General features: G+C 43.3%; 1 protein-coding gene across 1 annotated transcript; it reads right to left on the bottom strand.

The window, feature by feature from the left end:
- Positions 1–70,321: 70,321 nt before the first annotated feature.
- LOC136628328 (guanine nucleotide-binding protein G(q) subunit alpha) lies at positions 70,322–136,555 on the bottom strand. Its single transcript, XM_066604144.1, has 7 exons — positions 135,838–136,555; positions 112,693–112,877; positions 87,582–87,736; positions 86,463–86,591; positions 82,869–82,998; positions 77,611–77,764; positions 70,322–75,052 (listed from the first exon to the last, which is right to left on the bottom strand). The coding sequence occupies exons 1-7, from the start codon at positions 135,971–135,973 to the stop codon at positions 74,862–74,864; spliced, it is 1,080 nt and encodes a 359-aa protein (XP_066460241.1). The 5' UTR covers positions 135,974–136,555; the 3' UTR covers positions 70,322–74,861.
- Between the last annotated feature and the right edge of the window lie 7,624 nt (positions 136,556–144,179).

Raw genomic sequence — 144,179 nt, 5'->3', positions numbered from 1 at the left:
TGTTTTGTAGTGAGATTTTGTAGCCCATGTGGATGCAGCCTTACCCATGAAGAACAGATCTTCATAGTTTCTTTTTTTTTTTGAGGAATGTAAACCTGTCCATATATGACATTTGTCACATTACTTAGTTGCAGGCGCTCACTCCAGAGTATTGCAGTACCATTGTTAAGTGAAGGAGAGGTCAAACATTTGAATGTAAGACTGACCTCTGCTGGGAGACATGAACACTCATTATTATTGTTGATGTTCAACTTCTCTTACTTAAACTTTGCCTGCACTGATGACATATTTCCATTTCTTTTTTTAAGAAGCATTTCCATATTACAGGTACAACAGGGTATCACACAGGTCCAAAGCAAAACAAATCCACAACAACATCTTTACATTACCAGGTTGAACCAGACTCCATGAATCTTTCTTCAATGGCCTTATTGTGGTGGCCCATCTGACTCGATTCACACTCTGATTAGCAATCGAATCTAATGCATAGTCACAAACGCATGATCATAGGAACGGTCTTAATGACAACCTTGTGAGAGATGCCTGCTGCCCCCGGGAAGAGATACGTAAGACTATTGAGATATTTGTTGAGACCCATTAAGGTGACACGACATCCCCGCCCATACAGTGGGAAGCACTTAAATGCGTACTGCGGGGAATCTTTATATCCCACGGGGCGAGGCTCAAGAAGGATAGAATAGGCAAACTAAAAGACCTTATTAACCTTCTAGAGAATGCAGAACAGGCCAACAAAGCCAACGCCTCCTCTTCCTTAAACGCGGAAATCACCTCTCTCCGCCAGCAGATCATGGCCGTGTTGGATCAGGCCCACCTGTGCATGAGGGACAGTTTAGGAGGAGGGTTCTACGAGTACGGTAATAAATGCAGTAGCTGGCTGGCAAGGGCCCTAAACCCCCGAGGGAGCCAATCCTACATATTCGCATTAAACTCCCCAAAGAGTGGTAAGGTCCACGCAACTGAGGATTTGCTTGATTGCTTTAGGCAATGCTATGGAGAGCTCTATAATATTGCGGACTCTCCAGGAGCGGCTCAGAGTGACACCCTAGATAACGTAGAAGCTTACTTGCGCGACTTCACCCCTAAACCAGTCTCTTTGGCGGAATCTGAAGCCCTAGAACACAATCTCACGAAACATGAGGTATTAGAGGATATACGAAACTTAAAAACAGGCAAAAGCCCCGGCCCAGACGGCTTCATGCACCGATTTTATAAAGCGTTCGGAGATCTTATAACACCAATAGTCTGTAAGGCATTCAATGCAATCTCTGACAATTGCCCGTTTCCACGACAAGCACTACAGGCCATTATCACAGTTATACCAAAACAAGGAAGAGACCCCCTCTCCTGTGGGAATTATAGGCCCATTTCCCTATTAACCCCTTGAGTGGCGGGTTTCTTACCACCCTGTCTTACCCACCAGGGCAGGTTTTTTAAATGGTCTAATCATTTAATTTCAACTTATTTTGCAGTCGCGTTCCAACAGCCATAACGTTTTCATTTTTGGGTATATATGATGTATTGCAAAACTTTTGTAAAAAAAATTGTAGGGAGATTGGGGGAAAAAAAAGAAATTCTGCCATTTGTTTTTTGGATTTCATTTTTACCGCGATTAGTGTGCAGAAAAAATAACGTGATAACATTATTCTCTGAGTCGGCACGATTCCGGCGATACCAAGTTTTACAGTTTTTTTATGTTTTGCTATTTTTGTACATTTAAAACATTTTTTTTTCTTAAAGGGGTTGTCCCACGGCAGCAAGTGGGTCTATAGACTTCTGTATGGCCATAATAATGCACTTTGTAATATACATTGTGCATTAATTATGAGCCATACAGAAGTTATAAAAAGTTTTTTACTTACCTGCTCCGTTGTTAGCGTCCTCGTTTCCATGGAGCCGACTAATTTTCGCCCTCCGATGGCCAAATTAGCCGCGCTTGCGCAGTCCGGGTCTTCTGCAGTCTTCTATGGGGCTCCGTGTAGCTCCGTGTAGCTCCGCCCCGTCACGTGCTGATTCCAGCCAATCAGGAGGCTGGAATCGGCAATGGACCGCACAGAAGAGCTGCGGTCCACGGAGCAAGAGGATTCCGGCGGCCATCTTCACCGGTAAGTATTGAAGTCACCGGAGCGCGGGGATTAAGGTAAGCGCTCCGGTAAGCTTCCTTTAGGTCCCTGCATCAGGGTTGTCTCGCGCCGAACGGGGGGGGGGTTGAAAAAAAAAAAAACCCGTTTCGGCGCGGGACAACCCCTTTAAGGGTTTGCTTTTGTGTCGCCACATTCCAAGAGCCGTATTCATTTTATTTTTCCATTGCTGGCGCTCTAGAAGGCCGTGTTTTTTGCGGGATGAACACTAGTCTTAATTTATCTAATTTTTTGGAACATGTAAAATTTTGATCGCTTTTTATTCCATTTTTTCTAGTGGCAAGATTAACAAAATCTGTAATTCTGGCATGTTTTTTATTTTTGTTTTTCACTGCATTCTCTGAGCAGTATAAATAATGTATTAAAGTAACTCTACAGGCCAGTACGATTATGCCAATACCAAATTGTAATAGTTTTTTTTCTTTTTCACAACTTTTTCACACTTTAAAAAAAACAAAAAAAAGTAATAAAAGTTTAAATCACCCTCCTTTTGCTATATCTATAATAAAAAAAATCTAAATCATAAAGAAAAATACATATTTGGTGTCGCTGCTTCCGTAAATGTCCGATCTATCAAAGTAGTGCATTATTTACCCCGCACGGTGAACGTAGTTTGAGAAATAATAAAGAATGCCACAAATGCACTTTTTCAGTCACCCTGTCTCCCAGAAAAAATGCAATAAAAAGCTATCAAAAAGTCGTATGTATTCTAAATTAGTACTAACGTAAACTACAGGACATTCCGCAAAAAATGAGCCCTTGATCAAATACGTCGACGGAAAAATAAAAAAGTTATTGCGTGCAGAAGATGCAGCAGAAAATAATTTAAAAAAAATGAAATGTCTGAAAAAAAATACAACTACTACAGCAAAAAAAAACTATACACATTTGGTATCGTAGTAATTTTACTGACCCATAGAATAAAGTTATCATGTCATTTTTGTTGCAGGTCATTACGATGCAGGGATACCACATGTGTAATTCTATTTTTAATTTCATACACAGTAAAGGGAGATAAGTGTTTTTGTTTTTTATTTTTTTCCCTTTAGGGGACTTCCACAGAGACCCATCAGGACCCCCTGATCACATTACGGGGGTACAATGGTGACAACCCTTTACATGCTGCAGTCACATAGATCGCAGCATGTAAAGGGTTAACACAGCAGAGATCGGAGGTTTTCTCTGATCTCTGCTGTAAGAGCTGGTGCCTGGCTGTCCTGACAGCCAAGCACCAGCTCTCCCTGCCGCAGAGACCATCGACTTGCTTCTGACAAGCCGATGGTCTCTATGGCAATCTGTAAACAAATTAGTGCAGGAGTTTGAAATTAAAAGCTGGAGATTGCCGGCATATGGGCAATATCTTCCTGCTTCTTATTTCAAAGTCCTGAACTGCTTTGTGTGGGACTGTGCAGGCAGAGCACAATGCCACAGCTTGTGGCATTGTGCTCTGCAGCTCCTATAGTGATTCATAGCCCGAAAATCTTCCGGGCTATATCGCTATGGGCAGTGGAGCTCGTCCCGGAAAATTTCTGGGCGTGCCACTCAAGGGGTTAAATGTGGACACAAAAGTTTTTGCAAGAACCCTAGCACACGTCTCGGACCACTTGTTCCTCAACTCATACACAGAGACCAGGTTGGTTTTGTCCTTGGTCGAGAGACAATTGACAATACCATCAGAACCCTCTCTCTGGTGGGTAGGGCACGTGACGCAAAACGCCCACTATGCCTCTTATGGGTGGACGCTGAGAAGGCATTTGACCGTGTCAGTTGGACATTTCTCGAGGCCACCCTACAAAAAATAGGTTTGGGATGTAGACTGAGAAATTGGATAATGGCCCTGTACGACAAGCCCACGGCCCAAATCCGCTAATGTAATTAGAATGAACCCAGAAATCCAGGGATATAGAGCGATTCAAGCTGAACACAAGGTGGCTGTGTTTGCTGATGATCTTCTGGTGTACATTGCAAACCCCAGGCAGGCCCTACCCGCCCTCTTACGAGAATTCGACAAATATAGCAGAGTCAGTAACTTTAAAATTAACTTGCAAAAGTCCAAAATTCTAAATATAACACTCCAGCCCACGGAATTGACCCGGCTTAAACCTTTATTTTCATTGTTGTGGCGCGAAGACTATATTAAATATCTAGCAATTAAAATATCCCCAGACCCAGGTCAACTACATGACAAACTACGAGCCCATATACTCCTCCCTAGTGAAAGACCTAGAAAGGTGGCGACTGCTAACATTATCCTGGCTCGGTATTAACCCTCTCTAATCCACTGTCTGACGTCTAAAGAGATTATGATTTAAGGCTGTACAGTTCGGATGTTGGAAGACGTCCGTCTGGGTTCTCTTACTGTATATTGCCAGCCTCTCTGCTGTCGGAGCCTATCCAACGTGTCACCTCATGCAGTACTGGCTTTAGCCAGCATATAGCGCCATTGTATAATGGCAGAAAAAGAGTAAGTCCCCTAGGAAAATCAGGATACAAATTGGATTGGAAAGGGTTAAGATGAATTCCCTCCCGAAGTTCTTGTATCTCTTCCAGACTCTACCAATACAGTTACCACGTAACTATTTGATCAAATTGCGAAAGGTAGTGATGCGCTTTGTGTGTGTGTGGAACAAAAAAAAAAGACTACAAGTCGAAACGTTATCCTGTATTGCCTGGGAGGATTAAAAGATTTTCTCTGAAAAACTGCACCTGAGATGCTGCCACTCTTTCATTGATATTAGCTGGTGTCACCCTTTCTGAACTCACTCTTACGGATCTGGGACAGCTTCGCGTGCAGAAGTAGATTGATTACCGTCCCAGGCCCCTGTACCCCTTTGGTGGGAAACCCGGACTTTCCTCTGCGAGTCAGGGGACTGATGCTCCTAGATAGAATGGGAATCTATATCCCCAGAATACATGATCTCCTAAGGGAAGATGGAGTCAGACACTTGAACTTGCTTGTGGGGGACGGGGGTGCCGCGACGGGTGCGTAGTTTCAATACTTACAGCTGTATCACTTCATCAGAGTGCAGGGTTCAGTCTCAGAGTTGTCCACTCCTCCCACACCTTTTGAAAAGCTATGTGCAAACCCTCGAGAGTCGAGAGGGGAAATCACCGCGGTCTATGGCATGCTGGTAGCCAGAGGAGCCCGGGACTTGGAGGGAGGCATCTGTAGAGCATGGGAGAGAGAGCTGGGACAGTCCCTGTCTGACGAGGACTGGACTAAAGGTGTTAACCTGACCCATAGAATGTCGGTCTCAGGCAGACATCACAAGAAGAACTACAAGCTCATCACGAGATGGTATCGTACAGCGGTGCTTTTGGCCAAGATATACCCCGGCTCCTCTGACGCTTGTTGGAGATGCTCGAGCAAAATAGGATCACCCACACACATTTGGTGGTCCTGCCCTGGGATTAGGGGCTTTTGGACAGAGACAGTGGCCCTATATAATACCCTGAAAAGAAGCTCATTAACACTCTCCCCGGAGATCGCTTTCCTCTCGATCCTGCCGGGATCCATTGCTTCCAGTAAAAAGGATATCCTAAGATTCTTTCTTTTAGCCATGAGAATGGTGATCCCTAGACTTTGGAAGTCCAAGACGATGCCTACACGCCTGAACTGGGCAGTGGCCTTAGAAGACATTAGGTACATGGAAGAGCAGAGAGCCAAAGACGACGACAAATGGTCAAAGTACTACGCTGTATGGGAGGTATGGACGATGTTCCGTAGCTCCACTAAATTTGAGCAGTGGCTTGAGAATGGGGTCTCACCCACCTAACTGACGGTAGGGGTTTCGCCAGAGGCTTCCCCTTGAGATGCTATTTCCCTTCTCTTCTCTCTCTATACCTTTTTTCTTTCCATCTATCTTTACCCTCTTTCCCCCCTCTTAGCCATTATTTTTTTTCCTTTTCTCTATATCCCATCTATCTTTCCCCCAATACGCCACACTTGTTTTGAGCTAAGGATTGTCTCGAACCAATCCTTCCTTTATAAGATTTAATCGTTTTACAAGTAATTTACATAGTCTAACAAATTGAGGTAGTTATTTTGGTATTTTCAAGTTGATTGTTGAGTATGGACTCTGAAGCATAGTGACAATAAAATGCATAACAGTCACTAGGGAGCTCCTACTGTTTAGGGTATAGTCATTAACCTGCACTGATTTCCCCACTTTGTTATCGATTCTTTCACCATATTTGTCACCTGTGTTCTATTCAACAGATATGTTAACCTGATTCCAGGGTCTGCCAATTTGTATGTTATATGCAATACTTTGAATAAACATATTTTGACACTAAAATGGTTTGTTTGGAATAAAATAATAGAAACTACTTAGAGCATCTGAAACTACACTTTACTTGCATACCAGGATTGGGGAGGCTTGAAGGCTTGTAAGTCCCCCCCAGTTATGTAAGTGCTTATCTATATTTATATCTATACCTTATGCAACGCTGCATAGCATACAGCAGTGCTGGAACCTTTTCTCGCTTTGTCACCACTTGTTTGTTCAGCCTGTGATTACTCCATTATTCATGTCCTGACTTTGTTTTTAATTTTGCATATTTTTTTTTCTGCAAAGTTTTTATTTTCTTATTTTTGTATCATGTTTTTTGCTGTATCAAAAATATGAGTTTATAAATATGAGTTTCAGGAGATATTTTACATGCTGTACTTAATATTTAGTGGTGTCAATAATGTTGACTACAGCTGTATTTTCGCATTTGTATTTGAAGCCTCTGTCACAGATACTATCAAATTTGATGCGTGCAGCATCCTGCATCCTGCCAAAACAACAGAAATACAGAACCTTAATAGAGTGGACCACAAGCATATTAGGGTGTTAATTAACTAAACAGACTCACTGCCTATTCCACAGCATTATACACAATAGCTCTTGAGGGGTATTACTTCGCATTGAAGAGACCTAGTTGGTTTGGAGTCTTCAAGGTAATGCTCCAAGGGAAAAAAAATATGCAAATTAACTCTCCTCAAAAAGGATGAAAACTGTCTTACAAGTGCCACCTATTGGAGGTAAGTCAACATGCAACCCATAGCAGAGTCTTGAAACATGACTAGGGATTTTAACCAAGCCAGAGTCTTCTCCTAAAGTGACGAAGACTAATGTATATACAGCTGTTTCAACGCTAAAACTGCTGCCTACGTAGGGACATCCCCAATAGGTGTCATTAGAGAGACTGCTTTCATCCTTCTGGAGGACTGTTAATTTGTACACTCAAAATACTAAGAAGAGATACACAGATGATGCTGGTTGCTTCCCAACTAGTCACATTTCACAGTGAAAGGTAAGTGAAACATCAAAAGGGAAGATACTGCACATACTGTGAGTTAAATCAAAACACATCTAGGAACATTATCAAAACAGAAAAGATTAAAGGGGTTGTCCTATGTCACCAAGTTTTGCCCTATTCACAAGATAGGGTATAACTTGCTAATTGCTTGTTATGGATTTTGGGTGTGGATCCACTGGGATAACCAACCAGCATGGCTTTTGGACCGGACCGAGTGACTTGCTGCTGACCCCAGCAGAAGGAGTACCTACAGGTGGGTACCTGGCCCTAAGGTAAGCAGGGCGATAGAAGGGGCCCTGCCTACAAGCAGGGTAATCGCCCCGATAAGGGCGGCCCCGTGCTGAAACCTTGGAACTGACTAGTCCTGACAGAACACAGGGATGAAGTACTAAAACACAGAAACAAAGACACTGCACAGAACTAACTTACTACAGAGATGAGAATGAAGCACAGACAGGAAGGAAATGGACACACTTACAGATACAGAGCACAAGGCAAAGGAACAAAGGGGATAAGCAGGTAAAGGTCAAAATACTCTTGAACAGTCAAGAGACAGAAGACCTAGCAGTGGAGTGCCAAAGGAAACCACACCAATACTGAGGCAACAAGGAAGTGCATCAGCTCAGCTTAAATAGGGAAGTGATTGCCCATTAATCCCACAGCTGAGCTGAAAGCCAGAGGACTGCTTAACCCTCTCAGTGCTGGATGAAAACAGACAGATAGGATCCATTTGCACAGAAATAGCAGAATGATGCTTGTGGCTGCCCGCAACTGCAAGAGGGTGGCAGGTATGAGTAGCAGACCTTACATTGGTTAATATGGGGGGGAATGTGTCAACCATTGGGACTCCCACTGATCCTGAGAACATGGCTTTGGAAAATCCCCCCAAAAAGGGAGCCAGGAGGATGGAAAGATCCTTGCTCAGACCTCCAGATTCCTTTAAAATCCAACACACTCTAGCTGCAGAGATGATTCCATAAAATTCTTCTTTATTGTGACATTTTGTCTAAAAGTATGATAGAGTTTACATGGAAACAACAGAAGTTCCAATGTGTGTCAGATGCTCTTAAAGTCCATTTACACACGCAGATGATCGCTCAAAATTCGTCAGAAAGTGAAGGTTTTCAGCGATCATTTTGCATTGGGTACTAATGGACTAATGAGCCCTTTAGTAGCTAACTATGAAACGTTCAGCAAAAAAGAGGTTCGCCTTCAGAGGTATGGAAAACTTTCGCCTTTATTAATAGTGTCTCAGCATTCAATAAAACCAGAAACGCGGTTCGGCCAGCTTCGTATCCGCGAGTGTGCAGGAAAAATCTAAACTACATGCCTTTCAATGCCCACGTTTTACCGCTGATCGTGAGCGAGGAATCCGCAATTCAAATCCAGTCATGTGAGACTGGCCTTACTGAGCAGTGTATATGTAAATAAATAACAGCAGAAATAATATTCTGAGGGTTAATATTTTATATCCTAATACCCTACTGTTACATAGCAGTGCATACCATACCCCTTTCTTCCTTTAGGTCATAGAAAGCTTCACTATGCCACTTTTACATAAGCATATTGTAACATGTCTGTCATACAGACTGGTAATAGGTATGTATTACAGATGATATTACAACTGTATGCCATTGATATTGGTATCGTATTTGCTGTCCTGGGTTTTATTTTCTTCTGGGCAATTACAAATCCTTATTAGCCCAATAGAAAATATTACTAATTAAAGCAAATACAGAGGCACATACAGATCAAATACTGATGATGTGGATGCATCCGTATCTTAACCACTCTCTATAGGCTACAATGAGTGTATTCTTCACCCAATATGGACAAAACTAGTGCATGCAGGGTTCTTAAAACATGGCTGTTAAAATAGATATATAGATTTACATTAGCTCCATACTAAGGTCCATGAAACACGGACCAAATGAAGACTTAACCCTTTCTAATCCATTGTCTGACATCTAAAGACATTCTGATTGAAGCCTGTACAGCTTTTGATGTCGGAAGACGTCCGGCAGGGTATTCTTACTGTATATTACTGGCCGTTCTGTTGTCAGGGGCCTCTCTAGTATGTCCAATACTGCGGTACTGGCTCTAGCCAGCAGATGGCGCTATTGTATAATAGCAGAAAGAGGAACCCCCTAGGAAACCCTGAATCCAAAATTGGATTGCAAAGGGTTAAAGTTCGTCCATCTGAAAGCAGCCTAATTTTAAAAAAAATCATAATATTATTATTAATAATAAATAGTATTAGTAATAAAATTAAGTAGCATCATGATCATAGTGTAAATCAAATTTAATAGAAATATATCATATCATAACACATACAAACTAATCATCATTTTTAGCATTGAAAGCCCTGCTGGTTGGTGCAAGGAAGGTGTTAATTAAATGAACATCCGCTGACATCAACAGACCAAACTTAAAAAATAAAGTCAATATTAGAACAAGGAAATTTATAGTGCGACTGCAAAGCAGCAGCAATCAACGACGGCTGTTAAAAAGGTAAACAACTTGGAAAGCATGATGACGAGTTAATTAGGGTTGTGTAGGTTAGATTTTGCAGCTCCTAGTATTGTCTTTAAGGAAATAATATGTTTTTGCATGTTTTATTGTTAGAGGAATTTTTTTCTATCTACAAATATAAGTTGCTTCTAATATTAATTGTTTGTTCAAGTGCATTGCAAACAAGTGCCTAATTTACTCATTTACCCCCCCCCCCCCAAGCCAGTATTAACCGATGTGACTAAGCCCAATTATTCAAATCTGACATGTTTTATTTTATTTGGTAATAACTTGGGAATGCTATTACTTATTCAAGTGATTCTGAGATAGTTTTTTTTGTTACACATCTTACTTTCTAGCAAAAGTAAATGTTGTTTAGTTTGTTTTGCGTTTACTTAGAAAAGAACCGAAAATTTAGAGAAAGTTTGGAAAAGTTAGCATTTTTCCATCATTTTTTAACTTTACTTTTTTTCAGATGTTACAAGGCTTATAAATATAGCAGCAATTTTTCAAATTTGTTAAGAATGTCAGCACTCACATCCTGGTCGCCATGATGCCAGGAGTTGTGGCTGTTGATTGGCTACAGCAGCCACCTGACTTCCAGCCAGCGCTGACCGCGGGACATTCATGGGAGCAGCTCTGTTACCGACAGGGGGGAGAAAAGAGGTAAGTATCTATTCCTTCGTTATTTAAGAGCATGCCTGGCCATTTAACAAAAAAAGTTATATTTGGACAACCCCTTTTAATTTGCCCTTAGAGAGGAGCAAGAAACATTGTGGCTTAGTAAGCTCAAGAGTGGGTATGCATCTTATGGGCGCTATTAACCTTTTGCCCATTGGTATCAAAGATTTTGCTTCTTTGAAGCTATACCCCCACACAGCAAAAAATCCTTGTGGCTGAAACTTTAGTTAACCACAGCTGCCAATAGCCAATACACAATCTTGCCGACAATATTAGCAAGATCGTGTGCCCACTGACTGCCACAGTTGATCGGAGCTTCAGCTGCAGGCGGTTTTTGCCCTGTGGTAATTTAGGCTTACTTGTGCTATGTCAAAGCAATGGTTTAACTCTTGTTACCTATTCCATTTATATCACCTACCTTCTATTCCCAGAGCAAAGCCTTGTGTCCTCCAGCTTCTTAATAGGCTTACTGAGAGATGCTACCTAGCCTTAATTAAAATGGTTTTACCACAAAAACAAGATATCTCCTAACCACTGCATAGGGACAGCCTAGGGGATAACATACTGATTGGTGGTATATGACTACTGGGATCCCCACTGATCTTGAGAATGTGGCTCTGGAGCATTGCTGCATGAATGGGGCAGTGATTGTACATTTGCATTGACGCTCCATTCATTTCAATGGAACCACCAGAGACAGACGAATTCAAGTGCTCAGCTGTTTCCGGCAGTCCCATGGCAATGGAATGGCACACTGTTCATTCAGGAATATCATGGACCTAGTTCTCTGGACCAGTGGGGGACCCAGCAGTCGGACTCCTCCTGATGAGCAGGTTATTTCATGTCTCATATATACAGAATAAATTGTTTTGTAGTAAAAATGTCTGGAATTGTATCTTGGCTCCATTGAAGTGAATGGGGCTGAGCTGCAAACCATACTGTCACGGCTTGTCATTCACGACTACATCGTCGCATGGTGGCCACCATGCAGGAACAGACCTGTCACCCTGCCACTATGGAGGACATGGGTTAACACATGTGCGGGGCCTGCTGGCTGCTTTTTATCTGGATGCTGCATACTGGTATGCTTTCTGAGAAACCTACCTGTGAGAAAGGATTTGGGGTGTGGTTCCTTCAGTGCTACCTATCAGCAGGTGAGGAGGCCTTTATATTCCTACCACTCCCTTTCTCTCTTGCTGTTGATTCAGTTCAGTTAGAGGTGAAGTTGGAGCAGGTTGGAGCCTCTATCCTGGGTGAAAGCTGTCCACTGTCAGTTAAGTTTTGGTTTTCTTTCCTTTTGCTTTCTGTTAGTCTTTACACAGTTTCTTTGTTGTGTTTTGTGCATCTCTCCAGGTCCCTTATCAGGGATAATCAGGTGAAGACCATGGAGCGTCCTTACCAGGACGCCTACTCCTCTTTTAGACAGGGGTTCCCCATTCCCCTGAGTTGTAAGGGACAGGTTTTTCCATCTATCTTTGCCTGGAGTGGTAGAGTCTGTGTTAGCATTGTATCATGTGTGCTTCTTGTGTTTCTGTGTGAACGCTGCCCTGCGTCTGTCCTGGGCATCGTGCTCTTGTGCCGCGCGGACGTGACACACACTGTAGTCAGACATGCACAGGTTTTTAAAGAAAGTTGCCACATTTGTCAACCTTGTGCGGCTGTTTTAAACACAGACAAAAAAACTTGAAAGGGGGCTTTCACACACAATGGTTATTTTTTGTTGTTTTTTATTAGTTAAAGGAGATGTCTCGAGGAAGCAGTGAATTTTTTTTTTTGCCCAGTCCCCCCCATTAAAGACACATTACTAAGCCCCCCTGTAAATGACATTTCTAGCTGGTTCGTACTTACCGTTCCAGCGTTTCAGCAACTTATAAAAGTTTCCACAAGATGGCCACCGACTCTTTTCCCGTCGCTCGCTGCAGCCCGACGTGCGCGCTCCCGAGACGCTGCCAGCTGTGTCTCCATGGCAACCAGACGCCCCGCAGCCGCCGACCGGACCCACCGCAGCCGCCGACCAGTCACCCACCGCCAGGCAGCAGGTAACCGGCGCAGCCCCCCCCCCCCATCACAGCGGCAGCCCCCCCGGCCCAGCGCTAGCCCCCCCATCGCAGCGACAGCCCCCCCATCGCAGCGACAGCCCCCCCGGCGCAGCGCTAGTTCCCCCGGCGCAGCGACAGCCCCCCCCATCGCAGCGACAGCCCCCCCCATCGCAGCGACAGCCCCCCCATCGCAGCGACAGCCCCCCCGGCGCAGCGCTAGTTCCCCCGGCCTAGCGACAGCCCCCCCCCCGGCCCAGCGCTACTTCCCCCGGCCCAGCGCTACTTCCCCCGGCGCAGCGACAGCCCCCCCATCGCAGCGACAGCCCCCCCCATCGCAGCGACAGCCCCCCCCATCGCAGCGACAGCCCCCCCGGCGCAGCGCTAGTTCCCCCGGCCCAGCGCTAGTTCCCCCCGGCCCAGCGCTAGTTCCCCCCGGCCCAGCGCTAGTTCCCCCCGGCCCAGCGCTAGTTCCCCCGGCCCAGCGCTAGTTCCCCCGGCCCAGCGCTAGTTCCCCCCGGCCCAGCGCTAGTTCCCCCGGCCCAGCGCTAGTTCCCCCGGCCCAGCGCTAGTTCCCCCGGCCCAGCGCTAGTTCCCCCGGCCCAGCGCTAGTTCCCCCGGCCCAGCGCTAGTTCCCCCGGCCCAGCGCTAGTTCCCCCGGCCCAGCGCTAGTTCCCCCGGCCCAGCGCTAGTTCCCCCGGCCCAGCGCTAGTTCCCCCGGCCCAGCGCTAGTTCCCCCGGCCCAGCGCTAGTTCCCCCGGCCCAGCGCTAGTTCCCCCGGCCCAGCGCTAGTTCCCCCGGCCCAGCGCTAGTTCCCCCGGCCCAGCGCTACTTCCCCCGGCCCAGCGCTACTTCCCCCGGCCCAGCGACAGCCCCCCCCATCGCAGCGACAGCCCCCCCCATCGCAGCGGCAGCCCGGCGCAGCGGCAGCCCCCCCCGGCCCATCACTTACCAGGACAGCTGGACGGCGGGACAGCTGGGCGGCTTCTCCGGACAGCTCGGCAGCTCTGCACCTTCCTCTAACAGAGGAAGGTACAGAATGGCCGCTCCAGCGCGCTCCCGAGCAGTGACAGCTCGTCTGCGCATGCGCAGAAGAGCTGTAGCGGGGAGCACACTGAAGCGGCTCGTGCTGAATGGAGAAGACCGGACTGCGCAAGCGCGTCTAAAAAAGCAAGCTGCCGGCGAATTTAGACGGAACCATGGAGACGAGGACGCTAGCAACGGAGCAGGTAAGTGAATAACTTCTGTATGGCTCATATTTAATGCACGATGTATATTACAAAGTGCATTAATATGGCCATACGGAAGTGTATAACCCCACTTGGTTTCGCGAGACCACCCCTTTAATGCATTTGCAATTTTATGAAGCAAAGACAAGAGGGGATTTGGAGTGGGATGAGAAACATAAATGACAACATTTTTTCTTACTGCTGAATCTACTGCCCCTCTGGTTCGGAAAACTTCAGAACTGCAAAAAAAATGTGTGAAACCACCCAAAAGTAACACTGTGAGTATTGGAAAGCTAGTTTTTTATGTTGTAGTTAAATTTCTATATTGCCTTTTCAAAAGAATTGTACATTATCCTTGCCTCTCATTTTCGATTATCTCTTGTCCTTTACATTTTTTTTACATTTTTTTTTTTTGATGCAACAACTGGGAAATTAAAAAATATATATATTATCTTTCTAATAATTAAAAATCTTTATTTACCTTATTTTTACTTTCTCTCTTTAGTCCTCTTAGGGGACTTTGATTGTTTGATCGCTTATACAGTATAATGCAATACTGTAATATTGCATTATACTGTATTCTGACCAATATTCTATTAAGACATGCCACTGGCACTCATTCAGAAAGCCCCAGGCTGCCATGACACCTGGACAACACACCACAATGTCACGGCAATGAGGTCATTTGTGACATTTCAGTTCAATCGGGACATTTGAATTCCACTGTGAGAATTACCAGCAGCATTTAAAGGGCTAGAAGCTGCAAATCGGGCTGTTGCGAGCGGATGTCTGCTGTTAAAGATGTATAACACCCGCCATGTATGAAGTGGGCTCCGTTCCCGAACCCACTTCATGCAATGGCACCTGACGTGTGCTGTACTTGTATGATGCACTTTGGGAAGGGTTTAGAAAATACAACTTGTTTAAAAAATAAGGCCTCACATGGTTATGTAGATGAAAAAATTATGGTTCTTGGAACATGACGATTAAAAAGAAACGAAAAACTCACCTGGTCATTAAGGTGCAAAATAGTCTGGTCGGTAAGGGGTTAACATTAAGGCTATATGATCACCCCTGTTGTTAGAAGGAAACTCAAAAACAGTCCAGAGTTATAAGGTAACAGATCATCGATTCTGCACCTTTAAGTTATTATTGCCTTGTGGCTATCTTCCTCCTGAATAGTAGAGTGCAGTATTGTCAGACTAGCAGAGATCCTGCAAAAGGAAACAACCAAAGCCAATATGACATTTGGAATGTGAAATTGATAGTTCTGATGAAGCGTACCAAATGTGTTCATTCAGTTGACCGACTACAGATGACAACTGTATAGCACGTAGCACTAAAATAAATCCAGACACAGCAGAATTTGAACTTTGGAATTCATCCGGGACGTGTTGTCATCAGGAAGTCTACTGTCAGATACCGAAGAACCAACAGAGGAATCTGAAACAACAGATCCAGCTACAGAGGTGAAAACAAACACAACGGTTTAGAAGATCTGTTGTCAGAGAGAGGTGACGACCTACAACACTTACCATGGGAGAACCTAGTAGTGTACCAAGAAAATGTAATGCCAAACAGGTAGTGGCAACTATAGGCCAAGAGAAACAACCCAAATGGTATCTGCTGTTCACAAATATCATAGATAACCGTGAGATGATGTAAAGACTATCCACATTGATAGGAATTGCAATATGATGATATTCATTTGTTGTAGAAAATGTGATGTTCCAAGGTCAAAAGATCAGATATAGTAAAGTATAACCAGAAAATCTGCAAAAATCTCGTCCACGTAAGGTGGCCAATCTGTCGTGGCAAAGCCAGGGTGGAACCAGCGATACGACGCGGAATTGACAGCCACAGCATGTCAATTCTTTTTTTTTCCATTACGGCCTCACTCCTCTCTATGGGGAGAGAAAACTGCAAAAGAATGCCGGCGGCCGAACCGCTCCAGAACCCGTGGTGAAATGCTGTGGGTTTTGAAGCTGTGGCTCTCCCGCAGAAATCTCGTGGCTTTTCAGTGCTGCCAAGCCGCAAGATTTCTGTGGGATTTTTCATCCCATGGGAACCCAGCCTTACTGTTCCTTACCTCCTCCTGCTGTCAGTTGAGGCTGGTGCTGTGTCCTACGTGGCAAATGATGCTTCAGCTGTCAGTTTCCTTTTGCTGATCTACCTCCTAAAGCACCAGCGCACACTTAGCTGGTCCATCCTCAGCCAACCTGGATAAACCTCTGACTATTTAAGGCACCTACCCTTGCTATGGTAGCAGTTGCCTGCACAATTAGTCTTGTCTAATATGCAAAGCTGTTTACTACTTTTGACTGACTCTAGGTTTGACCTGTTCCTATTCTTCTCATCTTTACCATTTTCTCCATTCCCAACCTCAGCTTGTTTCTGGACCACACCTAACCCTTTCCAATCAAATTTCCCTGTCACCCGCACACTCCCCAGCTCTTATTTATTTTGGGTGGGAAAGTGGATTCCTTGGAATTACACATAACAATCATAGAATCATAGAATGGTCCAACCCCCTGCTCAGTGCAGGATTCACTAAATCATCCAAGAGAGATATTTGTCCAGCCTTTGTTTGAAGACTTCCATTGAAGGAGAACTCACCACCTCCCGGGGTAACCTGTTCCACTCATTGATCACCCTCACTGTCAGAAAGTTTTTTCTAAAATCTAATCTGTGTCTCCTCCCTTTCAGTTTCATCCCATTGCTTCCAGTCTTTCCTTTTACAGATGAGAATAGGGCTGATCCCTTTGCACTGTGACAGCCCTTCAGATATTTGTAAACAGCTATTAAGTCTCCTCTCAGCCTTCTTTTTTGCAAGCTAAACATTTCCAGATCCTTTAACCGTTCCTCATAGGACATGATTTGCAGACCGCTCACAATTTTGGTAACTCTTCTCTGAACTTGCTCCAGTTTGTCTATGTCTTTTTTTAAGTGAGGTGCCTAGAACTGGGCACAGTAATCCAGATGTCTAACTAAAGAAGAGTAGAGGGGAATAATTACCTCATGTGATCGAGACTCTATGCTTCTCTTAATACATACCAGAATTGTGTTTGCCTTTTTGGCTGCTGCATCACATTGTTGACTCATGTTCAGTCTATGATCTATTAGTATACCCAAGTCTTTTTTACATGTGCTGCTGCTTAGCCCAATTCCTCCCATTCTGTATGTGCTTTCTTCATTTTTCTTGCCCAGATGTAGGACTTTGCATTTCTCCTTGTTAAATACCATTCTCTTAGTCACCGCCCACTGTTCAAGCTTTTCTAGATCTTTATGAATACTCTCTCTCTCTCTTCCCTAGGGTTAGCTATCCCTCTTTGCTTTGTGTCGTCGACAAATGTTATCAGTTTCCCATCAATTCCCTCCTCCAGATCATTTATAAAAATGTTGAACAACACTGGGCCTAGGACAGTGCCTTGTGGTACCCTACTTAATACATTCTTCCACTTTGCTGTTCAGCCATTTATGACCACTCTTTCAGTACGATCACTCAGCCAGTTGTGAATCCACCCAACAGTTGCCTTGTCAATCCCATATTTGGTCATTTTGTTCAAGAAGTATGGTATGAGATACTGCTTTACTAAAGTCTAGATATACTATATCCACCGCATTTCCCTGATCATCCCAGTTGTTGATTATGTCATAGAAGGAGATACAAACCCATGCTGGCTCTGGTTAAAGGGGTTGTCTCGCGAAAGCAAGTGGGGTTATGCACTTCTGTATGGCCATATTAATGCACTTTGTAATATACATCGTGCATTAAATATGAGCCATACAGAAGTTATTCACTTACCTTCCCTGCGCTGGTGTCCCCGTCTCCATGGCTCCGTCTAATTTCAGCGTCTAATCTCCCAATTAGACGCACTTGCGCAGAAGGGTCTTCTGGCTTCTGTTCGGTCCGGCACGAGCGGCGCTCTGGCTCTGCCCCCTTCTACGCGTCATCACGTAGCTCCGCCCCATCACGTGTGCCGATTCCAGCCAATCAGGAGGCAAGTGAATAACTTCTGTATGGCTCATATTTAATGCACGATGTATATTACAAAGTGCATTAATATGGCCATACAGAAGTGCATAACCCCACTTGCTTTCGCGAGACAACCCCTTTAAGTACTCTATTTTTATTCACGTACTTGCATACGTGCTATTTATTAATTTGTTCAAAGATCTTTCCTGGTATAGAAGTAAGGCTCACAGACCTGTAATTTTCTGGATCCACTTTTTTCCTTTTTTTGAAGATAGGGTCAACATTTGCCCTTTTCCAATCTTCTGGGACTTCTCCTGTTCCCTAGGAATTTTCAAAGATTATGGCGAGTGGTTCAGCACATACCTCCACTGCTTCCTTTAGTATCCTAGGATGTAATTCATCTGGACCTTCAGACTTGAATGCATTTAAGTTAGCTAAGTGTTCCCTCACCATCTCTCTGCTTATAGATAGCCTGCATTTTTTAATTCCCCTAATAGTACAGGGAAGATCAGTTGATGTTCCATCTACTTTCGGAGAGAAAACAGATACAAAATAGGAATTTAAAAGTTCAGCCTTCTCAATATCATTCTTAACCAATTCACCATTTTCATCCTGTAAGCATCCAATAGCATCTTTGACTTTTCTTTTGACATACCCCCAAAATTCTTTATTATTGCTTTTGGCCTATGTTGCAAGCCTCAATTTTCATGATGATTTTATTAGCAATTTTTTGAAAGTTAAATGAGTTATGGGTGCTTCACATCAGGAAGATCATTTGTAATAATCCTGTAAATATATGTTGTGGCAACGTCTGCATGGGGGAGTGGGGTCAGCGAGGACACAGTTGCTCATACAGTCCATATGAAAGTCCCACCAGTTTTATGTTTGGTTTTAGCAATAGAAAGTAAAACCCAATGGGAAAACAATAGCCGCTGGCAGCACATATACTTGGTGCAATCAAAGCACATAACCACCTGCCCAGCAGGGTGTTAACTATCCGGTACTTTCTCACCTACTCCTAATATACAGAAATTGTCAGCAAATCAACAAAAGTTCCCCATGTAGATGTGCTCACTTCAAGCTCTGGCCCTGACTGCCTGGACTTGCAGCCTTTTATGTCCCAGTGATGAGCTTAGTGAACACAGCTGAGCTCACTGGGACCCAAGAGGAATACTACCGGTAGTACTGTAGTTTTATCTCACCTAGGCTAACCATCTGGGTGAGATGTACACTCCCTTCAGTACTCATCCTTCCACATGTCCATAATGTATATTGATATACATTTATATAATAAGACTCTATTCATTTCTAATTTCTCTAATTAAATATCTATCAAATCATCTATCTCTGCAACACAGTGACATACAAACAAATCCTATAGCTGCATACAATGTGTATAGCCCATGTTTCTAATAGTATGCAGGTCATCTCTCTGATGTCGGAGACTACTCTGCATGTGTATGTTACAGTATGCAGGACAGTACTTCATCCATCAGAACTCTGTCCTGCAGAGTGTTACATACATATGCAGAACAGCCTCCGACATCGGAGAGCTGTCTTGCTTACTGTTAGAAACATGTCGACCCTCGCCCAAAATAGAAGCTATGCAGGGAAATCTGAATGTCGGATGAGGTCTGACACTGGATTGGAAAGGGTTAATTTATCTGCTGCCTGCCCTGACTCTTGGAATGTTATATTATTATGCAAGAATTCTGCTTGCCTATTCCTTGTCTTTGTATAATGGCCACATCTATGCTTGCTCCTCCAGTACCATACTATAGTCACTCTGACCTGTTTGCATCAGCTGTTCAACACCAAGACTACTTCTGGGGTAATGGCCTGGGAGTCCCTGCAGCAAAGACCAGATCCTAATTCATGAATTTAAAGAGTGAATACCAGGGGGCCACAGGTGCTGCCTTCAGAAGTAGACTCACGCCAAATTGGTGTGTAGCACAGTAGGTTCATACCTGCTATTCTGACAGTTAGGTCAGGCCATGGAACCCACTAATGTACCATCGGCTGAGCATAAGTAGCTGAATAAAGAACAGCACCAGATTTTTGAATTCCTGTAATAGATTTCCAGTTGTCTTAATACCTTGAATCCTGCCACTACAACTGAAGCTGCAGTCCTAGCCTCTCCTCATATCACAGCCCAGGCTACACATATGTCAAGTCCAAGGTCACATGCAGGCGGAACCAGGTCATATCTTTCTCTGCCTCCATGCTATGAAGGGAATCCAAAGACCTGTTGTGGATTCCTGAATCAATGTATGATCCACTTTGAGCTACACACTGGTCTATTCTATACAGGTGGACTTCATCATGTCTCTCCTGTCTGGTGAGACCCTGGCATGGGTGACTTCCCTCTGAGAGCATGCTGATCCTGTTACTGATAACCTACAGACTTTCTAGAGTACTTTTTGCAGGGTCTCGAGGAGACAGGACGTGCATCTTTATCAGCGTCCTGAATGCTGCGTTTATGACAGGGGTCCATATTTGTAGGTCAATACAGCATACAGTTCTATACTCTGACCTCGGAACTGGCTGGGAATAATAATGTCCTTGTGGCTACCTACTGCAAAGTCCTCAATGGCCGAATCAAGGATGAACTTGCTGACCGAGTCCTTCCTATCATCTTAGATTACTGAAAGTGTCCAACCGGGCCTGGGCAAACAAAGATGAATGGATTGCTTCTCTGACTAGCTGATGCAAATTATGCATAGAATGCATCAGTAGTCTATAGGTGCATTTACACACACAGATTGCTCAAAATTCGTCAGAAACTGAGTTTTGAGCGATCATTTTGCATTAGTTACTAATGGGCTAAGTAGCTTCATTTGCATGTATTTAGAGAACAGCGGGTGGTCTGTTTTCTAAATACATAGCTATTGTTCTCCAAAGGGACAGCTGCTGAAAGAATGTTATCAGTGCTGCCCAAGGAGAACTCAGCATGTGGGCCATCTTATCAGTCCCGATGGATTTTAAGCTAAGCTGAACTCAGCGATGGACAAAAAGTGCACGGTAAGTACATGATAGGCACACATTTACACACGATTATCGCTCAAAAGATGGCTTTTGAGCAAATTTTGAGTGATAATCATTGTGTGTAAAAGGGCCTTAAGACACTACATAGTGATCTGACTAGCCACCACTGCTCATGTGGGCAGCACTGGTTAATCAAAGCAGATGTAGTGTCTTGGACTAATTATGCATACTAATATATAGTGTTCATCAGGTAGTCAGAAACTGGAGCAGCTTTTTTTTTTTTTTTGTCCAAGCCTGGAGGGTCGCTTTAATCTCCCTTTCCACGTAGATTAGTAATCAGTTTTCATACACAACAAGAAAAAATACCAGCTCTCTAGGGCATGCATACATATTAATGTAGCTGGAAAAAGCACAATTTGTAAACAAACTTTCTTGATTGAAGGGGTAATGGAACGTTCCATCTACCTCCTTCTTGTATAACTCATCAAGATACAGAGGCTCAATTAGAATCCACATGTATCCATGCAAGAGACTCCCATGGCTCACACTGGATTGTATATCTTGTTTATTGGACATCAATAGGAAACATCATTTAATGCGTTTCAGAGATTTTCCAAACACCTCCTTTCTAAAGCATAGAGAAGCTCTTCTGGTACCACGCTAGTTATCTTGGCCAGTTTGGGTCAGCTGCCACAACATTAAGACCACTTATGGGCTAACAGCCTGTGGGTCACTGCAGCAAAGTCCACATTTGGATTGGTGGGGTTAAAGGGTGAATACCAGAGAAACCAAGTGCTGTCCTTGGAAGTAGCCCCAAGTCAGATTAGTTTGTGGCATAGTGTTTCCTGACAATACGGGAAGTATATTTTGCTATTGTCTAATGGGTGTGCATATATGTATTTTTGTGTCGCTTTTCTCTTTTGCTGTGCAATACAAATAAAAGTCCATGCAGGTACTTTTTTGGATAACATTTCAGAGAGCTCTGCCCCTTTATCATGCTTGGTGAAAGGGGCTAAGCTCCCCAAAACATAGAACGAGACTTGAGTTTCCAGATTATGAATGTTATACCATCATATAACAGTCTTTGTATTGTCTAAATCAATACATGCATGGACATTTATTTGTATCTCTCTGTACTGGAAAAAACAAAGGACGAAGTCCCAGATGTACAGACTTGTTAGGGCTCTGGATGTGTACCCACTATGCTAACTAACCAAACCTGGCTTTTAGACTTGACCTGGTATGGCTGGAAGTTGACCCCAGTGGTCTGAAGGAAGGAAAATTCAAATGCATAACTTGCCCTTAGCTAAGCAGGAAGATGAGAAGAACCATGCCTATAAGCAGGGTATGCATCCTGATAAGAACGGCCCCACGCTGAATATCCCTGACAGTAAACAGGGACAGTGTACACAAAGCACAGAAGAGGACTGACTACCACAGAAACAGGAACGATGCACAGACTAGACAGAAATAGACAAACTCACACAGGCTAAAGCATACGGCAAGGAACATACAAAATAAACAGATACCAGCTCAAAAGACAGAACAGTCCTGAAACAGGCAACCTAGATAGGCTGGGTGTCTGAAGCAAACACACATCAATTCTGAGGCAAAGAAGGAGGGTCCCCAGCTCACTTAAATAGGAGAGTAATTCCTATTTAAGTTTTAGCTGGGCTGTGAGCACTGATATCGGTTAAATCCCTCATTGCTGAAGGAAAGCAGAACAAAGAGTATATTCAAACAGCCCATGTCTGCCCAGAATAGAAAGAGGGTGGCAAACACAGGTAGCAGACTTAACAAATCTACTGGATTGTGATTAGTAGGTCTTTATTGGAATCTTACTGATGTTTATACCTGTTCTAAATATATGTTGTGACTAACAAGGAGTGTGCCTTGAATGCAGGTGAGTTAAAAGTGAACTAAGTGGTCAGGTGTACTTTATCTGTTCCTTTGGATATTTAAAATACTATTCATGAATTCTATATTTGCAAAAGTAACAATACCTATGGAAAACATAAGTTCATTATCTAGTAGCAGGATTTTAAAAAGCATGTGACGTAAACCGTAAAGTGTAACAGCGCCTTCTAAAATGTCATGGGGTCTTATCAAACATTTTGAACACTTTGGGGCAAGCTGCTCAAAACCCCAGCGATCACTAGAACGAGTCAGCTGAAGAGCTCTTCCAAGTGCTGCCTCTGCTCGCTAGCTGACTCATTCTAGCACTGAGTAAGAGTCTCCGTATTCGGATCCCCAGCGATCAACACTTTTGACGTCCCTATGACATGTCAAAAGTTTTTAGAGACCTCAGTTACAATTTACGTTATTTGCCTTCAGGATACGGAGGTTTTACATAAAGATGTAATGGCTTTTATATTGAGATACAATTCCATAGATATATTTCTCCATGCCAGATTGCACATGTGCCCCCCCAAATATTGCTTCAATCTGTGGTGCAAATGCAACACAAGTCAGCTATATCTCAACATCGTCCTCCTGAATCAGTAGCAAAAATAAGCAGGATGTATCGGTCTATTGACGTCTGTGAAATGGCCAAATCTCTCCCCATACTCGATTAAACATCACTTGATACCTTATCTACCAAATATCAAGTTTTAATTAATTGGTTGCTTACATTTTCCATGTATTGCAAGAAAACATTTAACAATATAATGAAAAACCTAGGGAACTCAAGATGTTTTGTTTGCTGTTCGGTGGCAGTAGAACACCAGAGATTAGCCTAATGACCCACATGTGCCAAGTAGCAAAGGACAAGAAATCTTTTCTTTTTTAGTTTACCTTTCAAAGCAAGTCATTTCATGATTTCCTGAGTATGTCACCCATTTCCCCTTCAGCTGGAGGCAATTTTTCTTGACACTAGGTCTTATTTATTCCACTTTTTTCATGTTTGTAAAGTTTGGAAGTTTTTCTTGTAGCACAAAGAAATAAAAACATATGTATACCAGAAAAAAAAATCAAATGTACAAACAACACTACAAACCACAAGACCTGTCTACTGCCTATCCGCTTTGAATCGTGCTACATTGTAATATTGGTTTTTACTACTTACTCTACTACTAGCCAACTATATTCCAGGAAACAATGAAAATAATAATGTTTTGTATACAGGGCTGTTTTAGCACATTGGTGGGTTCCATGCAAAGGTTTAATTAACGGGCCTCCCTTAACATAGTTCATTGTCTTACGATGATTACACATTCAAAGAGAATGTTTCCTAAGAACTACTGTATTTATTTAGAAGCAATTTCTTAGACATATTAATGTGAAAGGCTCAGACTCGCAGATTAAGTTTACTCTGATTGGAGTCATTAACTCTATCTTTTCTTCTCTGTCTCACCCAGACTGCTACAATGACTTCTTCCAGCCATAACTTGTTAGTGCCCTTGAAAAGAGTAATGCCAGATAGATAATGACCCCAACAGTAGTTGTGGCACAAATGGTAATAGTGCTCTATGCTAGTGATTCCCAACTGGTGTGCAATGGCACACTGGTATGATGTGGGACAGGAGGCAGCAGCAGCGGGTGCTGGAGAGGGGGAAGAGTGATATTGATGGCTGCACATTGTTGTTTGGGGAGGGGAAGGTTCACACATTGCTGTTTAGGGAGGGGGCAAGGCATGCATATTGCAGTTTGGGGAAGAGAGAGAAGCAGTGATGCTTGTACATTGCTATTAATCGATGGGTGGCGTGTAGACACATTGCAGTTTGGGGAAAGGGGAGGGGCCCTTTTAGGGTGCCCTGATGTAACATTTTTTTCCAGAAGTGCCCTAAGGCTAAAAAGGTTGGGAAACACTGCTCCATTCAGCAAGCGTGCCCCCCTTAGGTCTCTCAATGTGATTGGGCATCCTTTAGGCCCCACATTGTTATAGTACCTTTTTTTAAACTCCACCTATTAATAATGTCCTCTTTAGACCCCACACAATATTGTAAGACATTGTGAGACAGCCCTTATACACTATATGGACAAAAGTATTTGGACACTGCAGCAAATATGCAAATAGTTTACCGAACGGTATGCTGGGAAGGGCATGGGTAAAATAAAAAGCTGCTCATTTTGTAATAACCATTCATCCGATCGAGCTCTTGTGGGACAAACTGGAGCGACGGGTACGACACTGCCACCCACGCCCATCCTCACAACCATCTCTTCTCACAGCCTGGCACGAGGAATGGTGAGCTATTCCTGCCCAAACTTACAGAGAACTTGTGGAAAGTACGCTGACGTGTTGCTGCTGTCATACAAGCAAAAGGGGGCCCACACGTTACTAAATACAAGGTAATGCTGTAATACAAGGAGGGCCGACACGTTACTAAATACAAGAAAAAAGCACTTTTTCTGAAAAACATGCAGTGTCCATATACTTTTGTCCATGTAGTGTAGATTTAGCATTTCTGAATGCCATATATGTATTGATTGAAGACTTTGTAACTTAACCCATAATAAGGGCATAAGGCAAACGATGACAATAACAGGATAGTATGTGGATACACATTACAACAGCCAGTTCAGCGAAGCAAACTAACTTAATTAGCCCCAATAGTTTATTTTGTGTTGTGCCTTGAAGGCACCTACAGACATAATGAAACACATATTGGAGATTATAACATTAACAATAAAGATGTCAAATCCAAGTGCCTTCCTAAGAGCTTTGTGAGCAATCTACCATGCAACATATGCATTTCTGCTTCTATGCTGGCAAGGATAATGGAACATTTTTTCCAAGAAAAAAGTTGAGTCAGCTGAAACTGTTTACCATTTGGCAGCTTCTTTAGGTCAGTAACTAATTAGTCCGTTTGGCATTTCAGTTACTGGTTTACTGTATTAGGATGGCTCTTGCTTATAAAAGATTATTAAAAACTCTTAGAAAAGAATTACATAAGTATGGTTTGTAAAATAGAAAAACACATGCAAGAAGTAAACAATTTTTTAAAACATGATTTTATCTGACCATGTTTAACCCTTTTATGAACAAAGTTATATCACTGGTATAGACCAATTGGCCTGTGTAGTGTATGGCATAAAATGGTCCTTCGAGAATTTTGTTAGCCCAGCTAATGAAATAGTTGATCTGAAGAATACAAAGGCACTGGTGGGATGTGTGTTGTGGAAACCAGAGGAAGGGAAAAGTCTACTCGGCCTTGACCTGGCTAGGGCAGCAAACAATCTTTTCTAGAATGAGTCAAAATTTACTGGTGACTACATTGTTTTCTCCTATCAACTTTGTAGGAATAGATCTCTAGTGTGAAGATCACTCCAAACAGCAGCATAAATATAAGTTTTCTGGAGCTGTACTTTGGGTATGTTCACACCTGGTTATCCCTAGCAACTGCAATTGTTACAGACCATGAAACCAGATGACAAAGCAAGGCGACGCTCTATCTGGGAGAGGATGCAAACTCTAATGGAAACCGATGGTTTCATGGAATCTTTAGTGTGTAGTGATGAAGCCGCCTTCCACCTTTGGGTGCTGTTAACGAATGTAATGTCAGAATCTGCGGGAGGGAAAACCCACCTGTCTACATGGAGGATCTGCACAACTCCCCCAAGGTGAGTGCTATAACCTGTAGGAAAGTGTGCAGCCTCTTCTTTTTCTATGAGGTAACAATCCAGTAGATGTTGTACCTGGATGCTACAGATATGGCTTTTGCTGCAGATGGAACAGAAAAACCTAGGTTTCATCTTCCAACAGGATGGGGCACCCCCTAATTTTCACAATGAAGGCAGAAATGAGCTCAGTAGATGACTACCAAACAGATGGTTTGGCAATGGAGGTTGTAACGATTGAGAACCTCTTCCTTGGGCTCCTTGTTCTTCGGAATTTATGCCTTGAGATTTTTTCTCTGGGGGAGTGTTAGAGATAAAGTCTCTATCCTTCCTTACCGCCCACCATACATGATCTGCGAGATCACACCACAGAAGCCATTGCATCAGTAAGTCGTGATCTGCTACAAGATGTATGGAAGGAACTTGTCTTCAGGCTCCATGTGTGTCCAGTAAAAAGGGGGCCACACTGATTACCTCTGAGGGGGAAAACATTTTTGATGTTGTGAAACAAAACTGTTTCTGTTACCATTGACTTGCCAGATCAGAGATTGGAGCTGCAGGAAGTTCATTTGCATATTCCCTGTGCATTCTGGGAAGAGCAAAGAATCACTGTAAAAGAGAAGATTGTCTGGATTAGCTGGGTCTAGCTACTCGGAGGACATTGTCAGACTGCATGCCTAACGGCATGCAAAGTTGTACACTTAGCAGTATCTTCACCTGTATCTTCATCAGTAGTAACTTCACTACAATTCTTGACTTTTCAAAGTTTGGAAGTGGAAATCATTTGACATAATGGAAAAGGAGAGGAGCCATATAGTGAGCTGCAACGTATGCTATATGTTTACAGACCTACCAGAGGAAAAGCCAAACTACACCTGCCAGAATGCAGGCTTGTGTCTCTACTGGAGGAAAAGGTGCATAGTCTTCAGGAGAGAATAGCTACATTGAAGCTCATTAAGGAAGGTGACGATTTCCTTGACAGAGCAGAAGAAAGTCTTCAAAGTGTTGAGGGAAAAGAAATATCCAGTGTACCTGCAGAAGCAGAGGAATGGAAGCATGTGACCCAAAGAAGCAGGAGGATCAGGAGTCAGACAGCACCCATACTGCTCGGGAATCAGTACCAGGTTCTTGAGCAGAAGTAGAGAGAGGTGCAGCAAGAAATGACTACCCACAAAGAACATAGCAGAGGAGAAAGAGGTACAGCAAGTTATAACTCTACCCACAAAGTACAGAGCAGAGGAGAAAGAGGTAGAGCAAGAAATAATTCTATCCACAAAGAACAGAGCAGATGAGGAAGAGGTACAGCAAGAAATGACTCTATCCACAAAGAACTGTGCAGTAAGCACACAGAGTCCTCTTGAATGGAGAAAAAGAAGTGCTGTTGTAGAGAAGAAAAAGAGAGTGGTGGTTGTGGGGGATTCCCTATTGAGAGGAACCAAGGCTACTGTCTGCAGACCTGACAGCTCACGAGAGGTGTGCTGTCTTCCAGGTGCACAAATCAAAGATGTGTCTGATAGGCTGTCAAGACTCTTCAGTACTACAGAACACCACCCATTCCTACTAATACATGTAGGGCCAAATGACACTGCAAAGAAGGACCTTGCAACTATCTGCAGAAACTTTGAAGATCTTGAAAAGAAGGTAAAGGAACTAGGAGCACAGGTGTTCTTCTCATCCATCCTCCCACTGGATGGCCATGGAATAAGAGGATGGAACAGGATTCTAGATGTGAACAACTGGCTACGTCGATGGTGCCGTCAGCAAAGATTTGGATTTCTAGACCATGGAGTGAATTACCTATACAATGGACTTCTTGCTAGAAATGGGTTGCTCCTTACAAAAACAGGTAAGCATATATTTGGTGGGTGCCTTGCTTCACTCATTAGGAGAGCTTTAAACTAGAACAATATGGGAAGGGAAGTGAAAGGCCAGGTAAAAATACACAGCTAATGAATACATTTGAGAACCTTGCTATTAGAAGTGGAATGAAAGAACAAAGACAAAAAATTCAGAAGGAAAGTAAAGGAGCAAGAGACACTGATCACAAACTAAAATGTTTTTACACAATTGCCCAGAGCATGGGAAACAAATAAGGAGAATTGAAGCTCCTAACACCAAAAGAGAAATATGATGTCATAGGCATCACGGAAACGTGGTGGAATGATGCACATGATTGGAATACAGGACTTGAAGGATACAACTTATTTATAAGAAACAGACCTAAAAAAAGGGGAGGAGGTGTTGTGTTGTATGTTAGGAAAACACTCATCTGCACCAAGATTCAAGCTTCAGAGCATGGTAGTTCTGTTGAAACTGTTTGGGTAAGAAAACAAGGGGAGAACAACAGAAAGGACACCATTGTAGGCATTTACTATAGGCCAAGCAGAAGATATTGATGAATTATTTCTACATCAGATGGCCAAGTTCTCAAAAAAGCATGACATAGTTATTATGGAAGATTGTAACTATCCAGACATTTATTGGGAATCTCTCTCAGGTAAAAGTAAGAGTCCAACAAATTCTTATCCTCTCTTGCTGACAACTTTATCTTCCAAAAGGTAGAAGAGAAAACAAGGGGATCTGCTGTCTTGGACCTAATTCTTACCAACAGGGAGGGAATGGTTAAGGAAGTAAGGGTGACTGGGACCTTAGGAGGCAGTGATCATGCTATCTTTGAATTTTGGATTAAAAGAGGAGGAAGACCTGAGAAGACTCAGACCTCAAGGTTGGATTTCAGAGAGGCAGATTTTAATGAACTCAGAAAGAGGATAGGAAGAATCCAATGGCTGGATGTTCTTAAGGACAGAAATGTCCAAGAAGGTTGGGAAATATTGTGAAATGAGATTCTCGAAGCACAATCGTTAACAATCCCTAAAAGAAGGAAGAATGGGAAGCATTTAAAAAAACAAGGATGGATGAACACAGAACTTGCATATATGTTAAAAAGGAAGAAAAATATGTTTATCAAATGGAAAGAGGGGGGGAATATCTAAAGAAGAATATAATGCAGGTTGCAGAAACTGTAGGGTGAGTGTCAGAAAAGCTAAAGCTAATAATGAATTAAGGCTTGCAACAGAGGCCAAAAACAATTTTAAAAAAAGGATTTTGGCGTATTGCAAAAGCAAAAGAAAAGTCAAAGATGCAAAGGTGAATTGGTTAAGAATAGAGATGAGCGAGCACCAAAATGCTCGGGTCCTCGTTATTCGAGTCGAGCTTTTCGTAAAATTCGAGAGCCCTATTCGAGTAACGAACCCCATTGACTTCAATGGGAGACTCGACCATTTTTCTATGGGACCTGCAGGTTGCCGAGCTTTTTTTTTTTTTCCTGTGTTCGTGTTCTCTCTCTCTCTCTTCAACATTTTTATAAATAATCTGAAGGAGAGAATTGATGGAAAACTGAACAAATTTGCAGATGACACAAAGCTAGGAGGGATAGCTAACACTAACATAAGACAGGAAGGCTATTCAAAAAGATATAGAAAAGCTTGAACAGTGGGCGGTGATTAACAGAATGGTATTTAACAAGGAGAAATGCAAAGTCCTACATCTGGGCAAGAGAAATGAAAAAAGCACATACAGAATGGGAGGAATTGGGCTAAGCAGCAGCACATGTGAAAAAGACTTGGGTATACTAATAGATCATAGACTGAACATGAGTCAACAATGTGACGCAGCAGCCAAAAAGGCAAACACAATTCTTGGATGTATTAAGAGAAGCATAGAGTTTAGATCACGTGAGGTAATTTTCCTCTCTACTCTTCTTTAGTCAGACCTCATCTGGAATACTGTGTCCAGTTCTGGGCACCCCAGCTTAAAAAAGACATAGACAAACTGGAGCAAGTTTAGAGAAGAGCTACCAAGATGGTGAGCGGTCTGCAAATCATGTCCTATGAGGAATGGTTAAAAGATCTGGAAATGTTCAGCTTGCAAAAAAGAAGGCTGAGAGGAGACTTAATAGCAGTCTACAAATATCTGATGGGCTGTCACAGTGCAGAGAGATCAGCCATATTCTCATCTGTACAAGGAAAGACTAGAAGCAATGGGATGAAACTGAAAGGGAGGAGACACAGATTAGATATTAGAAAAAACTTTCTGACATTGAGGGTGATCAATGAGTGGAACAGGTTACCACGGGAGGTGGTGAGTTCTCCTTCAATAGAAGTGTTCAAACAAGGGCTGGACAAATACCTATCTGGAATGATTTTGTGAATCCTGCACTGAGCAGGGGGTTGGACCCGATGTAAGTCAACTTTGATTTTGGATTATCGATGGAGTGCCAAAATTGCATAGAGGAAGAGATAGGCCCCCTGCACATGGGTGGAAATTCTGCAGCGGGATCCCATTGAAAAACGCAATCCTATGCACACAGCCGTGATTTGTCCACATGAAAACACACGCGGAAAACAAATCACGGCATGTTCTATTTCTGTGCGGGTCTCGCAGAGGCCGGGTCGGCTTCACTCTGCGCATGCGCCAGCTGGTCGGCAGCCGGCACATCACAGAGCCGGAGCCGCGGGAGCATGTGAGAACCGCACTGGTCCATGCAGGGACGTGGGTCGGATCCTGCCGTGAGAATCCTCGCAGCGGGATCCGACCCGGCCATCTGCAGGCGGCCATAGGCAGAGTAGACTCGAGTTGAGATGGATATTTAATCTTGATACGATGTACCCAAGGATCTTAAATGCAGTATAACCCTGCCCCGTATCTGTAGAACTGTCTTGACTGTTATGTACAGGGTGTCTACAATGGGTGCTGATTAGTGTATTATCTCTTGTTATTATTTTCATTTTTTTGCTTTTCTATGTGATATATTTATATGTATTTACGTTTATATTTTTGTCTTGTACAGCGTAATCGTAGTCTGGATGATGGTGCACAGGATGCCGGATCCCATACTTAACACGGATATGTTATATTGAAGTCGGAGAGGCAATTTTGGATGAAAATAGATTGACGCACAGGGGCTGCTCTGATTTTGAGTTGTTGTGCACTTTGATGTTGAAATGAAGGTTTGATTGATAATGCCGTTGTTATATGATGTATGTGACATTGATTACAGTAATAAAGCTTCCTTTTGGTCAATCCATGATTAACATCTTGTGCATAACATCAGTATGGCCGCAAGCAGATGGCCAGGTCAGATCCCGCTGCGAGAATTCTTGTTGACATTTGGAAGGTCTTGAAGTCTGGACCTATTGATTTGTTGGAAAGTGTGGTTGTGCTGCTGTCTACACATTTCTTTTCTACTGTCACGGGAAATCCAACTGCAGCCAATTAGAAGTTGCAGCATCACGTTCTTGAACTCCTTGCATCAAGTGAGCACCGATACTAGGAGAAGGAGCGATGAAACTGCAACCTCTCATTGGCTGTAGCGGTCACCTGATTTCCTGTGACATCATCTCTCACAGGAATCTCCAGGACCCTAGGGGGTTCCTATTGAAAAGGGGATGCCCAGTAATCGGACAACTGTGTTTACAAAGAGTTACTAAACCCACAGACAGAGGCATTAAGATTGTTAATATTGATCAGTGTAAATTGTTTAATTGCCTCTGGTAAGAACTGATTCTCCACCTTTTTTTCTCAGGATTATAAAGATCATTCTCCATCCTCCTTGGAAGATGACGCCACTGAATTTTCACATTGTCCAGATGTCCTTAGACACTATGAGAGGGGGAGCCGAACCTGATCCAATGAGTAAAGAGAATCATCCAGGACAAAGACTAAAAAAATAAACTTTAAGGACTTTAAGAATTTTGGAGAAATAAAATTGCCGATTATGATGATTATTGTTTGCCTATTTACTTCAATTATCCCCACACAGGTCCAACTGGTGGGGAAGCATACTGAGATGCTGCAGGCCTGAAACCGCTGACAAATACATGTTGGTCTGAATTTGTGAGAGTCAAAGTAGTACAAAGAAATGACTTGAAGATTTGAAAAGTTTTTTGAATGTTTTCCAGAGCATTGACAATGAGATAGGGCAAGGTGTTCTAGTTTCTGTGACCTACAATACAGAAAGAATCAAGCAGATCACCAAGCAGTATGAGAATCGTTTGAATACATCCTGGTGGGATGAGATGAAATTGTGATGTTTTTCACAGGAAAATCTCCAACACTCTGTAGTGCCATAGTTCACTCTCTCACACATCCCATCCTGTGCTTACTGGGTAGCATGGTCATGGTAACCCTTTTAATTCTTTGTGTGTTGTAAAGTCAAGAAGTACCTATCCGGAGAGAATTCTAGCACCCCAGGGAACATGCTAACATGCTCATCATGTGATCCGCAATTGTGGGGAACCATGGGTGGATATATAGAAGACAGTGCTACCTCATGAAAACAAGACCATTCGTCCGGCTGCTGAGCCTCCTCCTCCACCTGCTCATCCTCTCTAGCTTTGTACTCCTTGAAATGGGTAAAAAAGGGGAAATTATAAAAGAATCAGGCTTCACCAGAGTTGGCCATGTTATCCTCAGACAGTTATCTTATTAGTATATTGTAATTAACACAGACTAACTTGCATGATACTGTATTTGACCCGGCTGGGGCTCGGTGCAGGGATGTATGCATGCGTGTGACTCATGTACTAAGATTCTATTTTCTTGTGCTTATCTAAGGCGGAGGAGACTCAGACTTGCATCTTCTTCTTCCGTAGCAGAACGTCTGCATATCTTCCAATGTTGTCTGAACATAATACATGTATTCTTCTTTCTTTATCGGATTATATTAACCCAGTATAGTCTTATTGTCCATCCTAGACCCTAAATTATATCAATATATATTTAATGTACTGTGATAGATTTATAGCTTTGCATCAGGCCAGCACAGAAACAAACTTGCCAAGATTCATTGTTCTAGTCCCAGACACCTTGTATCTCGAACCGAGACTGGGTCTCACATAGAGGGGAGGGTGAGAGATGTGTAGTCCTGAGGTGATGAAACAACTTAAAGGAAACCCGTCACATTCCCAAGCACCATAAACTAAGTTATGGTACTGTTAGGCGAGGTGACAAGGAGCCAGGTAATGTATTTTTTTAATACTCGCCCGCTTCCTGAATCCAGCTGTGACCCCCTCTGAAGTCCTGCAGCTCATGAAAATCTGACTGTTTTCTGAGTCCCGTGCCCACACTCTCCCATAGACTTGTAAAGGAGAGCCCACACTAGACCCTGAAAAAACACAGATTTTCGTGCCACTCACCAATTTCAGAGTGGAACAGAGCTGGGTGACAGGAGCTGGAAAAGGTAGTCAATGAGTGGAACAGGTTGCCACAGGAGGTGGTGAGTTCTCCTTCAATGGAAGTCTTCAAAAATAGGCTGGACAGACATCTGTCTGGGATGATTTAGTGATGCTGCATTGAGCAGGGGGTTGGACCCAATGACCCTGGAGGTCCCTCCCAACTCTACCATTCTATGAAAAAGTGCATCACTTGGCTCCCTGACATGTTCATTAATAGCACTATAACTTAACCTACTGCGATAGATTTATAGCTTCTCACCAGGCAGCATAGAAACAGACTTGACAGAGTTCATTATTGTAGTCCAAGACACTCACAAAGTCCTTGTATTTCAAACTGAGGGGAGGTTGAAATATGCGTAGTCCTGAGATTATGGAATCATGTAAGTATGGAGAGAAATGTATAAGATGTACATTCTTATGTGAGATAACCACTTGCTGTTTGACTTCTGCCTTTTAAGAACCTCGAGAAGTTTGTAACCTGTTCTCGCTGTAGCTCACCTTGGAATAAATGCAGTTGCTTAAAATGACTTGTTCTCTGGATCGGTGATTTCCAACATTATGGACTAAAATAACAACGGCGCTCACCCAAGCGCCACTGTCATTTAAATCAGCTGAATGGTAGGGATCCTGAGCAGCGGACTCCAATTGATCAACTATTGAGGACTCCTCCTAAGGGTAGGCCATCAATAGCGTAGTGATCATCCTAAGGGTAGGCCATCAAAGGCGTAGTGATCATCCTAAGGGTAGGCCATCAATAGCGTAGTGCTGGAAAACCCTTTTAATCTTCACAGAACTAGTTAGTTTAAAAAACACAAGCAGATATGTAAACATTTAGACCCATATCATATGCATGGCTTTATGCATTCTTCCAAACCTTTAAAGGCTTCCTACATTAGTAACCAATTGCACTAATTATGACAAGGTACAATAGTCTTGTGTTATGCCTGGAATTTTGCCTTTCTTAAAATATAATGTTGCCTTCAAATGCAATAGACATAAAATCAAGAACCATTTGTACTTTCTAATGTATGATAAGGAAGGAAGTATGTTCCTGTCAGCTTCCCTTTCATATCACTGACTTATCCAACCAAACTGGTAAACAGAAATGTCAGTGCAATTAACAAAACAGGAACTATAGCAATTAGTCATCATTTTTTTATTTCACTTTTCTAGAGCCTCGGGCCAACGGTATTTATCCAGAAAAAAAGTAAAAGTATCTAACTGCTTACTGTTGTGTTCTCATAACAAATAGTATTATACCCTAGGTCCATTTCTTGAGTAAATACACATCATGTGTAACAGATAGGCTGACCATAGGCACCGTACAACGGGAGGTGGGAGTGAGAGAGACCTCTCACTACTTCGCCCCCCCCCCCCCCTCCTGCTCAGCCGCAGAATTTTAATAAACAGCAAATGCATATCTCATTTGTAGTACATGGTCACATTCTCTTCTCTTGCTTCCTCATAACAGGTACTATATCGTCTGTAACCTCCATAGGCTGGGAAAAAGCATGCAGAAATGGTCTATCCAGGGTGGACAACCCCCATTACATGAAGGCATATTCTTATATAACTTTGTGGTGTAAAATTCTTCACTGTTAAAGAATTAATGGTTTTCATTCGAAAAGAGCCCATTGGTTTCAAGGTGAAGTGAATGAAGGCATTATGAGAGGACCAGGCTTGTCTGGACCCTCCAGCTGAGAGGAGCTTAGAAGAAATCTATATGCAGAGGGCCATTTCTGGACATCCTTTTCTGTAGCACAATTTTCAGTGATGTCATAAAGAATTCTAATGTTGCCAAATGACTGTTTTTCCTTGAGTGAAATTCAGGGAAATAAAGCAGCTTTTCTTGTCTTATGATCCCAGTTCCAAAGTAAAAATCCAGGAAACTGCACTCTGCAAACATACACACTGAATATGTTTTTATTTTCTCTTTGAAAGTGATGCCAAGCCAGATGACGCATAAAGCCCTCACATACAAATGTCTTTAAAGAAACCCAGCTCTTCTTCTTTGAACACTTGTATAAGTCTTAATTTTTGTAGATTTTATTTAAAAAACTATATCCATGTGATGAACATTTCTAATAAAAATTAAACTCTCCCTAATATGTGTATAGTGGTATAAAAAGGTCAATTTACCAATATATTTACATAGAATATATGTGCTCACAATCTTCTCCACTACACTATGTGTTTGTAATTCACTGTAATGGTGCATTTAAAGGCTATGGAATCCTATGTACATGAAATTCAATACACACATACTTTACTAAGTCCCGCAGAAAAAGAAGATGTACTTATCAGGGTTTTTTTGCATTGAGTTTTCCTTCTCAAGCATTTAGAAAGCCTCATACTTGGTTTCCAGGCTCTCCTACATTCAAGTTTCTGGTTTGGGGTGTTGCCAACACTGATTTTTGTCATGAATGTGCAGAAGCTTAGCCCCTACCCTCACCTATCCAATTTCAGAGGCTATGTGGCATAATCACGTCCACTCAGTAGTACACAGCTATCTGAGAAGCTATTGGTCTGTTCCACCTCACTGCTGATAGGAGCAGAAAGGTCACCGAAAATAAATTACAGACCTCTTTTATAGTAGTTTTCTGTGCTCTTTGTCCTCTTGATCTCCTCCACCATTCCCGACACTGCCATAGAGCCCTTTGTAATAGCTCAATGAAAAGTCAGTGAATACACATTCACAACAGGGGTGCAGGCTGGGGGAGGAGCTGAGAAACAACCCATCAGTTTACTCTGACAGAATTTGCTAAGACTTCAGTCCTCTGGTCTGCAGTGCCTTGGAAAAAATACAAGCATAGAAATCAAACAATCAGAAAAATTTGATGAAAACCAATTACAAAAAGTCTTTTTTTCCAAAAACACATTGATAAAAAAAGAAGAAGGTGTACATAGCCTTAAAAAATATAATTAAAATCAAGGATGAATGTTACATGGTAATCATGATTTACTTCTATTGCCATGACTCTAGTATACTGTAAGTATGGGAAAAAATGTCACGGGAGGCATCCATTTAGATACTTTTTCCTTCTTCCACTAACACATGAAAATAACAACTTTAGGCACATTTGCTATTTAAAATACAAATGCTTTGTGGCTCATGTTGTGCTGGAAAACTATCTGACATGCTTTGCGCCACAATTGCTATATGCTTGGAGACACTTTAGGAAAGTTTTTCTGATTTGTCTAAAAATTGCACCAAATTGCAGCAAATTGTTCCAAAATTGTGGTATAACTTTTAGCATAAATTAAGCCAGCTAATAGGTGGTCTAAACTTAAGCCCCAGTTACACGCAAAGATGATCGCTCAAAATCCGTTCAAAAGTAAGCTTGAATGACTGTTTTGAGCGATCATTTTGCATAAACTACTAAGCAGCTACTTAGCTACATAGTAGCTTATTAGCTTCATTTGTGTGCAAATAAGCCTCCCTTTGCTGTAAGCAGGTAACAGCTGGAGGTCTGTTATCTGCTTACAGCTCCATTGTTCTCCAGTGGGACAGCAGCTAAAACAATGTTATCAGCGCTGCCCGCGGAGAACTCAGCATGCGGTCCCTGCTATCAAGGGAGAGGAATTTATGCTGATCTGAACTCAGCGATGGACAAAAAGTGCAAGATGGGCACACATTACATGCAACGGTTATCGCTCAAAAGCCGTCATTTGGATGAATTTTGAGCGATAATCGTTGCGTGTAAAACAGCCTTTAAACTAGATAGTCTTTAAAGTTCTCACAGCTGGATGTGTTGAATTTTAAGGCTGTTTGTCTTAGTTTGGGCCGTTTAACTTTAAACAGTATTAGGAAAATTTGCCCCTTCGTCTCTTGCGGAGAGTAGCTTGCAGTAGTAGAAACATTATACAACTGCTCTTTCTGCACTTTAGACCAGGCAAGCTAGGTCCTCCGCCACCTCAGCTGTCCTCTGCAGAAACTAAAGGTGCTATAAGATACTGTAGTTCTTTTTCTTTTTAAAATCTTGTCAGGCAGGCAAGTTATATCTACAAGATTATTTTGTTTCTCTTGCCGAGAACAATAATGTTATTTTTTTCTTCACATTTGTTTCTAGATATGGAGTCCATTCAAGTTTTATCAAAGAATTCAACCCAAAACAGCTGGCATAGTAAGGTTTCTTTCACACCTGTGTTAGGGCTCAGTTCACGGTTTTCGTCTTTCTGCTCTATTTTTGGATTAGAGAAACAGAAATACAACTGAGATAAACAGATCCGTTTATTTTTTGACCACTGATTTCAATGGGGTTTAAAAAAAAAGGAAAAAAGGAAAGCAAACGGAAAGGCTTCCATTCCGTTTTGGATGGAAAAATAGTCTACAGCATTATTTTTCTGTCCAAAAAGCTATAAACCCGACGGACTGGAAGACTTTCCGTTTGCTTTAAATTTTTTTATTAAATCAATGGGGAAAATAACATCTTTCCATTTTATTTCAGTTTCTTTCCTTCAAAAACGGAACAGAGGGACGGAAAACCCTGAATCGAGCCATAACTCAGGTTTGAATGCAGCCTAAATCCGAGGTTAGAGCAGCAGCCTTAATCAGGTTTTCCTATTTTAATCTTTAGGGATATACTGTAGGCCTTTTTCCATTTTGGTATTTTGACAAAAGCAAACCTCTGTATAAAGACTTGTGTATTCACCATGGCACTTAGGTTTCAGAGCTGGATTTACAACTGTGTGCTAGACAATGCAACGCTGAGCTCATGTGATGTTTGACTCATCCATAATGTCAGCACTTCCTCCAAGACCTGCCAAGAACACCAAGTAAACAGACCGAAGATCCCAATGGCATCTTACAGACATAGCTAGTTGACATAAATGGTTGAGAATGAACACACACTCGTGTATTCCTTTGGACCAGCCAGAATGCAACTGACAGCTGAAAAGAAAAGAAGTATTATGCCCCATGCACTCCTGTTCTGTACCAATCCAAATTTCAGCACGCATAGCTGTGTTTTGGCACATACTGTACCTTTGTCTTCGTATGTCTCCAATTAAGGACCTGTAATGTGATGGAGGAGTTTGCTTGGTTCTCCACTGAAGACTTGAAGTGACACAGGCACGATTGAGTTCTGACTCTTCAATGGCACAGGCAGTGACACAAGCAGCACATCACCGGCCCAGAGGAATATGGGAACCCTGGTGGTACTACTAGTACATCAGCAGTGACAAGAAAATCTAGTTAGGGGCATTATTTAAGGGGTAGATAGTGGCATGTTGAGCAGTTGTGGTACAGATGAGAAAAAGACCTTGTTAAGTGGCAAAGGCCACAGAAGGAAGAGGGATCAGTAGGATGCATTACAGGCTGCATCCCCATATGGGTAAGCAGCAAGGAGACAAGAAGATCCGAGGGTCCGTTGAAGCAGAGGCCCAGAGTGAAAGGCTGGTACACTAGTTGTTACATCGGTGAAATAAAAAATGCCAACATGAGAGAGCAGAGGCTGTACCAGTGAAGAAAGGGAGCTAGGAGAAAAGAGGATCCAAATGTGGTGATGACATGCCCGCAGACCAGTGTGGAGCCTGTCCTAGGTGCAGAAGGGACAGCAAGATGAAGTTAAGCTGTGTGTGATAACTCTTGCAAGACCTGTGTGTGCAATGCAGCTGGCATTGTGGTAAAGAATGCCATGCTGTCCACCCGTGTGCATGAGAGACTACTAAAGGAGAACAAGCCAGAGCCTTGCCGATGTATCGGGCAGGTCCCCATTGGGACCAAGTAGTAAAGACTGTGTCCTTTTGGACTATAAGCCCAGTTATAAGAAATTATTTCTGTAGTAGGCTCATGTGTTAAAATGTAGTAATGTAGTGTTCAGGACTAACATACTTTCCAACTGTAGGGTGACTACTCACTAGCGCTTGCGAATTTACTGCGTTTTTTTTCCAGGTGTCTATGGGGCTTTCTAATGTTAAAAAGGCATCGCGGCAAAATCGCAATTTACCGCGAAAGCGCGATGTGATTTTACCATTTTTACATGTTCCCCATATTGGTAATTAAATTATGTCTGTGAAATGCCCACAATGTAGCATGCCACAGACAATTATATCTACACTAATAATCCAATAAAACAATTACACTACTCCAAATATATATTTTTGTAATAATTAATAGTAGAATAGTTCATTACATAAATGCAGTACTAGAACCGAGATCAATAAATGGATAACATAGTAACATAGTATGTAAGGCTGAATGAAGACAATGTCCATCTAGTCCAGCCTGTCTATCCTACTGTGTTGATCCAGAGGAAGGCAAAAAACCCCAAGGCCAGAAGCCAATTAGCCCTTTTGGGCTACATGTCCCCTCATGTACTTATACATGGTTATTTGGTCGCCGCTTAACCTTCTTTTTTCTAGAGTAAATAGTCCCAATTTTGATAGCCTCTCTGGGTATTCCAGTCCTGTCATTCCATTTATTAGTTTAGTTGCCCTTCTTTGAACCCCTCAAGCACTGTCACATCTTTCCTGAGCACCGGTGACCAGAATTGTACGCAGTATTCCATGTGAGGTCTGACAAGTGCCTTATATAATGGAAGGATAATATTCTCGTCCTTCGCCCCTATACCTCTTTTAATGCACCCCAAGACTTTATTTGCCTTTGCAGCAGCTGACTGGCATTGGTTACTCCAGTTTAGTCTTTTATCCACTAATACCCCCAGATCCTTTTCCATATCACTTTTCCCTAGTGGTACCCCATTAAGTGAATATTTGTGACATCCGTTTCTCCTGCCCATGTGCATAGTCTTACATTTTTCAACATTGAACTTCATTTGCCATTTTCCTGCCCAAGCCCCCAGCTTATCCAGGTCCGTTTGTAGCCGCACATTGTCCTCCGTTCCATTAATTATATTGTATAATTTTGTGTCATCTGCAAATATTGATATTTTGCTGTGCAGCCCCTCTATCAGGTCATTGATAAATATGTTGAACAGAGTGGGGCCTAATACTGAACCCTGTGGCACCCCGCTAGCGACTGTGGTCCAATTAGAGTACGAACCATTTATTACCACTCTCTGCTTTCTATCATTGAGCCAATTTTTTACCCACTTACAAACGTTTTCGCCCAGTCCGAGCTGCCTCATTTTGTATATTAGCCTATTATGTGGCACGGTGTCAAAGGCTTTAGAGAAGTCCAGATATACAAGATCAATAGATTCTCCCTGGTCCAGCTTAGAGCTTACTTCATCGTAGAAACTGATCAGATTTGTCTGACATGAGCGACCCTTCATGAATCCATGCTGGTGAGGAGTTATTCCCTTATTCTCCTTAAGGTACTCATCGATGGCGTCTCTCAGAATCCCCTCGAAAAATTTTTCCGTTACTGAAGTGAGACTTACTGGCCTGTAGTTACCAGGCTCACTTTTGCTCCCCTTTTTGTAAATTGGAACCACGTTGGCAATGCGCCAATCCAATGGTACTACACCGGTCTTGATAGTGTCCAGAAATATTAGGTATATCGGCCTAGCTATCTCGTCACTTAGTTCCCTTAGTATCCTTGGGTGTAATCCATCTGGGCCCGGCGATTTATCAATTTTAGTTTTCTTTAGACGCTTCCGCATCTCCTCCTGCGTTAGGTATGAGATATTTTGTGAGGGGTTCGTTTTATTCCCCTGCATCTCGTGTGGCATTTCCTTTTCGTTTGTGAATACACTTGAGAAGAAACTGTTTAGTAGATTTGCTTTCCCTTCGTCATCATCAATGATTTCTCCTGCATTGTTTTTTAAAGGGCCAGCGCTCTCCCTGCAAATCCTTTTGCTGTTGATATAGTTGAAAAATAGCTTCGGGTTGTTTTTGCTCTCTTTGGCGATCTGTCTTTCTGCTTCCTCCTTGGCAGTTTTGATCGTATCTTTGCATATTTTGTTTTTTTCCCTGTATGATTTTAGCGCTTCTTCGCTGCCTGCTTGCTTTAGTAGTTTGAACGCTTTCTTTTTTTCGTTTATTGCCCCTCTTACTGTCTTGTCGAGCCACATTGGTTTCCTTTTAGTTGAGTTTTTTTTTATTTTTAAAGGGAATGAACTGCTCACATGAGGTGATTAGGATCCTTTTAAACTTTTCCCATTTGTGCTCTGTACTGTTATTTTTGAGGCTGTTGTCCCAATTAATGTTACCGATAGTAGTTCTAAGCTCATCAAATTTTGCTTTACTAAAGTTTAGTTTCTTTGTCGCTCCCTGATAAGGCTTCTTATTGAATGACAGCTGGAAGTTGATTATATTGTGGTCACTGTTCCCCAAGTGCCCCTCAACCTGCACCCCCTTTATACGTTCCAGTTTGTTGGTTAGTACTAGGTCCAGAGTGGCCTTCCCTCTTGTTGGTTTCTGCACAAGTTGGTTCAGGTAATTGTCTTTAATTACTCTCAAGAACTTATCACCCCTGTGAGATTTGCAGGTTTCCTTCTCCCATGTTATATCTGGATAATTAAAGTCCCCCATGATAATTACTTCATTGCGCTTTGACACCTCTTCTATCTGCCTTAATAGTAAGTTATCCGTTTCTTCTGTTGCTTTTGGTGGTCTATAGAAGACCCCTATCAAGATTTTGTTATTTTTTCCTCCCTGTATTTCTACCCACAGAGATTCCACCTGTTCGTCTCCTACCCCTATATCCTCCCGTAGCCTCGGCTTCAAGTTCGATTTGACGTACAGACATACCCCTCCCCCTTTCTGGTACCTTCGGTCCCTTCTGAAGAGATTGCAACCCTGTAAATTCACCGCCCAATCGCACTTATCATCAATTGTAAAATCAAGTCAACCCCCTGCTATTTAAGTTTGTACTTCCTAGTATTATCTGTATGATAGGAGTTGTCAGTTCACAAAAAAGAATGCTACGACCCATCATCACTCTATAGACCATACAGTGACTACATGACTGAGCAAAGGTAGAATAAACAATTACATTGTGACTTATGTCATCTTGAATTAGCGTTGTAGTTTTTCTCCTCCATCCAGTCCAGATCAACTTGACAGCTTCTCTCGGAAACAACTTGTCTCTTCGGAGATTGCCACATATATGTATTTGGCTCTTTGCTTCTTCATATCAGTAATATCTATATTAAGATAAACCTTTAAATAGTGCCACACATGGTTTCCCCTAAATACTGCATAACCATGCAAGCTACAGGGCTCCCCGAGTCATAAATTACAAGCCATACTGTCCCCCTGTAGTAATATATAGCCGTAATGTCCTCCTGTATTAATAGCCATGCCGCTCCCTGTAGAAATATAAGCCATACTGTCTGCCTGTAGTACGGTAATATGTAATACATAGCCATTATATCCCCCCATAGTAATATATAGCCATAATGTCCCCACATAGTAATATAGTTAACATAAACATACTCACTTTCCCCATGGTCCATGGCTTCATGCACACGAGAAATACCCTGTGCACACTTTGTTTACAGTGAAAACATTCCTGATGCTTACTGCCAGGAATTAATATTTTTGAAAAATGTAAGCAACACTTCTATTCAGCCAGTACCATGATGCAGAGCGAAATAACTTTATTACCAACAGAAAAACAAGCTGACTGGCCTCAAAAAACAATGCTATTTAAGGGGTTCTCCCTTTTAACATCGCTGCTCCAGATTTCTCATATTTCTGCTTTTAACTGTATCGGTGTACAGAGGATGCAGATACAGTTGAAATCTATGGCACGGCAGGGAGGCATAGGCTCCATGGGTATAATAGTGAAGTATATGCTCCACCTTCCTCTATATACTAATATAAAATTGAATGTATGTCTGTCTGCGTGCGTGCGTGTCTGCGTGCGTGCGTGTCTGTTTGTCCTTTATGCGCTACTACACCATTCATCCGATCGCCATGAAACTTTGGGAAGTTGTTAAGTACACTCCTGGGAAGATTATAGGCATAGTACAAATATCCTACGATAAATGGCGCGCGAGCGTCGTCGAAAGTTACGCCCCCCCCCCCCACGTAGATCGAGTAAGTAAGCCACCTGCTATTGTGATGTCATCACTGATGTCATCAACATCGGACGCCCTTGAACATGCCCCAACATGTTCTATAAAGCTGCATTATGATGTCATTAAGGCTGTATTATGACACGTACAGCTTGGAACCACTAGAGCACGCCAGCCAATTACCATTGGAGTTGGAAGTGGGTAAACAAGTACTAGGATATCTTCCTAAGAAGCCACAGCAGCCGGATAAATTGTATGTTCCACCCAACGGCTATTTTATTCAGCCCGCAAGGGGGAAGCAGCGGCCTACAAAATCTCATTCAGGTAGGTAGGTTCAGTTCTTGGAGGTTGGGGAATGCTTATGGGCAAGGCCTTATGTCTCATCCCAACTTAATTCTCTCACTTCCCAATGTCATAGAAACTTAAAATTTGGCACGAGCATTGATTATGTCATAAATAGGAAAAGTTAATGGGTCCCAACTCGATTATTCAATTCAAAGCGCCAAAGAATTAGCGTTCAAATTTTACGTACGGAATCTAATTCTCTCATTTCCTGATGTCATAGATAGATAGATAGATAGATAGACTGTATGCAATAACCCTGATAGATAGATAGATAGATAGATAGATAGACTGTATGCAATAACCCTGATAGATAGATAGATAGATAGATAGATAGATAGATAGATAGATAGATAGATAGACTGTATGCAATAACCCTGATAGATAGATAGATAGATAGATAGATAGATAGATAGATAGATAGATAGATAGATAGACTGTATGCAATGACACGTACAGCTTGAAACCATAAATACTAGAGCACGCCAGCCATTTACAGTCAGTCTCCATTGGAGTTGGAAGTGGGCAAACATGTACTAGGATATCTTCCCAAGAAGCCACAGCAGCCGGATAAATTGGATGTTCCACACAAGGGCTATTTTATTCAGCCTGCAAGGGGGAAGCAGCGGCCTACAAAACCTCAGTGGTCGCTGCTGCCGTCATCTAGATATATAAAAACGAATGTATGTATGTATGTCTGTCTTCGCAGCAACGCGCGACGGGTACGCTAGTATACTATAAAAATGTAATCAAGATAACAGTCTCTAGAAAACATGGGATTTAAATAGGTTTAAATACAAATCTTGGAAACAAATGCAAAACGCTCAGTTGAAAAAGGAAATGTGGGAGGGAACACACACTAAAACCTACCCTACACCATGCTGCTTGACAAATAGGGCAAATTGCCCTGACAAAAGCAGCCAAATACAGGAACCTCACCCTTAGTAAGGGAGGACAGGGCTATATTTGGGTGATATAATGTGACAGGGAAATGTTAGTTGTGTTTAGGTATTTAAATTGTGCTTGATGGGGTTTTTTTTGCCAAGAGCTGAAAGTTTGTAAATTTGGCAAATAAACCTAATTTGCAATGGGGTTTCAATAAATTTGATTCCAACTGTATGTGGGTGCCCAAAAGGGATATTATTACTGTGTGGGCGCACAAAGAGTCTCAAAAGAAAGAAGAAAAAAACTTCTTTGTGGTAGCACAGGGCAATAAAACTAACACAAAATTGCCAAGAAAAGGCAAAGAAAGCCAAATTGCATCCCTTTAAAACTGAAACTTAGCATTTGTTGACCTTATTGTAAAACCAACAGACTGAAGGGCTATTAAACTTATAAGGCTGATGCACATCTATATTTTTATGTATGACCATCAGTTTGATCATTTGGCAAATAAACTTAATAATCAGTGGGTGTTGAATACTTTTGGTTACAAATATATATGGGTGCACAAAAACACATTGGAATTCATTTAGGCCATCTGCACACGGGCGGCTCGGATTCTGCATGCGGAATCTAAGCCTTTGCCGAGCCGGTGTGGTTAGAGTGTTTATTATGTCCCTCCCATTGGACCATATGAATGGTATCCTACCTTCCCTGGTTTTACTTGTAGGCTTAGTGCCAAGAGAGGAGCATTCTGAGAGGTATGAACCCAACTTTCGCAGGTTGAGATTTACCACCTGGTATTAGTGTTAGGACCCATCTGAGAGCTTGGTCACCTAGACGTTGGTAGATGGGCCAATGTAATTGGATCGAATGATATACCAAGAGCCATGCATTATTTAATGTGGTTAGAGTATTGATTATAGGCATGTATACCTCTGATAGTAAATGTATTTTGCGTGCTGTTGCCATTTTTTGGTTTCTGCTTCTACTGTATGTTGCAGCCATGGTTTAATGGTTTAATGTGCAGACCTATATATTTCTATTGTCATTTTTGTTGCAGTCTGTACGCCGTGGCAACAAGATGCACCCGAAGATGGCAGAATTTTTTTTTTTCCCCATTTCACTCCACTTCCAATTTTAAAGGAAAATTTAAAGGTTTTTCAGTACATTATATATTATAAAGTACCATCAGAAAATACAACTCGTCCAGCAAGAAACCAAGCCCTCAGATATCTATGTCGATAATTATGATTTTTTTAAAAGGGGGAAGAAAAACTGAAAATGGAAAAAAAGGACTATATCCTTAAGGAGTTAAGCAAACAAAAAAAATATTCATTGGTTAGCTCGAATTTTCCTGTGTGACCAGAGAGATCTGAAACCAGCCAATGATAGCAGTATGGGGATGAACAATCATGAACTGGCACTACCAGCACTATTGTTTTCAGGGGTGCTTTCTGTGCAGCAGTATTGTTTGGGTAGTAATGATTAGGACCATTATTGCTGAAGTCCAGTATTTGGGGGTGGCAAAAGTCACAGAATTGGTGGTAGTAGCAGGACAGAGAGTTTATATAGCTTGGGAAAAGGTAGGAAGGTTGCTGGAAAAGCAATAAACGGAAGAGGTACGTATAGCAACTCTGACAACACAATGCATAGCTAGAAGTTGTCTTCATGGCGGTCTGGGCCGGAGGGAAAGTTTGCAAAAAGTGAATATGTACAGAGTACTGGATATAACGATACTGTGATCACTTATGTGGTCTAAAGAACCTCTGTGTGGGACTAGCACTAGTCATTGTATGGTGGGATTACTGGTCGTTGTTAAGGGGTTTATAGTGAGTATGCTGATGTTATTAAGTCACTATGTAGTCCTCATTGCATTGTGGTATTTTTGGTATAATTGCCCTTTGTATAGTGTGTTTTGTCTAATATTGGACATAGATACTTATTCACAGTATGGGGGTAATATTTGTTCCTGTGGACGAAAACATTGTTATAGCTATATATGTATAAATATTTTTTGCTATTGGGGAAGAGGGGGACATACTGTAGGTCTGTGAAAGGACCCTCAGTCACACCATTCTACGGGTACTCTTGGCACCTTTGCACAAGAAAACACCACAAGCTTCGCAGTCTGTGAAATATTGGCCCAGGCTAGGCTGGCACTGATAACTAGGTCTAGTGCAAAGTCACCCAGATCGATTTTCCTATTTCAACCCCTTAAGGACCAGGATATTTTGGTCCTGAAGGACCATAAAACTTTTTAGGGATTTTACTAGAGATGAGCGAGCGTACTCGGAAAAGCACTACTCGCTCGAGTAATTGGCTTTATCCGAGTATCGCTGTGCTCGTCCCTGAACATTTGGGTGCCAGCACGGAGCGGGGAGCTGCAGGGGAGAGCGGGGAGGAACGGAGGTAAGATCTTTCTCTCCCTCTCTCCCGCCCGCTCTCCCCTGCTCCCCGCTGCGACTCACCTGTCAGCCGCAGCGGCACCCGAATCTTCAGACCCGAGCACAGCGATACTCGGATAAAGCACATTACTCGAGCGAGTAGTGCTTTTCCGAGTACGCTTGCTCATCTCTAGATTTTACCCTTGTGGTGGTTTTACTGCCCTATTTTTTTTCCGTCAACTACCGAAATTATTTTTGCAGCATTTCTTTTCCTGTGACATATACGGCGATTTTTAAAATCTTTTTTCATTTCTCTCTTTTTTTTTTTTTTAGCTTTTAAACCCCAATAAAACTAAAAAAATGAAAAAAAAAAAGTTTTTTTAACATTCATAGTTTAGAACTAGTATATTGACACCAAAATAAAGTATGGGTAATAATGGGTTTGTCATTTTGTTTTGGACGTCTTGATACATAACTTGTATAGTTTTGGATTACAGGGCACATACACTGACTGTTTTGCTAGGCATCGGTGGTGGGTCATTTTCTTTTTTATGTATATGTTTTTAGTTTATTCTGCAATTTTTTAAAACTATTTTAACTATGTCCCTCATGACATCATATAAGTCCTCTGGGGGTAACTTACATTGTTTTGTTTTTTCACACTTATCCACTGTAGCTGGGGCATCCATAGGAGCTCCAGTTACAGGGGAAAACATCCCCCTGCAGTGACAATAGGACGCGGCAGCTCTGCTCTAACAGGAAGCATCAGGCGGTTACATGATTGCTGGGGTCGCATAGTGGAAGAAACACTCCCACTTCTTAGTACATAGCACTCATTGAGTGCTATGTACCCGAGATAAGAGGAGGCAGAAGTGGTTAAAAAACAGTTCTCTGTTCTTCTCCAGGTTCTTGGCTGTGACTAACAGCTGAGGACCCAACCTGCTCTTGCTTAATTGCAGGAGCAGAGGCTTTAATCCCGCGCCGATATATTTACCATGCTTGGTCCTTAAGGGGTTAATGTGGATTCATATTGAAAATGATCCATGAAAAACGTGCTCACTTGACTTTATGCTGCACTACAAGGTCGCGTGTCTAATTTCCATACAGGGAAGCTCAAATAATGAAAGGGCCAGGGGCTCTAATGAAGTTTTCAGTTCCCCTGTATTAGTAATTTTTTACCAAAATGTGTGATTATATAACTAGCGGCGCAGGATGATGGCGCAGTATGAATTTCAGAGAATATCATACTCAACAATAATAAGATCATGCTAAACTATCGTTCCTTTTCTCATAAGAGGAAACCCTATAGTAACAAACAACACATTTTAAAGCGTACCATACTTTTCCAGTGTTTTTATTTAAAATAGTAATTTCAGTCTTCCTTCAAACCACAAATGAATGATTGGAATTTGGACAAATGCTCCCTCTTGTGGTAGTCACTGGTAAATGCTCTAAAAAATTGTTTTCCAGATGGGTGTTGTCAGATAGTTTCCTTATTAATTCCTTAGAAATCTTCAAGGACTTTTGATTTCCTAAACGGAAAAAAGGCCTTGACACAACACTGTGCATCCTGTATCAAGTTCTGTTAAAATAAATACACAAATCGTGCTGCTACCAAAAAACAATACGTCATCAGTAAAACTGAAAGTGATTAATGACTCATACTTGTTTCAATTTATGAGTTTTACATTTTAATAAAAAACATATCACGTGACCTCCACCACTTTAGGGCAGTACGGTGCTATGTAATGCTGCATAGAGTGCCTATGCAAGAATGGGGCGATGACTAACTTTAGGAAGAGTGTATGCAAAATAGTTTTATTGTTTAAGGCCTCAGTAGGTAAATGGATTTAGCAAATCCGTGCGGGTGTCCCGCACGTGTTATCCGTGCCCATAGGGACGCATTGGACACACACAGGTAAGTAAATACCTGCGGATGTCCTTTTTCCTTGCTGCGCGGATCGCACATGCGGGAAATCACACACTGCATGCTCCATTTTCTGCGGGTTTCCCGCACGGACGGCTCCCACAGGCTTTCATAGAAGCCTATGGAAGCTGTCTGTATCTGCAGTGCACCCGCAGCTGAATTTCTGCTCTGCCGCAGGAGCGTGGAAGAGCAGGAGTTCGAAAAAAAAAATAAGAGAGCATGGCGCATGCATGCAGCACACTGCCGGCGTGCCGAGCACATCCACCGGACAGAAGAAAGAAGATCCAGGCGCGACGGAGGGGAGATCCGCAGCATTCGGACAGGTAAGTAAATCTTATTTTCAGGCCTTATGTCTGCGGGAAAGGAGGGACCCGCTGCGGGATTCTGCATGGATAATCCGTGCGGGACCAAATTTCCTAGAGGACAAGAGGCCTAAAAGGTAACCTTCAATCTTACACTCATCCCAAGCATGGGACTGGTCCACTAGAATATTCTCGGGTGGGCTGAGAAAATAATGGGCTTAGGTTGTCTGGCTGAAGACAACCCCATCTGCGGGGTCTTTCCTCTTTGGAAACTGTTTTTGTGGATAAGGAAATTATTAATCCAGAAAAGTCACATTTTTAAGGAAGTGTTGGAATTTTATGCATTCATTTCCTTGAAAGTTACACTGGAATGCTGAATAACGTCCTGATGTCCTATTGCTGCCAAATGAAGAATGCCGTCTACTTCCGGTATTTCTACTTGCAACATCCTGAACATACATGCAATCAGAGAACCTTCGCCATTCATCCATTTATTGTTTTTATTCAGTCTGAATTTTTTAAAAGTAAATGTGATTTTTTTCCCCCCCAAATCTACACACATTTGCAAACATTGGAAATCTTAAACTATGTAGTAAATGAACCAATTAATACACTTTAGAATTGCTCCTTTTACAAGCAGATCCATTTTGGTCGGTGCCATTGGCATATAAAGCTAGACATTTTCCTTAAAGGGATGCAACTTTGGTGTTAGACTTGTATGGATTTGTTTGCCTACAGTTCCCTCTAGTGGTCTACAGCAATACTAAACTTTAAGCTGCAAGATGTTTAGGCTTTTGGACATTAGTTTAAGTTTATTGAATATTAAGGGGGAAAAAACGGATTGTGGTCATTCTTCCAAGTTCGTAGCAACTAGGTAATGATACAGAAGTTTCAATGGCACAAGAGTAAAACAGTAGCCCTTATGTGTATACAGAAAGTTACATTTAGAAGAAAACACAACATCCACTATTTTTGTCTATATTGCATGAAAAATATGCCGCTGATTGTTTATAGAAAGGGATTAAAATACAGATGCATCAGTATAGCCATCAATATTTGATAGTTTTTTGCCCCTGTATTTGCATTCAGTAGTAAGATTTTCTAATACGCATCTGTATTTGCCCTGTAGTAACTAAAATCTTTGGGAGTTCCCTTGCATCGCCCATTGTTTTCAATGGGGCCGACGAAGCATGTTTCCCATTAAAAGCCGGGTGGAGGATCGCCCGTGTGAAATTAGCCTAAGGGAGTTTATTTTCTGTTTTCTGTTCCTTTGAGGAGTGGTCTATTTTGGTTTTCGGGATGCCATTTCTTCCATCAGCTGTAGTATTTTCTTCTTAAGGCAGTTGTGAGGATACCAACTATATATGAAATTACTCACTGCAATTTCTTTTTACTCTAGTCTAAACAGCGAAGGGTTAAGTCTTCATTCCCTGCAGGCATGACTGGAGCCTGTGAAAAGTAATTTTATAAAAGCCTTCCTCCTCCTCACTACGGAGTAACAATAAAATGCACCAAAGTAACTGCCTTGAATATCTTTATCAAGATGGTGAATGCATATTACACAACTTGGTAATGGGTTCTCTATCCCCATTGGGGCTCTACGTATATTCGCCTATCTTTATGTTTTAGGAGTGTGGAGTACCTGAAGGAAACCCAAACAGACATGGGGAGAACCTGCAAACTCCATGTAGAGGTTGTCCTTGGTAGGAGTTGAACCTAGGACCCCAATTCTACAAGGCAACAGTTCTAACCACTTATCTACCATGCTGCCAAAAGTAGTTGAATAGTATGATAATGTATGCTGCTACTAGAGCTAGAAGAAAGGAAAACTTTGGTGATATTCAGGTTAGGGCCGTTTTACACAGGCCAATACATTTAGTTTCACATAGAGATGAGCGAGCACCCAAATGTTCGAGTCCGCGTTATTCGAGTGGAGACTCAAGCATTTTTGTATGTGGGACGCCGGGTGCCGAGCTTTTTTTTTTCCTAGGCTCGTCTCTCTCTCTCCTGCCTGCCAGACAAAAATTTGCCAATGACGCGCGCTGCATTGCGGCAGGGAGGAGCCAAAAACTGGGGCGGGGTCAAACACGGCTTGATGTTCATTCGAGTAAAGAGCACCATCGAGTACGCTAATACTCGAACGAGCATCAAGCTCGGCAGAATATGTTCGCTCAACTCTAATTTCCCACATCCAGGAATCTGAACGATTATTTATGTAGCTGCATGCCCCAACTGAACGATGAATGAGAATTTGTTTTTGCTCATTTGCCATTCAGTTTCTGCATGCAGAAAACTGAACAACAGATCGGCCCATGAAGACAGGCAGTTGTTCACTTATGAATGATTGTCTGTTTATTGGGATTGGAGACAGACGGCTAGGAATGATCCACAGGACTTGAACCCGGAACCTCTTGCACTTCCTATAAAAGCCTGACCATGCCTCAGATCCAGTGCATGATTATTGTGCTCCACCACCTTGATCAAGCTCCTCTTCCCCCTGCTCCTCTGCGATTGTACAGATACCTCCTGCTGCTGAACTCTGGCTTCTATTTGACCATGCTTCATCTCCTCCTATTGTACTGTATACTGATACCTCCTGCTTCTGGCTTCCATTTGACTACACTTCCGTCTCATCCCATCGCACTGCATACCGTGAGTTCCCAACGACGACTCCAGGCTATCTTGACTATTCTCCAGTGACCGGCGCGGCTACTACACCTGCAGCTCTAATCCAGCTTCACCTCCATTTACTAGCGATACTCATTCCTGTGTAAAAGCACAGGAATGATTATCGCTGGTATGACCTGTCGGGCATCCGTGTAAAAGGGCCCGTTACCTTGTAGGGTTTCATGGCATGCTCCATATTGCTCTTCTGCATTTAAGCTTGAGTGGGAGATTGTTCTTTTGTACCCTTATGGAATGAGTTTGAATGGCTATTACCACATCCCAGTCAGAGCTAAACTTGACCACTGAAAATTGTCTTCTTGATCCACCTGGAAATCATCACCTTTGGCACTTAATGACCTTTCCTTGGTTTAAAGAAATTGCAACTAAATTTGCTTGAGATTCTGAATTTTTCAGACATGCCAAGTAAACTCTTGGATCTCTAAACCTAGAAAATGGAGTTATTCTTACTAAATAACTGGAAAAATATTAGTAAAGCAATCTGTTTGTTCAGAAATAATTAGAAACCTCAGGCTTAAAGTAATAATAATCTTTATTTGTATAGCGCCAACTTATTCCGCAGCGCTTTCAGGCATGGATAAATGCAAAACAATACAACAATTACAATGTGAGATACATTGGGTTAAACACAAATGGGTTGAAGGTCGTACAGGAGGTGCAGGGGGGGGGGAACACAGGCAATAGTAAATTTTATGTACAGATCATTTATTAGAAGGCAAAGTCTAAAGCTTAAAGTCATGCATGGTCCCTAAGACCACCCAGTAATGTCAAAATTCAAACAAAATATAGAACTGATGATGGACTGTCAAATGACTGACATTCTACGCACCATTTTTGGATACTGTGCTTCACTCTACTGTACACTCTGGACATAGAAAACAATGATATATATATATATATATATAATAAAGAGAAGTCAGGTCCAAGGTTAAAGATTCAGTCTGTCTATGACTGGACAAGTTAGGTGACTGTTGCGTCCTCCGGACGTGCAACCTCAAAAATACAAACAAAAAAGGCACAACTGTGGAAAAGGAAACATAAAACTAAGGGAAATACTCTCCCTATCGTCCCCTGACCCGGGAGGGGGCCCTGCCTACTCGGGGGACCGACCACTCTGACAAGTACGAGGCCACACGCGTGCCTGGGCCCCTGACAAGTCCCTATCAGGCAACCCTAGCACAAAAGAAAAGCAAAACAGAAAACCAAACAAAGCATAGAGGAGCTCCAGCCAGGATGTGTTCCTCCGTCGCTGTCCAGCTGCAAATGAAGCATTGACCAGCACAGGGGTCAATGCTAGCACAGTTTAAATAGGAGCTGAGCCAGCCAGCACCAGGTGCTGACTGACATCACTCCTGGAACTACCACACCCCTCAGCTTCAGCAAGGGCACACCCAAACCCTGGTCCGGCTTGCAAGCAAGGTGCAGGCCTCAGAACGGCTGCAACAGTGACCTTGTGGGACCAGGTCCTTTCTCAGAGGATGCTTACAGAATGAACCTCTGCCCATTCTGATCAGTTGAGCAAATGATAGCCTTTGGGGCCAATCTGAAGCTATTGGTGTTCTCTATTGGCTGATCTGTGATCACGAGATGGCTCTGTTCCTTGTCAGATGCATTTGCTAGATCTGCAAGGATAAACATCAGGAAGGTTATTGTTCTGGGTGGAACCATTATATAAGAGATTGTAGAAGTTCTGTGTAATTGTCAATATAAAGGAACCGCAGAACTTTTCTGCAGTCACTCAGGTACAAGAAAATTATTTCAGTGTGGACAATTGTTATGACTGTAGCCATAACCATGGTGAAGGTTCTCAGTGCCAATGGAATTCTAAAAGGGTTATGCCCAAAATGGTGGCAACCCTTAAAATCCAGAAAGATCAATATTCTTATGAACTGGTAATATCTTGAAAATATTTTGACAAGTGGGACAGCCTTCCAATGGTCTTGGGGATTCTAGCATCAGCATTCCAGGGAACCTGAGGCTGAAGTCTGCTAATCTTGACCTCTTGTACATGATTGAAATAAAAGACCCTCTGAACTTTTCTGTACCACTGTCCCCGTGATCTGCACTGGGATAATAAAATAGTCATTTTAAGGACCTAAAAGATCATTTTCAACTGAGGTCTTTGCCTTTAAGGAAAAGACTTTAGGTTTTAAGTTCTTCATTAAGTTTAGGACTACATAGCTTGCCTGAACAAGATGAGATTGATCATAAAGTCACATCAGCCAGCCACTGTTTGATCCACATGGAAAGTTTTCCTGCCATTTATAGGAACTAAAAAAAAATTGACCTCTAGCTTAATGTCTATCTGAAAAATGCAGCTGTTAGGTACTTAACAGTCAGCTGCCGCTTTATTGTGAAAGGAAATGTTTTATGGTCACCTCTCAGCAAGGACGTCCTCTAGTTGGCCTAGGCAAACACAAATGAGCACTGCCACCATTGAAAGAGCTTTTACCTTGGACTAATATGGCTATGAAAGAAATTGGCGGTCTGCTCTAATATCCATAGTATCATGAATACAGGACCCATGTTCTCTTGCAATATAGTTCTTTTAAATAACTCACTGGAAACATTAATTTAAACCCTTAAGGACCAAGCACAGTAAATTTACAACACTTGGTCATGGTCTGTAATCCATAGCTCTGCCTGGTACACCATGCACATACTAACAGCTAGAGATGAGCGAGCATCCAAATGCTCGGGTCTGCGTTATTCAAGTCGAGCTTTTCGTAAAATTCGAGAGCTCTACTGGAGTAACGAACCCCATTGACTACAATAGGAGACTCAAGCATTTTTGTATGTGGGATGCTGGGTGCCGAGCATTTTTTCCCCCTACATTCGTTTCTCTCTCGCCTGCCTACTAGACAAAAAATTTGCCAATGACGCTCACTGAGTCACGGCGGGGCCAAAACAGGCATGTCACAGCGGGGAGGGGCCAAAAACTGGGGCGGGGTCAAACACAACTCAATGCTCGTTCGAGTAACGAGCACCATCGAGTACGCTAATGCTCGAACGAGCATCAAGCTCGGCAGAGTATGTTCGCTCAACTCTACTAACAGCTAACACAAGGTGTATCCCCAGCTATAACTGAGGAAGAGGTGTTGCCCCAAATTGCGTCTTTTTATGCTGGTTTAAAATAAAATGGAGAAGCTGAGCTTACTTTTTGTATTGTACTGAGTTTTATATTTCGGTCAGCTGCACCTACACCCATCACATTATTTTTCTCACTAATCCATCAGAATAGTTTCCACTGCCAATGCGACTATCATTGGGTTGGCTGCACCCAAACAACAAGGTCTTCTTTCACGACCCACCATCCTAACAGAAGAATCACATCTTTCTCATGATTCTCTACCTGTAATTTTTCCAAATCACTCACCCATTGAGGTAGCTCCACTCCTATTTTTGTTTTTTTCACCATTCTACTTATCTTTTTACAGGCTACATAGTATTCAAGGAGTGTTATATAGTGAACAGTGAAAGTGTGTTATTTTCGCTACTCGACTGGGTGATCATGTGACTGCCGGCTGCCTCCTCCTTGCAGACACAGATCAGGCCTGATTTATGCACCCTGTAATCAGAGAGTATACAAATTATATATCAAAATGTGTGAAACCAAATAAGGAACCCATTCCTGTACTTTATTTTAGCATAAATATACAAATTTGAAAAATAACAAAAAAATTTAAAATAAATGCGATTGTTACCCATAATAAAAAAAAGAGGGGGAGGGGGGTGGGGAGTGTAAAAAAAAAAAAAAAAAAGGTCCTACATATCATGGGAAAAAAACAAAACAACAAAAAAACAAAACACCCAGCAAAAATAATTTTTGTAGCTGAAAAAAAAACAAAAAACACATGGGTAAAATCCCTAAAACATGTCTGGTCCTTAAGGGGTTACTCAGACTCTTCCATTCCATGGACATCAATTCATTAGATACTGTCTCCACGTAGAACAGCCTGCGTCACTTGGTTGCTCTTTCCTCCGGCTCACATCTGCTGCCTCAGACTGATCTGAGGTACGGCCAGCCTTATTTAATTTTGACGCTTATGTGATGATCTGCAGACTTTAGAATCCTTCGTCCATTTCTGTGATGCTTGAGCAAATGACTTGACATTTGTTAAAACCTAAAAGTCATATATAACTCAAAATGCTACCAATAAATCTACAGTTTAAAGGGGTTGTCCCGCGCCGAAACGGATTTTTTTTTTTTCAACAGCCCCCCCGTTCGGCGCGAGACAACCCCGATGCAGGGGTTAAACAAGAACACCGGACAGCGCTTACCTGAATCCCCGCGCTCCGGTGACTTCTTACTTACCTGCTGAAGATGGCCGCCGGGATCTTCTCCCTCGGTGGACCGCAGGGCTTCTGTGCGGTCCATTGCCGATTCCAGCCTCCTGATTGGCTGGAATTGGCACGTGACGGGGCGGAGCTACACGGAGCCCCATTGAGAAAAGAAGAAGACCCGGACTGCGCAAGCGCGTCTAATTTGGCCATTAGATGCTGAAAATTAGACGGCTCCATGGAAACGAGGACGCTAGCAACGGAACAGGTAAGAGAAAAATTTCTGATAACTTCTGTATGGCTCATAATTAATGCACAATGTACATTACAAAGTGCATTAATATGGCCATACAGAAGTGTATAGACCCACTTTGTTTCGCGGGACAACCCCTTTAAGTCGCCAAAGAATAAGCGCTGCGGAATAAGTTGGCGCTATACAAATAAAGATTATTATTATTATTATTATTAATTCCTCTTTGAGTACTTTAACATTAACTTTTTTAAGCAGCCAAAACAAAAATATAAATTTGGTAAAGCTGTAATCATACTCTTCCTGAAAGAAGTGAAAGTCATTTATAAAACCTAATGAGGACTATAAAAAAAAATAAATGTACGTTTCTCCTCCCAGCAAAATAAGTGAACCTAAGGTTAAAAATATGTATCAAAAATGTTGTATGTACCCCAACAAGGGCGTCAATGAAGGCTACAGCTCATCCTAACAAAAAAAAACAAAACTCTTAAACAGTTCCATCACTGGAAAAATAAAGCTTACAGAAAATGCAAAAATTATGGCTTTTATTGTGTAAGTATTTAAAAAAACAAAAATACATAAATGTTGTATAATTATGTTGCTTTGTTAAAGTCAACATTTTTATTTTAGTCTCCACTGTGCGGTATAAAACAAAATTGCAGAGTTGCGTTTCCCACATCCACCCCCACCAAAGAATACTACATTTATTCAATACAGTATATGTATCCAGAAAATAGTGAAATTAAAATATACAGAGTAGCCCACAAAAAAACCCTCATATGGCTATGTTGATATAGAAATAAAAAAAATAAAAAAGGAAAGAGCAAAAAAACGTGCTCTTACAAGGTGAGGATGATAAAAGTACAGCTGTAACAGCTGTGGCAGAGGAGAACGATCTTTATTCTGACAGTGCGGGGTGGGGTGGGGGGGGTCTCACTCTTGCCACTATTGTGGCTTAATAGTGGGACCTGGGAACTTGAGATGCAGCCCAACATGTAGCCCCTCGCCTGCCCTATCCGTTTCTGTGTCGTTCCCATCACTTTCTTGAATTTCCCAGGTTTTCACAAATGAAAACCTTAGCGAGCATCGGCGATATACAAAAATGCTCGAGTCGCCCATTGACTTCAATGGGGTTCGTTACTCGAAACGAACTCTCGAGCATCACTGAAAGTTCGACTCGAGTAACGAGCACCCGAGCATTTTGGCCCTCACTCATCTCTAAGACCAGTTTGCAGTGTTTCAAGCATATTTAAACACTTTTCTGATCTTTTTTGACTTTCTCGTGCCCCCTTGTCGCTACTATTTCACACTGCGCAGAATCCGTCTCCTTTACCTGTTTGCAGCTGAGAATAGTCATTTTTAACAAATCATGCAGATCGTGACATTGGACTGTACTGTGTGAAATTTACAGTAAATAAGGGAGATGGAATAAATCCTCCACAGCGCCCCCTATTGGAAGGCAGCATTCCTTCAAGCCAAAGTTAGACTGTTTATACAAGCCTTGTAACAATAACTAGGAATTAAAAGCAAAGCCAGACTCCATGTACAGACAGCTGTTTCAGGGTACAGTAGGAGTCTGGCTTTGCTAGTGAGGGGCCTGGACCAGGGGTCAGAAACGTTATCTTTTCTCCTTAGTACGTACTTCCTCAGAAACAGTAAGCAGTAAAAAAGGCATCATTGGTTTCTCTGCAGTGAACCTCACTACGGGGAAAGTAACTGAGCATGTGTGCCCATCAGCACACTGCTACAGTTTGAACACAAAAGGTTGCCCCATATGAAGTAAGGCCTCGTTCACACAGGCACGGTTTTAGCACATTAGAGGCACGTGAGAAGATCGTATCTAATAGAACCAATAGTTTCCTATAGAACCGTTTAGATGAAGGAATTTTAGAACCACAAAAAACTCGCGCCTAACAAAGATAGGACATGTGACTGCAATGCTCGCATCTAAAGTCTGTGGTGCGTGAAAAGATAGGACCTGACTAGAGATGAGCGAGCACCAAAATGCTTGGGTGCTCGTTACTCGGGACAAAATTTTCGCGATGCTCGAGGGTTCGTTTCGAATAACGAACCCCATTGAAGTCAATGGGTGACCCGAGCATTTTTGTATATCGCCAATGCTCGCTAAGGTTTCCATTTGTGAAAATCTGGGCAATTCAAGAAAGTGATGGGAACGACACAGAAACGGATAGGGCAGGCGAGGGGTCCCACTATTAAGCCACAATAGCGGCAAGAGTGGGCCCCCCCCCCCTCCCAACAATTTTTACTTCTGAAAAGCCCTCATTAGCAATGCATACCTTAGCTAAGCACCACACTACCTCCAACAAAGCACAATCACTGCCTGCATGACACTCCGCTGCCACTTCTCCTGGGTTACATGCTGCCCCCCCCCCCGCACAACCCAGTGTCCACAGCACACACCAAATTGTCCCTGCGCAGCCTTCAGCTGCCCTCATGCCACGCCACCCTCATGTCTATTTATAAGTGCGTCTGCCATGAGGAGGAACCGCAGGCACACACTGCAGAGGGTTGGCACGGCTAGGCAGCGACCCTCTTTAAAAGGGGCGGGCCGATAGCCCACAATGCTGTACAGAAGCAATGAGAAATCCAATCCTGTGCCACCTCCATCTGGAGCTGCACACGTGGACATAGCAATGGGGAACCTATGTGCCACACACTATTCATTCTGTCAAGGTGTCTGCATGCCCCAGTCAGACCGCGTTTTTTATAAATAGTCACAGGCAGGTACAACTCCGCAATGGGAATTCCGTGTGCACCCACAGCATGGGTGGCTCCCTGGAACCCACCGGCTGTACATAAATGTATCCCATTGCAGTGCCCATCACAGCTGAGGTAACGTCCGATTAAATGCAGGTGGGCTTCGGCCCACACTGCATGCCCCAGTCAGACTGGGGTTCTTTAGAAGTGGACACATGCAGTTACAACTCCGTGTGGACCGACAGCATGGGTGGGTGCCAGGAAGCCACCGGCAGTACATAAATATATCCCATTGCAGTGCCCAGCACAGCTGAGGTAATGTCATGTTTAATGCAGGTGGGCTTCGGTCCACACTGCATGCCCCAGTCAGACTGGGGTTCTTTAGAAGTGGACACATGCAGTTACAACTCCGTGTGGACCGACAGCATGGGTGGCTCCCTGGAACCCACCGGCGGTACATAAATATATCCCATTGCATTGCCCATGACAGCTGAGGTAATGTCATGTTAAATGCAGGTGGGCTTCGGCCCACACTGCATGCCCCAGTCAGACTGGGGTTCTTTAGAAGTGGCCACATGCAGTTACAACTCCGTGTGGACCGACAGCATGGGTGGCTCCCAGGAAGCCACCGGCGGTACATAAATATATCCCATTGCAGTGCCCAGCACAGCTGATGTAACGTCAGCTTTAATGCAGGTGGGCAAAAAATTAAATGGATTACACTGTAGGCGAGGGCCCCCAAAACTTGGTGTACCAACAGTACTAATGTACCTCAGAAAAACTGCCCATGCCCAACCAAGCAGGTGAAACCCAGAAAAATTGCCCATGCCCAACCAAGCAGGTGAAACCCATTAATCGCTTTGGTTAATGTGGCTTAATTTGTAACTAGGCCTGGAGACAGCCCAGTTAAAATAAAAATTGGTTCAGGTGCAAGTTTCAACGCTTTAATGAGCATTGAAACGTATAAAAATTGTTTACAAAAATTATATGACTAAGCCTTGTGGGCCTAAGAAAAATTGCCCGTTCGGCGTGATTACGTGAGGTTTCAGGAGGAGGAGGAGGAGGAGGAGGAATATTATACACAGATTGATGAAGCTAAAAGGTCCCCGTTTTTGATGGTGATAGAGAACGATGCTTCCATCCGCGGGTGCAGCCTACGTATTGTTTAGGTATCGCTGCTGTCCGCTGGTGGAGAAGAAAAGTCTGGGGAAATCCAGGCTTTGTTCATCTTTATGAGTGTAAGCCTGTCGGCACTGTCGGTTGACAGGTGGGTACGCTTATCTGTGATGATTCCCCCAGCCACACTAAACACCCTCTCTGACAAGACGCTAGCCGCAGGACAAGCAAGCACCTCCAGGGCATAAAGCGCGAGTTCAGGCGACGTGTCCAGCTTCGACACCCAGTAGTTGTAGGGGGCAGAGGCGTCACGGAGGACGGTCGTGCGATCGGCTACGTACTCCCTCACCATCCTTTTACAGTGCCCCCGCTGACTCAGCCTTGACTGGGGAGCAGTGACACAGTCTTGCTGGGGAGCCAGAAAGCTGTCAAAGGCCTTAGAGAGTGTTCCCCTGCCTGTGTTGTACATGCTGCCTGATCTCCGCGCCCCCCCTGCTACCTGGCCCTCGGAACTGCGCCTTCTGCCACTAGCGCTGTCGGATGGGAATTTTACTATCAGCTTGTCCGCCAGGGTCCTGTGGTATAGCAACACTCTCGAACCCCTTTCCTCTTCGGGTATGAGAGTGGAAAGGTTCTCCTTATACCGTGGGTCGAGCAGTGTGTACACCCAGTAATCCGTAGTGGCCAGAATGCGTGTAACGCGAGGGTCACGAGAAAGGCATCCTAACATGAAGTCAGCCATGTGTGCCAGGGTACCTGTACGCAACACATGGCTGTCCTCACTAGGAAGATCACTTTCAGGATCCTCCTCCTCCTCCTCCTCCTCCTCAGGCCATACACGCTGAAAGGATGACAGGCAAGCAGCATGGGTACCCTCAGCAGTGGGCCAAGCTGTCTCTTCCCCCTCCTCCTCAATGCGCTGAGATATAGACAGGAGGGTGCTCTGACTATCCAGCAACATACTGTCTTCCCCGCCTCCGTTTCCAAGCGCAAAGCGTCTGCCTTTATGCTTTGCAGGGAACTTCTCAAGAGGCATAGCAGAGGAGTGGTGACGCTAATGATTGCAGCATCGCCGCTCACCATCTGGGTAGACTCCTCAAAGTTTCCAAGGACCTGGCAGATGGCTGCCAACCAGGCCCACTCTTCTGAAAATAATTGAGGAGGCTGACTCCCACTGCGCCGCCCATGTTGGAGTTGGTATTCCACTATAACTCTACGCTGCTCATAGAGCCTGGCCAACATGTGGAGCGTAGAGTTCCACCGTGTGGGTACGTCGCACAGCAGTCGGTGCACTGGCAGATTAAACCGATGTTGCAGGGTGCGCAGGGTGGCAGCGTCTGTGTGGGACTTGCGGAAATGTGTGCAGAGCCGGCGCACCTTTCCGAGCAGGTCTGACAAGCGTGGGTAGCTTTTCAGAAAGCCCTGAACCACCAAATTAAAGACGTGGGCCAGGCATGGCACATGCGTGAGGCTGCCGAGCTGCAGAGCCGCCACCAGGTTACGGCCGTTGTCACACACGACCATGCCCGGTTGGAGGCTCAGCGGCGCAAGCCAGCGGTCGGTCTGCTCTGTCGGACCCTGCAGCAGTTCGAGGGCCGTGTGCCTCTTCTCTCCTAAGCGGAGTAGTTTCAGCATGGCCTGCTGACGCTTGCCCACCACTGTGCTGCCACGCCGCGCGACACCGACTGCTGGCGACGTGCTGCTGCTGACACATCTTGATTGCGAGACAGAGGTTGCGTAGGAGGAGGAGGGTGGTTTAGTGGAGAAAGCATACACCGCCACAGATACCACCACCGAGCTGGGGCCCGCAATTCTGGGGGTGGGTAGGACGTGAGCCGTCCCAGGCTCTGACTCTGTCCCAGCCTCCACTAAATTCACCCAATGTGCCGTCAGGGAGGTATAGTGGCCCTGCCCGCCTGTGCTTGTCCACGTGTCCGTTGTTAAGTGGACCTTGGCAGTAACCGCGTTGGTGAGGGCGCGTACAATGTTGCGGGAGACGTGGTCGTGCAGGGCTGGGACGGCACATCGGGAAAAGTAGTGGCGACTGGGAACCGAGTAGCGCGGGGCCACCACCGCCATCATGCTTTTGAAAGCCTCCGTTTCCACAAGCCTATACGGCAGCATCTCCAGGCTGATCAATTTGGCTATGTGCACGTTTAACGCTTGAGCATGCGGGTGCGCGGCGGCGTACTTGCGCTTGCGCTCAAATAGTTGCGCTAGCGACGGCTGGACGGTGCGCTGAGAGACATTGGTGGATGGGGCCGAGGACAGCGGAGGTGAGGGTGTGGGTGCAGGCCAGGAGACGGTAGTGCCTGTGTCCTGAGAGGGGTGTTGGATCTCGGTGGCAGGTTGGGGCACAGGGGGAGAGGCAGTGGTGCAAACCGGAGGCACTGAACAGCCTTCGTCCCACCTTGTGGGGTGCTTGGCCATCATATGCCTGCGCATGCTGGTGGTGGTGAGGCTGGTGGTGGTGGCTCCCCGGCTGATCTTGGCGCGACAAAGGTTGCACACCACTGTTCGTCGGTCGTCTGCACTCAGTGAAAAACTGCCAGACCTTTGAGCACCTCGGCCTCTGCAGAGTGGCATGGCGCGAGGGGGCGCTTTGGGAAACAGTTGGTGGATTATTCGGTCTGGCCCTGCCTCTACCCCTGGCCACCGCACTGCCTCTTCCAACCTGCCCTGCTGCTGCACTTGCCTCCCCCTCTGAAGACCTGTCCTCAGTAGGCTTAGCAAACCAGGTGGGGTCAGTCACCTCATCGTCCTGCTGCTCTTCCTCCAAATCCTCTGTGCGCTCCTCCCTCGAACTTACTCCAATTACTACTCCCTGAGTGATAGACAACTGTGTCTCATCGTCATCGTCCTCCTCACCCACTGAAAGCTCTTGAGACAGTTGCCGGTAGTCCCCAGCCTCATCCCCCGGACCCCGGGAACTTTCCAAAGGTTGGGCATCGGTCACGACAAACTTCTCCGGTGGGAGAGGAACCATTGCTGCCCATTCTGGGCAGGGGCCCGAGAACAGTTCCTGGGAGTCTGCCTGCTCCTCAGAATGTGTCATTGTAATGGAGTGAGGAGGCTGGGAGGAAGGAGGAGCAGCAGCCAGAGGATTGAGAGTTGCAGCAGTGGACGGCGCAGAATTCTGGGTGGTCGATAGATTGCTGGATGCACTTTCTGCCATCCACGACAGGACCTGCTCACGCTGCTCATTTTCTAATAAAGGTCTACCGCGTGGACCCATTAATTGTGAGATGAATGTGGGGACGCCAGAAACGTGCCTTTCTCCTAATCCCGCAGCAGTCGGCTGCAATACACCTGGATCAGGAGCTCGGCCTGTGCCCACACAGTGACTTGGGACTCCGCGTACTCGCCCGCGTCCACGTCCTCTAGGCCTACCCCTACCCCCAGCATGGTGTATTACCATTAGTGCAGAAACAGAACGCTGTAATTAAATGTGCTGCTTATTGGCCTGTGGTTGGAGGCTGACTTCGCTTACGGAACGCACAGCAGAGCCAGGAAAGAATTTTGCGCAAGCCTGCTGTAACAGTTAGCTGGCTGCGTATTAATTAGGATAACTACCCCCAGCAGAGTCGCAGTACACTCAGGACGGTCACAGGCAGCCCAAATAGATTTTTTTGTCCCAAATTTTTTTGGAAAAAGCCCACTGCCTATATAGAAAGTATATGTCTTTCACCTTTTTCACTGTCCCTGCCTCAGCACTACTGGCCCTATACTATATAAAATTACTGCAGACTGTTTCACTCTGGACAGGATGACAGCGGTGATGTAATGGGCAACGCAGAGCCAGGAAAGAATTTTGCGCAAGCCTGCTGTAACACTTAGCTGGCTGCGTATTAATTAGGACTACTACCCCCAGCAGAGTCGCAGTACACTCAGGACGGTCACAGGCAGCCCAAATAGATTTTTTTGTCCCAAATTTTTTTGGAAAAGCCCACTGCCTATATAGACAGTATATGTCTTTCACCTTTTTCACTGTCCCTGCCTCAGCACTACTGGCCCTATACTATGTAAAATTACTGCAGACTGAGGACGCAATGCTCTGCATGGCCGATATACAAAAAAAAAAAAAAAAAAAGTGCAACACTGCTCCCAGCAGCCTCAACAGTACTGCACACGGTCAGATGTGGCCCTAAGAAGGACCGTTGGGGTTCTTGAAGCCTAAAATCACTCCTAACACTCTCCCTATAGCAGCTCCAGCATCAGCAGCACTTTCCCTGAGCTATGTCAGAATGCATCTGTGGCGAGCCGCGGGAGGGGCCGATTTATATACTCGGGTGACACCTGATCTCGCCAGCCACTCACTGCAGGGGGGGTGGTATAGGGCTGGAACATCACAGGAGGAAGTTGTAATACCTTCCCTGTCTTTCTATTGGCCAGAAAAGCGCGCTAACGTCTCAGAGATGAAAGTAACTCGAACATCGTGTGGTGCTCGCCTCTAATAACGAGCATCTCGAACACGCTAATACTCGAACGATTATCAAGCTCGGACGAGTGCATTCGCTCAGCTCTAGACCTGACCTATCTTTAGTGCGTGATGCACGGGAGTTTCCATAGATTCCTATGAAACGAGATAAGATTCAACACACAGCTCCCGATCCTGTGAATGGGCAATTTCACAGCTAATTAAGCTCGAGACTTAACACCTGGAAATCAGCCGACTACTAGTGGAATATAGCTGCAATCTTTTAATGCGCATATACTGCTCTAAAAGCACGCTTGTGTGAAAAAGGCCTAAGGCCTCATGTCCACGGGGAAAATAAGAATTAAAATCCACAGCGGATTTTAACTCTTCTCCCGCGCGCGGATCCGCACCCCATAGGGATGCATTGACCACCCGCGGGTAGATAAATACCCGCGGATCGCCAATAAAAGTGATTTTAAAAAAAATGGAGCATGAAAAAATCTGGACCATGCTCCATTTTCATGCGGGTCTCCCGCGGGCTTCTATTGAAGCCTATGGAAGCCGTCCGGATCCGCGGGAGACCTAAAATAGGAATTTAAAAGCATTTACTCACCCGCAGCGGGCCGGGGAGGTCTTCTCTTCCTCACGGCCGCATCTCCCTTGCTTCGGCTCGGCGGATGTGCCCGGCGCATGCGCGCGGCACGTCGGCGACGTGACGAATTCATTCGCCGGCCGAAGAAAGAAGATCCGGCCGCGACGCAGAGAAGAAACGGAGCGGATGGGAGGTGAGTTTATCCTCATTTATTCTTATTTTCAGCGCTCATGTCCCCGGGGCAGGAGGGACCCGCTACGGATTCTACATGTAGAATCCGTAGCGGATCTGATTTTCCCCGTGGACATGAGGCCTAAATGTGATAAACTTCACTGGATTGTTTCAACAATATGTAAATGGAAAACATTTATGTTTTATGATCTATACAATGAATGTTATTAAATGGTAGAACCACCATGTACTTACCTCCTTAAAAATCCCATTTATTTACCCCTTACAGTTCCTAAGCTATCCTTTTCTACATTTACACCTTTTCTACACTCCCCCTTACAATGGTAGACCCCATCTACCTCTTCAGTCTTACCTTTTTTTCTTGTATATCGTAAGTTCCCGAGCAGAGTCCTCACTCCTATCATTCAAATTGTTCCATCTGATTTGTAGCGTTACCAAAAGTCATGGGATAGGAATAATTATGTAGGACTTCCTCAAGCCTGGTGAAGTGCAGGTACTTGACACGGCATAGATTCCACAAGAGGACAGAAGAAGTCTGAAGGGATGTTGAGATATGCCATCTGGATAGCCACTCACAGCTCAGCACCATGGTATTTTTAAGTGCAGGATCTCGGGTGCGAATGGACCTCTCCCTCATATCCAATAAATACTTCAATGGGCTCATGTCAGGCGAACATACAGGCCACACTATTTACTTCTCAGAACAATTCTGGACAACTTGGGCTCAATCAGAATCATAATCCACCTGAAGATGGTTACTGCACTGTCCACTGTGAGTTAGTTGTAATGCCTTCAATGACGTTTCCCCAATACACAGGTGACACTGTGGATCAAGGAATGTTAAATGCCCACAAGTCAGAAATGAAACGTCCCATCCATCTGGCACACACCATCATGCCTTGTTAGAACTCTGGTAATTCACATCACCTTGCCATGAGCATGCTGGCCCGTGTTCAAGATCACTAAAACAAAAACACCTCCCATCTTATACAGGTGTTGGCATTCCCAAGTGGTCATCTGAGGTAACACCTCTTTATAAATCAATTTACATGCCACCCCATGACTTTGGGCATGCCAATGTTTACATCTTATATGACTAGATGCTAGAACATTAGACTGGGTCATTAGTCACAGGCCGTTTATTGGTGATCTTCGACGACTCTAATATGGCCCTACATCTTCACAACGCTTGTTCGGCCAACAGCCATTACTTTAACCCCTCATACACATTTAGTATGGCCAAGTGTGCATATGATCTCAATAAGGAGAGGGGAGTGAGGCTTTGCCAGGCACTACCGGCGGCAGCTTTTCTCCATTTAGAACATACATATCAGGCATGTTAAAGAGACTGTCACCATCTTTTCCACTCCTCTCTAAAGACAACATAAGTTAGTACAATCACACTGATTGCAGGGATGTACTGCTACTGGTAAAATGTAATTTTCTCCAAAACTACTGCACAGATGCACACAGCAGACACATGTATAAAGGGTTACCTAAAGTGGTTGGCAGAAAACAATGACCATGGCCACTTTAAGACGCAAAGGTTGATCTTTCATATATAGGCAGGTCCCAAGGATACCACAAAGAACGTAAAACCGATATAGAGCAGGACTGAATCCTGGTTGCTCCAGCTTCTACATGCTTTTTTTGCACATCATGGTAAGACTTGAACTGACCCCGAAGTCAGACTACAACTGTACTATGTAGGGCCATAGTTGAGATTTAGACAAAATGGAAAAATGAGGTTTAAAAAAATTATTGGACAGGCTTTTCTCGCTCTCACTACGTCTATTAAGAATTCAAGACAAGTTCTACCACACAGCAGTGGTTCTCAAAATGTGAGGAACTGCTGGGAAGGAAATTTTCACAAAAGTGATGAACTAAGAATATCAAATCAATTCACTCTTTGCAAAGTACTCCTGGTGCACAGATCTTGCCTGGCCTAGAGATAGTGAAGTCACATACAAAAATTAACTTGGTGATCCAGCTCACAAGAGATGCTAATTAAAATTCGGGTCTTTATTCACACAAATTAAGAGATTCAAGCTAGTGACCCACAGAGAAATCTGCAACATATTTCAGAAACCATATGCATCCTTGGTCATGGCATATGAATGATCTATGGTTCAGCAACATAATTGACTCACTTTGTTATACAGAGCTCAGGAGGCAAAAAAAAAAATAGTGACTTTAAATTTTTGGACTTCAACAACAAACAGCGAGGGAAAAAAAGTTTCAAGTAGCCCTTTTTCTACAGGACTAATATAAGGTACTCTAAACTCTATATTCTCACTACACAGATCAGACACCTACCACAAATTTGCAAGATTTACTTTCTAACTGTACAATTTTATTCTACATGAATTCTGCAAACTGTGGCATTGCAGTAAGTGGCTTTTTGTTCATTGCAATAAAAGTTATGCTTTAATCTATAAAGACTTCCTGTAGATGGTCAGCACTAGAGATGAGCAAGCATACTCGCTAAGGCAAACTACTCGAGCGAGTAGTGCCTTATTCGAGTACCTGCCCGCTCGTCACTAAAGATTCGGCTGCCGGCGCGGTTGAGAGGTTAGTTGCGGCAGTAAGCAGGAGGGGGGGGGGGGGGGGGGAGGTGAGAGATCTCCCCTCCATTCCTCCCCGCGCTCCCCCGCCGGCACCCGAATCTTTAGAGACGAGCGAACAGTTACTCGAATAAGGCACTACCTGTGCATTCGAATCCGAAGCATTCTTCAGAAATCCACCAAACCCAGGTCTCTCTCCACCTTACTATGAAGCATAGAAAACATTCCCAGTGTTCCATGGTCCAGTGAATGTGCTTTACACCACTTTGAGGTCTTCCAAAGGTAGTTTTGAACTTGGCGGCGGCGTTATAAAAGGTCAGACGATTTTACTGCCTGTTCTACTGTAAGCCATTGTAGTTTAACCTCTTCCTTCATGGTTGTTTTTGCTCCACGTAATACAGTTACATTGCATCATCAAGTGGGTAGTTGTCACAAACCAAAATTTGTTTCAAACGATCTTGTTGGAATGCATCCTATCTAAATCTGCTCGCAGAAATTCCCTTGCACCTTGGCTGAACTATAATTGTATGTTCTATTCTGCAAGGCATTTTGGAAGGCATACAATTTTCCTACATTACTATACACTGCTGTAAAAAGGCCACATTATCCGCTCCAATTACTTTTGGCCATTTCAGTTGGATTACGTTCTGGACTTCAGCATATGTAATGAGACAGCAGTGATCTTGAAGACTCGGGGCTTTGCCCACAGATGATGTGTTCTTTTTGTGATGGTGTCGTCAGGAACACTAGCACTGGAGTCTGGACTGAAGTGAGGTCTTCAGATCCTTAGAAGAGACTATGAGGGTTCTTTCTTGTATCTTGGAACTATTTTTGGTTGGGTGACTATTTTTAAGGTTGATGTTGAATTTTCTGCACATGCATGCTTTCTGCATGATAATCAATACAAGGCAGTGTGTTTAAAAACTTCTTTGTAGGCTTAATAGTTGACTGGCAAAGGGTATGTTCATATGTGACCAATATGTTGCAGACATATCCAAGACTAAATCTTTTCAAGCCATCACAACTGGATTGTTTTTCTAGCATGAATGGTACATATGAAGATCACCCTATGCATTAAATTAAAAAGAAAAAAGTTAACCTAAGGGAACATTATAATTAAAATGGCAAAAAGAGAAGTCATGACCGATTTAGGATCGTTCCTATATAACTGAAACCCAGAATATTCGTGTTAACAAAGTCTTAGGTTTGTAAGAGGTTTGCAGTTGTAGGACTACATTTTAAGGAGAGAAATAGATTTAGAAATTCGAAGTACTACACTAACTTTTTGTGGAACTATGACATATGGCTACTTGCATTATATTAATAGGCAATATAAAAGGGGGAACGGCTGCTGTTTTAGTTACCTAATGAAGTTTCATTTTCTAATAACCTATCAATTTTCTATTCTGCAGTAGAGGTAAGAGAACTGGCCGGTACGTGAAAAAGTTCATTGTAGTCCGGCTAGATGATGGCTGCAACATCCAAACTCAATTTTGATTCCACCTAATGTCTCATAGTGATCTAAATTCAGCTTATAACTGTGGAGGGTTCCAGAGGTTATACTTGTAATATGGATGCTAAAACGCGCATGAAACTCATCAGACCTTTATTAGAAACATCTACTCAATAGCATATGAACTCCGATTCAGGCTGCGGGCAAGTTCCCATTCAAAATATGAAGACACCGAAATGAGCTTCAAGAACTCAGTTTATGGGATTATGGGCTTACCTTAAACAACGGAAGGCAAATTGAAAAGGCACACTTGTCTCGGAGGATATTAGAATAAGGCAAACCAGTAGCTAGGGCAGAGAATTTCAACTATACAAAAAATGTTTGTAACCAGATTTTCTTTATAGGCAAGTCATTATTTTGCCAAGTCTTGTCTATCCATGGCGATGATGTAACTGAAATGGATTTTTTAGACCCTAAAAAGATCATGGACACAATGTGCGATTAGGTCAGACATGCATTTCCTACAGAACAAGGAAACCATTTATTCAACATCAATGCTCAATTGTATAAAATCATGTAAAAATTGAAATTCATGAGACACAGAAGGCATAATGCATCACCGTTTAATTAGATACTAAACAATTAAAAAAAAAAAAAAGTATAATTTCAAAATTTAAGCCAAATTAAAGTAAAATTTTGAAAAGAAGAATGAACAGATGCTCGATTATCAGTTTGAAACGTTTTACGGCATTCCAACATCTGTCTTCTGTCTAGTTTAATTTGTGGCAACATGAAGACGTCCCAGAACATACTGAAAAGCATAGCAAGCCATGTAATACACATACACGACCGCGTATGTGCCATAAAATATTACATATACATATATATATACACCCAGAAGCACAATTTGTGGATCTTTGGTTGGATGTATAGTTAATAAGAAAACATTTTTGAAATAACGGATGTGTTAAGAAAAAGTAGGGTTGGAGACACCGGTCCTTAAAGTCAAAAACATCATACAATGCAAACCACTGAATTTAATTTAGTTTTTTGTTTTTTTTAAGGAGTGGTAAGATGCCATTAGTGATGCAATACGAGAAGGAAGAGCTTATAGTTGTGTACAATGTACCACAGAAAGATATTAAAAACAAGCAAAGCCACATCCTGCAGCCCTTGCATCTCACGTCTCCACATTTTAACTCCTAACCCCCCCCCCAAAAAAGATTCTTTTCCTTGCACATTTAGAGAAACATATACATACATACATACATACATAGATATATCTATATATCTCTATATCTATCTCTCACACACGTCACTCACTGAAGTGCTGTAAGGACCAGCAATACCTTTTTATGCACATTGCCCTCACACATTAGATTTCTCCTCAACACCGAGGTAATTTGTGTGCGCCAGGAAAACCTTAAAAAAATGAACGCTTGAACACCAACACATCAAGATAGCCTGCACTGAAAACATATATAGTATCCGACCGACCCGAACCACTGCGGTACAGCGCATTAGCAGTTGTTTAAAATGGTTATTTCAACTTTAAAAAAAAGTCAAGTTCAAGATAATTTATTTCAAAAGCACACATAGTACAGTTTCCTTGTGCTAACAATGGTCTAGGTTCCCATGCAGGACATTCATAAAAAAAAGAAGAAATCAAAAAACTTGATTTTGGCAAATATTTAAGAAAAAAAACCCTTTTTTTTTTTGCCTACGATTTATATGTTTGAGGCACAAATATCTGATCTGGAGCTCCATAAGGCATAACCATTGGATCTGGAAACACTGATACATTCTTAGCAGGAACCCCCGTGTTTAAATTGTTTGATTTGGTGCAAGAGTGGGTCACTTAAATACTTAAAAAAAAAAAGAGGGGGATTTAAGGAAAAAAAATAGCATTGGCAAAAATTTGTTCGTTTTCTGGAAAACATATCCCCAAGATAATCCAGAGAAATAAGTCTATATTTTTTTTTGCTATGATATATGCAGTTGAGAGAGCATGACACGTAACAAATCTCAGCCTCCGAGTATGCTCTATGGAAGGGTTAAGAAATGTCATGGCAGGTACGACTTACATCATGGCACCGTTTTCCTATCTTTTCAAGAAAGGCAAAACTGTAGAGAAATAGGTGCATAGAAATAATCTGATTATTCCCCCCCCACCTCCCCCCCGAAACAAAAACTACAACTAAATCTTGTGAAGCTTCAGTGTCAATTTTTCATTTCTGTCACAGCATCATCGAAAAATAAAATAAAACAAATATATATTCATACTTTCACTGACTAGAAATTCAACATTGGTGACAATTATATACATTAGAAGAAGTGTGCTAACACCTTGTAGAGTATACTGTACGTACGTGATATACTTTGTTACGTTAATGAAATACTTTTTATCTTTGCAAAAAGCAGGTGTGCAATTAGGACCAAGGAAAAAAAAAAGGTTTGGATTAAAATTTATGTATATTCATACAGTATATATATATTTTTTTTTTCCATGAGGCTTTTTTTACCCATCCAAAAATTCAGGTCCTTCAAATGGATTCTAACAAGCTTCAAAAACCTCCCAGGACCGAAAAGACGTTGAAACCTCAAACTTGTGCCGATAGGCTAAAAGAAGTAACCATTACTTTTCGGAACACAAATCCTGTAGTGTAATCCATCCATATTCTGCACATTAATGGAGTCCTTAAAAAAGAAAGCTCTTCAGTGTTGGCAAATAATGAACACTTTTGTTTGTTTTTGTTTAGACCTCCATTAAAAACTGTACCCGATTTTAGAACTAGTTCAGATGGCATCCATTACCTGGGTACCAGATTAAACGGTTTATGATCAATACTTAAATGTTGAGAAAAAGAAAAAAAAAATCATCTTGACGATCATAAACTAATAAAATGTACATTCTTCTTTAAAAAAAAAAAAAATCATAAGGAAACATAAAAGTAACAATATTCGAAATGTGAATAAGCTAGAAGACATACAATACAATTACATAGATACATATTTATCAATACAGCACATTCAGTTTGCCAAAAACTAATGATTACAAAGCCAATATGGATGCTGCCATATATATATATATAGAAATAGAGATGTATGTACAATGATTATAGCATTTATAATTGCACTATACCTACAAACAGTATTTTTCTTTTACTATACTTGTTAAGTTACATGTATATTCTTGGGGAGCAAAAAAGGAGAAGAAAAAAAAAGTTTTGTTTTTTTTTGGATTGAGAGCAATATATCCATTTAAGCCTACCAGCATCCGACATTTACAAACATGTCCGGACTGAAGGGGTTAAATGTAAACATTCCGTATTCAGTGTTTTCTTACTTCTCGGTTTCTCTCTGCATCCCTGAGGCAGTGGCTTCAGCATTCATGACCCTCTTCCACCCCCAACGTGCTGCATAGCAATAAAACAAAATGGCACAACTGAGCACTTCCCTCTACCTCAACAGCTCGCAAAAACTCTACAAATTGTAAATCGCAATTAAAAAAAAAAAAAAATTTGTAGAAAAAAACCCCCCAAAAATCCCTGCAAAGCCGGTTAAAAGAAAACTGTGGAAAGACATAATTCGGTGCATTTCATAATCATTAAGGGACTGATACTTTGATTTCTTTTTTTTTTTCCACTTTTTTTTTTAATAGTCGTCTCATAGAAATCACAAAAACAGCAGGTCTGAACAGATATATATATATAAAAAAAAAATTCTTGGATTACTCTACTTATATATGTAACTGTTCTTATTAACATGAAGGTCAGTAAATGAGTGCACTTAAAACGGTGTTGCAGGTACTTCGAGGCTCACAGTAGGAGCTTCATGAGAAAAAAAAAAATTCCGTATGGCACCTCACCTAAAACATACAGGGCACCAAAAACATCTTTAAATACAAGGCTACCTGCGTAGGTAATGCATGCATGGATTGTTTGGCAAGTAGAATGGAATACTAAGAATTAAAATACCTACTTTGTATGAAGTGAAATGGCTTATTTGGCAGGCATCAAATGCGGTTGGAACCTAATCAGTCAGTTTTGGCATTTTAATTGTCTATGTACAGTACAAAAAGAAGGAGCCCGTTTTGGCAACTGGATATTGGTTTTGCACAAATTTTTTTTTTGATTCGGCTCTATACAATACCACCTTAAAAACCTTAAGAAATGTATCCATCTAGTTGAGCACACGGCACTAAGTTGGGGGGGAAAAAAAGTGTTTAGTGTTCATGGATGTGCAAGTAAAACATTAAATATCCCCAACTATTTAATCCCCGTTCCCTTAAAAAAAAAAAAAAAAAAAAAAAAAGGAATAATGGCACGCTAAATAACCCAAAACCCCCTTCTTGTCTTCCTTTACGTATCTTGGTCATTTTTTTGCAGACATACCGCTCCCCTATCTGCCGTTTTGTCCGTCATCTCAGTATACGGATACCTAGAGTATACTCCTGTACCTACTGCTTGATGAGTTCATCGAATCTTACCTCGAAGTGACAAAAGACAGTACCAAAAACCAAAACTACTTTTATACAGGTCAATAATTTAAAAATCACAGTATCAATACTTTTTTTTTTTTTTAGACTTTTAAAAAGTATATAAATTAGCAAAGGATGATGGCTTGAATTTAAACAAAAACGAAAAAGAAAAAAAAGTTATGCCCAATAATTGTGTAAGCGGCTCAGAAAAGGGGTTCTTGAAATGGGAAGAAACCTTACGGTAATTTTAAAAGTTGGAAAAAAATATTTTTTTTAAATTAAATTATCCTAAAGGAGGAGGAGCCTACGAGCGTCATGCAGAATCTCAACGCATCCTGCTCTCTCTTTAAAAATTAAAAAAGCAATATAAATTAAAAACAGGCCCTTGTTGAGTGCACGACTTACAATCCAAAAACACAAGTCGCTTCTCTCCTAGAAAACTGGCGCTGCCATGTTAGTGCGGCCGTATGTGGTTCCCTCTACGTAGTTTAAATAAAATCAGAATAATTACTACAAACTCTGCGCTCATTTACAGAGTTCAGGACGGCAATAAATTAGTATTATGCAAATTGTTTCTTTTCTTCTCTTATAGATAATACAGTCCTTCTTCCATTTCTTCAACGGCCCAAAAAAAGGGGGGAGGATTGGGAAAACTAGCAGGCACAGTTAGACCAGGTTGTATTCCTTCAGGTTCAGCTGTAAGATAGTGTCCTTGACAGCAGCAAAGACAAAGCGAATGTTCTCCGTATCTGTGGCGCAGGTGAAATGAGAGTAGATTATTTTGTCACTGTCTGGATTCAGATCTACAAACATCTTTAAGATGAATTCTCTTGCCGCTTGTGCATCTCGCTGGGGTCCTTTAAAGATGGAAAGAGAAAGAAAAAAAAAAAAGCTGAAAATTTAGGAAAGGTCAAATAGACCAATACAATACATTGATGTTGGTCACGTAAAATCCACAAATTGGCGTTTCCATTATCACAGCGTCATGGCTTCTTAAACTAAACATACACATGGAAGAGAAATTGCAAAAAAAAAATGGCTAGGTAGACTTTTACAGGCAAATGCATATATTTCTACAAGAGATTTGTAAATTTTTTTAAATTGTTTTTAAATAACAAAACAAAAATTCTCCAACGATGTGAAAATATAGGCTGAAAGAAACCAATCAACATCCAGTGAAAGAAGGGGAGTGAAGCAAAGACCCAATCTATTGTATTTCAAAAGGCATAGATAAGTGCCTAATAAATGGGATATGCCCGTGCCTGGACCAGTTGGGTAAGATATGCACACAACCATATGGTTTTACCATAAACCGCTGGTCTTATGGGAGGAAAAAGGAGCAGCAAACCTCTGCTGGTTATGGAGAATACAGGCTTTCCCTGAGCTTCTCTATGGTGAAACTATTTGGATGGATGAAGATGTCCAGTAAAGTCCAAGATGGATTCCACCGTAAAGGACTTGATTAAAATACAACTTCATGTTAATGTATTGCAGTGTATTATGCCTGTCCCAGTAATCCTAACATACATCCTATTAGATCCTGCCTCTGGCCTAAGGTGAACAAAGATGGCAGACTAGGTGGGGAGAAGGGTGGGTGGCCACTATCTATGGTTTCAAAGAGCCACGATCTGAATAACCTATGTTCCTGGCCAATGCAACAGCTGTACGTTAGAGTTGTGTTTATCTGGGGGAAAAAAAAAAAAAGTGTGAGTACCATTGCCACGTGTTTCTGCTTGTACTGTTGAGCTGCAGCCACGGTTTAATGTGCACCTACAGATTTATAATTTTGGAAGTGCTGACTTTTCTTTGTTTGTACGGCAAGTACGGTGGTAGAGTTGTGGCGGACTCAGCTTGTTGCGCACGCCCGCCCATCTGCATCCTGTTCCATTAATTGGGCCATATAAATTGGTATCCTACTTTCCTTGGTTTTATTTGGAGGCTCAGGCCCAAGAGAGATGTATGCTAAAAAGGTAGGAACCCATCTTTCCCAGGTTATAATTAAACCAGCTGGTATTAGTGTTAGGACCCATGCGAAAGTATGGTCACCTGGACGTTAGTGGACGGGCCAATCTGCTTTGATCAAACTACGTACTAGGAATCTTGCACTTTCTAATGTGGTAAGTATATACATTAGAGTTCTGCATTTTTCTGATAAAAATGTATTTGAGTGCTATTACCACGTGTTTCCGCTGTATGTTTCACCCGCTGTTGATGACCTAGGCGGAGCTCCTGAGCCAGCACCATCACTGTGCTCTAAATGTATGGTGGTTCATAGAAACCCCCCACCTGCTGCGCTATGGTGGGAGGGTGTTAATGGGCATCTGTTGTCTGTCATAACCAACTTATGGAGGACATTTGTTTTCCAGGACTTTTAATATTGATCCTGATCACTATAAAATTATTGGGGATCTGATTCAGCCTCACCATTCAGCTGAGCTAGGGGACTGTGGCGCTCCCCAGACTTGACTAGGATGTTTGATTGCATGTTAGAAATATAGCCAACAAATTCCTAGCCAGTCCAGATATTTGATGCGCTTTATCTCAAGCACACCTGAGGGAACTAATGAAGCCTATGATTAGTTGCGTCACGTGTGCTTGACACCTGATTTGCTTATGTGCACCCTTATGAGGGATTCTATTCAGCAGTTCAATAATTCTGAGACTGCAATATTCATTAAATTGGGAGAAACTACTTGTTATATTAGTTATGTTGAGCTATTTAGATTTTTTGTTTCACTGATTTTTTGCAAACAACTAAAAATTTGTAAATTGGAAAAACCTAACTTGCGAAGGAGGTTGTATAACTTTGATTGCAACTGTACATGTATCTGCACAAAGCTCAGCAAATGCCTTCACGAATTTAAAGCAGGCGGTCCTGAAGTGATTAAAACAAAGCCTATATCATGCTTTGTTGAGAGTTGCCCTTTAAGTAATGCTTAAAGTGTAACCTAAGCTTTAAAAAAAAAAAAAAACCCCGACCCCACCACCAACACCAAAAAAAAAACTTCTGAGATGTAACAGTGGAATGATATACATGATCATTTGGTGTGGGTTCGGGTGCCAAGAACCTCATCGATTGCCGAAATGAATGGGCACGAGCCCATTTGACTTATCAGGGAGCGGTATACAGACTCCACAGCCCTTCTATTAAGAGCCCATATATTGCGCCGGGAACGGAAACAACCAAACAGGCACATAGTTTAGCCGATTGCTAGAGCAAATAGGCAGAAGCAATCAGTAAAGGTTTTTAGCACCCGGACCCCGCTGGTATTACTCCCGACATGACACTAGGACACGTCAGAAGTTATACTTACAGTTTACTCTTCAGTCATAACTGGAAATAAAAAGTAGAAGAGTTTCCACTTTGCAGTAGTTACCATTGTAAACGTTGATCTGGTTCTGAATTATTACTTACCATCATACTCCGGAAAATAATCAACTAGATGGGAGTACATAATTTTCTCCTCGAGGAGATCTTTCTTGTTTAGAAAGAGGATGACTGAAGAATTCTGAAACCACGGATATGTAATAATCGTCCTAAATAGTGCTTTGCTCTCTTCCATCCGGTTCTGCAAGAACAAGTTAAACCATATTAAGGGATACTGATGTGCAGCAGATGCATTAGGTGGCTCACATCCCCAGTAATGCTAAGAGGATGTGAAAAACGGGACTTCTTGGCTGGTTCCTAATAAGCAGCAGCAACACTATCTCCATATTAGGCAAAGAAGGTTACTTCAATATATTCATTGTGATGTAACACCTTTAGAGGACCGTGTACATCAGTGTTTCCCAACTCCAGTCCTCAGAGACCACCAACAGGTCATGTGTTCAGGATTTCCTCAGACATTGCCACAGGTGTTCTTACCATAGGATATCCTGAAAACATGACCTGTTGGTGGTCCCTGAGGACTGGACTTGGGGACCCCTGGTGTACATGAATGTATTTTAGGGTTATGGTCTGTCCATGGAGTACACAGTCTCTATAGTAGCCCGGGAGACAGTTAAGACAGCCAATTTTACACATGGACTAATGCTCCATAAGGAAGAAAAAAAAAAAAAAAAAACCTCGCCATGCAGTGTACGGGGTCTGAGAACAATGGCGCACATGAGTAGAGATTTTTCTCTTTAGGCTGGGTTCACACGAGCCATAATTTCCGCAGCGTAACTTTCTGCACAAAAATTACACCTGTGACTTTAATCCTGGGATTAGCCAGCAAAGTGGACGAGATTTGCAAAAATCTCATCCCCACGCTGGAGCCGATCTGCTGCGGCCAAGCCGAGCTGAATTTGACATGTTCCGCGCAGAAGACGCGGCATGTCAACTCTTTCCCCATTTCTGTGGCAGCCTCTCTCCTCTCAATGGGGAAGAGATGTCAGAGGGGAATGGGGGCTGCAAAGCCGCTCCAAAACCTGCGGCGAAAGGCCTCGAGTTTTGAAGCTGTATTTCTCCCACTGAAATCTCGCTGTATTTCCGTGCGGTCATTCCGCAGGATTTCAGTCTCATGTGAACCAAGCCTTAAATCTCCTACTCTCCCGTGGAAGCTGTAATTCAATTGACCGGATGGCTAACTTGTAACATACACTTCAATTAGCTTGGATGGCTTCCATTGACTTCAATGCTTGTTTTAACTTCCCCCATTGTTTCAAACACCAGTGTTAATAATATTTCTAATGGCTCACAAGACTCTTGCGCATACAGCACATTTTCTTCCGCCCCCAAACCAGGCAGCTGGGCAGAAAGCGGGTGGACCCCATTATATTCAATGGGGTCCGCCCACCACTGTTTAGTTCTGCCCACAGCGGGGGTGAGCGGTGAGTTGTGGGAGTGAGCATGGGGGAGAGGGAAAGAGAGAGATTCCCCCCCCCGCCCCCGCCACCCCCGAATCTTTTGGCACGAGCGGGCATGTACTCGAAAATGGCAATACTCGCTCGAGTATTTTGCCTTAGGCCTCCTTCCCACGAACGGATTTCCGCCGCGTAATTCGCGGCGAAAATCCGCTGCGTTGCACGCAGCTATTAGGTTCTATTGAACCTAATAGCTCAATGCTCACGATGCGTAATTCCACCGCGGAATTACGCACCGCGATTTCTCCCGTCCTCACCCGCAGCATGCTCTATTTTCTGCGGGTGAGGACGGGCTGTACGCACTGACGGCTTCCATTGCAGTCAATGGAAGCCGTCCATTCACGCTATCTCCCGCTGTAACCAGCGGGAGATAGCGTGAAAAAACGCTTTCCCGCCCACCGCCGAGCGTCATATGACGCCAAATGACGCGGTCCGGCCGCGTCACGTGACACGGCCGGCCGTGCACGTGACACGCTGGTGACGCGAGGGCGGTGGGCGGTGACGAGCGGTGACGTGGCGGCGGTGGGCGGGGAAGCGATTTCACGCTATCTCCCGCAGGTAAGTATAGGGGCTCTGGGGGGCGCCGTGACGGGCTTCACTGCGTAATATTACGCTGCGGAGCCCGTCACGCTCGTGGGAAGGAGGCCTTAACGAGTACGCTCGCTCATCTCTACTCACCAGTCTTAAAACTGGCCATGCCAACAGATGGCTTCTGGGAATTCCAGTACTGTAAATTAATGCACAAGACAAGGGATATTATGTCTGATGTTCAAAACTGGTCATTGCAGCTAAATGATCTCCAGACATTAGTGTTATGGTCTCACTTTTTCCATCGTGATGACAATGAGGCGGGGCATCTGCCTTAAAAAATGCAATCCTTCAGTATTTGGGACCACAAAGAACTGTTTCCTGTCCAAATTTTGTTGTTTTTTTTATAGATAATGTTCAATATGTACATCACTGCTTCACTTAAAGGGGCAGTACGTAATTAGAAAAACATGGCGCTCTCTTTTAAAAACAGGACCACATCTGTTCATGGATTGTGTGCGATACTCTGCAACAGCCCAATTTACTCCAATAGAGCTGTTCTGCAAGAGCAGATAATCCTTGGACACCAATGGTGCTCTTTCCATAAGAAAGCAGACATTTTTTTTAAAGTTTCAAATAAGCCCTTTAATCAAAGAAATGGGGGAAATAGAAGTTGGCTTTGACCCACAAGAAAAAATACAAATCTATTCCCAGGGAGTTGTAAAAAGGTGACAAAACCACTATTATAAAAACCAGACACTTTCTAGATGCTAAACTGCTACAGGCCACATAAGGAAGGGGATATATATACTGATATGAACGTCAGAAAGAGCATCGAATACTACCTTTATCCACTATTAAGCACCAATTTACACATAAAGTGGTGTATTGTTCTTGCATTCCAGTCTGTATTATTGACTAGAGGTCTCACAATATACCTTTAGAGTTGTGGCCGGTGGAGATTAGTTTCCGGTAGACTAAGTTTTGATCTGCACAAGTTGCGGTTGTCCGTGTTAACCACATGTGAACCACCACTAAATCGACAGGCTACAGTCATAAGCCCAAGTGCCGGGCAGCAATTAGTAGTGACCCGCATGCAGTTACAGCAGGTCACCCACAGCACGTGTGGCACCCCAACAAGACCTTATCTTCTAGTCGACAACTGTCAACATACAGGATGCTCAAAGTTGTTAGAAAGGAATTTAGCAAAGTGATTGTGAAAACCACAAGATATAATCTGGCGTTATTCGCTGGCCTGCTCTAGATTTACCAACCAAAGCATTCTTGTTGGCGACTACATAATATTAGACTGCAGTATACCAGGCTTTAGAAATCTCCCCTCACCGTTTTATAAACGGCTTCTTGGCGGAATATAGAACATAATAATGGGGAACGTATCGGATGTTGGGGCAGACAAGGATTGGGCTAGATTTCACTCCAGTTCTGTAAAGCATTGCCTGACAGTGGCGCTCTGCCCTCACTACAAATGTATGCTCGCAGCTGAGCGGGCATGTACACTCCTCAACAAAACAAATCAAGCACCCAGCCGTTGTCAAGATCTAATGACACTTTCTACATGCGATCGCAACAATGATCTAAGTAAACGGTCACAAAATCAAAGCAAAAGGATAATTTATCGTGGAAAACTGAACATTTGTAGGGAGGCTCTAGTACCCTGTTGTACCGCCTCTATCTTAGATACAAAATGTGATACAGGAGGGCATGGAGACTGTAGTACCCTGTTATACTGCCTCTATTTTAGATACAAGATGTGATACGGGCAGGCATGGAGGCTCTAGTACCCTGTTGTACCGCCTCTATGTTAGATACAAGATGTGATACGGGCAGGCATGTAGGCTCTAGTACCCTGTTGTACCGCCTCTATCTTAGATACAAGATGTGATACAGGCGGGCATGGAGGCTCTAGTACCCTGTTATACTGCCTCTATCTTAGATACAAGATGTGATACGGGCGGGCATGGAGGCTCTAGTACCCTCTTGTACCGCCCTTAGCTTGGATAAAAGATGTGATAAGGGTGGGCATGGAGGCTCTAGTACCCTGTTGTACCACCTCTAGTTTGGATACAAGTTGTGATACGGGTGGGCATGGAGGCTCTAGTATCCTGTTGTACTGCCTTAAGCTTGGATATATGGGAGGCATGGAGGCTCTAGTACCCTGTTGTACCACCTCTAGCTTGGATACAAGATGTGATATGGGTGGGCATGGAGGCTCTAGTACCCTGTTGTACCACCTCTAGTTTGGATACCAGATCTGATACACACAGGCAGGAAGGCTCTAGTACCCTGTTGTACCGCTTCTAGCTTGGATACAAGCTGCGATACGGGCGGGCATGGAGGCTCTAGTACCCTGTTGTACTTCCTCTAGCTTGGATACAAGATGTGATACGGACGGGCCTGGAGGCTCCAATACATTGTTGTACTGCCTCTAGCTTAAATACAAGATGTGATACAGGCGGCCATGGATGCTCTAGTACCCCGTTGCACTGCCTCTAGCTTATATACAAGATGTGATACGAGCGGGCATGGAGGCTCTAGTACCCCGTTATACTGCCTCTAGCTTAGATACAAGATGTGAAATGGGCGGGCATGGAGGCTCTAGATCCCTTTGTACCACCTCTAGCTGGGATACAAGATGTGATACGGGCAGGCACCAAGGCTCTAGTACCCTGTTGTATCACCTCTAGCATGGATAAAAGATGTGATATGGGTGGGCATGGAGGCTCTAGTAAGCTGCTGATCCACCTCCCCCAGTGTTTCTACAGACCACCTACTGTTCTCTGTATACAGCACCCAGGGACACATTTACATGCAAATGAAGCTAATAAGCTACTAATGAGCATTAGTGCCTATTAGCAGTTTATGCAAAATGATCGCTCAAACTGTCATTCTCCCTATCTTTTGAGCGATCATCTTTGCATGTAAATGGGCCTTAAGTGCTTGATTTTTTTTTTTTTTTTACAAATTGCTTATGGGGGGGCATTGACAGCTGAACAAGTAACCATCTCATTTATAAATGGAATGTAGAAAGTAAAAAGAATTCATGTTCACTTTGAAAACGGTGCAATGAAAAGGTATTAGAATATACGCTCATGCAGCATACTTGGTCCAAAAATGTCTGCAACTGTTTAATGCATAGGAGTGCGGCCGGCAGAAATTCATGCTGTTTGCTGCAGAGACAACCCCATTCACAAGTACAGAACGGATTAGTTATTTTGCTGTGTGTCAATAAACCCGGCTGGTGAAACCCTGGCCCACTAAGTGAAATAACAGATTACTTGCCTCATTGTCTGACTCCACGAGCACCTGATCATATTCACTAAGGGCCACAAGGAACATTATGGAGGTGACATTTTCAAAGCAGTGTATCCATTTCCTCCTTTCTGATCGCTGCCCTCCTACATCGACCATTCTGTAAAAAGAGAAGAAAGGTTACAGGCCAATGACGACATAACAGGGGTTATTCAGCCCCACAATATTTTTTTTGTAAACTGCTCAAAGTGCTGAAGGAAAAAAAAAAAAAAAATAGTATCTGCAGAGCAGGATTTTTATGGCTTTATTTTTTTAAAGGGTTGGATATCTGCATTGGGCTACGTTTGCACGAGTTTTATGCATTACGAGATGCACAAAACTTACTCAAATATGAACTCCATTCTTTTGGATGGAGTTATACATGAGTGAAGTTTTCCCTCACAGCGATGATGCAAAGTTAGAAAAATAAATAAAACCGCTGCAGATCGTATTTTTTTCTGTTCTTCGGAACGCATCGCCCTTGCTTTCCAATGGGACAGTCATACACATTGCATGCAGTGTGATGTGTTGTTTCCCATTGAAATCAAATGGGAAACACTTACCGATCCTCCGAGGCAGATGAACCAAGTGCCGCACGCAACACACATATTGACAAGCGTGATAATCGGCCCGAGGAACTCTGCCTGACAGTGTGCTCACCTGTGTGAATGTAGCCTTAAAGATCAGCATAAGATCAGGCAAGCGGACTACAGTAGTTTGCTTCATGTATCTGTGAAGTAGTTTGTCAGAACCATTTCATCGGCAGCAGCACACAGAGGAATAAGGGTGGTTTCACACCTGCGTTTGGAGTCCTTTTAAAACTGATCAGTTTTTAACTAAATGTGTACTGATTACAGACTAAAGCATAGCTGGGTACTGGTGTACCTTGACGCCACCGGAAGATAGGGGCAGACCTGGGTTTGCAGGAGTAAACACCCCCTGTTGAGCCCCTAGCTTCCGAGACGCGGCAGGAGAGCCCCAGCTTGTAGCAGCAATGTCTGCATGAATTTTGCATACCTTAGAGGGTTAGGGTTTATTCCCTGTGAGGCTTACATATAATGTAAGCCTAACACGGAAACAAACCCTAACTCTCCAGCCCAGGCAAAACATCCATGCCGACGCTGCTGCTAGGAGCCTTCATAAATCCGCCAAATCGGCAGCTAGAAGTGTGACGGGGGCGTTCATCCTGTCAAACCCCTAGCTTCTGGTGGCGCCAAGGTACACCAGTACTGCATAGCTGATGCATGCTAATACATTTTTGGGGGTAGAAGAGCTGATTATTGGATATGCAGGTCATTGCACACTTCATACATTTGACTCTGGGAGGTCTGCCAGAGCTCTTTCCCTAAGCCTGTACAATACATACTCCTGGCTGGTGGGTGGTAGCTGGGCTTCTCCCTCCCCTCCTCTTCCTGGATATCTGCTCCCCCCCTCCCTCTGAGGTCACCTATTGTTTTGCTTTCTAGTGTACTGATAAAAAAAGGATTTGCTCCACACTGTAGACAGACAGATGACCTTCAGCTTGCTTCCCTCAGTCATTGACTACTGCAAAAAAACAAAAAGGTGTTTTCCGTTTTTTAAAAAAAATTTTTTATTAAGGACGGGAACACTAATGCTGCAAGCTGAGCTTCTTTTCGTTCAGAAAAACTGAAAGCGAGTCAAAGTGAAACCAAACAGCAAAAAATGTATTGCTCTCTGTGTCCAGTTTTCTTCAGTTTCTTTTATTTAAAAAAAACAAAACAAAAAACAAGGACTGAGACAGACACAGATGTGAAACCCCCCTTACAGGACTTCGTAATCCTCCATACTAATGAACCATGGGCTAGCCCTGCCCACCAGTGGGTTAGCCCCACCCTCCAGCTGATTGACAGCTGTCTCATTATTGCATATAGGAAAACAAATGCCAGTAATTGGCCAGAAGATGGAGCTATCCTGCAGCCAATAAACATCCAGGTCGATATGTGGACTGATACATTCTACAGACCTATTACTGTAATCAGCGTGCCAGCCGCTACCTTCTACTACCCTCAGACAGCGTAAAGTTGGTGACCGTTTATTTTTAACATGAGGGTGCTTCATTAACAGCATCATCGTAAAAATAACGTGAAGTCAAATTTTATCACCACTTTATTCAGGGAGTTTTTTTAACCCCTACCCACCGTCTGCCATACATTTACAGATGTCCGGTGGCACTATATACACAGCTGATGCCTGGACACAACTGCAGGGATAAAAGCTAGCTAGGTTTGCAGCATTTAAAGGGCCTAGCAAATGAGGGGTTCTCTCCATCATCTGAACGGCTCACCCGCAAGAAGATCGTGGACTGGGGTTTGGGAGTCGTGCAACATTAGGCCTTGGGAAGGCTCCCATAGCTGCCATGTATTTCTTCCTACTAAGCTGTGACTGTTGCACGGTTTATTAGATTGCTTACAGAAATACAATATACAGCAATGATAAAAAATTGCAGTATATTGTCTAATCAAACGATTGTTAGTTCAAGTCCCCCTATGGGCACTAAATAGAAAAAAAAAAAGTAGAAAAATAAGAATTTTTTTTTTAATTACTAAGATTCGGCTTGCCACGTCCATAAATGTCCAATGTATAAAAATATATTATTCATCCCATCATCAGAAAAAAAAAAAAAAAAAAACACTGTCAAAATTGAACAAAATAAGTACCCTAAAAGGGTACCAATTACAAACTACCCCACAAAGCTGCATAGATGGAAAAATAAAACAATGAGGGGGGCCAAAATATGGTGACAATTTTTTTTTCTCCCCAAAATAAAGTTTGATTTTTGCATAGTACAACAGCTATATAAAATTGGTACTCTCTTAAGAACAGATATCATTTTTACTGCACTATGAATACCGTAAAATAGAAGGCTTCGATCGCTCCTGCAGTATGATGTAATTCCATAGTGTTACCTCATACTGGGATTGGGCAGGCAGTCTATCAAGCCACCCTAAAGGGATGGCTGGATAGGCAGTTTGCTAAGACAGCCCTTGGGGCTTTCAGACACCCACAAAGCTCCCTGCAATCTCATCACGGGGGAATGAGGGGGTGCGTACGGGACCCCTGAACATCATTCGAAGGATTTAAATGCCGCTGTCAGAAATGACAGCGACATTTAAAGAATTAATAGCGCTGATCAGCCCCGCAGCTATTGCGCCGGGTGTTGGCTGTTATGAAGAGACAGGGGCACCCGGCAGTCACGTGATCACTGGGTCGTATAGCAGAAGTAACTTCTTCTGCTTTCTCTCTTTAGTACAAAGCTCCCACTGAGTGCTATGTAGCCTGTGAAGGAGAAGGCAGAAGCCGTTATAAATGGCTTCTGCCTTTTCCTCCGGGTCCTCAGCTGTGACCAACAGGATTGCAGGAGCTTTAATCCTGCACTGTTGTTCTGCCATCAGCCAGGATTAAAGCCCAGGACCAAGCACTGCAAATTTACAGCGTTTGGCCGTTAAGGGTTAAGCAAAATGGATCAGGTTTCGTGACATCTGCAGCCCCCTCCCCTCTTGCTTTCAGCTCCCCATGTTACCGTCTCTAAACACACAATTCCCGTTTTACTAAGTTACTATCTACCTGAAGATGACACTTTGTAAATCAAATGGATATTCAATGATCCCTGTTGTGGGCACTCTGACCCTGAGCACGTCTTGCTGGGAGGGGAGATATCCATGGCAGGCGATACGGTCCAGGTCATTAAGATAACTAGAAAGGAAACACAAGAAAGAAAACACGGCCATTATAAAGGATCATCATGGAAAAAACTGGGAGCCATAGATTTCATACAACCCTCTTCACAGGCTAAGATCTGTTCCAGTTTTACGATCCCACAAGCATAAAAGAGGTTATGTTCATAAAACAGCATGTGACGGCTCAACATGTAAATGGGACTGTTCATGAGAGCAGCAGTGTGAAACCATGTGCTTGTTGGGAAATAAAGCTGCAAAAAGAACTGAAAATGGACACAAACCTGCCATGTCAGAAAAGACAAAAATCAAGAACCTGTCTTAAGGCCCATTTACACTGAAAGATGATCACTCAAAATTTGCTCAAACGGCAGTTTGAGTGACAGTTTTGAGCAATCACTTTCCATAAACTCTAAAGTAGCCAATTATCTACTTAAGAGTTTATTAGCGTGTAAATAAGGGCTCCTGCTGTATGCAGATGACAGCAGGACGCTGTTATCTGCATACAGCAGCTTTGTTCTCTGAGCTGTCAGCGGTATCCTGCTCTGAACTCCGCGCGGGATAGCAGCTGACAGAATACTATCAGTGGTATCACGCTGAGAAGATAGCGCGCGGCGCTGATCAGGCTCATCGCTGACTTTAAGCTTGCTTAAAGTCAGAGTTGAATAAATAGTGCACGAAAAGTGCATGATGGCCACACGTTTAGACACAGCGATTATCGCTCAAAAGATGGCATTTGAGCGAACTTTAAACGATAATCGTTGCGTCTAAATGGGCTTCTAGACTATGCCGAGTCGGACCTGGTATACATTTCTGAAGAGGGACACAAAGCTGCCGGGATGCGCTCTTTATATAGAGGTCTGCGCCTCTTCATGCATTCAGTGCATCGTGCGCCCGAGGAAATCATACTAAGCCCAGTGTCACAAATGCCGGGCTTAGTAAATTTCCCCCACAGTTCCCCCGACCCCCCCCCCCCCCCTGCCTTTTTATTATAAAAGCAAATACTTACTATTTAGTGGAATCAGACAGTTGATATTCCCGTCTCCTATCGTAGCACTCTTGTATGCCAGGATCATTCCATAAATATTTTATTGCATCTACATAAGGGTTCTCAAATGTGGACACCTTCTCTACATCAATTTCCCGAATTAACAGTGCATGGCCCTTTAAGAAGAAAGAAAGGGAAAGAAACACTGAGTATAATCAGTAAAATGTACAACTATAGGACATTCCCAAACTACAGAAACTGAACATTTCAGATTACCCAACATGCACCACGAGCACATTAGTCAAACTGGATACCAAACATATCTTGACAACTCAATAGAAATTGAATCAATTAATGGACTCATAGGAGAGAGGGAAACGGGAGGCAGAAGAGTACAGAAATCACATAGAACATGAGCGGTTCCTATTAAAGGGGTTGTCTAGTATTATAGCCTCGGGTCTGCCTTTTCCCCAGTACAGCGACACTCCTATTTTATGGGGTATTTCTCATACTGAAGCTCAGGCCCCTATACTTGGAAAGAAGGCTGAGCAGCAATACCAGACAAAACTACGGGCAAGAGCGGCAACTTTCAACAGCTCTTAGGTTCTCTTCAACAAGGACGTAGCTACTAATCAAGACAATCATTTTCACTGCTTCCGCCGTAGATTTATAAGGTTGGCTTTACTACCGCGTTTCCCCGAAAATAAAGACACTGTCTTATATTAATTTGTGACTCAAAAGAGGCACAGTTCGGGGGGGTGGGGGCTTATACTCACCTGGTCCGCGGCATCCCGATGCCTCTCAATAATCTCTGGCAGTGCTGCAGCAAGCTGCAGTGTCCTCCGCACTGACATAATCAGCTTCTTTCTGGTGACAGAGCTTTGAATACCCCGCCTCCAGCAAAGTGAGCACTGTGATTGGATCGAGCGCCAGCCAATCACAGCCGATGCTCGATGAGCCAACAACGGCCATTCAGTGATGTCATTCACTGAATGGCTGTGAATGTATGGTGCTCGATCCAATCACAGTGCTCGCTTTGACGGAGGCAGGGTATTCAAAGCCTCCTTACCAGAAAAAAAACTGATATGTCAGCACGGAGGACACTGCAGCTTGCCGCAGTGCCTCTGGAGACCATTGTGAGGCACCGGGACGCCATAGACCAGATGAGTATTGATTTTTATTTTTCATGTAGGTTAGCTAGGGCTTTTTTGGGGGGAGGGCTTATATTTCAAGCACCCCCCCCCCCCCCCTATGGAGAATTTTCACAGGGACACCTTGCATCGTGTACACCCAGCGTGTGGTGCAATGCTGCCGCCGGTTCCACTGACAATCAATGGGTGCCGCCATGTGAGAGCACACCGAAAGATAGGACGTGCCGCGATTTGATTCCCACAGTGCATTGCGGTGCCATGCAGGAAAACATCGCTCATGTGTATGACCCATTCAAAAGAATGGGGTTCATATATGTGCTTCTCACAAAGCACAAATCATGAGCGATGTTCTCGACCGCGTGAAGGCGGCCTTAATTGAAGACGACTTATTTGCATCCATGAAAGTGAAGGAGGGAGAGGGAGGCTTGACACAAATTTTGGTTTTTCTGCATTGTATGTTCCCAAGTAATATCCTTAAAAAGGGTTTTCTGCGTCTCTTATGGTTGACCTGTGTTCAGGATAGGCCATCAATATCTAATTACAGCTATCCAGTACGGCTGTGCACACGGTGCAGCGGCCCAGAATGATACTGCAGGCTTTGTTTCATTCAAATTGCGCTTTTGGTTCCCAAGTCTAAAAATTTAGGGGCCAAATGACCTTTTTGGTTGCACTGGCCACCATCTTAGCCACAAACTTGAACCCATGGCAAATCTTTATTTTGGGAGGACACGCTAATTTAAAAATATTTCTGCAGGTAAATACAGAGATTAAGGCTCCTTTACACGGAAGGATTATCGTTTAAACGAGTTAAAATGAATTATAATTGTTCCGTGTAAACAGCCATATGTATAACAGCCGGGCGCTCGGAGCGGGGAACAGCTGGATGCAGAAGACAAGCAGGGACACCCCACTTGTCTTCTGCATCCTCTACTCGCAGCGCAAGGTGATCGCTCATCTTGCGCTTTGAATGACAACGATTATCGCTCAAGAGTCAACTTTCGAGCAATAATTGTTGTGTCTAAATGGGCCTTTAGGCCTTGTCGCATAGGCATGGGGGCGCTGCATATGCAACAGCATTTTCTCTTTTACTGTAATTATTCACTCGTGAAAAAACACGCACCGAATCTCTCGTCATTAAAATGGCCAATTAGTTTAATGAGTTCAAATATGCTGCGCTTTTTTGTTTTTGCGAGACGCAGTTGCACACACAGGATATTCGCTTGTGTAAGAACCTATAAAAATCACTAGGCTCTATTTTTTGCGTATTGTGCGTGAAAGATTTTCGGGCACAAATACGCCCGTGTGACACAGGCGTTAGTAAAGTGGCGGAAGAGATACAATTTGAAGAGGACAAAAAAAAAAGGCAACAACCAGGAACGGTGAAAAGAATCCCCGTGACAGTAATGTACAAGATGGTCGGGCAAAATAAGGGCACATCATATAAAGAACACTTCTGAGAAGAGGAATGAAGACAAGGGACACGGATCTTATATACTAAAGGGTTCTTGCCATGTTTAATGAACAGGCGAGAGAAAACATTAAACCCGCCACCCTAATATGATGTAGATTCCCACCAACACAGCTGGGAGCCGCTGCGGTGCGGACCTCTGTGGGGGTCCGGGGGTATCTGGCACAAAGTTCACACTAGGATCACAAATCAGCCAGACACGTTTGTTACAAAACAGCATTTTGCGATTTGCCATGTATTGATGCATAGAAGTTAAATGATTCAATTTTTTCAATAAACCCAAATCTAAAATTCTTAGTCAAAAAACACAAGCATTTCAGTTATTTAATAACAAAATGCCATCAAAAAGGTGTCCATTGACTAAGTCCTTTAAATTGTGAGATTTTCCCAGAGACATCAAGGAACTTGCCAGCCTCTAATGCTATTAAAAAAATGATCAGAGGGTAATATGTACCTAGGCATCTGGGCTAAAGAGGGGGTCAACTCTGGGTCCCCCACAACCCCTAAAGTGGTGCATCTGGGCTGAAGAGGGGGGTGAACTCTGGGTCCCCCACAACCCCTAAAGTGGTGCATCTGGGCTGAAGAGGGGATTCCTTTTCTTCTTAAATACATCCCTAAAATATTATTTCGTTTGTGCAACAAGCACAGATGTACCAGGCGTTATTCAATAAAGATCGATAATTCTAGTAAGATTGGGTCTAGCTATAACTGATGGGGGAAGCTTACACCATACTGAAACCTTGAAAACAAGACAAGATAATGGGGTTTGGGTTACATATTAAGCATTTTACTGTATAAAAAATGTGTTATCTAATACATTGCGTATTTAAAAATGACAAGCACTCAAAAATCTATCCTCTGAAAGTCATCTGCCTCAGGAGCCACCACCATATGGGAGAGATTTTAGCCCAATCGACGCCGAAAATAAACAGACAGTCACAATCCCCAAGGGTGGCCATTGCCCCGAAACCGCAACATATAATGTGCAACTTTTTCATGCAATGTGCCATAGCGAAAGCCCTTCAAGTCCGTGGATGGCCTCGTTGCTGCCGCCAATTGCTTTAATTCTGTCTGTAGGAGACTATGCTATAAACATTTGCCCAGAGAGTGGATCACAGGTATAGCCCACTCAATGTTGTCAAACACCTTGGCCAAATCCAATGACGCAATTGCCTTAGGCGGTTATCAATGGGAAATTGCAGATTCAGGAATAGCCTACAAGCATTAAGGACCCTTTTACATGGCCGAACAATCATTCAGATTTCTGCAACCAGCGAGAATCTGAACGATTACTGTTCTCTTTAAATGCACCCACAACTTGAGCAAAGAATGATAAAGTCATTCCTCATTCAGTTTCTGCATGCATAAAGACTGAATGATGGATTGGCCCATGTAAACAGGCAGTCATTCATCTAAGAACGACTGCCTGTTTACTGTTAATAGAGGCAGGTTAGTGGTCCAGAACGATGCCTGGTCCACTTCGCCTACATTTACTAGCAAGGATGGTCTCTGTGTAAGAGCACAAGAATGATCATTGCTGGGACGACCTGTTGGACATCTGTCCAATGTAGAAGCACTCTAACGGCAGAGATGCAATTACCCCAGATAAATGGTTACCTAGTAATTTGGCAAGGATCGTTATACAAAGTGTCAATAGGGAGATAGGCCTGTATGACTGGCAACTGCGGGGCATTATCCGGTTTAGTTATACCCACTATAAATGGTATTGTTCATTGATGCCACCAAGCTACGTGTCCCAAGTACGGTCTCAAAGTCTCCTAGCGTTTGTGGGAGGACGCAGTCTCTCTAGTTTCTGGCAATCCATCTGACCTTGGGGATTTGTCATAGAAGCTAGGGCCTCTTATCTACCAGTGTAAGTGCCTTATTAGACATTGTAGGAAGAGGCTGAAGGAATGCCTCCAGCTGACCCTTTGTGGAACTACAGTAGTTTTACTAGTATAGAGAGATGTGTAAGGGCCTTCAGGATATCCAACGTTTCCCTACTATGTTCTCTCAATTCTTTAATAAAGGTTGCACCAAGCTGTGCTATTATGATGGTGGCCAAGAGGTGATCCGCCCTCTCGCTGTCCTCAAAATAACTGCTTCTGGAGGAAGCGTTTATGTTCCCCTGTAGTTGTTGCTAAAGCCGTATTGGAGCATTCCACGGGTACCAAATTTAGTTCCATCACAGGGGTCTTCTAGGGTACAGTCACACATTGCAAATTCTATTGCGGAGCCGCACCAAAATCCACTGCGTCTGAACGCAGCCTGATCAGTTTTCCTCTGCAACAGTCGCATCCCTGAGAAATGCTCTTTTGAGTTACTTCCAATTTTTTTTTTTATCTGCTAGCTTCCTTAATTAGGCAGTCATTGTGTGACATACAAACGAGAGAATGTGGTGCCATTATGGAGTTCAGAGAACTCATTAAAATAGGCAGGAATAGAGTTTTCTAGCAATAGTTTAAAGGGGTTTTCCAGGCAAATTATAATGGATGACCAATCCTTCGGATTAAAAATCAATGAGAGCTGCGCCTGCAATTACCAGCGCCGGCCACTACACAAGGGACGGAGCAATCTGCTTCTGCTCCGTATCCTTTTTGTTTTGCCGCTGACAGTGGAAGCCTAAACAGCTGATCTACACGGGTCCCAAGCAGTGGATGCCAACCAATCAACTAATGACGTCCTATCCTTCGGGGAATTAGACCAAGAGTGTGTCTACTGATTTTACTATCTTCAAAAGGCGAGTGATCAGAGGCTGAGAACTTCGTATTCCACCTCTTGAAATAGATTATAGGCCTAAGAGCTGCTCAATGAAGCTGTTCTAGATACAGACTCTTGAAACTACGAACAAGAGTATTGGCAAATTAATGGATGTTTTAGAGGTTTAAAATCCAGCAATGTCAGTTCATCAACAACCTTGCCAATTGGAGTTATTCATCCTCAGCCACAGGTTGAGCCCCGGTCACTCTACGGAGGACTGTACAGTATTATTAAAAAGTCCCCAAGAATAAATAATGGGACCTGTAGTGAACCACTTGAGAAGTCTAGGACTTTCTTCAAGACTCCACCTGAATAAGGGATAGGAAAATTCATTGCCAGCTTTCCCTCAAAACAAATCTACCATCTATAACAAGTTTTAATACATCATAATATTCCCTTTTGAATGCCACACACCCAACTCCTGAAGAATACACCAAATATGTGGTGTGATATGCCTGTCCAACTCACTAAGGACGCCTTCACACTGGCAAGAAAAAAAAAAGGCTATTTTCTTGCACCGAGAGTGAAAACGCATGATTATGAAACAATACATTTTAATAGTTTCATTCTTATTTGCGAGGTTTTCACTCCTGCGATGCTGCATGAAAAAAAATAAATCCCAGCATGCCCACTCTTTTTACAATATCACCCATTGTTTCCAATTTCTTTAGCCCCGCAAGGATGCAAGGCTGTTTAACCTTGTTCTCAATAGGGCCGGTGGCAGCAGCGCCAGCCTTCGTAGGGAGAACATTGCAATCTCCTGCCGCTGCTGTCACAGCAGCAGCAGGGGATCACAATGATCTCCCATTGCTTTCAATAGGGCAGGAGCTGCTGCCGCCCCATTGAACATGACTCCCCTTCTGCCCCATAAAGCATCCTACGCAACGAAGAGGACTCTAGCTCCACCAACACGCTGTAAAAGAAGCAGGACTGAAACAACTGCAGCAACTACTCAAGTATCAAGTAACATAAAAAAAGGCATAGCTATGGTTCAAGAAATGGTTAAACCCAATCCTTTAGTCAACGGAGCAGTCTCTTATTTTGATCTTACCATCTCAGGGCAACTTTCGGAGATTTAAAAAAAAAAATTAAAAATAAGTGAATGCCATTTTTTACCGCTACTCTAAGCCTTGTAGGGTAAAGCATGAAATACTGGATTTGGGGAATGAAGAGTCGTCTTTTGACACCTACATACTGGGCTCTTTTTTTTGTATGTTGATGGAATAGTCCAGAAACCCCCGAAATCCTGTGTCCATCAATGCACAAATCTGACTTTTCCTTGGCATTGTCCAAGATTAAGTCACAGTCTCTGAAAAGCAGAATTTTCATAAGGACTGTATATGGAGGGCCGCCAGGAGGGATAAGTCTTGTGGGAACCCTGTAGGCCCTCTGTACTACAAACAGCATTGTAAAAGAGTTTTCAAAGCATTTAGTATTTTGTGTTCATCACCCTCCACTTTTTCCTGAGCTCCTACAAGACATCCATTGGTTTCTAGGAGACAACTCTCCAGGTAGTCTTCTTTCGGGCTCTGCTGTGTTCCTGCACTTCCCTGCAAGCAGGACTATTACATCCTCTACATTACTCTTTCCTCAAGTACTGTGGTTCTCTCAGATGACTTTTTGAAATCTTGCCTTATACAAGATGGAGGGATCCTCCTGAATGTCACCTCTTCGGAGGGAGGTAAATGTTTTGTTACACTGGACAATTTCTTTGAGAGTTGGTTCCCCAAACGTAAAGTCTGCCATTTGCTGTGACGTTACTACGGGATCGAAGCGATGTGTAGAGCTGATGGAGACAGTGGCTGAACCTGGTAGCCTACTAGCAATAGTTTCATCAGGAACTTCTACATCACCTCGTAGGTCTCCTGAACCAGGTTGGTCTACTGGAAGAGGACATGTCATGTCATGTCATAAAGGGATGTACTTGGTCTGCAACAAGGGTTATGTAGGAGGTACATGTCAAAGTCACATTCACGGCAGGACCCACAGGTTTCTAAGAACATCACGCTGCCCTCAACATCTTGTCTTCTTGCCATAGTGCGTGTGGAGTAGAAGGAAAGACAGACATCACTAGAGTCAGTGGGGCATTGGTGCTAAGCTACACAGTCAGTCCCGCTGGCATGAGGATATGATGGGTTCTCTTTACACTCACATGCTCACTGGTCTGTTCGGTGGTGGACAGGTTCAGCATGGGCATTCTATGGCTATTCATTCCCTTACGTTGCAGTTAATATTTTTTTTGTATGCGCGAAGTCCATTAACTATAGCAGTTGTTATAACCTATAATACTAGACACTAAAGGCCCTTTTACACGCAATGATTATTGTTCAAAATTCATTCAAACGGCCGAAAATGAGTGATAATCGTTACATGTGAACGCGGGCATCGTGCACTTTTCGTTTGAATGGTGGATTTTGATACTTAAATTCCATCATTCAGCTGCTGAAAGACTGAGCAAATACATTCGATTAGAACATATTTCGCTCTTCAAAAGACTGCAGGATTTTTTTCCCGCAGCATGTTACACTAGCCGCGAGGAGAACAATGCAATCTCCTGGCAGCCAGGAGAACAATGGAATGTGTCAGCAGCTGGGTGTGTTTTTAAACACCTGGGTTCTGCAAACAACTCCTGGAGGTCCTTTTACATGCAAATGAACATGATAAAGTGTTAATGGCCATTAAATACATTAACACTTTATGCAAATAGATCGCTAAATCTTTCAGTCATTTGAAGATTATATTTGCATGTAAAAGGGCCTTAAGGTTACCTAGATTTTAGTCTAGCAATATTCTGTCACTGCATACAAAGGTTTGAGCAGACTAGATTTACAAGGTCAGTTCAGCTGGTGCAGCCGGTCTTTGGTTTTGGAAAAGTGCCACTCATCGCTTTAAAACCAGCCAGTGTTGTTCAATAGTTTAGGAATATGAGCAACCAACAATATTGCAGCGCACGGTTATGGCCGGGCTTGTGGTTAAGGCCACTCCTAAAAAGTGCCAACATATTACCAGAGCCAGTGAAGCGGTGGCAACCACTGAGCCTTAAAGGGGTTGTCTCGCGGCAAACATCAAAATTTTACCTTACCCCATTCCCCCTGTCACCCCCCTGGCATAAAATAGCAATTTAAAGCGTTTTTTAAGCCACTTGCTACTCACCGATCCGACGAAATATGAAGTTTACAAAATCTTCTGCCTAAGATGGCCGCCAGTCCTTTCCCAGGGATGCACTGCGGTTTTCTCCCATGGTGCACCGCGGGTCTTCTCCCATAGTGCACCATGGGCTCTGTGCGGTCCATTGCCGATTCCAGCCTCCTGATTTGGCTGGAATCGGCACACGTGACGGGGCGGAGCTACGCGATGACGCGTAGAAGGGGGCGGAGCCAGAACGCCGCTCGTGCCGGACCGACCAGAAGGGGAGAAGACCGCACAGCGCAAGCGCGTCTAAAAACGCCAGAAGACATCAGAATTAGACGGATCTATGGAGACGGGGACGCCAGCAACAGAGCAGGTAAGTGAATAACTTCTGTATGGCTCATATTTAATGCACGATGTACATTACAAAGTGCATTAATATGGCCATACAGAAGTGTATAGACCCACTTGCTGCCGCGGGACAACCCCTTTAAGTAATGTCAAGTCTTTACATACCAGTAGTCAGAAATTAACAAAATGCCTCCGAAGACTTTCTAAATGGTAAAACTTTTGCCTAACAATTGTTTTTAGTTTTAATGCATCAACTATAAGCGGAAGCTCATATAATCTTCATATATTACACAGAACTAAAATTAGGTTATTATAGAATCGGAAGAGGATGCCAAGTGAAACGCGACACACTGGAACAGATCAGGAAAGAAGGAGCAGCAGCAGCCGTCCCCACGAAGACTCTGCGGGCGCTGGCAGCACTTTGGGCGGTGGATGCTTTCTGCTACAATGTACTTTAGAGTACTCATCTGCCTCCAACAGCCGGGAATTTTGCTTTCCCAGTGGAATAACTGTATAATTAATTAGTCATCGCTGAAATGTGGAATTGGGAGATGGATTAGAATGGAAATCTAATTGACCGCAGTCTATTCACAAAGTTCACAGTTTGTCTGCGCTGAAAGAAAAGTACTGATAAGTGAAGATTTTATATGTGCAACATTTCCGCTGGCAGAAAGCCAAAAAGGCATAGTTTGATTTAATAAAAAGGGAGTGGTTCGTCCAGGAAAGAAATTATCCACACAATAGAGTCTACAACAGGAGTCTTAGGCTTTTACACAACCTTGTACTCTTCTCGGCCACAAAATACACTTTATACCTCCAATGTATAATGCATTGCGGTATCATGATGCATTGGTGTTGTGGGGGGTGGGGGCGCGAAAAATAGGAAAAGAATAAGTGGATACATGGTCACAAAAAGGCCAAAAAAACCTGCTTGTTTATGACAAACCATCCACAGCAGCCAATACTGAACCTTAATAGTCTCTTTATTTAGCATTAAGACAGGGTTCGTTTTCTGACCGGTTTCCACATGTGGCACCACTAACCCAGGTAGAAAGCCATGTTAAATAGTTCTCACTACATTACTTAATTTGCCCATAACACACTAGTTTTTGCAGATCCCGACAAGTTCAGAAGAGTCTGCATGAAATGTATTGTGTATAACAGTCCCCAGAAGGTAGATGTACGGAAAGAATATCTGCCATTCTTGTATGTCCTCATAGGTCCTATATATTTGCGTCTGCTGGCCTAGAGACTGTGATATGTCAACTGTGTGATCTGTGCAGTAGTTTGGGAGAAACCTGCATTTTATTAGTAGCAGCCAGACACAGAACTAGTCCTGAACATTCATGAACTGCAGCTAGCCACACCCACCCCGCCTGCCAGCCAATGACTGGCAGCTCTCTCTATGCACAGTAATAAGAAGAGAGCAGCCAATCAGTGTCTGGAGGGTGGGGTGGGCGTGGCTAGCTTACAGGTTAGGTTTCTCCAAAACTACTGAACATATGCACACAGCAGACATATCGGTGCAATCCGTATGACTGGCACTACCTAATGACGCCTTCAGAGAGGGCTGCGCAAAAAAATGGCGAGTCTCTTTAAATAGACAATATCGATTTGTATAGGAGGGTGATGGTAGAAGGGCTAGAGCCGATTCCTGCTTTCATACGGCAGGGATAAGGAATGCAATATGGGGTATATTTCTATAATGTTATTTGCTAAAATACCGGTGCAATTAGGTTCTTTAGTAAGATTGGATCAAACAAGTTAAAAGTCATAGGAAACCAGATCACTGCTAATCAGGCCCATACCTTCAAGCCAATGGTGAAGATTTCATATGTAAATCCTGATCCAGCTTATGCACGGCAATAAAAGGCACGGTTTTCGGTAGTTTGGCAGAATACCCAAACTCAAAAAGGTACCTTAAAACGCAATGTCCAAATAGAGGGGTTATGAAAATATCTATTTTATTAATTATTTTCACCAACACCATTATTATACACTGAGCTTAAGACAAGAACACTTGGTATTGATTTGCATTACCTAACTTAACCCTTTCTAACCCAGTGTCAGTCAATAAAGACTTCTCTGTGTAGCTCCAATGTCCGACGAGGGCCGACACATGGTCTGATGGAGCGCTGGGAAAGTACACTGGAAAGGGTTAAACCACCATGCTGCTTTTACTTTATGCAATAGGTGTGGCAGTTGCTCAACTAAAACCAAGTCACCCGGACACCATGGAAACCTTCAGTTTACCTTATAAGGATGTACTCCCCCCCCCCCCCCCCCCGTGCATATTAGCTTTTTACACCCCTCCTCTACTCGAGCCAACCTAAACAACCAATCACCGTGAATCAGCCAAACCAAACAACCAATCACCGTGAATGAATAAATCCAAGAAAGCAATCAAGTTGCGAATGGTGTGGAAGTGGGGCGTAAAAAGCTAACATGCCCCCCCCCCCCCTTCTCCAATGCTTTGCACTATGGAGGCTGCATCGCCAGATTAAAATATGTAAAAAAAAAAAAATAATAATAAAAAAAAAAATCTGCAGTTTCGCTGTCACGCTTCTTTGATCACAACTCTTGATCTCTATAAGGGTGACTACCCACTAGCGTTTTTTTTCGGCTGCGAATTCACAGCGTTTTTTTTTTTTCCAATTGTCAATGGGACTTCCTAATGTTAAAAACGCAATGCGACGCAACGCAACTTTGAGGTTTTTAACATTAGAAAGTCCCATTGACAATTGGAAAAACAAAATGCAGCGAATTCGTAGCGGAAAAAAAAAAAAAACGCTAGTGGGTAGTCACCCTAAAGTTGGTCAAACTTTTCACATGTCAGACATGTAAAAAGTCTTGGCCAGTGGGCATCCCTCTGCTGAGCGCTATGCCCCTTTGGATGCTTTTCGGCTTCCTGTGAGTCTTCAGCTGAGGGGGGATAACACTCGGGTGAGCGCTGCAGCACCCATGGTCTACCAATCAGCATTGGGACCCCACCCATCAAAACTTTTGACATACCTCTCTGACAGTTAAAGAGTAACTGCACTTTTATCAAACTTTTGAAGATCTTTACAGCTGAATGTTCCTTCTTAAGATGATCACTCCCAGCTCTCAATCCCACATAGCAAGCAATACAAATTCCCATCGAGATACTTCTCGGGTCTAAGTAAATGCTTGGGGATTAGGCATCTGCAGCAAGTAATGTCCTTCCATATGCAGACAGATCATTAGTCAGCAAAACGCAGCTGCTATCAGTACTGGATATTGCATCTTCCAAGACAGTGTCAAAATGTGGATGACAAACACCCCCACACCAAGAATCTCCGACTGACGAAAGGATTGTATTTTCAAGCCAAAATAATTTTCAAAAGTTTCATTGTTCTCTCACTGCTTCCAAACATACAGCAAATCGAGATGTACTACATGCATAGACTCGTGTTTGCGGTTTTCCCTCGGGTTGAAAATAATAATAATTAGAAACCCAATGAATAGAAAGTCAGAATATTCTTCGTTAAAAGGATAGGCCACCAGTAGGACCCCCATCATCAGCTGATCACCCTGGCCTGCTGTCAGTGCTGCGAGCTGGGCATAGTCAGTGGTCTCTGCAGGAAGTGGGAAAGCCAACTTTACGGCCATTAAAATGAATGGGATCGCTATGCTTCCTACACTTCCTGCTTCTTTCTCATGGTCAGGAGGTCACATCTCCTATCCTGACCATGAGAGAAGCAGAGGGTGTAGGAGAACCTCAGCGCTCCCATTTCCTGCTGTGATAAACGATGACAAACGCCTGGCTCGCGGCATTGACAACAGGTCAGACGATCAGTTGATGGAGGGGGCCCTAAGCGGCAAACCCAGTCTAACTACTAATGGCGTATACAGACGATAGGTCATCAGTTAAAGCCCGGAATACCCCTTTAAATTGGTTTTTCACAAGTCTTTCATGAACGTACCACAGAGAGATTACCACTTGAAGAAAAAAAGAAGAGGGTAAAAATGTACCCCTAACCCTACTACCCCCAGTGATAAACATACTGCATGACAAGAATATAATGCCCAGGAAAAAAATGTACTAAGAAATCAAAAAGGAGGGATAGAAGATTGCTGTCAGGGAAGACTTCTGAAAAACAAATTAATTGATTTTTAATTAATTTGAGAGCATCATGGAGAAAAACAAGATCAGTTACTCATAAAGGGACAATAGTCTGTAAAACTGTTCTTCTTTCGGCTAACACGAAGCCTGTAGTACTTGTTGTAACTCTAGGGCTTGCTGAATGCCGGCACATGAACCCGGATGGAAGGAGGATGAAGGACTTCTGGAATGGGGTTCTCAAGGGCTTTGCAGGCTTCTCAAAATGCAATATTTAGCCATCTAGAGATGGTCTTTTTGGGACTCTGTCCCTGATTTGGGCCCCAAAATTTAGAGATTTTGATCCAGTATCCAACAGTCTGTAGATAGTAAGTATCCCAGGAGGCATCAGACTTTCAGAAAGTGTCAGGTTTTGAGTCTTTGGAATAAACTGAAGGTAGAACTAAATCCCGAGAACAGTGAAAGTGCGTAAACATCTGTGGTAAAAAGAAGCCGGATCCATCATAAAGTGATTCTGTCATTAGAAACGGTCATGTGATGGAAAGTGCTTGTATTCACTTACTCTGCAGGCTGAGGTAATGACTACAAGGAAAACCATTTTAAAAAAGGGAGTAATCTTAAGCCCACTCCTTCAAAAAGCTTCAAAGGGCTTTTCCATAAGGACAAATAGGACACCATTTAAATCCCAGGGGGACAAAAAAGTTGGTATTGGAGGGATGAAGACGTTGAGCAGCTTTTCAACAAAATCTATAAAATCAGACAATGTTCCGATAACTGGGGGGGGGGGGGGGTGTTCAGAAAAAAAAAACTGTTTAAGGCCGCTAGCTGAACTTTGAGGGTTCTGGGACAAGGCCCTTTGTTTAAGCAATCTTGGAAGAAGTCCAGAAATTCGGGAAATATTAGGACTGCTTAAGTCTAGCTAATAGTGTCTGCACCCGGGCAAAAAAACTCTTCCAGATCATGATATACACGGAAGACCATTTTATTTCTTGCTTGCTTGCTTTAAGAGTAGCTATAACTTGGTCAGATAAAAGAGTTTTCAAATTTCTCTTTTACGATTACTCTTTCAAGATCTAGGCTTCTAAATTAACCCTTTCCAATACAATTTGTATCCTGGTTTTCCTAGGGGGCTTACTCTTTTTCTGCCGTTATACAATGGCACTATATGCTGGCTTAAGCCAGTACTGCATGAGGTGACACGTTGGATATGCTCCGACAGCAGACAGGCTGGCAATATACAGTAAGAGAACCCCGACAGATGTCTTCCAACATTGGAGCTGTACAGCCTTAAATCATAATGTCTTCAGACGTCAGACAGTGGGATTGGAAAGAGGTAAAGGGTTTTAACTGGACCCCGAAAGAGCTGATTTTTCTATATCTAGAAGGATAAATAGATCCTCGGATACGAGGTCCTTGAGCATACAGTACCGGCTTCGGGGCAATTAGCACCACCCAAATCTTAGATAGAACTTTGGAAATCAGCAGAAGAGGGGGAAAAGCATAGGCCAAATTGAAATACTCCCAATAGTTCCAAGTGAGGACATTTCTGGCAATGAATTCTCCCTGCCACACAGGGACAAAAACTTTTCTAACAGTTCTATCTCATGGTAAAAACAGTCTTCCTAGTTTCATTTTTTCTTTTTTAATTTCCCTCTGTTGCTTAGTGACGTTGCGTATAAACGCAGCACACCCGCAATGTAATTGTGCATGCATAGCATTTTAAAAAACATCCATAGTGCTTCATCGCACGTAATCTGCGGTAAATTAGAACATGCTGTGTCCTTTTTTACATGTGTATTGTACGCAGTGAAAGACCAGTAGCGTGAGCAAAAATCAATGTATTTGAATTGCTGCGATGTACCGCTTATTATACGTGCATATATCACATGTGTAATACACAATTCAAATACGTCCGTGTGAGCCTGGCGTAAGGCTGAGGTGTGATGACAAACCCCTGAGGAAGAAGAGAAGAAACTATCCCGCAGACTTTGGTTCAATCTTCCTTCCACTTTCATAGCATCATTGATTGCCTGAAGACTATTGGGATTAAGCAGGAAATCTCTTCCCTCTTCGGATAGGCCTATCTTTTCCCCATTTCCTTGAAACTCTGAGTTTTGGCAGAAAGGAGAATGAAACCATTTCCTTTTAAGCAAGCATTTTCCCTCAAAGCCAGTTTTTTTTCCTGCCATCTTATCTTAAATTTGATCCAACTGGGGCCAAACACAACATGGCCTTCAAAAAGGGAATTTTGCAAAGTTTAGCCTTCGAGATAGTATAGGCTTGCCAATATTGGAACCAAAGCATTCTTCTAGCTGAACTCAACACGACTACTCTCTAGCAGCCAAGAGAACTGATTCAATGAAGGAACCAGCCAAGAATACTGTAGCTAGTTGGGGAGAACAGAATTCAGGATCGATTTCCTTGAAGTTTTTCCTTTAAGGTGGTCTTCTAATAGATTAGGTCAAACAAAGATCTGGCCACATTGGCTTTAAAAAGGCCTTCAATCTTTCTGTCTACAGGATCCCTGAGTTGGGATAAGTCTTCAAATGGTGCTGCTTTATTTACAGTTCAACAACTTGAATGTAAATCTTTAGAGTTCCACCCCAGATTTTGTTTTCTTCATCATTAAAAGGGTAGACAATTCTTTAAAGAGAATAGGAATAACACTTTCTTTCAAAATATTTCTACACTTTCAGACTTAAAGGGGTTGTCCCGCGGCAGCAAGTGGGGTTATACACTTCTGTATGGCCATATTAATGCACTTTGTAATATACATCGTGCATTAAATATGAGCCATATAGAAGTTATTCACTTACTCACTCCATTGCTGGCGTCCCCGTCTCCATGGTGCCGTCTAATTTCAGCGTCCAATCTCCCGATTAGACGCGCTTGCGCAGAAGGGTCTTCTCCCTTCTCTTGGGTCTCGGCACGAGCGGCGTTCTGGCTCTGCCCCCTTCTACGCGTCATCGCGTAGCTCCGCCCCATCACATGTGCCGATTCCAGCCAATCAGGAGGCTGGAATCGGCAATGGACCACACAGAGCCCACGGTGCACCATGGGAGAAGACCCGCGGTGCATCGTGGGTGAAGATCCCGGCGGCCATCTTGGTAAGGTAAGTAAGAAGTCACCGCAGAGCGGGGATTCGGGTAAGTACTAAACTTTTTTTTTTTTTTTAACCCATCCCTTGTGTTTGTCTCGCACCGAACCGGGGGGCCTATTGAAAAAAAAAAAAAAAAAAAAAGCCGTTTCGGCGCGGGACAACCCCTTTAATTTCTGATCATAAAAGGGAAAAACCATCTTGTTTCACATTCGTAACCCCCTCGCCCCAGATGCTGATTGGCAAGTCTATCTGTATGTACAGCAATACAAAGGGTCCTGTCAATCAGCATCTTAAGATAGGAGGGCAGGTGGACTGCACATATATGAACATATACATGTACTTCATTGAACTCATTTCCAGTCCAGCACTCCAAATTTTCACAGGGAAGATTTGCAAAATTAGCAAACCAAATGGTATTCGTGACAGACCACTGAAATCGGCATTTGTGACTGCAGATAGGGTATCTTGGGGGACCTGACAGGTTCCCTTCAAACTCCTCCGAAACAGAAGACATCTCTTCCTTAACCCTTTTTGTAGTACAAGTAGTCGTCTTCTTTTCTGAAAGTAAGGCAGTTTCTTGGTCCCACACAAGTCAAGTGTGCCTAATAGAGGGCTCTATGGAATTAAAGGTGGAATATATAAAGGCTGCAATCTCTTCATAAATAGAACTCCCATGGGCCAAGTATGTACTGGGCTGGGGCCAGTGCTAGGCACAGCAACACAGCCACAAATGGGCAGTAAGATAGAGCCCAGAGGTGCCATTCCCCTCAACTAAACAGGGAATTGGGTCCAGCGACCCTGCTGCCAGAAGTGATCTCAGATGGCCATTTCTGGTTGTTGGAACATACAATACCTGTTCACCGCTAGCGTGATGACCCGGCAGGAGCTTACAGTCCCACCATTCTGGGGACAGAGCTTTTACCCCCATGGGATGCAGCCGAGCTATGACTGATAGGGAAAGCTCCAACCTGCAAAGACCTAGGCCCACAGAACACCGGGCAAGGCAAGAGCCACAACAAAGTCTGACAGGATCTCCGACACTGGAATCTTGTACAGTACATCTTGTTCTACTAAGAACAGGAAAATACGGAGGGTGATTGGGTAACGGGTACTTTTAACCTCCTTGTGTTTGCTGTTCCTAGAAGGTCAAGGGGCAATCCCTCCCCGATACAGTCATGGAAATGAGTAAATAGCCTTTAGCCCATCAGGGAAGCACATTAAATCCTAGAATGGTAGAGTTGGAAGTGACCTCCAGGGTCATCGGGTCCAACCCCCTGCTCAGTGCAGAATCACTAAATCCATCTCAGACAGACATTTGTCCAGTCTTTGTTTGAACACTTCCATTGAAGGAGAACTCAGAGCAGGCGGCAAACACTGCGAGGGAGGAGGAAACTAGTATACTGTAAGCTACCAGAGGGAAGGAAGCCGATTCCACCCAGAGACGCCTGCAGCAGCGATGATAAGCTGAGAGAGAAGATATTTTTATGCTAGAAAATGGCAAATTATATTGTCAGCCATTGGGGTGGTTTCACAGTGTATCAAACGTGGCATAGCCAGATGTGCGCTGTAGGTCAATAGGCCAAAAAAAAAAAATAGACGACCAAAACATTATTGCATTGGTGGAGTTTTTGAACTTTTGGGGATTTTTGGTTCTACAGCATTTTTTAAGATAGAGTTTGCTCTAGGTATGCCTTGATTTTTTCCCCATATAATTCTCTATAGAGGGGAAAAAAATACCTAAAAATTGAACACATTTAAAAAGAAAAGCCAAAAGTAAAAAAATTAAAACAAAAAAAAAAAAAAAAAAAAAAAAAATCACAGTGTCTTTTTACTAGCCCCAACACAAAAAAAAGTGCATATGAAGAAATCTTAACTCCTTCACGTCCACCATCTGTATATACAAGTCCTAAATGTTGAGAGATATTATATATATTATATATAAAGAGCTACAAACACCTATAAGTTACGAAAAGCAAACTTGAGACAACTAAAGCCCCTTTTATGCGGGATGACGGTCAAGCACTTCAATGCCCAACAGCCGCCCCTCATCCCAGCGATGATTGCTTCTACAGCAGAGAATCATCGCTCAGCGAGTCTGAGATCGTTTCGACTCGTTCCCCTTCATTCACAGTAACCAGGCTGGCATTCTTAGATTAAAGGGGTTGTCCCGCGAAAGCAAGTGGGGTTATACACTTCTGTATTGCCATATTAATGCCCTTTGTAATATACATCGTGCATTAAATATTGGCCATACAGAAGTTATACACTTACCCCCTCCGGTGCTGGCGTCTCCATGGTGCCGACCGAAGCCTTCTTCTCCTTTGATTACACGGGCTTGCGCAGTCTGCTCTTCTGTTCTGTTGAATGGGGCCGCTCCGGCGTGCTCGCGCCACACAGGTCTTCTGCGTATATGTATATTCTCTGCATGCGCAGAAGACCTGTGCGGCGCGAGCGCGCCGGAGCGGCCCCATTCAACAGAACAGAAGAGCGGACAGCGCAAGCGCGTCTAATCGAGGGAGAAGAAGGCTTCAGTCGGCGCTATGGAGACGGGGACGCCAACACCGGAGGGGGTAAGTGTATAACTTCTGTATGGCCAATATTTAATGCACGATGTATATTACAAAGTGCATTAATATGGCCATACAGAAGTGTATAACCCCACTGTCTTTCATGGGACAACCCCTTTAAGTGAAGAGTTGTGTCTTACAGGTTGGGATGATGTGCTGGTAAACAGGGGTGCTGAAGCTAAATGAGGCGATACAGGAATCGTGAAGCAAGTCTATATCCTCCAGTAACAAAAGGTTCAGGAATTAAAGGAAGTCAATTTGACCAGATAGGGAAGTACCCAATGTTAGATAATAATACAAATTATTTAACTCATTGAAGGGACTTTGCGGGAGTATACTACCAATGGCCAATTCCAAGGATGGATCATCAATATCCGATCGGTGGCGGTGGGACGCTCAGGACCCAGGCCAATCAGCCGCTGTCCGTCAGACATAGCGTCGTTGTGCATACTGTGCAACAAGCTGATCATCAGTGGCTGGAGGACGAGGCGGGCTGCAGCTCCTGAATATCAAGGACTGGTCCTCTGTGTGTGGCTACTAACAAAATGCAAGTTTCTCCAAAACTACTTCATACATATCACTGTAATCAGCATGTATTACATGACCCCGTCACTACACTGCAGTGCTCTCAGTAAGGCCTCATATCCACAGCCAGGTCAGATTCAGATTGCAAAATCTGACCCAGTGCCCCAACAGTGACCTCCAGAGTGTCTCGGATGGCGAGCATGCGCAGTGCAGGGCATGAGGCAGATTCCCGCGATACTTCTGCAGTGCTCACTGCGGAAGTGCCGCAGGACGGATGGCTTCCATTGCAGTGTTCCTCCCCCGCGAGCGGGGAGGGGAAAAAAAAAAAAAGGGTCTGTCCGCGAATTCTGCAGCGAAAATCTGTCCATGGGCATTGGGCCTAAAAGGGCTGCAAAAAAATAAATAAATTAATAAATATGAAAAAAAAAGGGGGGAGTCCCTTTAAAATTTAAAAAAAAACAGCCAGCTAAAAGTTTGTAAACTTGGCAAATCAATCTAATTTGCAGTGGGGGGAATAGTTTTTATTGCAACTGTATGTAGCTTTGAATAAACTAGAAATTAGAATGGTTTATGAAAAGCAGGTTGTGCCCAACCAACACGCCTGGTTTATAGCAGATTAAGCAAGTGCAAATCTTGTGTTGATCATGCAGCCGATGTGATCCATCTACACTTTACAGAAGCACATGGCCGAGCAGTCGCCTACAGAGCGTTTGCCTCCAGATCCCGCAGCACATACTGCCCAAAGGACATGCTAAGCAAAATGCTTTCCCATTCTCACAAGCAGAAATCAACTCAGATTATAGGCTTGCGGGGGATAGACCGCAGCATGTCCTATTCTAGTACGGATGGCTTTTATTGCAGTCAATGCATGATGTCCGTCCCGTTACGGGTTGCAGCAGATCCGCGTAATCACCGGTGCGACTCTCTGCACTGCGCAAGTGCGGCGGCACACCAGCCGGAACATCTGTAGAGCAGTGAGAAGACCAGGCAGGTACGCAGGGGTCAATTCCTGTGGCACAGGGTCTGATTCCGCTGCGAGATCTCCCAGTTGGAATCCGAGCGGGCTCTGTGACTTCAGCCTTATGCTGATGCAAGTATAAAGCGATGCACTTGGGCTGCAGTAATCATTACTGTATATACACCAAACGGCATAGAACAGGGGACAGTAGAACAAAGAGAATTGGGTATTCTGGTTACAACTAAGCTAAGTGGCTGAACTAAAATGTCAAGCAGTAGCTACAAAAGCAATTAACATTTTAGGGTTTATATGAAGAGAACTTAAAACCTGTGATCCCAATGTATGATTACCCCTCCAGTTATTCCCTGCAAGACCAAATCTTTGAGTACGGGATTCAGTTTTGGGTTGATGAGATTAAATGGAATGGTAGATCTCTTCGAAAGAAAGGCTAGAAAAATTGGGCTTGTTTAGCTTGGAAAGGAAACGTCCTAGAAGTGATCTCACTTACATATAAATGTGTTTGGTCGCGGCTCAGGTTTTTGTTTTTTCGCTTTTGCAAGGAAGTTACGATAGCTTTAGGGACATTCCATGGGGGACACAATATGGACATCTTTACAGGTCAGAGTGCTTTACAATGAGAGCATTTAAACTATGGAAATGACCTGCCATTACTACAAGGACAGTGTTTAACCCTTCCCAATCCAATTTGTATCCCAGTTTTCCTAGAGAGCTTACTCTTTCTGCCATTATGCAACAGCGCTATCTGCTGGCTCAAGCCAGTACTGCATGAGGTGACACGTTGGATAGGCTCCGACAGCAGAGAGGCTGGCAATATACAGTAAGAGAACCCCGAAGGAACTCTTCCAACATCGGAGCTGTACAGCCTTAAATCATAATGTCTTTGGAGGTCAGACAGTGGATTGAAAAGAGTTAATAAAAGGGCTAAATGCTTATCGGACAACAAATGGCGCTGATTAATTCCAGCAACTCATGTAAAGTAAAAAAATAAATTAAAAAAAAAAATTGACCTGAATAGATCAGTGCCTTTTCTTCAACCTATATAAGGCCCCTTTCACACTTCTTGTTGCTCGGTTCGACTCCATACTTGGAGCCAAGTAATGTAAATACTAGAACATGCCAGCTGAGCAGTGCCAAATGGACACCATTGACAATAATGGGGTCGGTTAGACAGCTCAGTGTTTCTTAGGTGAAAGAGCAACAGGCTGCGCTATTTTGTCCAGGATTTTGTGCCTGATCTGTTCCGAACCGAGCCTTTGGAGCAAATGTGAACAAGGTCCAACTATAAGATATCCATGTGTGCAGATCAATAACGGACTAAACTTTTAAATATATGTCAGAGAACATCTTTGGCAAAACTTTAGGGCAGAACACAATGTAAAGCGAATAGGACGACAGAATTAAATTGTTTTGTGTGAAAAATACTCTCAAAAGATTTGAATTCGAAGTTTCCAATGAAAAAAAAGGTGCTTATTCCATATTTTATGACTTGAACATTTACTAAGTACCGTAATAGAAAGCTATGGTCGCCATTTATCTCCTACAGGAAACCAGCCGATCGGTCACCATGTCTGCCACTAAAGAGATAATAATGAACATTTCCTTCCATGTCAAAAAAAAAAGACAGCAGTCAAAATATTTTTTTCTAAATACAGACCAAAGGATAACCCATGCGTAATAATCAGTGGTATCTATGGAAATATAAGGGACAAAGCTAAATATCATCATTTACATAAATTCCATAGGGGTAAAAGAAAGGGGAAAAAAAAGGGAAAATACACACTAGGTTAACAAAAATATTGGGACACACATAGAAGGTGACGAAATTCGATTTAATTTGTTTATTTTTATTTTTTTATTATGAGGTTAGGCCACCTTTGGGGTCAATGACTGCAGTAATCCTTCTAGGCATGCTTTCCACCAAATTCAGATAGACGTAAGAAGGGATTTGTCTCCATTCCCCGAGCAAAGCTTTAGATAATGATGCGGGGATGACGGGCGTGTTGGGCGTGCGTGGATATGGTGTTCTAGTTCTTCCCAAAAAAGCTCAATGTGATTGAGATCCAGACAGAGAAGTTTGCAGACGTTCTGCTCCTCACACCAAGCCTCAACACTGCGTGCTAGAAGACATGGCGCTCATTCATGTTGGTAGAGACACGGAGCTGTCCAAGTCTGAGGATATAATTAGGGCCCTTCAGCGATGAGCTTTAGATGCAATTAGAGAATTTGGAAATGGGAGCATTGGAGATAATTAAAAAGATATAATGTGTCGATATTGGTCTTAATCCCAGAAGTTGTATATTGAGCATTATTGTTGGGCTTAACAGCTTTGAGCGATCATTTTGCATAAACTTTTAAGTAGCTACTCAGCTACTTAAGAGCAATTAAGTGTGCAAATGAAGCCTTAGCTGAAAGCAGTTATTATCCCCGAGGGCTCTTATCTGCTTTCAGTTCTTTTGTTCTCCAGCGGGAACTACCCGCGGAGACCCCCTGATAAGGCTGAAGGACGATTTTTAGGTTGGACTGAATTTAACGATCAGCTAGCAGTGCACGATGGCCGCGCGTGTTGATGCAACGATTCTCACTCAAACGATTTTTGAGTGATCATCGCTCCATGCAAATGGGCCTTAACCAAGTTATACTGCTGAGGAGCAAAGCAAGTCATCTGGAGAGCAGGGTTGGTCATGGGAGACAATCAACAAGTGTAGCTGGGTGTGGGGAAAATAAATTAAAGAAGCTTGGATAGCACCAAACGCCACCTAGAGGCCATGGCAGTTATGCAGGCTGCATGGCTACGTGTATACAGCCCTTCTATGTTGTTTGTTATTGTGGAAGAAAGCTGCAAGTAAGATTTACTAGTAGGCCCTGATCTGAGACAAATACTGTATTGAGCCATCGCTAGCGTAAGGGGCTGTAGGGACTCCACAACGGTGTGTGCATACAGCATTGCTTTGTACAGAAATCTATCACTCTGAAAAAGATTTCTTTATGCTACAAAATAAAGGATTTTTTATTTTTAGTTTACGACGTCTGCCTTTCTTATCAATCATGTGACCTTAGTGGACTGTTTATTGAGAAAGTTACTGAGAAAGCAAGATAAAAGCTAAACTGAGAATTGTATGGATTCAAACGCCTGATAACAGAAAAAAAAGTTATAAAGTTACAAGAGTTTTCTAGGACTTAAATATTGATGATCTATCCTAAGGATCCCCGTCAATCGGCTGTTTGAAGAGACCGCGGTGCTCAAGTGGGCACTGCTGTCTTTCCTCAGGCCAGCCACGTAGCAGTCATTTGCTATGTAGCCCGAGAGCAACTCAGTCTCATTGAAGTGAACGGAATTGGGCTGCTATATCAGGCACTGCTGCTACGAGATATGCTTGGTATGCAGAGTAGGGGCTGCAGCAATCACCCGAGTGCTGCAGTCACTTCAAACAGCTGGTTAGTGGGGTTCTGAGAAGCAGAAATTGACAGTCCAACCTAAGCATAGGTCAGCAATGTTTAAGTCCCAGAGGATCCCCATCTACAGACTAATAAATACAAGTTACAGTAGATAATATGACACATACTAAAAAATGCTGAACTGAAGATAGTTGTCGTATACAAAGCTTCCCAGCACATGATGTGGGTTTGACTGCAAAGGGTTAATTTCTTTCACTCCCTCCATTTTTGCACTGACCTTCTACTCAGGCTGCATAATGAATATAGGACCACATCCCAACAGTCCATACCCCTCCAGATACTTACCACCACTACATTTGGTAAGGCCACAGGAATCGCATAGACACACACTGCTCTCAAGCTGTCAAAGGGTTAATATCATCAGAGGTTACAGCGTCAGAGCAGCTAGGACCAAGCTTATTAACGTTTTATGATTTAATACAACGAGATGCAGTGCGTCCAAAAATATAAGGCAACAACCAAACATAAGACAAGCTAAATAGTTATAAGAATAAAACGGACAAAATCTAAATACAACGGAAACAATCAGAACCCTTGTAAAAAACGGACAGCAAGGGGATGTCCGTCTCACTAATGAAAGTGAATGGTGCTGTTCAGAGGTTTGTCCTAGTGGCGTTTTTGTCCGCTGTGGCTGAACCCCATGATGTAGTCACACAGCGTGGTGAACGCTTCCTTAAAAAGGCACTCAAAAAAGTACTTCCAACACTTGATTTAAACAAAATAGGTCCTTTTCTGATGACCCCCTTCCCTTTAAAAATAAATTTTAAAAAAAGATGCAAATTACTGATCACATACATGTAAACGAGGCCTTTAGGGTAGAAAGTCACAGTTCAGATACCAGTGCATCTTTCTTATTTCTTAGGCCGCCATCGCTAGTCGCACCGCTAGGTTTCATGCTGTACAGAGCATTGCTGGGCTGAACGTGCCGACGCAGCCCTGCAATTAGCTTTAACCCTTTGCTATCCAATTTTGGATTTAGGGTTTCCTAGGGGGCTTTCTCTTTCTGCCATTTCACAATGGTGCCATCTGCTGGCTGGAGCCAGTACTGCTGGAGAGGCCCCCCCGACAACAGAGCGGCCAGTAATATACAGCAAGAATACCCTGCCGGACATCTTCCAACATCGGAGCTGTACAGGCTCCAATCAGAATGTCTTCAGACGCCAGACAGTGGATTCAAAAGGGTTAAACTGCTAGTAGCACTGTGTGACCGGCTTAAATAAACCAAAGGCTTTAAGTGATATCTCGGTGGATTCTACTACCTTCTGAAGTGCACCACACAGATCCATCAACTGAGAAATTGCAAGGGTAAGGGCTCCTGCTTACAGGCGGATATTTGCTGCGGAATCCGTGGTCGGCATCCACACCACAAATCAGCAGCAAATACTGCCAATTATTTACTACGGAGATCCGCTGCTTCCTCCACACAAGCGGAAATCTATTGCGATTTAGAAAAAAAAAAAATGTAAAAAAACAAACAAACAAAAAAAAACACAACTTCATGCAGCTAGAGAACGCCTTTATTTAGGCAGCGATCTAGTTTCCCAAGATACGCGAGTCCCGCTTACCTTGTTGTGTTCATACTTGTATGGGATCTTCAGGGTCTCCATGGCCCGGATCATAGCTTGCATCGCTGTGAATATGTTCTGGTACACCAGCTTAGTGAAGCCCCTCTTATCTTCATCAGAGTAACCAGATCCATGGATAATCCTCATCTGCTTGATGAATGTGCTTTTTCCACTTTCTCCTGTGCCTGAAGAACAAAGAAATACTTCATTAGTTAAAATGACACAAACCTGAGATGACCGGGAACATTACAGAAAACCCTGAGATGGCTTTACAGACAGTACTCTGGATGCCGCGTCAGCCACATAAAGTGTAACGTCTATTGCATTGTGAGGGAAGATTCCCTATTCTGTCTCTCATTTCAGACAGGAGAATAGAGAATTTATCTATATATACCTACATATACACAAACGCACACATCCGACCACAACGCTGGGCCATTCACTGACTACGACTTTGGTTAGCCTTCTGCCGATAACACTGTGCAACACAATTCTTGTAACCAATAAGCTGATAGGCGGCTTATAGTAACTTTAGTGCGCTGCATTCAAATAGGATATCCGTTTTTTCCTGCCACGTAAGGTTTTCCAGTTATGGGGAATAATGTAGCCCAATTGCCGCTGTATTGCATTTTTTGGGAAATCTGCCTATACAGTTAATCCAGTCGGCTCGCCATTAACCTTGCTTCATAAAAAGAACAACAAAAGTCATTGCGCAACTATTTCACAATCACTGTTACAGACTGCATGCTGACTGAACACTATAAGGGTAGGTTTATGTAACATATAGGGTATGTTTCCATGTAGTGTAAACACTGCGGATCATCCACCAGTAAGTTGTAATTAATGAGCTGTGTTTTTATAGGCGATTGGTTAGACTACATAAAAGAATCAAAATCCTAAAACAAGAATACATGTTTGGTTTCGCTGCATCCGTAAAAGTCCAATCTATCAAAGTAATGCATCATTTACCCCGCACAGTGAACGTCGTCCGAAAAAAAACTAAAAAATTTAAGGATGCCAGAAATGTGCTTTTTTGGTCATTCTGTCTCCAAGGGGAAAAAAAAAGCAATAACAAGTGATCAAAAAGTTGTATGTATTACAAAATGGTACTAAACGCAAACTATGGGAAGTCCCATAATAAATGAGCCCTTGCACAACTATGTGGACGGAAAAAAAAAAAAATTTAAAAAAGTTATTGCGCACAGAAGACGGCGACGGAAAATAATTAAAGGTCTTTGAAAAAAATAATAATAAGACACCCCACTAGATAAGTTTGGTGTCGTAGTAATCGTACTGACCCATAGAATAAAGTTATCAGGTCATTGTTGTTGCAGTTTGTACGCTTGTTTGTAGAAACAAGACGCTTCAAAAGATGGCGGAATTTCGTGGGCTTTTTTCATTTCACTCGACTAAGAACATTTTAAAAGTTTTTCAGTACATTATAGGATACATTAAAATAGTACTATTGCAAAATACAAGCCCTCGTACAGCTACGTCGATGGGTAAATAAGGGAGTTATGATTTAAAACAAAAAAATGCTTGGTCACTAAGGGGTTAAATAATGAGACGTGCTGCTATTATTCAGTTTTACCAGTGAAAATCAGGAGGTTTTAATTTTACAGAAACATAATTACTTTGTTACGAAAATTAAAAAAAATAAATTAAATAAAATTTGTTGCACAGTGTTATACTAAAAAAGGACTAAGGGCTCATGTCCACGGGCAAAATATGATTTAAGATCCGCAGCGGATCTCCCGCATGCGGATCCGCACCCCATAGGGATGCATTGACCACCCGCGGGTAGATAAATACCCGCGGATCGTCAATAAAAGGGATTTAAAAAAAAATGGAGCATGGAAAAATCCGGACCATGCTCCATTTTCGTGCGGGTCTCCCGCGGGGACGGCTCCCGCGGGCTTCTATTGAAGCCTATGGAAGCCGTCCGGATCCGCGGGAGACCTAAAATAGGAATTTAAAGTATTTACCATCCGGCGCGGGCGGGGAAGGTCAGCTGTTCCTCACGGCCGCATCTTCCTTGCTTCGGCTCGGCGGATGTGCCCGGCACGTCGGCGACGTGCCGGCGACGTGCCGCCGGCGTCAGGAATTCATCCGCCGGCCGAAAATGAAGATCCGGCCGTGAGGAACAGCTGATCTTCTCCGCCCGCGCCGGATGGTAAATGCTTTTAAATTCTTATTTTCGGCGCTCATGTCCGCGGGGCAGGAGGGACCCGCTGCAGATTCTACATGTAGCATCTGCAGCGGATCTGATTTTCCCCGTGGACATGAGGCCTAAGTCTTTCCATGTCAAGAGGTCTAAAACAAGAAAAAGTCCCCACCTTCGTATCTCAGATTTTGTTCAGAATTTGTGTATTACACACCCATGGTATAAAAAAAAAAACATTTCCAAAGTTTTAGGTTCCTACAGCTAATTGTTCCTGAGTTAGCCAGCATTGGACTGAGCTGACCACATGCGCTGACCACACCCCCCCACTGGGGTTCAGCCGGCACGCAGCGATAACCATTGACCACTGTGGGCTAGGGAGGCCAGACCTGCAGCTTCAAGACACCACTATAGTTTAACAAGAGTAGCATTGACATGTTTCGGTTTGCAGTAGAGTTTAGGCCCTGCTGTACAATAATTACCTAAATTGTTCCCTGCAGATAAATATTTATTACAGGATCTGCCCTTGTCCCCCTCCCTTCCTGGAATACAGGATTTAGCAGCCGATTGGTCGATTATGTGACCTCATTCTGCTTAGCCATTCCAACTCTGATTGGTTATAGCCCTCACTGCAACTCCAGTGTTTATATTCTTCGAGAGAGGCGAGCCAAACATTCATACTCACTGCAAACTAGCACAAATGCACTTAAAGTAAAACATGGAATTTACCTAAATGCCCATGAAATAATGCAAACTAATATTGATTGCGTGCTAAAATTCGTGAAGCTACAATTAAAAGAAAAAAAGTATGTGAACCCTTCGAAATTACCTGGATTTCTGCATGGATTACTAATAAAATGTGGTCCGATTGTTATCCAAGCCAATACTGTACACAAACACACTAAACTAATAACACAAACAGTCGTCCCATTCATGTCTTATCAAGCACATTGCGTAAGCATCCCGGCGCAGGAAGAAAAAGAAAGTGAGCCCTTGAATGTTATAACCTGGAAATTCCCCCTTTCCAAGTAATCACCTCCACCAAATGTTTCCTGTAGTTACAAATAAGATCTGCAGAATGTTGAGAGTGAATTTCAGACCATTCCTCTCTGCATATGTGTTTCAGTTCATCAATATTTCTGGGATGCCTTGTGCACACAGCCCTCTTCGGATCATGTCATAGCATCTCAAAGTGGTTAAAGTCAGGACTCTGACTTGGGCATTCAAACACAAAACCACTTTTTTTAAACCATTGTTTAGTTGATCTGCTTGCGCGCGGGGTCATTTTCTTGTTACACCACATGTCTGTTCAGCTTGAGCTCATGCACTGCAGCCCTAATGAAAAGGCGTTAAAAAAAAAAACAAAAAAAAACACACACAAAACGTATGTGTAACGATGCATTTCTCACAGAACACATCACAAAAAAACAATAACTTGCAGAGTTTCCAAGTGCAATATCTGTCTGATACCGTATTCTCACTAGATACACCATGAGCCAATGAAGTCGGTCTGTGAGATGTGATGAAACTGCTGATGCAGCAGCGCTGACACTTCAACAAGATCATTACAAGATAAAGGAAATGAGCAACAAACAAGTTTCAATTTGTACTTCCCTGAGGAAATGAATGATAAACCAGCAACTATTATATAACTAAATGGCTCATCTGCAACTAACAGAGCAGTCTGTGGCTGAATGAACAGTTAGTTGGAAAAAAAAAAAAAAGTTAGTCACTCCACCCCCTTCCCACCCGCCAAAAGAAAATGACATGAGAATATACCAGCATAGGGCTATATTCACAGAGCATGCTGTGCCATTGTGTTCAGTTTAATGCAGAGCCACGACAGAAGCCTGATGGGCCTCATTCTACAACCCAAGTTGGGACACTGTAGAATATATATTTTTTTTAAATGATTTGGGAAGCTCATATAACCACATTTTATGGGCAATAGAACATTGGAAGGTGAAGTAGAGACACTTTTAAAATTTTTTTTAAAATGAATTCATTTGGAAATTGATGGCAGCAACACATCTCAAAAAAATTTGAGCCAGGGTCCTGTCTACCATTGTGTAGCGCCAGCTCTTTTTACGGAAGTCTGTAAATGTCTGGGAAGTGAGAAGACCGATTGCTGGAGTTTTGGGAGAGAGGAAGGTTGTCTCATTCTTGTCTGATGTAGGATTCTAGCTGCTCAACAGTCCTGGGTCTTTTTTGCTGGATTTTTTGTTTCATAAGGTCCCAAATGTTTTCCATTGATGAAAGTTCTGGACTGCGGGCAGCCAGTTCAGCACCCAGACTCTACTTCTGTGGAGTCATGCTGTTGTAATGGATGCAGTATGTCGTTTAGCATTGTCTAGCTTCCAAAAATTTTGGTTCCTCTGACCACAGGACCGGTTTCCATTTTGCCTCAGTCCATTTTAAATGAGCTTTGGCCCATAGAAGACGCTGGCGGTTTTGGATTATGTCGATGTATGGCTTCATCTAACGAACAATGATTTTTGGGAGTATTTCTGAGCCCATACAGTGATTTGCATTACAGAATCATGCCTGTTTTTAATGCAGTGACGCATGAGGGCCCATAGATCTCGATCATCCAATATTTACCATTGGTCTTGTCCATTGTGCACATGAATATCTCCATACTCTGAATTTTTTTATATTATGTACTGCACAGGGTGGGATATTCAAAGTCGTCACAATTTTATATTGCGGAAAACTTTTTTGAAATGGTTCCATAGTTTCTAGATGCCGTTTTTCACAGATTGGTGAACCTCTGACCATCTTTGCCGCTTTATAACATGCTCTTGTTATACACTGTCTTTTTATCAAATTTACCCTCCAGCTGCTTTCCATTAGTATCAGTAAGGCCATTTTCACACGGCCGAGTAAATCACGCAAGATTAGTGCGTTACGAAACACAAATATGAACCCCATTTATTTGAATGGGGTCATACACATTAGCGATGTTTCCCTGCATGGCACCGTGGACTCAGCGGGTCACCTACTTTCATCCCGGAAGTTTAGATTATAGGGTTACAGTTAGGTGACAGTCTCTTTAATAATTTTATCACATGCCTAAATCAAAAAAGGAACACTTTGCTACATTTAGTTTTCTAAACACAAGCAGTGCTACACTTCTATATGAAAGTATACGTTTATATCGCAAATACATATATTAATGCACATTTACTAACTAAAACAGAAATAAAAAGTATGAGGATATGAAACAGTCTTGTAGAAGATTCAGACAAATGCAAGTCCAAATAAAAGGATCCACTTCACATGTGCTAACAGTTCTGTAAACACAAGAAGATTCTGTTCCGTGGCGTGCGGCCAACAACCACATCGGACTCTCTTCCGTCTGAGCTATTGAAGAGCAACATAAGAGACCCAAAAATTGGCTTGATCCTTCAAGTAAACAATAACTTTCATTAAAAGGGTTGTACAATAGTATGAAAAATATATATATTGTCGGAAAACTTTAAAAGGGTTGCCAAAGTTCGATTAAACAATAAGGTCTCATGTTCACGGGCGGGTCGGATTCTGCCCACGGGCGCCCACAGCAGGATCCGACCCTGCCCGCGGCTGAGGACATTTTTTTTTTTACCCGAGGACATTTTCTTCTGCGTCCACGGGCGGATCTTCTTTCTTCACCGTGGTGCCAATGAATTGCGGAAAGGCCAGTTCAACTGACTTCAATGGAAGCCTTCCGTGCGGGTTCCGCAGCAAAATTGAACATGCTGCGGTTTTCTGAATCAGAAGGTGGTCCGCAAAACAAATCTGCATGCTTTAATTAAGCTGCAGGCGCCCATGCATCCCTATGGGCGTCTTGAATCGTCCATCTAGCGTACACACACACAATCTTTGCGTATCTTCACTGACGTGAAATAAAAAACAAAACTGCAAGCCATATTGTTCTACTGTAATATTGTTGCTCTTCGGACCTGCGGTTACACAATTCTTCCCGACTATGAAATTAAAAATAATATTTTTGTATTCACTTCATTAAAACATTGGTTTGGATTCCTACATGGGTCATTCTAATCAGTTTCTCCCCTCCCCCCCATTGGCTTGTGAGCGTCCCGATTATATTAGTTAATTATCCCCATTGATCTATCCTCCGTTTCAATGCCTTATCCAAGTTCTTATCAGTTATTATGTACTTTGTAACATAATCCTGCTCTTTTATTATTTATTGTTGTATAAAGGTCTTCGCGGTCCTGTGATGTCACATGACCGGACGTCACCCGCGGCTTTGACTATGACTTTTGGAATACTGCGTTAGCCCTCATCCTGCAGCATATGTACACCGATAACACAATTCTCCCATTAGCTGGCGTTCGTCTCCTCGATCAACTTGTTTTAGCACTGCGTCATCTATGTATTTTTATTAGTGGTTATTCCCTTTGTAATTAAAGCTTTCCTTTCGGTTACGGCTGTTTAAAGATCCTTGTGGTCATATGACAAGTCATGTGACTCGGATATCACTCGTAGTGTCGCCGGTGGCTTTTTAAATATTGGACTTTAGCTTGTCATGTACATGGAAGTCCTGATGAAGACGCTGGTGTGGCGTTGAAACGCACTGCCAATAGAATGGTTATCCTCTTCTTGAGTCTCCAGTGCGCCACTCTGCATATTCATAATATAATCCTTTCCAATCCAATTTTGGATCCAGGGTTTCCTAAAAGGCTCTCCTTTTGCTGTTATACAATGGTGCCATCTGGCAAAGGACGGTAAGAATACCCTGTCGGACGTCTTCTGACATTGGAGCTGTACAAGCTGCAATCAGAATGTAGGAAGACGTGAGTCGGTGGATTGGAAAGGGTTAATATATATATTGTATTTGAATGAGGCGGACTGGCATCAGAGTGGATGTAAATTACTTACCGTCTAGACTGTCACTGCAATCCACATTTCCCTGTAATGTTTCTAAGAACTATAAGTGAGACGAGTGAGGCGAGGTTTATGGAGATCTGGATAAAGTGATGTTCCATATTATATCTGTTGTTGTTACAAGGTTTTAAAAAAATGTAAACTCGTTAAAAGCCAATGGATGGCGCACAACACCATTCACGTCTCTCAGTGCGGTGCTTTAGCTTCTCCGAGAACCCATCCAAACTCCTACAGCAAACATCAAATCCCATTTTGCCCTCATATTGTGACTTCACAGTTTCATCATTTATGAGGTCTGCTTAAAGGTTTCCATACATCTCTGCAAGAACTGTATAAGAGAAGTCTGGGGCAGCGGATTCTTCCATCAGATCCTATCGCCTATATAATTAGGTTGCATATTAACCCCTTCCAATCCAATTTTTATCCTGGTTTTCCAAGGGGGCTTACTCTTTCTGCCGTTATACAATGGCGCTATATGCTGGCTAAAGCCGGTACTGCATGAGGTGACACATTGAATAGGCTCCGACAGCAGAGGCTGGCAATATACAGTAAGAAACCCCCGATGGACGTCTTCCAACATCGGAGCTGTACAGCCTTAAATCATAACATCTGCAGGAGGGCAGACTAGGGATTGGAAAGGGTTAAAGCAACACATCACCCCTGTGTGGCCGGAGCCCAGTTTGGGACTTCAGGATGTTTTTGAGATTGTCATCTCCGCTTTTTAAAAGCCGAATGTTTTTAATTTTCATTCGACTTTGTGGTATGAGGGCTTGTCTGTGTCAAGCTGTAGCTTTTATGGTTACCATTTTGGGTTACATATGTTTTGTATTATTTGTATAGTTTTTTGTAGTGATAAGGTGAAAGAACACCAGTTCCACCCCCCCCCCCCCTCCAACTTTTGCGCAATAAAAAAAAAAAACTATTTGGGAAAATAATTTGTGTTTTTGGCATTGCGACATCCAACGACCCATAGTTCATTTTCTTACTTTTTTATGGACAGCGCTGTATAAGGGCTTGTTTTAGAGGTACCATTATGGGACAACATATTATACCTTTTTTACCTTTAAATTACAGTTTTTACCTGCATTTCGAGAGGCGCCAGAGTGAGAACTTTTCCATCTACAATCTCATAAAGCCACAATAAAATGAATTCTGAGCGGAACACGAGTAAAAGTTTATTGAAACCCGGGCTCCTACAGGCATAAGCACATACCGGCTGCGCAAATATGCAGACTGCGTGACCGAAAATTTGCTTCCGCCCGCGAGCATTTGTGTGCGTCCATGCGTTGCGCGTTTTGGCACACAAAAACTACGCACAAAATCACACTGCTTTTGTGCATAGCGAATACGAAGGTGCTCTGCGTAGGTCGTGCCCATTGATTCCAAGCAAGATAGGTCGTGTTGCATATTTTTTTTCGCGATTACATGTTTAAAAAAAAGCGCTCAAGTGAACAAACCCATTGAAATCCTGATGCGCGTGTAATACGCCGTGCAAATTTACTCATGTGAACGAGCCCTTAGGAAAAAAAAACTGCTTCTAGCGAATAAAGCATCTCAATGGAGACTGCAGTGGATTCTACGACTGAGGCTTTAGGCACTGCGCAATTCATATATCCACAGATCCTTCAATGTGTTTCTAAAGCATAGTTGTCAGAAACATGTTCCTTCGGCAAAAGTCTGCATTTTTCTATCTACGGATTTTCAAGTTCCCGTTTTCTGTGTATAATGGTCATTGGGAGGAAAGAGGTGGCCATTTTGAACTACAATTTTGAGTAATCATCTGAAAACAGATTTAATAGTAGTTTAGGGACTGTAGCCGGAAATTACAGAATTACCAGTGACAAGTATATGTTCCAGAGACCCCCTCTAAGTATTAATCATTGCAGTCTTGGAATAAATCTGCCATTCGAGGTATCACAGTGGTTCATAGTTGCGTGGCTTCTTTTACTGTGTGCTGATGGAAAGGTTCCATAAAGACCGACTCAAAAGATTCAATAAATTTAAAATAACTGCTAAAATTCATTTCAGGGAGTTCTAAAGAAACCCGATTAATACACTAAAATGACCGAGTTCATACAACATTGAATTGAAAGAGCTTTCAAAAAGTTGCTGAGCCAGAGCCTTTGGGTAAAAACCACAAGACGTACAAAAGGGAAAAAAAACAAACAAAAAAAACTTTAAAAATTGTTCCGTATTTAATAATAAATAGAAGAGTTATACCAAGGACATTCCTTGTCACAGACCCTATAAAAAGGAATATTAAAATTAAAAAGTTTACGAATGTAAATCATGTGTAATTAATTTTTGCCTTCTAAAAACATCCCTACATTTTTAGGGCGGCTTCACATCTGCCTTGGAACTTCAGGCCGGAGGCCTCGTCACAGATACGGCTGAAAGTGCCAGAAGAATAAAGCGCAACAATCAAAGCGCTTTTTCTTCCGTACAAAATTTGGGTGGAAAGTGGGCGGACCCCATTAAGGTCAATGGGGTCCACCAGATGCTTTTTGGAGCCGCCCAGTGATGGAGACAGTGGGCCGCATGGATTCCCCTTCCTGCTCCCCTCACAAAAAATGAGCCCTCACATAACTACGTCGCCAGAAATATTAAAAAAAAAAAAAAAAAAGTTATTGAGCGCAGAAGATGGCGGCCGAAAATAATTTTAAAATATTAAATGTCTGAAAAAGAAATAAAAAAGTAGTACAGAAATTAAAAAACAAACAAAAAACACCCTACATGTTTGGTATCGTAGTAATCGTATTGACCCATAGAATAAAGTTATCATGTCGTTTTTGTTGCAGTTTGTGCGCCATAGAAACAAAGACGCACTGAAAGATGGTGGAATGTCTTTTTTTCATTTTACTCCAACTGTTTTTCAGTACATGATATGGTACATTAAATAGCACTATTAAACTCATCCTGCAAAAAACGTTAAGAAATAAGGAGTTACGTTTTTTTTGTTTTTTTTTTAAGGAAAGGAGGGCTGGGGAAAAAAAAAAAAGGCCGCATCCTTAAGGGGTTAAAAGTAACAGTCAAGAAAGCCCCTTTTGGAACCAGGCCCATAAATTGGCCCAACATATCTGACAGCAGCTAGAAGCAAACATAGCAGCTCAGTGGAAAACAGCCTGTGTATACAGTCCTCCCCCAAAAACACGCACCCTGGAGTCCGGCACACCCCACGTCCCTCCGCCTGTTAGCTAAACCTATAGGGGAAGAGCTAATATCCATTTCCCGATTCTGCTGGAAGTTAGAATTAGGTCTTAGCAAAATGACTTAATTGAATTCAATTAATTGGCCGATCCTACCTAGAAGCAATGATAAATAATGGCTGCAGCACCCAAGCCTGTAGACGGAGGAAATGGATCGTCAAGGGGAACGTTAAAAAGGGAAGAAGAAAAACACATTAAAAAATTGCTGCATCATAAAGACCAAAACTAGTTGCAGCAGTGAGGGGGTTAAATGATGCATGAAACGCCTCACAAAAAAGCAGAATACAAAATCCTTTTGGTTCGGCCACAAGTACCATTTCCCTTTCTGTGGAAAGGCTGTAGACGACACACCTCATAGTATATTGGAGAGCTTTATAAGATAAATGTCCCGTCTGCAGGGGTCTGCCAGCCGGGATCCCCGCTAATCAGCTGACGCCCCCCTCTCAGGCTCCCGTAGTGAAAGTACTTCTTACTTTCACTTTGCCCATACATTGCTCATTGAGCACTGTATATCTGGGAAGCAGAAGGCAGGAAGGGTTAAAAACCCCTCCTGCCTTCTGCTCTGGGTTATCAGCTGTCACTAACAGCTGATAACCCTTACCTGCCTCTGACTGATTGCAGAGGCCGAAGACTTAGAGCACCGCTGTAATTGGTGGTCCTCTAAGCCCAGGACCAGCCGCCGTATATATACAGTGGCTGGTCCTAAACGGCTTAAAGTATAGAGCCATGTAGGTAGTGGAAAACAGACCAAAAAACTCCTTTCGTTTGCTGCTCTATGTATGAGAGAGGATACTCGAGACAACAGGAAAAACAAGTCAGTAGTGTGCATTCCCAGGCCGGCCTGCCAAAGCCATTACACAGAACCCGAGAACGAGCCAACATGAGGCACATGGCGCACTGCTGTGCCCTCTGCTCAGCCACAGAAACCCCTTTCATAAGGCCTACAAATAACGGTCATCTCCGTGCCGCCACATTGAGTAATAAGATAAAGTTGTTTACAACAGGGTATAACTTGTGTGTAATATGTCACAAGTCTACCTGAGCCATGTAGTCGTACCCACAGACTACTCATCGTCATGTCCTGAAGGGGAGTCAAGGTGAACATTCTTGCAAAAATGACTACATAGTGTTAAAAAAAAACCGTACTAAAAAGCATACTGGTCACCAATTGACGTAATGACAATTATTAAAGGGAACTGGTCAGGTCCTACAAGCCTCAAAACTAAGGTTAGGAGTCCCAAACGTCAAACTCCATTAGACTCCTGTTCCCTCGCTGCCCTCTCATTATGGACAGCGCGAGGGCACACAATGAGCAGTAGTCGGCTCAACGGACAACGTCGGGGCTCATCGGCGCATAACACATGCGGATCTTACAGCAGATTCAAAGCAACTTATCCTACTGCAGGATATATGTCCCATACAGCCGTAACCCTACACATCCGTGGGAATCATTACTTCTCTAAAGGGGGAAAAAGAAAAAAAAATTTAAAAAAAAGGAGACAAAAAAAAAAACATTTGCATGTTCTAAATGAGAGAAATATAAGTTTATATAAAATATATATATCAATAAAAACCTTTAAAAAAAAAACAAAAAACAAAAACACCAAAAAAATACCACTAAAAATGTGGCGCTTTTAAAAAAAAATTTAAAAAAAAAATGAAATAAAAAAAAAAAAAGGGCAAAATGAACCTTAACATGTTTAATATCCAACACAGAGGCCTGTATACTCCTGTCAAAAATACAGAATTTTTACAACTACTCAAATATTATTCTTAAAGGGGTTGTCTCGCGGCAGCAAGTGGTGTTATACACTTCTGTATGGCCATATTAATGCACTTTGTAATGTACATCGTGCATTAAATATGAGCCATACAGAAGTTATTCACTTACCTGCTCCGTTGCTGGCGTCCCCGTCGCCATGGATCCGTCTAATTCTGATGTCTTCTTGCTTTTTTAGATGCGCTCGGCTGTGCGGTCTTCTCCCCTTCTCCTAGGTCCAGGCAGGAGCGGCGTTCTGGCTCTGCCCCCTTCTACGCGTCATCACGTAGCTCCACCCTGTCACGTGTGCCGATTCCAGCCAATCAGGAGGCTGGAATCAGCAATTGACCGCACAGAGCCCACGGTGCACCATGGGAAAGGACCCGCGGTGCATCGTGGGTGAAGATCCCGGCGGCTATCTTGGTGAAGGAAGAAGAAAGAAGAAGGAAGACGTCGCAGAGCGGGGATTCGGGTAAGTAATATGTTGTTTGGTTTTTTTTAACACATCCCTTGTGGTTGTCCTGCGCCGAACGGGGGGCCTATGGAAAAAAAAAACCCAGTTTCGGCGCGAGACAACCCCTTTAACCCCTTACTGACAGCCAATTTTGGGCCCAACCAATTCAGTTTTTCTCATAGCTTGCATTCCATCATCATAGCCATATGAGTCGGCTTCTTGCAGGACACGTTGTGTTATAATGGCGTCATCTTGGGCACAAATAATGTAGAACATTAAGAAAAAGAAGAAAAAAAAGTGCATTTGCGTTGCTGCCTTCCGACAGCCATAGCATTTTTGTTTTTTCAATTGACAGAGCTCTAGTCTCCATTTATCCCCATTTGTTTGGAATTTAACATTTTTCACTTTTCCTAGAAGCAAAATGATCAAAATCCACAATTTTGCCTTTTTACTTCGTTCATCTTGCGGTGTAAGTAATATGTTGAGGGGTCGTCCGAGACAGCCTTTTTTTTTTTTTTTCTTAGCTTGAAAAATAAAGAAACAAAAATTCACATTCCCAATGCGGCGTTACACGTAGGCCTATACTCCGCTCTCCTGGCTCCCTGCTGCGTCCGCTCTGGGTCTGCCCACTGAGGTCATGTGTACAGACTGCAGCAGCCCGTCTACAGGATGCTGCAGCCCGTCACACATGTCAGCGCTTCAACGTTTAAACTATACATGTGCGCTGCCAATCTTAGGCCCAATGTCCACGGGCGGACTTCAATGATAGAATCCCCGTTAGTCTCCGCAAACAGTTTAGAGCATGTGGAAGTGATTTTTTTCCCCCCGTCGTGCGGATCACACACGCGGGAAGAAATCGCAGTAGGTTCCATTTTTCTGTATGGCCAGACATGGCCGGTCCGCAGCAGATTCATTTTGCTCAGTCTTGGACAACACCTTTTATATATTTTTAAACGGTGGAGCGCTGTACGCTGGCATCATAGGAAGGGAACACGAAGAATACTCAAGGCTAGTTTCACATGGGCGATCGCCATTTTGCCGCGAGAAAAATCACGTCTTTCTTACCGCAATTTTTTTACGTTAATGTTTTTGGGTTTTTAAGAATAATCTCGCATCACACTATTGCATTGCTGCTGCCCACGATAAAAAAATTAAAAATATAAAATAAATAAATAAATAAATAAAAAAATTGCATATGGTCTTTAAAAATGCGACTTGAGTAGAAAGTCCTACTTCCAGTCCACACAGTGTGGTGTGATGCATGGTGGGGCTGAGGCCGGGGTCGATTCATCTTTAATGATGCGCCAGGTAAGAGAATTCCAGGCCCTACAGATGACATTTGCAATCAGGGAGGAACGACTGACAGCGGCATTTAAATCCCCTAAAATTCGCAGGTCTTGTACAAGCCCCTTCCCTGCCATGAGATCGCTGAGAGCCCAGCCCCAGGGTTGTCATGGCTGAATGCCCGTGGGGTGGCTTGATAAGACTGCCTGCCCGATAGCAGTATGATGTAATGCTGTAGCATTACTTCATACTGCTGGAGCGATCAAAGCATCGCATGTTGTTGTCTCCTGTGGGGACTAAAAAAAAGAAAAAAAGAAAAAGTAAAAAGGAAATCAATAAAGTGATAAGGAAAAAAAAAAGAAAGAAAAAAAGAAAAAAAAAGGACAACCCTTTTGCCATATAATTAAATAATCTAAACAAAAATACATATTTGGTATTGCTGTGTCCGTAAAGGTCCGATCTATCAAACTAACGCATTATTTACCCCGCCAGTCGTCAGAAATGTGCTTTTTTTGGTCACCCTGTCTCCAAGAAAAAACATGCAATAAAAAGCGATCAAAAAGTTGTATGCATTCCAAAATGGTACCAACGCAAACTACAGGATGTCACTCAAAAATGAGCCCTTGCACAACTATGTCAATGGAAAAATAAAGGGATTGCACGGAGAAGATGGCGGCAGAAAAAAAAAATTAATATCTTTGAAAAAAAAAATACAAGTTTGGTATTGTAGCAATCATACTGACCCATAGAATAAAATTAGCAGGTCATTTTTGTTGCAGTTTGTGCGCCGTAGAAACAAGACACAACGAAGGATGGCGGAATGTCATCCCCCACCCCACCCCCACTTCTCTCCAGTTAGAATTTAAAAGCTTTTCAGTACATTATAAGGCAAATTAAACAATACCATTGAAAACCATAACTCGTCCCCCAAAAAACAAGCCCTCACACAGCTACATTAATTGATAAATAAAGGAGTTGCGATTTTTTAAACAGCAGGGGGAAATGAAAATGAAAAAAACTAAAAGAGCTTGGTCACTAAGGGGTTAAAAGGCAACCGTGTACATTACTGTGGGCCAAACACACCCACCATTTAATGTGCATGGGAAGGGGGGGGGGGCGGAGGGGTTCTGAATTTAAAGGCCCATTTACACAGGATGACTGTCAGGGAAACGATGCCTCGCTGACTCACAGCGGGGTGGCTGCTGGAGATTTCACTCCTCGCTCTCCCCTGCCCCTATCTCCATAAACTTAACACAGCAGCCCAGCCCCCTGCTGGCCGCTCTGTCAGAGAGACAGCAATACCTTGGTATGTTTTCTCTGGGGGAGTGTTAAAGGGGTTGTCTCGCGCCAAAACAGGTTTTTTTTAAATTCAATAGGCCCCCCCGTTCGGCGTGAGACAAACCCAAGGGATGGGTTTAAAAAAAATAAATTATATATATTATATATACACACACACATATACATATATACACATATACATATATACACACATATTACTTACCCGAATCCCCACTCTGCGACGACTTCTTTCTTCCTTCTCCAAGATGACCGCCGGGATCTTCACCCACAATGCACCGCGGGTCTTCTCCCATGGTGCACCGTGGGCTCTGTGCGGTCCATTGCCGATTCCAGCCTCCTGATTGGCTGGAATCGGCACACGTGACGGGGCGGAGCTACGATGACGACGCCGGACCAGCTCTCTGGCACGAGCGGCCCCATTCACCAGGCAGAAGCACGGACTGCGCAAGCGCGTCTACAAACGCCAGAAGACAGCGAATTTAGAGGGATTCATGGAGACGAGGACGCTAGCAACGGAGCAGGTAAGTGAATAACTTCTGTATGGCTCATATTTAATGCACGATGTACATTACAAAGTGCATTAATATGGCCATACAGAAGTGTATACCCCCACTTGCTGCCGCGAGACAACCCCTTTGAAAATAGTCTACAAGCCCCCGTTACCGCCCACCATGGATGATCTGTAGCTTCCCAGAAGCCATTGCAGTCAGTCACTCGTGATATCTTACATGTACGGCAGGAACTTATCTACAGGCTCCATGTGTGTCCAGTGATAAAGGAAAACATTTTTTTGATGTTATGCAACAAAACGTTGAGTTTCTATTCCCACTGATAGGCGTGCCCGCGTCACCCTGTAGGCAGTTCCGGTATTATTGTATCTTGATTTCACTGGAAGCTAGGGGTTTGACCGGAGGAACGCCCCTTTCATACCCCTAGCTCCCGATTTGCAATGAGGGGAGGCGGGATGGGGCGGAGCCAATTCCCAGAACTTAGCCCCACCCCCATCCCACCTCCTCTCATTGCAAATAGTGCAGAGGGGCGGAGAGGGGGTGGAGAGGAGGCAGAGGGGGCGGGAGCTCAGAGCACTGCTCCTGGCTCTTCCAGCCTCCTCCTCCTGCAGAGCAGTTTTCCATCTTCCTTATTTGCATAAATTACCCAGAGGAGCATGTATGGTCTTATAAGTCTCTTTACCCACCTTCTAGGTGTCTCCACGCACTTTTAAGGTGCCCTTCTTGGGGAGAGACTATACCATTCCCCTACCCACTCACCCCATATGTGTCTCCACACACATTTTGGGTGCTCTCCTTAAGGAGACACGACATCCCTTCTGACCCAGATCATAGATCCCTCACAAACCAATCTGGAAGCCTGCTGAACACTGATGAAGGGCAAACACCCCGAAACAGCTGTCTGTGCATGGTCTTCGGTTTCCTATTCCCAATCATTGCTAAGACTTGTTATAAAGTCATACATTGATTTGAAGGAATGCTGCCATCCAATAGGTGGCGCTGCAGAGGTATTGTTCCCTCTACCTCAGCTGCACACGTAGAAAACACGAATGTAATATGCAGCTAAAATACGCTCTTGTGAGCGAGCCTTAGTATTAACAAAAGCAAAAAAGGTGTACATATACTAGAAGAACAAACCATTGCTTGGCTGGAGAAAGAAAATTAAGTAGTTCCAAAAATAAAAAAAACAATCAATATACATTAATCAGTTTGTTTGACTGAAAGGCTGATTTCACGCGGTCACATGCGAGTTGCGCCTGATAAGTTCAGGTACAACTCGTATCTGATAACACTGACCTCCATTGATCTATTACGCCAGCTTGGCACCACATATACCATGTGTTTTTTTTCGGACAGTATTCCCGACTAGTCTGAAAAAGGGGTGTGGCCTAACTGCACCAAAAATTCCCGTAATGTAAGCCAATTAGTAAGCAGTCTAAATGTACGCTCCTTTTCCACGGAGAGATAAGCTTATACAGGCAGATAAGATGTTGCAAATCATTCAGTCGTTCACTGTAGCACTGAATGTTAACGAAACTTATCGCTGTTCACGCGCAACAGTGTGCGCGCGCTTATATTTATACCCGTCTAAACGAGAAGCAAACAGATTTTCTATTTACAATGAATGACTAGCGTTCAAATTTCCACAATCCAAGAATTTTACGAAAGATAACCGTTGCGTGTAAAAGGGCCCTTAGACAAGACGATCTTACAAATTGACACTGGGATAAGTTTTAGCGCTGTAAGAAACAGCCGTCACCCTTCATTACACGCCCTGCATCTGCAGGACGTAAAAACACTATAGGGCTGTCAGCGAGGGGTTAAAAGCTCTGCAGCTGGGCGGAAAGAGGACGGACACCATTATGGTCAGTCAATGGGGTCTGTCCAGCCATGGGGATTTCCCTTTCCAGCTTCCTGAACGAAGCAGGAAAGTGGAACCCCCAAACATAGGTGTGAAACCACCCTTAGGCCAGTTTCAGACGGGCGTACTGCAACATGGGTCTGTAATGTTATCTGTGACACGTTCACATGACATCTGTAGGTCACCAGTATTTGGCCTGGATTTGCCGTCATTCGTTTTATTGTCTACAGGGCAAATACGGATCTGTATTTTCTGATAAATAAATAAAATAAAAAAATACACCTGCTGCATAAAAAAAAAAAAAGCTGTAAAAAATATGGGCAAATACGGAGTTAAAATTTGCTTGTCTGAAAGTGACCTAAAGCGTAATAAAAAATAAAAAAAAAAAAAGACTTGCCCATTTCATATTTGCAAAAAAATGGACTTTCCCCCTTCTAGTGCCGTTGCACATTATCGGCTTGACTCATGACAGCGGTAATGTGGCAGCGCTCACACCTAGCTTTATCAGTGCAGTGATTTACCACATCCTGCACTCCACACACACGACTAGACAACATTAGTGGAGAGAGAAAAAAAAAGGAATTTAAAAAGGTTTTTCCCCTCTACTTAAAACTGCTTCACAACCACCATGTCCATCCTGATCGCTGCTGGGCGGGACATGTGACTGCTGCAGCCAATCAGTGGTCACAGCAGCAGCCAATCAGTGGGCACAGCTGCACCCTTCGGTAGCCAACCAGAACAAACACTTATTATGCTATTGATCCACATTCTTGCCTCATGCCCACTAGCAAAATTGAATTGCAGATTCTGCGGGTGAAATTTTGCCCATAGGAATATCATTGGTCATCTGCAGTCAATTAAATTGAATTTTGCACACGCAAATGACATTTTAAATCGATTCGCGTTTTTCACGCACGGAAAAAAAACCCCAAAAAACAGCATGCTCCATTTTAGTGCGGATTCTGCGCGGATCGGCTACATTGCTATCTATAGGTGGGGATATCCGCATGCAAGAAAAAACACCATTTAAAGCAAATCTGCACGGAATCTGCTGCAGAGTCTGTGGGGATTATATTTTTCTAGTGGACATGAGGCCTGAGGGCTCCTTCCCACTGGCGATCGCGATATCGCTGCCATAGTTTTACACGAAAAAATTTTAGGGTGGATAAATAAAACTAAAATAATGTGGTTGCATAAGGGTTCAGTCAGACGAGCGTTTTTTTTTGTTTTTTTTTTTAAACACAAAAAAAAAAGACCGCTCCACACATGTAAAAAAAAATGCGCGTGACCGAAGCTCTGTGAAGATTTTTTTCAATGGGGCCGGCATTACTGCTGCCCCATTGAAAGCAATGGGATAGGCAACCCCCGCAGTGATTTACGAGGAAGGGCTTGAAATATAAGCCCTTTCCTGAAAATCATCCCTAGCTGCTGTAATATACACACACAATCACCGTCCACCGCTGTCGAGGCTCCGGCGTGTCTTCTTGCTTGCTCCCTGGCACTGCTCTGAAGCACTTTCTGCTGGCTGGGCATTTAAAAATCCCCGCCTCCAGAAACTGCTGGGTCTGATTGGCTGAGCGCTCAGCCAATCATTAAGTGACAGCTGAACGCTGCCTGTGATTGGTCACAGCACTCACAGCCGTTCACTGTATTCAATTCACCAGACGACCACCAACCCACAGTAAAGCCAGCATTAGGCCGCCTGCAAACGAGCGGGTCGGATCCAGCAGCTAGAAATCTCGCCGCGTGATCCGACCCGAGCGCCTGCAGGGACGAGCGCGTACTCACCCGCGCCTGGCGGCCCCGGCTCTTTGATGTGCCGGCTGCCGCGCAGCCGGCGCATGCGCAGACCGGAGCCGGCGGCCAGGTGAGTGTGTGCCCCGCAGAAAATTAGAACATGCCGCGGTTTGTTTGCCGCGCGAGATTTCGCGCGGGCAAAACGCGGCCGTCTGCATAGGAGTGCGTATTGTAATGCACTCCTATGCAGACTTTCAGCGGCGGAAATCCCGCGGCGGGATTTCTGCTCGTCTGCAGGCGGCCTTAGGCTTTTTCTGCTGCAGGAACTGGGGCTTTAGTCAAGGTGGAGGGAATTATGTACAGTTCCAAATATCAGTCCATTTTGGCACAAAATGTTCAGGTTTCTGCTAAAAAGCTGAAGATGAACTTCACATTTCAGCAAAACAACCCAAAAAATACCTCCAAGGCCACAGAAATGGCTTTGTTATAAGGAGTGCAATGTTTTGTAATGGGCCAGCCAGAGCCCAGACCCGAATTCTATTGAAGATCCGTGGGGCTGACCTGAAGAGGGCGCTACACACGAGCTGCACTCGCAATCTGACAGATTTGAAGCAGATTTTGAAGCACAATTGCCAAGTCAATTTGTGCCATGCTGATCGGCACCCACCCAAAAAGACAAAACACTGTCATAAAGTAAAAGGGTACATCAACAAAGTATTAGTTTTAGGGAGTGTATATTTATGCAACTGCATTATTTTAGGGTTGTTTTATTTTAAATGTCGCCACCCTAAATGATGTCAGTTTGTTTTTCGATAGAATTATACAGATAACGGGTCACATTGAAGGTGGAAATAAAAAAAAAAAAATCCAACAAAGATGAATCACTTCAGAATTAACATGACAAAAGCATAGCATTTTACCAGGGGCGTGTAGACTTTATTATCTACTGCAATCCCTATAGTGCATTGGTAAGGTTGGGGCCCATTTACACGGAGCGATGATCGCTCAAACGACAGTGAGTGACGGCTTTGAGCGATCATTTTGCATAAACTATTAAGTAGCTACTCCGCTACTTAACAGCTATTCAGTGTGCAAATGAAGTCTTAGCTGAAAGCAGTTATTAGCCCGAGGGCTCTTATCTGCGCTCAGATCCTTTGTTCTCCGATGGGTTAAATAGCTGAAACAATGCTATCAGCACTACCCGTGGAGAACTCAGTGTGTGGTCCTCATAAGACCGCACGATGATTTTTATACTGGCTTGAATTTTACGATCAGCCAACAGTGCACAAAAAGTGCATGATGGCCGTGCGTTTAGACGCAACGATCATCGCTCCGTGTAAATGGGCCTTTAGTCTACCGATGCACTATACCTGTTCATGTGAGTGGCACTGGCCAACCAGAGGTCAGCACTGGCCAACCAGAGGTCAGCACTGGCCAACCAGAGGTCAGCACTGGCCAACCAAGGAGCAGTGCATAGTGTGCATTACGTAGTTAAAAAGATTGCTACAAAGATCTTGGGCGGGTGAACACTGGACCCGAGACTGGTGCATCAGAGAAGAACAACTGCCAGGGATATACCCCTTGCCCCAGAATTCTGACTTGAAAGCAGAGGGCTGCTTTAAAAATTTTAGTTGCCACTCATCTACAATCTGGGCAATCTCAGGTGCCAGTTAGCCAAAGCATTCAAACATTTTTATCAGAACCTAACTTTTTAGGCTTTCTATGTAGGTTTTCCACCGAGGTGCAAGAGATTTTATTGCAATACTACAGGTGGTTTAACTGCCTTCGACAGTAGAGTGACCTCAAGAAAGTCTCCCGATTCCTTTGGTTGGTGCCACATTGGCTTTTAACCCACCTGATCTTTGTTTATGGCCCATAGCAGGCATCTACTGCTTCACAGACATGAAGACATAAAAGAGATCCCACGATTTCGGAAGTAAAAAAAAGAACAGTTCCACATCGGAAAGTTTGGATTGGAGAAAAAGTCTAAAAAAAAAAAAATCATGGATTCCCAGACAGATAAGTGGCCATCCTTCCAGCAAGAATAATGGCTTCACACCTCCGTCGGAACCTCTGGCCGAAGATTCCGCCATGGGAAGAAGACGACCGGCGAAAAGCAGGCGGGCACCATTGTAGTCAATGGGGTCTGCCCAACACTGTTTGGTTCCGTCCGGAAACAGAACCGTTTGGCCACGGGGATTCCCCTTCCCTGCTCGGAGTAGGAAAGTGGAATCCCCAGCGCGGATGTGAAACCGCCATATGTGAATATATAGTTGCATTATCCATGTACTTCAACAAAAAGGGCATACTCCAGATAACCAGCGAGGCCTGGAAGGTTTCAGGTACACATGATGAATAAATGTAAAATAACTGAAAATACACATCACAGCTGATATGGCCAGCGTCAGCAATAGTCCTTTTAGATATCGAACTTCTGTAACAAGCTATGCCCTGGGCTGGAACCCCGGCCAGAGGTCCGGCTCAAATCACCGGCGGAAAAAGTACTCAGTCTAAAAGCCAGGCACCCAAGCGAAAACCGAACGGATCCCATTATAGTCAATGGGGTCCATTCTGTCCTGAGACAGAACCGTTCAGCCGGAGTGAAGGGGGGGTGGGGGATTCCACTTTCCTGCTCCCTGAACAAAACAAAAAAGCGGAACCCCCAAAGCCGGCGTAAAACCACCCATTTTTAGCTTACAACATAACTATGCACCTTGTGATGTATTATTTCAGAAGGGTCAATAAAAGATGAAACAGGCTGTAGTTATGGGGATAAACATACACGCACCAAAACAAGAACAGAAATGGCTCCAAAACCGGTATCTGCGCATTACAGGTCAAGCAGCCGGTAGCCAACGTGCCTATGAGTCTAACCCAAACACAATGATTTCACCAGGCACATGCCCTCTTGTCCTTCACCGTTACCCTCCTGATACTGTATGGCATAGGCATCCACTATACACCAAGCACAACGCCAATCCGGATGGTGCCAAGTCAGCCTTTCCACACACTTGGTGAGACTACATTGTAGCTCCTTCCAAGTCTTCCACATATTATCTTGAAGCACTTAGTCCCATGCCACGGACACAGTAATCATCAGACAGACGCCGGAAATTGGATCCTAATCTAAGGAGTGTTCAAAAGAAGAAAAAAAAGAGAAACAATCTTCATGGAGAGAGCAAAAAAAAAAAAAAGACGGACATGATTATTATTTTCCCACCAAGGATAAAAGTCTTTTTTTTTTCTCCACTCCACAGCAAGGCCGTAACAGCGAGGCATTATTAGAGCATGCTCAGCTCCATTTTGATATTCATCATCACTTAACGGTGGTTCCTTGCAGACCGTCCGTCCATCTTTAATGTGGCTGTAATGCACACATGCATGTAACACGCAGGCCTAGATCAATAGATCCCACTCAGAATCGGAAGCCGCATTCAAGACGTTTGTCCTCCCTTCCTTCCAGATATGCAACATAAAAGCATCCTGGGGGGAATATTAGATACATTGTATATAAGCCACCGCCTGCCTGCATGTCTGTGCCCTGTATAGCAATGCAGCGCTGACATAGCCCGACACCTTATAGAACCCAAGCACAACATTCCATTTTGACAGAAGGGGGGGGGGGGGGGGGGATAATAAATTGGGTTAATTGCCATTTCTTTAAGCATGTATAGAAGTCTACGGATCTCTATAGAACCCTGGATGTGCTATGCCTGCAGCAACCATGGGGTTAATCTATAATCTTTTGCCGGCTGTGATAATCCACACTGTGCGCCACATCCTGCAGGGCACAAGAGTATATATATATATACATGGCACCTAGAGGAGCGGTCAGCAGGCCCCTCCATATGTACCAGACATGGATGATGGTGGGGTGTGTACACAGGAGGACATACAGAGCCTCCGCCAGGCCTGTGCCCAGCACTGACAGCAGGGGCACCGCGCGGATGAATGGGCACATGTCAGGCCCGGGCACACGACTCACCCAGCAGCAGCAGCTTGAGCTCCCGGCGGGCGTCCCGCTTATCTCGGCGCAGCTGCCTCTCGATCTCATCGTTGATCCTGCGAGCCTCCTTGGCCTCCTCGCTGAGGCAGCACGCCATGATGGACTCCAGAGTCATGTCTGCTGGAGAGAGACTCCCACCCTGTGAGATGCTAGGGAGCCGGGGGTCCACAAGCCTCCCCCCTCGGTCTGATGGCACCCGACAGTGGCTGCCCGTGTGCACCGATCTGCTGTCACTCGCCTGCTCCGCCTCCTCCTCCTCTCACAACCGTGCAGCAAACAACATGGTGACATCCATGGGAAGAAGGCGCTAGTATGGCGTGGGCTCGTCGCTCTTCCTTGTAGATGGCGCTAACAGCCCTGCCCCCTGGCACACATCTCTGCCTTCACCTTAGTCCTGGGAGAATGGCCGTGTAGTGTCGGTGCGCTCACTGCGTCGGACTGCGATCATCCCCCCACCCTCTCTGCCAGCCTCTTCTATGGCTCTGCTCCCCGGGCGTGGTGAGGCGGAGAATATGGCGGACCTTCTCCCAGCGACAGTTAGGCAGGAGCGCAGATCCCAGGGAATACAGCCCCGCCGCCCTCACTGTGCGCGGCTCCTCGGCCCCCCTGCCATGGCGTCCACCGCCCGCTGCATACAAAGATCTCCGCGCTCGGCTAGTCCGTGCAGGCAATGCTAGCACCGGCCATTCACCATTGGATCATATGACGTCGGGGGAGCGGGGAGGAGAAAGCTGCAAGCCAAGGGGAGGAAAGGAAGCGCCTGTGCTGCATGACAATGGACACCCCAGCCAGTCGTTTACTGACTAGTAGGACAGGGCTAGTTCATTTACTGACTAGTATCACCACAACCAGTTCATTTACTGACTATATACCACAACTAGTTCATTTACTGACTAGAAGGACAGACCTAGTTCATTTACTGACTAGTAGGACAGGGCTAGTTCATTTTCTGACTAGTAGGACAGGGCTAGTTCATTTACTGACTAGTATCACCACAACTAGTTCATTTACTGATTGGAAGGACAGACCTAGTTCATTTACTGACTAGCACCACCATCACTAGTTCATTTACTGATTAGTAGGACAGAGCTAGTTCATTTACTGACTAGTATCACTAGTTCGTTTACTGATTAGGACAGACCTAGTTCATTTACTGACTAGTACCACCACAACCAGTTCATTTACTGACTAGTATCACCACAACTAGTTCATTTACTGATTAGTAGGACAGAGCTAGTTCATTTACTGACTAGTATCACCACAACTAGTTCATTTACTGACTAGTAGGACAGGGCTAGTTCATTTACTGACTAGTATCACCACAACCAGTTCATTTACTGACTAGAAGGACAGACCTAGTTCATTTACTGACTAGTACCACCATAACTAGTTCATTTACTGATTAGTAGGACATACCTAGTTCATTTACTGACTAGTAGGACAGAACTAGTTCCTTTACTGACTAGTAGGGCAGACCTAGTTCTTTTACTAACTAGTATCACCACAACTAGCTCATTTACTCATTAGTAGGACACACCTAGTTATTTTACTAACTAGTATCACCACAACTAGCTCATTTACTGATTAGTAGGACATACCTAGTTCATTTACTGACTAGTAGGACAGAACTAGTTCCTTTACTGACTAGTAGGGCAGACCTAGTTCTTTTACTAACTAGTATCACCACAACTAGCTCATTTACTCATTAGTAGGACACACCTAGTTATTTTACTAACTAGTATCACCACAACTAGCTCATTTACTCATTAGTAGGACATACCTAGTTCATTTACTGACTAGTAGGACAGAACTAGTTAGCTTACTAAGTAACTAGAAAGACCACAACTAGTTCATTTGCTGATTAGTAGGACAGAACCAGTTCATTTACTGACTAGAAGGAAATACCTAGTTCATTTACTGACTAGAAGGACAGACCTAGTTCATTTACTGACTAGTACCACAGAACTAGTTTGTTTACTGACTAGTATCACAGACCTAGTTCATTTACTGACTAGTATGACAGAATTAGCTTGTTTACTGACTAGTATCACAGAACTAGTTTGTTTACTGACTAGCAGGCAGAACTAGTTAGTTTACTTACTAGTACCACAGAACTAGTTCGTTTACTGACTAGCAGGACAGAACTAGTTCAATAACTGACTAGCAGGACAGAACTAGTTCATTTACTGCGTAGCACAACAGACCTAGTTCGTTTACTGACTTGTATCACAGAACTAGTTCGTTTACTGACTAGTATGATAGAACTAGTTCGTTTGCTGACTAGTATCACAGAACTAATTCATTTAGTAACTAGTATCACAGAACTAATTCGTTTACTGACTAGTATCACAGAACTAGTTTGTATACTGACTAGTAGCACAGAACTAGTTTATTTGCTAACTAGCAGGATATTACTAGTTCATTTACTGACTAATATCACAGAACTAGTTCATTTACTGACTAGTAGCACAGAACTAGTTTGTTTACTAACTAGTGGGACAGAAGCTCTGCTCCCTTCTCATATTGGTGGGAAAATGGTCTCCCTTCCGCTGTGACAGGATCCTCGGCAGTCAGGCGGGCTTTAGGAGATGGTGGCCGTACAGGTAAAACACACCTGAGGGAGGAACAAACTAAAATGAGGAGATTCCTTCCCAAAATGTGCCTTGAGGGAGGGAACCGTCCCCTGTGCGAGCGCCAAACATCTGAGGGGAAAAGGCTGTGGAAATGGGAAAGACCACATCTAGATATCATCGGCGTCAGGACTTTGCGTCTCTTTCACATCAGGGTTTTGCTTCCCGTTTTTTCCTATTAAACAGATTTATAAGGCCGGCTGCACACGGACGGATTTGCATTGCAGAATCTGGAAAGGGCGTCTGACCCCAGATGTCGCAGCAAATACCGCCCATAGACATTGTATGCAAAATCGCTTTTCCATGTCCACGAGCGGAAATCAGTTGCGATGTTTCCACTCGCAGAGGGACAATCACAGCATGTCCTAATCTAACGCAGATGACTTCCATTGAAGTCAATGGAACCCGTCCGATCCAGGGCCCTGCTGCAGTGATATTGCGGAAGGATCGCGGATTCCGCATCATCGGTGGGTGATAACGGGGGAAAAGCTGCTGGTTTAAAAAAAAAATCTGTAGTGTGTGTGTCTGAAGGCTCGCCGTGCGGACCATCCGCAGTAAAGAAGAAGCAGCAGGTACAGGTGGATGTCGGCGGCGGGCAGGGTCTGATTCTGCTGCGGGACTCCGCATGTGTGCAATTGGCCTAAGAGTGCTTTCACATCTGCGTTGGGGGTTCTGGTTTCCTGCTCCATTCAGGCAGTAGGAAAGGGGAATCCCTGCGCCCAAACAGTTCCATCTGTGGACAGAACCGAACAGTGCTGGGGGGAACCACATTGACTATAATAGGGTCCGCCCGCGATCCACTCAGCTTTTGGATGGAAGATAAAGCACTGCATGCCACACTTTATCTTCCAGTATTTGTAGCTGGATCTGCGACAGAACCTCCGCAGCTGAGCGGAAAGCAAGTGGACCCCATTATAGTCAAGGGTTCAGCCCGCCGCTGTTCGGTTCCACCCACAGATGGAACTGTTTGGGCGCAGGGATTCCCCTTTCCTACTGCCTGAATGGAGCAGGAAACCAGAACCCCCAACGCAGATGTGAAAGCACTCTTAGGCCAATTGCACACATGCAGAGTCCCGCAGCAGAATCAGACCCTGCCCGCCGCCGACATCCACCTGTACCTGCTGCTTCTTCAAATCTGTGAGATTTGACAGGCAGTCTATCAAGCCACTCCATGGGAACGGCTTGATAGGCAATCTCCTAAGGCAGCCCTAGAGCCTTTCAGAAGGCCCCCGCCTGCCATGACACCTGTATGGCTCCCTATGATTTCACAATGTTCGGGGTCACCCCGCAACCTCTCCTCATATACATACCCTGGCGCTCCAGGACGTAAATGTACGTCCTGGAGAGGGAAGGGGTTAAAATTATTTTTACATCATTGATCATGCGAGATAAATAACTAAATGCTTTCATTGTCCGGATCGTTTGGAATGCAGTAATACCAATTATGTGTTGCTTTTTTATATTTTTTGTATTTTATCCATTTAAAAACAGTTTACGTGAGGAAAAGGTGTATTTTTGTAAATTGGCTATTTCTTCTTTGAATTAAACTTTTTATTGATTTTTTTTTTAGTATGTTACTTTTGAGTCCCTCAAGGGGACGTGAAGATTCGATTGTTTTGATTGCTAAGATATTACACTGCATTACTTATGTAGTGCATTCTACTAAGCCTATGACAGCAGCCTATTAGACTCTGTCGGAGGTGGGGTCTAATAGGCTGAGTTACATGGCAAACATGGAGGCCTTTGTCAGGCTTATGGCTGCTATTTGGAACCCGCTGGTACCTGGCAATTGCACTGTAGGGTGCCGATGGATGACATATGGAGCCCTCTTCTCCTGTCATCTGCTTGCATACTGCAGATGCTACTGATTGAGGCATGTAAGGATTTTACATTTTCCCCACTACTAGAGGTTAAAGCAGGTGTCTGGCTGTCAGTAGTCAGCCAAGCCCCCACCTTAGAAAGATGTATGTGCAGATTTAAAGACCATTAGTGAGGGCTGTAAAAAAGCATATTGGCTGTAAGGAAATAACAGATCCATTAGCATACCTCCCAACTTTACAGGGAGGGAAAGAGAGACAGGTAAGATAGAATAGTTCACTACATAAATACAGCATCAGAACCAGGATCACTAAAGGGATAAATTGTAAAATCAAGTCAACCCCTTGCTATTATATTTGTACTTCCTAGTGTGACCTGTATGATGGTAGTTGTCAGTTTATAAACAAGAATGCTACTACCCATCATCACTCTATAGACCATACAGTGACTACATGACTGATCGGAGGCAGCCAGTGGCAGAATAAACGCCATTCTGACGTGTGACTCAACTACTTGATATCATCTCTGATTTTTTTTTTCTCCATCCAGTCCAGATCGACATGACAGCTTCTCTCAGACACAACTTGTCTCTTTAGAAGTTGCCACACAGATGTCTTTGGCTCTTTGCTTTTTCATATCTGTAATACTTATATTAAGATAAACTTTTAATAGTGTCACACATGGCTTCCCCTAAATACTGTATAACAGTGCAAGTCACAATACCCCTGGGCATTGAATAAAAGTATTTTAGTAAATAAGGAGCCATAGTGCCCCACTGTAGTAATATATAGCCATACTATCCCCTTGTAGTAATATATAGCCATAATGTCCCCCTGTAGTACTCTACAGCCATACCACCCCCTGTAGTAATAGCCATACGTTTCCCCTGTAGTAGTATATAGCCATACCGGCCCTTACCCATGTAATACATAGCCATACGGCCCCCTGTAGTAATGTATAGCCATAATGTCCCCCTGTAGATGCACATAGCCATACTGTTCCCCCTGTAGTAATATATAGTCATACTCTGCCCCTGTAGGAACATGTAGCCATACTACCCCCCTCTAGTAATATATAGCCATACACCCTCATATACCACCCTCTGTTAAAATATAGCCCTTGCAGCCAGATAGTTTCCTGTTGGAACATATGGCCAGAATGATCTCCTGTAGCCATAATGCCTCCCATAGTAAAATAATAAACTTATCTTCCCCATGGTCCCCTGGCGCTTTCTGGCCTCTTCCGTACGACCTCCTGTGTAACGACACATGCAATGTGATGACATCTCGCCACCTGCGTAACATAGAAGGCGCCTAGTGTTGCTATTGGCAGCAGCGATCTACGCCAGCAGCGTCCAGCATGATGAAAGAATCACGCTAGGTAAAGGAAGGAGGAATGGTCTGGACAGATAGGAAAGCGCCCGGGGCAGTTGGGAGTGCTGATTGATCCGTTAAAAAAAAAAAAAAAATCATCATTTTTTTTTGTTTTGTTCCATTGCCATCCGTTTTTGATGGACCTGTTTTGTGTACTTTTCCAACCTCCTGCATATGCTCATGTAAAAAAACCCTCTGTTAAACGCACATCAAAGACGGAACCAAACGGAAACTGTTCTGTTTAATTCCATCACCCAGTGATTATAATGTTAAAAACAACAGCGGTCTCATTTCCACTTTTTTTTCATGGAAACTGTACCAAGGTAGTCTGTCCAGGTACAAAATACCCGGGATTATTTCCTCATGGAAAACGAAGGGGCCTTGCCCTTACCAACAGGTTATAGCGCAGAATACACTCACCTTCACCACGCCTCCATGTAGGCATATGGGTTCCACCTCCCCCCTTGCCCCACAGATTCTCACATTATGTTTTTTAGCTGAAGGTGGAAGGCGGCTTCATCACTAAACACTAAAGATTCCATGAACCCATTGGTTTCGTTTATAGTTTGCAGACTCTCACAGATAAGAGCATCGCCTTGCTTTGTTGTCCGTTTTTTGGGCCTGTAATAGTAGCAATTGGTATGGGTAACATTACAAACGTTTGTGCAAAATCTTCCACACGGATGGCTGCGGGATGTCCAATTCTCTGCTTGGATTTCTGAGGACTTTGTGTACGGACAGGTTTCACTGTTTCTACGCGTACTAATGGACGGCCGAGTGATTTTCGCTTACAGATGCAACCTTTTTCCTTAAAATTGGAGTACCACTTCCGTTGCACAACATGAGCGCTATGTCTGAGAATAGTCTTAGTTCTTCCTACATTAAACTGCTGGTCAATGCAGGTGTGAAGACCAGATTGTCTTAAGATGAAAATCCTCAGTATGTATAGACAATGGATGGTGTAGAATTGTGATGGTGATTTCCCACACAGCAGAATGGCTGCAGCATGCTAGCTGTAAATACAGCGTAATATAAGTGAATGAACAGTTCGAGCGCCACTGCTGTCTAATAGGAACAGAAAGAATGCCAAATTAGATGAATGAACAGTGAAAAAACATCACCTGGTCCATTCTGATGAGAGGGTCAGAACTTGGCATGAGCAACATAAATCAATAAACCCATCTCGTTAGCTGTTCAGATCATGTCAGACCTTGCCACAACTGTAATAAATTACCCAGTCTTCATGGACTAATATTTCAGCCACCCACAATTGTTTTAGCTATAAAGGCCAGAAAAGGTCAAACATGCTATTCAGTGTATATGCACATTCAGTTCAATGAGTGCCTTAAAAATGCTTAAAGCAGACCTAACTTTTCAAATGACTTTTCAGAATAAACTGAAGTGTGCACAAGAGAAATAACATTAGTTCAGCTATAATATACCTTGCATTCGGCAATTTCCCCCTTGCATGCTGTATGTCTGATTTCCAGTTCTCTCAGAATTGGTAGGAGGAACCTGGTTGCTGTGCTGTGTTCTACAGATTGTACATAGAGAACTGCAGATTTTGCTCTCTGTAGCACACACACAGATATAACATCAGCATGTAGAAAAGTGTACAGCAGTACTGAGCAGTGGAGATGTGAATAAATAGCAGCAAATCACCATTAGCTCTAAGCATGTCTGTCTGAGTTTCTTTTTTTTGTCCTATCTCTCCTCTACTTTCATAGATTTCAATGAGCAGGGTGACTCACGCCGCCCCTCCCTTCTTCACTTTCTGTTCTGCAGTCCTGCCTTCTTCAGTAAGAAAGACAACATCACTTGACAGGAAGTTAAGAGGAAGGGAGACTCCTCTGCCAGCACTTTAGAGTTATTTGTCAGGAAGAACGTCATTTTAAGTAAGCAAAGTAACTAATAGTTTTGCTAGTTATCACTCTGGGTATCATATAAGCACAAGTTCCTTGAAAAGTTTGTGACCATTTAATTTCTCCTATAGCATTGTTGTAGGAAATGCCTATAAATGATAAGTGATTTAGCCAATTCCGAGTATATCCCTCTACTACTCTTGTTTGATTACTTTCTATTTGACACAAACTGCTATTATTGATAATATTTGTGTCAGTTTTCCTAGATCATAATACACAGTAACTTTATGGAGCTATTCCCTTAAAGCTCAGTCATTGGTGCTGCAGACATTACATCTTGACTTCCCAGAGGTCGGCCCCCCACCGATCAGTTAGTTATCCCCTATCCCGCTGATAGGGAATAGTTTGTTGGAACATCCCTTTGCACATCCTCACAGGTTTTTAAGTGGATCACTGAAGCTGCGCTTTAACAACGCTTCAGATCCAGTATATTTCCTACTAAAGATGCTATGCTTACAGGTATATTGTTACTTGGAAAAGACCGTTTTTAAATATAGGCATTGTACCTTCTTTTCCCTAGTACATTAGACAGTCAACAGTGTGCGGGTGATATGCGGGCACACACAATGCACACACAC

This window comes from Eleutherodactylus coqui, chromosome 5 (genome assembly GCF_035609145.1).
Source record: "Eleutherodactylus coqui strain aEleCoq1 chromosome 5, aEleCoq1.hap1, whole genome shotgun sequence".
Taxonomy (NCBI): Eukaryota; Metazoa; Chordata; class Amphibia; order Anura; family Eleutherodactylidae; genus Eleutherodactylus; species Eleutherodactylus coqui.
Note: the sequence above shows the minus strand (reverse complement) of the source record. Positions and strands in the feature narration are given on the sequence as shown.

Excerpts from the sequence above, each read along its gene's own strand:
- LOC136628328 (XM_066604144.1), bottom strand. The coding sequence starts at position 135,973 with ATGACTCTGGAGTCCATCATGGCGTGCTGCCTCAGCGAGGAGGCCAAG. Across the intron at positions 86,592-87,581 it reads CTGTCTGATTCCACTAAATA|TTATCTTAATGACCTGGACC; the intron begins GTAAGTATTTGC and ends TTTCCTTTCTAG. Across the intron at positions 82,999-86,462 it reads TTACAAAGTGTCATCTTCAG|AATGGTCGATGTAGGAGGGC; the intron begins GTAGATAGTAAC and ends CTCTTTTTACAG.